The sequence below is a fragment of the Amblyomma americanum genome, chromosome 9, assembly GCF_052857255.1.
Source record: "Amblyomma americanum isolate KBUSLIRL-KWMA chromosome 9, ASM5285725v1, whole genome shotgun sequence".
Classification (NCBI taxonomy): Eukaryota; Metazoa; Arthropoda; class Arachnida; order Ixodida; family Ixodidae; genus Amblyomma; species Amblyomma americanum.
In genome coordinates, this window is record NC_135505.1 from 50766663 (window position 1) to 50910841 (window position 144179).

Consider the following 144179-nt stretch of genomic DNA (forward strand, 5'->3'; position numbering starts at 1 on the left):
CGCAGCAAACACGTGCCACTTGTTAAATAATAAACACCTTCCCGGAGAATCCTGAGCTCCCGACTGCGTTTCATGGCCCATGCGGTACGGAGGCTGACGTGACTGACGGTACTATGACGCGCGGCAATATTTCTTGATATACGTGGGACGACACCAGAATAGAATCGCTCACGGTGATGAACTTAAACGTTCCTTATTTCGAGCACAACCGCGGGCCACACGAGACTATAATAGCATTTTTTATGCCTTCTTAAATGTAATCAACGCATATTCACCACGTCCAGCTGATACCCTGAGTGTGCAATTAATTGAAAACATGCTGCAAGCGCTGCATGATCTATGTTATCCGAACCGTGGAAAATCTGATGCTCAAGGCACGCGCAAGCAGGTAAAGGTAAATTTTTAAAGCGGAGATGTCAGCTACTTGAAGATTCCGCCTGCACCGGAGCATATTACACGATAAGCAGAAGAGAGGTCCATCGCTAGCAATAGCCAAAACACACTTACCGAGGTGTGGTACTCGCCCTCCTTTTTTCGCGCCTCCCATACTGGATGGACCCAGAATCTTCTTTTTCTATTCCTCTTCTCTTCAAGTTCTCTCAACTTCATGAGGAGTAACTTCTTCTTCAGCAGAAGTAGGCGACGGAGTACCCCCATGGAGAGACGAGTCTAAAAGCGTAGCGAAAGGCTCAACCACAGCACAAACAAAAACGAAGTCGACGGGACGAAGGATGAGGCCAAAAAGTGCTGCTCGCATCTGTACCTTGTTTACATCGTCTGCACGCATTGTAGCCATCCAGCGTGCGCGCTCCGCTTAAACAAGCACAAAAATACCGAAACATTCTTAAAAGTTGCTAAAGTATATCGTAAACGAATGTTTAGAACGTTTCTTTTGTATTTAATTGCAGTAAGCAAAGAAGAATGGTTTCTAAAGCTTATTTGTATAATTTCTTTTGGCAAAAATATTTTCATCTCGTCCGGCCACACTGAGGCGGCGTCCGCTGGTTCTTCGCTCCTTGCATCCGTAACCAGCGAACCCTCCCCGTCGCGCAACCGCGGCGCTTTCTGCCGCGTGTTTTTCGCAAACAAAATCGTCGCATGTATCCCGCCCTTTACAGCCTACAGGGCATGGGAGATTTTTTAAATTTAGCGACAACGAAACGTGGCCTCCACATTTGAGAATCGTTGCCCCGTTTTCGGGCGCAACAGTTGGACGCGCTTACGACAGAACGAGCGCCTGTAGCCGATGTTCATTCATGTGCACATCGCCAAAGCATACTTATTCATCAGGCGATTAGAAGCCGCATTGAGGGGAGAGCAAAGTTCCTTAAGATGAACAGACGTGGGGAGCGATAAACGGCCGGAATTAGAACAGAAATGTATCTCTCATGTATAAAGGGGAGAAATGCCTTTAATCTAGAACGCTCCTTACCTCATACCATTTCCTATACTTACGTGAGTTACCCTTCTTCACAGAAGTTGTTCCAGACCCGAACGCCATCTCTTTGCCTCTGAAGTGTTATCGTTTTTTCTCACAATCAGGGAGGCGCCGCTCCCATTTCGAGACGGCGATGGAAGTGGAGAACGTCAGGCCTCCTATAGAACCCGGTGGGTCGGCGGCAGCCGCCCAGAGGAAGCGCTTCCACCAATCGAGCGAGGCAAGCAGCCACGCCACCATGCTGCACTCAGCCACAAGCGAGGACTCCTCGGCGGACGACGGGTTCGTACCAGTGATGAGCAAGAAAGCCAAGAAAAGACTGCGTAAGAGTGAGGACTCGTCCTCATCAAGTACATCTACCGTCATCACGACGCGTGGTTCATCGGCGCATACAGTCCTGTTTGCGTCTGAAACGCTCACCGACAACCTAAACCTGCTGAACAGACAAGCTACGCCGGTGTTCCTCGAGGCTCGCGTCCCGGGGGTGATCAAGGACGTCAGGATCAACAGCCGAAGAAACCTCCTTGCCGCGACGTAACGGAGCTGAGCGCCTTGGAAAGTCTAGCTACCATCAAGAAGATCGGAGACATCCCCGTCCGCTCTCTTGTTCTTGAAAACAGTGGCACAACCTCTGGCGTCATTTACGACATCGATGCGAATATCGCTGGCTCTGACCTGCCGATACTCATTAAAGCAGCGACGAACAGCATCGAAATAACCAAGGTTCAGCGCCTCGGCAAGTCAAGGTGCGTCACGCTCAATTTTACCGGTGATTGTATTCCATCCATCGCAGGTTGGCCACTTTCGACACGCAGTTCGCCCATTCGACCCGAAGCCGCTTCAGTATTGGAAGTGCATAAAAATTGGGCATGTAAGTGGTATTTGTAATTAACACCATAGCGTGTTTGCGCTGCTCTGATCCACATAGTGGTGACAGTTGCACGCTACTGTCTTGAAGTGCGAAAACTGTCGTGGCCCTCATGACGTTTCTTCGAAAGTCTGTCCCCGCCTGAAAAAAAGAACTGGCGGTGTTGAAGCAAATGGTGTGAGACCATTCAACGTACAGATATGCCGCGGCTACGGTGCGTCGGCGTCGTTCTCGTCGCCGACGATCTGCTAGACAAAAGGCCGACAGCGGCAGGGAAGCCCCCATCGCTCCTGCTACTTGTCCTTCCCCTCCACCGAGTAATGTAAGCCCCGTGACTGGTGAAGCCCGAACGAGTGCTTCAGAGGTGACAAGGCCGCCATTGCCGAAGCCACGCTCGACCTTGGCGTCTGAGCAGGCACCACGCACCTACTGTCCCACGCCTACAGCTGAGCGAGCCCAAGGCAGAGAGTAAAGCTTCAGTAAAGCTTTAGTCTCTGACATCCAGCCTTAGGTGAGCAAGTGCAAGCGTTCGCCATCTTGAGGTCCGTTATGAACGCCATGCGTGTGATGCTGTCTAGCTTTCACTCGTCAGCAGCACGGAATGCATTGCAGGTACTGACGCACTAAATCCAATCCTTTCAGCTTTCCAGTTGCAGAGACAATTGCTTTCCCAGCATTACCATTTGAAAGCCAAGTCAGAGAAGCATCCATTTTCCAGTGGAATGCCCGTGGACTCAATTCTAGCATTTATGAAATTCGCGAATACATTTACAAACACACATTTCGAAACCGTATGATTTGTGAGCCCAATTTACAAAATGCCATCTGAATTTCCGGCTACGAAACGTTTGCATCCTCCAAGCACAGGGGAAATTGCCAGGTCATCCTCTACATTCGAAGGGAACTTACTTATGTGCACCATACGGTTCTTCCTGACAACTATAACCAATACGTCTGTTTAACGGTGAAAAGGCGCACCCTCACGTTTACGCTTGTGGGAGCGTACTTATCTCCAACAACAAGGTTTGACGCTGACAGACTGTGGGACTTGTTGGCTGTAACACCTGGGCCTTGGATCGTCACTGCTGAATTTAATGCGCATCACGCTAATTGAGGAGGCATCCGTATGAATTCGAAGGGAAGAATTGTTGTCTGTTTGCCCTCTGATCACGACCTACAATGCCTTAACGACGTTCTCCAACGTACATTCGCGGGCTGTCTTACAGCAGTTGTTTGGACTTGACGTTTGTGTCCTGGTGGCTTGCGGGGCGCGTCCGGTGGTTTGCCGACATAGAAACGCATGGAAGTGAACACATCTTCACATATATTATTGTTCCTGGTCTCGGTGGACACAGATCTGCTAAACGTTTGCAATGAATTGACTGGTATATGTTAAAAATCTTTATGAAAGAAGCCTGTAGACAAGGCATTACAACATGCATTGAAGAGCATATCAAGGAGGCTATATAACACGCGAGATGCATCTTCACTCCAATGCCAAAGTTAACAGGCCTCGATGAAGAGATGCTGCGCCTCCGATCACTTCGACGAAGAGCAGAGAGAACAAAGGCGCACAAAGTCGCTGCACGATTTCAGGGATGCAAGGCTCACACGGAAGAGAATCCAGTGCAGAATGCAAATCTTGCAGGCTGACCGTTGGAAGGCATCCTGTGAATCACTGGATTCTCGAAAGCCTCTCACTTATCTAGAGTGTGGTGCGTGGTTTGCGAACATCTCCCAAGCAGCTCGAACCATTCAAATCTCTCGTACTTCAAGGACGTAGCGAAGCGGACAGTTCTGAAGATTTTTGCGCAAGAATAGCAGGTCCCAGGAACCAATCCACAACTCTGAATTGCTGCGAAGAGCCTAGAACAAGGGATTCGCGAACGGACCTTCTTTTCTCCATGGAAGAACTAGACGCCGCCATGGCTGGTTGCAGACGGTCTTCATCGCCGGGACCTGATGGAGTAAATACTCTGCACTTGCGAACACCTTGGTCAGGAGGCTCGACGTCTTCTTTTAGACCACTTCAACTTATCATGGTGTGCAGGTACAGTTCCGGACGAGTGGAAAACAAGTCGTCTGGTACCAGTCCTTAGACCTGAAAAATCGCGTTTAAGCTGGCATATTACCGTCCAATCGCATTGGCTAGTTGCGTGGGAAACTCATTGAAAGGATGGTACTTAAACAACTTGAGTGGCATCTGGAGCGCTATCAAATATACCTAGACGTAATGTCCGGGTTTCGGCGAGGACGTTCTATTGATAGCGTGATTGACCTATTGTCATCAGTTCAATGTCAGAGGAATCTGAAGCGCTTGACCGCGGCATTTTTCCTGGATTTTAAAGGGGCGTATGATAACGCCATTCACAAGCTATTTTGGACTCTCTGGGAGCTGCAAAATATGGTGGTCGCACGTTCTGCTGGATACACAGTTATCTATCCAAGCGATCACAGTTTATGCAGAGAGAGGAGGGACCCACATCTTCACACTACACTTCCCGTAGGCTCCCACAGTGTGGAGTACTTAACCCAACGCTTTTCAGTCTTGCGCTTGTCGGCCTTGTCGATGTACTACCACAGCCGGCGAGAGTCTCAGTCTATGCAGACGATATTTGTATCTGGGAACCAGCAGTTCAGCGCCCACAAGTTCGAGTTATGCTTCAAAAGGCGGCAAGAATTCTTGCGGCCTACCTATCCCTGCAAGGCCTGGAGATTTCTACTGAAAAATGCCCCATTGTTGCCTTTGCACGCAAGAGCATGTCCCATTACCGCGTGTGCATAAATGGGTCAACAATGCCCTACGAAAAAAGCCATCGCTTCCTTGGAGTAATCATCGATCGTAATCTAACATGGAGCCCACATGTCTCGTACATGAAAATACAACTGACATCGATCGTTCACGTTCTCTCCTTTCCCGGAGGGAAGTCGTGGGGACAATTAGTGCAGTCGATGCCCTAGTTGTACACCGGATTATTCATGGGATCCCTTCGGTACAGTATACCTGCACTAGGAAACTTGAGGAAAACGAACATGCGGTGCAAGCAAAGCGTTCAGGCTCAAGCTCTGCGAACGTGCCTAGGACTGCCAAAATGGGCGTATACAACCGCAACAGTACTCATCCCTCAGGAGAATCCAGTGACTGCCTATGTAACAATCGAAACCTTGAGAGCGCATATTCGTCACCTCTCTCGGATTCCCGCACACTATCTTGAAAGTCTTCCTGCCAACCGGCCGAGTACATCGTTTGCGAAAATTATTGATGCCGATCGCGACTTCCTTCGAACGCAATTTACACCAGCCTCTAGACCGTCTTCTCCATTATGGAGCCTGCGCCAACCTCGTGTACGTGCTTCTTTCCATACCAGATATCAAAAATAATGCTGATTTATGAATTTTTTACGAAAACAGACCACTCTAGGATATTTTCATCAAAAACAGGGGCACCGACTGCACGTATACACTGATGGCTAAGTGACCCCTTCCAGTTCCTCGGTCTCTGTAGTCATCCCCGTAAGGTCCATAGTTAAGTGAAAACATCACACCGGACTTCATTGACTGGTGCAGAACTTACGGCTATTCGTGTCATCATTGCGCATATCAGCGAAGAAACACCCCAGAGATGGTCTGTTTTCACTGATTAAAATGCAGCCCACCAAGCGTTACAATCTGCTCTTCGTCATGGGTCCCATGAACAACTTTTCGCAGAAATCCGAGAACTCCACCTCAAAACCATTAACAAAGGCACGATATTGTTTACCAGTGGCCGCCACGACACAGCAGCATCACAGGCATCCACCGCACGGATGAGGCGGCGCGAACTGCTCACTATGAGGACGATTAAGTCTCAATCCACATCTCGAGAGCCGACGCAGCGGGTAGGCTTAGACCACTGTCGTGGGACATCACGCTTTCCGCGTGGAATTCCGGCCAATTCTCGCATGCTCGTTTGAAAGCCTTGGACCCAGATCTGAAGCTTCGCCTTTCATCCGGCCTACCACGACGTGAAGCAACTTTGTTGTGTCGCCTGTGGCTTGCTGTAGCTTTCACCACGCACAACTCCTTCTTAAGTATAGCTGACAGCCCTTCATGTGCCATCTGAGGGTGTGATGAGACTATAGCCCACATTCTTTGTGAATGCCCTGCCTACAGCGCCAGCAGACAGCCTCTCTGCCGTGCACTGGAGTAACTATACCGGCGCCCACTGAAAGAAACAAAGATTTTCGTCCACTAGCCGCGGCGGTCATCGGCGGTGAAGGCCTCCAAGGCAATCATCCTCTTTTTGGGGACTTCTAGCCTGCACGATAGGCTGTGACTTTACTGAACGCTGTGACTTTGCATAGTAACTTTAATTTCCTGCAACTGTCTTTTCTCCTTCATCTTCTTCCCCCTCACCCCTTTTCCCCGTGTAGGGTAGCAAACCGGCTATTCTTCTGGTTTACCTGCCTGCCTTTCCTCCTCCTACCCCTCCTCCTTCTTCATCCTTTCCAATATTGAGGAGCCCTACAGGGCCTGGGCGGATTCGGAGACTTCCGTTCACTGTCCCTTAAAGAAGCCATAAAGAAGAAAATCGGGCTAGCTGGCACGTTTCATTAGCTGCCTTCAACACGGTTACTAACGATAAAAAACACTAGGAACCGATGACATACGACAAAAAAACCAAGATACCGACGAGACACGCGCTTGACATCAACTGAAATGTCTCCGCCTACTGTCTCTCTAGCGTCTTTAGTGTTAGTATCTTTTCCATCTTCCTTTTTAGGCTAGTTACCGTTTTGTAGCCAGTTATAAAAAAACCATGGAAATGTAATAAAGCCGTCAGGCGAATTTGATGTCGAGGCTCTGCATAGATGACTAGCATATATAGATGGATTCGATAGCAGCGATGGCATGGAGACAAATATCCACCTGGCGTCCAAGACGACAGAAGTTACAATCCCACTGGGGCACAGTTCTGCACCAGATTAATAAAAAATTCGGCATAGACACTTAAGACGTCTTGAGCGTGAGGGGGCTTTAGCCATGCCGCCCACTTTGTGACCTCGGTCGTTGCGCACAGCGGCACAATGTGACCAAATGCAATGCAGCTCTAATTTCTACTTACCCATGTCTCTACACAGCTGCAGTAGCACCCCTTCAGATCTGCGCGTTAACTTCATAGAGGCATTCGCAGCCGTACCGCGGCCTGCGCTCCGCTTTAAGGGTATGACGCTATAGTTAATGCGCTAATCCCCATATGTGCAGAATTCCTCTTTCTCTACTTAACATTCGTATGTTACTGGCGGTCCGCATACTACTCCTGGTGCAGTGGTGCAGTGCTTAAACAATGTGCCAGTGCGCTGGCTTGAAAGGAGCTGCTACCGGTGGGACTTCTGCCATTCAGATTCTCTCTTCCCGACCAAAACTAATTCAGCCGCCACCTGCCATGTTGCATGACCGCGCCATATTTTATTGGTACAGTATAGTTACCACGCACACCCAAAGACGAGCTTTTTCCTCAATGCGGTAGCTGAGACTTACGCATAAAATCAAAACAATACTCCACAATTGAATCGAATTGCATTAGCAGAACTGTGGTTTGGCCTGATCTCGGTGACGACAACCGCCAACTCACTAACTCAGCAGAACAGGATTTGTCCACCCTGGTCTAGTGCTGCGCCTCAACCTCCTGTATGACTGCACGAATTAAACATCGGCCCTCATTTCGTAGCGGCCGATGTGCAACTCACCAAGGCCGCGGGCAGATCTGTGACGCAGCAGAGGGTGCCAATAACGTCTGACTGCGGACAGAACGTCATCGGCAACTGTACATGGCAACGTTTAATGCCAGAACCTTACCCAGTCAGGTTAGTGTAGCAGTGTTGTTTGAGGAACCAGTGATTACTAAAAGATATGTCAAAGGGCTTAATGAGGCAAGGGGAGGGCCCGTAGTATGCTATCAAGGATTTGCAGACAGACGAGAAATAGTTGTGGGATTGTTCATCAATCCGGATATAACTGGTAACGTGAAGCAATTCCACAGTATTAACAAGAGGCTGGCAGTTATAGTGATTAAGCTTATTAAAAGGTACCCTCTGAAGGTAGTACACCCTGACGCACCAATCTCCAGCCATTATGTCCAAATCGTCGAACACTTCTATGAAAACGTGGAGTCGGCAATGTGCAAATTAAAAACATAGTACACAATACTGTAACGTTCTTTAGGTGATAGCTCCATTTTTGTGCGAAACGTATTGTTGAATTCCTGTTCATCATGACGCATATAAAAAACGCCGATATCGCCGCCTATATAAGCACCACGGCAGAAAGCGGCGCCGCTCTTTTCTGCCCGGCTGCCGAGGTGGAATAAAGACATTCCTCACAGCCTTCAGTGTCGCCGCTTGCTCGTCGTTCGTCGAATCGACCAGGAACGTTACAGCTGGTGGCAGCGGGGCCGGCGACGCCGATGAGTGTCTGAAAGGTCTCGCTTGTTCACCAAGCAGCTTACAAGATGAAATTAGGCTGCCACTGACTAGAAGGGGAAGTGGCTTGAAATCAGCAAGATATTTTCTTAGTGGAAAAATTTCTGTCGTAGCAAGATGGACATCGGTGCGATGGTCAAGCCCGGATTTATGCTCATAGCTGAAGAGTTGGGCTTAAAAGCTGTCGAAAGCCATGAGAAAGCCCGAGATCATCTCGGCCATTGAAAAGTGTGGCACGTGCGCCGACGAAATTTTAGAATCTTCGACTGAGATCCAGACGAAACGGAAAAAGGAACTTGATCTATAAATGATTAAAGAAAAGGTTAAGAAGCAGGAGGAAGCCATGGCGGTCGTCATATCGACGAAATTAGACATGCGAAGCCTCTTGTAGCGCTTGTGCGTCGGGGGAGACATAGGTTTTTACTTATTAAATTTTGTGCGGGTATGCAGAAAGAAGGGCTTCGTGGAATAGAGCTGGCCACAAAGAATACAGAGTTTTCTGCCAGCGGAAGTGGCCGACGTTCTGGCAAGGATTCCAAAGAGGACGACTACTGGCCCGTAAAACTACCTACTGAAGAAGCTCAGGCTGTGCCCTGAAGTTTTTCTAATAAAGTTCTGTGAGGCAAGGAAAATGCATAAGAAAGCTATGCCGAGTTCTCTTACAAGTTAAAGGGCTTTCTAGAGAGTTGGCTTTGTAGTTTAGACGCTTATGAGGACCTCGAAAAGGTACTAGCGTAGATTGCGCTCGAGCAGTCTTTCTATTCTATTCATTCAATCTTGAAGGATTGGATTCAGGACAGGCCCGATATAAACACCGTACACGTGGTGGCTGAATACGAAGATCTATCTTGCTCCAGACATGAGGAAAAAAAATTCGAAAACGAAAAGACTAGCTTTATCTGACGCCACGAACGAGGACTGGTTCGCCTTTTATCTAAAAATGCAGATTGTTCGACGCATGTTCAGCCTTTAAAGGAAGTGTTGGATTTAAGCAAACAAAACGTAAAAACACTGTCGTTGAAGCAAGGAAGCCTATTCTTTGCTAGAGATGTCACCAACCGGGTCATGTGGCTTCAGGCAGTAGTGTGCCTATACTGTCCACGATTAACTTGTTCATGGATAAGGCAGAAGACCTACTTAGACCATAGGTGTACGAAATAGAAGTAAATGGTTAGTCTTTCAAGGCTCTCAGAGGCACCGGAGCCACGCACGACCTGGTTTATTTCTCGCTAGTGAAGGAAGACTATTACATTGGCGACAACATATGGGTTCGTCAGGCCCTACAAGATCGTATAATTAGCTAGCCAGTAGCCAGAGTAAAACTGGACAGACCTTGTGATGTAGTAAACACTCAGGCAGCAGTTTCTGACGGGGTATTGCCCAGCTGACTGTACGTTCTTTCAAACCGATAGGCAAGGCAGCTCGGTGTCTCGAGCGTCTCGCTTGACATGAATCCCGTTATGGTACTCACTCGCCCCATGACGACAGCGAACGGCTCCGAGCCGCAGACGCTCGCGACGAGGGCAGATGCTAAGTCAGATAACGAAACGGCAAAAGCGATTCCGGTTGATATGCTCGAATAAGCGGACGTAACCACGCTGGTTTCGCCGGAAAGCGCGAGCTTCCGTGATCTGGTAAAGGTTGATAAGTGCACGCTTGGCAGTGAACAGGCCATGGATTCAAAGCTAGGAAATGTTGAGATAGCCTGGAAAAAGAAACGTAACGTCGAATATCTCGTTTTCCCTGAAAGAACGAAATTATTTATCGCTACTTTAAGGAAAAAGGCGGGAATGAAGCAAACCAGCTGCTAGTTCCAAAGAAGTACAGGAGAGACCTCTTGGAACTTGCTCATAAAGAAGGATGGTCGGGGCTCTTAGGAATCACGAAAACGAAGTGCAAGCTAATGGCAGAGTATTTTGGTCTGGTTTCAAGAACGTTGAAGAGTTCGTTCGTGTGGCACGTGTCGAAGGACAGGACGACTGAACGAGCTACGAAAAGCGCCGGTTGTCCTGGTGCCAATAAATACGGAACCATTCAGGTGGCTTGTGATAGATGTCGTAGGTCTACTACCTACCACTAGGGCTAGTTATAGGTATCTTTACCCATAGCCTGCCCTGATAGCAAATTTCCTGATGCCGTGTCCATGACAGTCTGCTCAAAATTTTCCCTCAGATCGTGTTGCGAACTGCGATTAAATATGACTTTGGTAACGGTTTTAGCAGTGCTTTAAAAGCAAATTTTTTGAAAGGTGAGGCATCAAAATTTTCCGCACTTCGTTAAACCACCCACAAAGTAAGAGCGTGGAGAGACTGCATTCAGACATGAAACGTATCCTCAGGGCTTTATGCTACGGGCTGAAAAACATTCGGACTTGACTTTGCCGGCTATTCTTTTCGCTGTGCCAACCGTCGCTCAAGAGTCGACGGGTTTTACGGCCGCGAAATTGGTTTATGGCCAAAACCTTCGTTCGCCTTTGTGACTGCTGCGCGAGCGTTGTGAAGGAGAAGCCGAGAACCCCATGGTAACTGAACATGTACAGTCATTATTGAAGCGCCTCTGCAAACCTCTAGAGCTTTTAGAAGCAAATCTAGAGAAAGCTCGTAATCGGGAGAAGATTTACTACGAGAATAACAGTCGCCTTCGACTGTACAAGGAAGGAGACAAGGTGCTACTCTTACGATCTTCTAGGACTAATAAATTGCAAGTGCAGTGGGAGGGGCCAGAACGATCTAGCAAAAACTATCTGTGACAAGCTATGTCGTAAAACTTCCTGACCCTCGCAAAGAGTTTCGCATATATCACTGAAACATAATGAAGCCATACCTGGAAAGGGCACAAGTCGTCAGCATAGCACTAAATACACCAAAGGAAGTTCAGGCTCAAGTTCTGACTAGGGGAAAACTGTTGGAATGTTGACAGTCAGCGAAATCTTAGCTGTTACGACTGATGCGAAGCAGCTTAGACGGGATCAAATTGTATCTTACTGGCTTAATCGAAAAATACCAGAATCTGTTTTCCACAATTCCGAGAAAGACCAATCTAGACCACCGCGATATTGAAGTGGACAGTCAGTCGCTAATTCAGAGAAAGTCCTCTCGCTTTTCCCCTCGTAAATAAAAGCTTTCAAATGATCCTGTGGATCAAATTCTTCAACTGTAGTTAATTGAGAAGGGAAAAAGTGATTGTGCTTCCTATGATTTTCGTAGAGAGCCCAGGCAAAGATCCGCGTTCCTGTGTCGACTACCGCAAGCCAAATGCCTTCGCTGTAACCAAGCTGTACCTGATGACGAATATTGAAGCCTTTATCGAGAAAGTAAGCAGGGCAAAGACCATTTCAGTCATCGATATTGTACAGGGATACTGGCAGGTACCACTTACTGAACACGCGAGAAACCTGGCAGTGTTCATTGCTCCGTTCGGTGTCTTCAAGCCGCTGGTTATAAATTTTGGTTTAAAAAATGCTCCGTATGCATTTTCAAGGCTAATGAAGTAGGTTCTGGCCCGAAAAGAGGATTTTTCATTGCCCGACCTGGACGATATAGCAGTATTTTCAGGCACTTTGGCGGACCACATCTAACATTTTAAGCAGCTATTTTCCCGCTTGCTAGAAGCAGAATTAACAGTTAAGGCTGCGAAGTGTAAATTGGAGCGTAATGAATTCGAATATCTGGGTCATGTTGTCGGTCAGGGAGCAAGACGACCACAACAACTTAGTATTCAGGCAATCAAAGAGTTTCCTTTCCCGCAAACGAAGAAGGGTTTTATGTCTTTTATCGGACTGGTGAATTACTACCATCAGTGCCATCCCCGGTTCACGGAAAAAGCGACTCCACTAATGGATGCCCTCAAGAAAAAGGAGCCCAATAACATTGTGTGTGACAATCGTGAGTTTCAAGCATTTTCCCCTGAAGCTGGCATCAATATCTAAGCCTTTGCTGGCCACCTCAGACTGCGCAAGGCCTTTTCTGGTGCAATGTGACGATAGCGAAAGAGGAATGGGTGTGGCACAAAGCCAAGAAAACGACAAGAGGGAAGAACACATTTTTTTCCAGCAGGATGTTGGCTTGGAAAGAGCAAGCTTACAGCACTATTGAAAAAGAATGCGTTTGCCTCGTGTGGGCTGTCGAGAGGCTTCACTGTTACCTTTTTGGTTCTGAATTAATTCTAATTACTGATCATCGACTGTTGACATGGATCCAGCAACTGTCTCAAAGGAGCGGCAGATTGCTCCGGTGGAGTGTTACTCTCCAGGAATATGCTTTTCTGGTAACGCCAAGAAAGATAAACTTTTTGCGAACGCAGACTTCTTAAGTCGGGCAAACGAATAAGTACGCCATCTTGTGTTCTTGTTTCTTTTGGTTCATCTGTATACCACTTTAAATAGTGTTATGATGCAATCATTCATGCTTACTCCAATTTTCAACTTTTCGCTACTAATAATTTAGGGTAAATATCTTGTTGCCTTCAGGAATACATTTTGGGAAGTCTTATGAGGCAAACAAAGGCACTTTTGGTGAAATGAATTGATATCTTGTTCACTTCGATGGCTACTGTGGGGCTTGGTTGTTGCTTGATTCCGCGGCTGCCCAGCCATCAGCTCCTTTCAATAATTGGGCACCGGTGGCTTCCGCCGAAGGTTCCAAGGGACACCGTCGGGACAACCCTTGAATCCTGGACAGTCCAGTCGAAATCTTTTTAACTGCACGGAGGTCGTCACACTGATGTGTGGCTGCTTTCTTCCTCGTGCTACAACCCCCCTCCCCTTCCCGCCAGATCTCGAAACAGCGTACTGATGAGCTAGTGCCTTTGTCTGTGGACTTCACCGCATCGAATCTCGGAAGCAGGATTTCGTCTACGCCGAACTTATCTTCATGACGGCGTTATATGGAGCAGCGGTGTTGCACTCACGAGCTTTATCATAGTCGACTGACGACTGTAGAGGAGCCCTTCACAGCGGTTTGCACAACAACGGAAAACTTGTTCAATTTGCGCGATGCCACTCCTAAAAGGGGGAGGAGCTATGTTCTTGTGGTGATAACGCCCTCTGTCGCGCGGAATGTATTACTGATTTCTTGATCATAATGACGAGTATGAAAAACGCTGATCTCGCTGGATATATAAGAGCCACGGCAGAGCGCTGCGCCACTCTTTTCTGCCCTGGCTGCCGAGATAGAATAAAGGCATTCCTGACAATCTTCACTGTTGCCGCTTCCTCGTCGTTCGTCGAATCGCCCAGAAACATGAAGGCCGAACCGCATGGCGCGATTTCAGGCGCGATTGACGCGCGGATAGTGGGACGCGCGCGTCGTTTTGACACGTGCCCACCATGATCCGTCACGAAATCACGCACCGCGTGCTGCTGCTCGAAGTAGAAAAAAACGCCTCGCGCTGCGCGTCCGCCAATCAGAGTTCAGGTAAGTCACGTACCATTTGATCACGTGGCATTTCGGTTTTTTTTTTGGTTTTGCCACCAGATGGCCCTGCTCTCTGCGCATCTCGACGGAACCTCTTTGGCGCAATTCTTTTCCTCGGCAGAACTGGCGCGTACGTTGCACAGCTTCGCGCACAATCTTGCTGCTTGGAATCAAGCTTGATAAATACACTTAAAAAAAATGCCGCTGCCTAATTACGCTAAGGTTATTTTTATTGTAGCGTTCTGTAAGTTTAAGGGCATTTTATACATCTTGTAACAGAGACAATTCATGTCGTTGGGAGTTATGCTGTCCGGCAACCCGGAAAACGCGACGCGAAAGCGCCTATCCCTTTTTTCGTGCGGGTGCTCGCGCGTCGGCGGCAGCGCGAGCGTTCGCCGCTCGTCACGTTTTTCGCTCGCGGAAAACGTATCATGCGGCTCCTGCTTAACAGTGCTCATAAGCGACTTCAATGTGAAGCTGCGACAGAAGCAGGACGGAGATTGTGGAAGAAAGGGGATTGTGGAAGAAAGACTAGCCACCGCGTACACACAGTGCCTTACGACTTTGAGTGTACCAGAAGGTTTGAAGAGTGCAAACAACTTAATATATAAGAAAGGATACATCAATGATATGAAAAATAAAAGACCAAACAGATTGGTGTGCGTGGCGTATACGGTATGTACTAAGATAAGCGCTAATACAGTCAGCGCATCCTCAGACTTCAAACTAATGATCACGCAGGTTTTCGTAAAAGATAATCGACAATAGGCTATATTCACACTGTAGCGAACCATGACGGCCACGCCTGATGCTGCATAAGCAGATCATTGACCAAGCGCCGATGAAAACGAAGCGTCGGTGAAAGACGAAGTTTCGCCGCGCTGCACGAGATCGATTGGTTTTTATGGATTGGCTGTCGGCGCTGCTCGCTGTCCTGCTCGTCGTTTTGTGTCGCCCGCCGTGAACTCTTCCCCTGACTTATTTGTGTACAAACCCCCTTTAAACACTGTCAATAAATGACAGGCAAATATGCAGAATTTAACCAACTCCTGTACATAGTCTTCAACGATTACAAAAAGAATTTCACTGCAGACATAAGAGAATCAGTCCCTTTAAGTAACAATCCTCAGTTTTATGTGTTACGTCTACACAGCTCTCATATTTTTTCATAATGTAAGCAATAAATTTTCAATAAAGATGGTTTTCAGACAGAAAGACAAAGTCTCGCCAATGCTGTTTACAGGATGTATGAATAGGCTTAGATTTGGAATGGTTGGGGGTAAGAGTTAATAGAGAATATCATAGTAATCTGCAATTCGCTGATGCCATTGTCTCACTAAGTTACGAAGGAGATGAGCTTCAAAGCGAAAGAAATATTCGACACTCTCAGAAAGGAACAGCGGTTTACAAAGAACAATAAGGTGCTGGAAGTGCAAAGGCAATACTTCTATTTAGGCCACGTAGTGACCTCAGATTCGGATCACGCGAGCAGAATAACCAGAAGAATAAGAATGGTGTGGAGCACACTTAGCAGGTTCTCTCAGATAATGAAAAGAAGTTTACCAGAATCCCTGAAAACAAAAATATATAATAGCTCTTACTTATTGGAATCACCTACGGGGAAAAAACCTGGAGGCTTATGAATAATGTTCAACTGAAGGACAACGCAGCGAGCTATGAAAAAAAAAAATTCTAAAATTTATTACATAGTGAGAAGGCACAGTGGGACAAAATGAACTCGGAATAATGGCACCCTAGTCGAAATCAAAACGAAGAAATGGGCTTGGGCAGGGCATGTAATACGAAGGGAAGACAAGCGATAGCCCTTAATAGGAATGGACTGGATTCCAAGAGAAGGGAAATGCTTCAGGGGGTGTCAGAAAAGAATGTGGACGGTTGAGATTATCACATTTGCGGGAACAGGGTGGCCGCAGTTGGCACTCGACAGAGTTATTTGGTGAGGTATCAGAAAGGCCTTTACTCTGCAGTGTGCGTAGTCAAGGTGAATATAATGATACAGGGACAAGAAACTACACTAAGTCTATTACATTCTAAGGTGTGCACTGGTAAGAGACAGGTTATATACACTTTCCCCTTGAGGAATATTGATAAACTGCTTTTTATGATCTGAGAGAACCTGCCAAATTCCCTGCACCCCACTCTAATTCTTCTAGTTTTTCCTTTCCTCACCAGGAAGAGCAGTCATTACCTGTTTTTAGACATATCACCTTGGAAATTCGTTCATTGCCACGCTACCAATTATAAACTGCTGTTCCCTTCCATGACTTGTTAACAGTCCTTCGTTTTTCTTCATAGTAATTTTCCGACCGACCATTTAGCTACGTTTATTGTAGAGCAGCCGTAACAAAACGGAAGTTCATACACCTTAATTGAAAAGATGACAAAGAAGATGTGATTAAAGACTCAGCGCTTTAAGGAACGGCTGCGTGTTTGCGCCATTATCCAGTCGAGAACAACAACAATAACGGCTGCTTATTCCGACTGATCCGTCAAAAAGCTGCAGGCGACGAACGTCGGGCCTGACAGAGATTACCACTAACCGCTCCTCCTTCGGCTGCCTCATTCGCCGCCCGGAACCTCTACCTTGTCCGAGAGCAGCGTCAACACCTCCTCGGCTAATTTTGTGGAGGACCTCCTTCCCGCAGCCCTATCTACCATGCCACTTCATTTCCGGGAGCTGACCTCCTCTTTCACCACCATGATCGGGCGCAGATCGCTGTCGTCCGTCAGTCCCGTGCAGCTTCAAGAGTTTCATGGATTTTCGTATGACTCAGCGGGGTGGGTCCAAGCCGTCGAAGTTATTACCCGCCACTTCACCTGGTCTTCCGATCATACGCTCACCTACGCGGAAGTCCTTCATAGAGCCGCTCGCACCTGGCACCTGAATGAAGGCCGCCGCTACACCAGCTGGTCGGCCTGCACATCTACCCTTCTGGCCTGTTTTGCCCTGCTGCCGATTGCGCACGGCGCCAAATTCATGCCGATGTGGTCGCGGCGCCAAGATATGAATGACGACGTCGCAGTTCACGTGTATGAAAAGATAAGAATGCTAGAGGCCTGCAACATTGCGTGTGCCGTGCCGACCACCAAGCAGTAATTCGTTCACGGCCTGTGTGTTGACATCCATGCGCATATCCTGGCCACTTGGGACACCGACTCAGTCCACGCCTTCGTGCGCCTCTTCGTCGTATCGCAGGACACCTAGCATCGGCGCGAAATGCAGTTTTTCTCTATCACGTCTCAACACAGCATCAGAGGTGCACAGAGGTGCAGGATGTACCGCGCACCGCGGTTTCCCGGGTGCGTGTGCGAGCCACGGTGAAGTGGTTAAACTTTGAGGGTGGTTACTGCTTTCTCTATCACACTCACACTGTTGACATTTTCGCTCCTCTCACCGCGATGAAACAATGGAGGCCTAGGAAGCTTCATTGCAGCCGGGAAGGAGAAGTGGTTGGTATGAAGCACCGCGATGAAACACTGGAGGCCTATGAAGGTTCATTGTATCCGGGAAGGAGAGGTGGTTGGTATGAAGCCGTTGGTGGGGCGAATGCTCGCAAAGTGGCAACGTCATTATACCCGACGCAAAACGCGCGCAAGGTAGTTGCAACGTGTCGGGAAGCAACACGGCGGCAACTACAGGTTCGCACTGAGCAGTTATGAAAGGCAGGGTTTGTCGGAGGAAAAGGTATCAAGCAGTGCAAAACCGCTTATTCCATGGCCGCTTTTGTGCATCGGGAGAAGGATTGTTCTACACCAGGCAGAACATTAGATACCGCGCAAGGGGAGAAAGCCACCAGCAGGTTACCTGCAGTCGCTGTCCTTTCATGAACACAACATTCAACAAGTCGTCGGCACGCTCCGGCGGCAGATTTGTATACAACGAAAGCAGAAACGAGACGTTGTTGACACCATTATCAAACAAGAATAGGCTCCGGGTCTACAACTCGACGCTGCTGAAGGTTTTTAATATGGGCAGCGAACAGGACGCACGTGGTGCAACTATAGACGGCAACAGGCACGTACCGCCAGCGCCTCAAGAGTCCCAAACAGCTAAGCGCTGGTGGCCAAGGCACCCAGATTTAATGTAACAGGAGATGCGGTCACCAAAATAATTGCGACTCAGCGATATAGCAACCAAAAAAAATCGGAACTGGACAACGACAGCTGCGCCAAGCATAAAAAAAGGAAACTTAGAACTCTCTGAAGACATCTGCAGGCAGTGGGGAAAAATGGCCGTGGGTTAATTTGGCTAAGCTTAGAATTCAGCGAAGAGCAAGGACGCTTGCTAATCATCTGAGGCTCGTCCATGGCAGCTTCGCTACTCTTCTTCTCTTCTTCTTCTGTGGTTGAAGGAAGGATGAAAAGTGGGAAGAACGGGCTTGTCTACTGGAAGGCTAACCTCCACGCCCACTGCCTGCGTGTCGTACAAGGAGGAGGAGGAGCGGAAAAAAGATTGAAATGAGAGAGTAGGAGCGCCGCCGCAATGATCACGTTAGGTGGCATGTGCTGCCCCCTCAGCCTTAGAGGCGGCCAGATAGGCTGGTGGCCTTCAGGAAGGAGAGGAGGTGCCGGAAGGCCTTGGCAGGATTGTGACCGCCGGGTAAGAGAAGGTGGTCCACTGAGCAGAAGGGGAGGCCCAAGGAGCGGTAGCCCGTCTCCATGATTCTCCTTGCGGGCACAAAGGCAGGGAACTCACACAGGAGATGCTGGGCTGTCTCCGCTGGGTCATTGCAGAGGGTGCACCCAGGGAAGGCGGAGAGGCAAAGGCAGAAGAGGCGGGAGTCGGTGTTGGCGCAGCCTACCCTGAGTCTCAGGAGGAGGCTGTGCTCGTTGCAGTCCAGGCCAACAGATGGGAGAGAGTGTGGAGGATGGCCAATAGCCACCTTGGGATCTGGGTGGTCGAGGAGGAGGTGGCGATCCAGTATGCTCCTTGCCAGGTCGAAGGGGCAGGAGTTCTGGGAGAGAGGAGTTACAGGGGAGTGTGCCGCTTTGGCCAGGGAGTCGGCATCCTCGTTGCCCTGGACTCCGATATTGTTTGGGACCCAGGTCAGACGGATGCGGATGTCACATGGAGTTACAACCCCAATCGAATGTCATCACGTGACTTCACATCACCCATTCAAATGTTCTTAAGGTCAAATACCAACCCAAAGGTCACTGAATGTCAAAGGTCAACTAAAGGTCATAAGCCAAGGTCCGGGGTTGATGAATGTAAGGTGGGGTTTATTCAGAGAAGCTTCTTAACGGGAGCAGTGCCAAGAGCAGTCCGAGTTCAACTAGTCCACCCAGGAGCGTGCACCAGGCGATGACCATGCGTCTCACGCATATGATCGTCGTCTTCCTTACAATGGACGCCGAACAATGAGGAGCCATCCTGGCGACTTAAGGCGCGGACAAGACAGTGAGTCGTAGTATGTCTTGAGGTGCTGGATATGAACAGCCTCACGGCCGCGGTGTCTGAGATTGGGTGACGGCGTGAGAGGATAAACAATATAGTTGACAGGAGATGTTGTTCCAAGATGCGATAGGGCCCTTGATATTCAGCCAGCCGTTTCCGGGAGAGGCCCGGAGTACTGGGAGGTATCCACAGCCAGACAAGAGAGCCGGGTGAGTAATGCTGGGGACGTTGATCTTCATCGTGGCGCATTTTTGAAGGAACTGGGTAGCTGTCCTGAGCGACCAGGCGATCTGACGGCAGTCTTCGGCATGCCTGGCAGCTTCGGAAACGGTGGTCACTCAGATGCGTCAGGTTGGTAGGGGAGGACAGTATCAATGGGAACGGAGGGATGGCGGCCATAAAGGACGAACAAAGGAGAAAATCTTGTCGTAGACTGCGTAGCAGTATTGTACGCGAACGTAATATACGGAAAAATAAGGTCCCAGGTCGTGTGGTTTGAACCGATGTACATAGCCAGCATGTCCCCCAGAGTGCGGTTAAAGCGTTCAGTGAGCCCGTTGGTCTGAGGATGGTAAGCGGTGGAAGTCCGATGGATGATGTTGCACTCACGGAGCAGAGCTTTGATGACATCTGGTAAGAAGACACGGCCTCTGTCGCTGAGGAGTTCTCGAGGGGCACCATGTCGAAGGAAAAACAGACGCAGAAGAAAGGATGTCACATCCTGTGCATTGGCAGCAGAGAGCACGGCGGTTTCAGCATACCGCGTGATGTGGACGACGGCAACAATGATCCATCATATGCCAGCAGTAGTGTACGGGAGGGCCCATATAAATCAATGCCAACGCGGTCGAAAGGGCGATGCGGACAAGAAATCGGCTGCAACTCGCCAGCAGTACGAGTAGTGGGTGTCTTGTGATGTTGGCAGTCGAGGCACGAGCGAATGTATTTCAAAACGGAATTGTACATGCCACGCCAGTAGTAGCGGATGCGGAGGAGCGTGTATGTCCTGAAAAGGCCTGCGCGAATATATTGTAAGTCAGTGTGAAAACAAGAGCAGATATAGGACCGTAGGAGGTTAGGAATGACGAGAAGCCATTTTAGTTCACTAGTATGATAATTCCGGCGATAAAGCAGATTATCTCGGATCTCAAAATGCGAAGCTTGACGGTGCAGCGCCCGGGATGGTGTAACTGCCGATGGGTTGGAGAGAAATGCGGGAAGATTTCGAATCCAGGTATCCTTGCGCTGTTCAGAAGGCATGTCACTGAAGGTGGGAGGCGGCGTAGGGGCTCCGATTTCGCAGAGGCTGGCAAGTTCGGCGGGGAGCGGGGAGCGAGACAAGGCGTCGGCGTCCTGATATTTGCGGCCCAAACGGTAGACGACTCAGACGTTATATTCTTGAAGACGCAGAGCCCATCGCGCCAGGCGGGCGGAAGGATTTTTCAAAGAAGAAAGCCAACAAATAGCTTGATGTTCCGTAACGACGTCGAAAGGACGGCCGTAGACGTAAAGGCGAACCTTGCCTAAGGCCCACACAATGACGAGGCACTCTTTTTCAGTCACAAAGCAGTGAGACTCAGCCTTTGTAAGTGTGCGGCTGGCATAGGCAACGACATATTCGTCGTATCCATATTTCCGCTGAGCGAGCACTGCACCGATACCAATACCACTGGCATCCGTGTGAACTTCAGTAAGGTCCGCCGGGTCGAAACGACGCAAGATGGGTGGTGCCGTGATTACACGACGTAAGATGTTGTAGGCGTCGTCGCAGACGGGTGACCAAGCAGAAAAATTGACATTGGCGCCGAGCAGCTGAGTCAGAGTGGCAGCAATAGAGGCAAATCTGCGAATGAAACGCCTAAAATAAGAGCAGAGCCCAAGGAAGCTGCGAAGTTCCTTAGTGGTGGAAGGTTTGGGAAATTCAGTAATGGCACGGAGTTTCGCGTGGTCAGGGCGTACACCGTCTTTCGATACAACGTGACCTAAAATTGTCAGTTCACGGGCTGCAAAGGTGCATTTTTTAAAGTTTAGTTGAAGGCTTGCGTTTGTGAGGCATGGCAAGACGTCCCGCAGCCGAGATGCATGCGTTTGAAGGTCGGGTCAAAACATAACGATATCGTCCAGGTAGCACAGGCACTTCTTCCACTTGAGGCCATGCAAAACGGTATCCATCATTCGCTCGAAAGTAGCAGGAGCGTTACACAGGCCGAAATGCATGACGGTAAACTCGTAGAGGCCGTCAGGGGTCACGAACGCGGTTTTGGCACGATCTCCAGCTGCCATTGTGACCTGCCAATGACCAGAGAGCAAATGAAGGGAAGTAAAGAGCTCCGCGCCTTGTAGGCAGTCCACGGCGTCATCAATATGGGGCAGAAGGTAGACGTCTTTGCGTGTGATCTTATTAATGTGGCAGTAATCGACGAAAAACCGAACGGAGCCATCCTTCTTCCTGACGAGGACAAACCGGGGGCTCAGGGACTGGTAGAAGGCTGAATAATACCGCTCTGAAGCTAGGTGTCTGCCTGTTCTTCATTAACTCGTCGTCGTTCAGTGGCGGAAACACGATATGGGCGCAGTCGCAGAGGGGCATGGGCTCCGGTGTCAATGCGGTGCTCGACAGTCGAGGTGCACCCCAAAACGCGTTGGTGGCAGTCGAAGGAGGAGCGAAACTCCTCAAGAAGCGCAAGAAGCTGGGTTCGCTGTGTTGGAGGTAAAGTGGCGTCGATAGAGCGAAGGAATGGGTCGGTCAACAATAGGGCGGGCGCAGGAGTGTGTGAGCTGAGGGTGTCCATGGCGACCGGCGGTGACTCTGCGGCAGCGTCGGGATGGTTGAAAACAGAATCAAAGAGATGCACGGTGCCGACGCATTCTCCACGGCGCAAGTGAAGGGGCTTGAAAACAGGTTGAAGACCCACAGTGCGGTGAGTCCGGCGGAGAAAGTGAGCAGGGCATAGGCTGCGGAAGGCAATGCCGACGCAGAAAAGTAGGAGACGGCGTGAAGAGGACACTGGCATCGCGAACGCAACTACAGGAGAGAGGCACAATCACGGAAGAGCACGCAGGAATATCGCTACTGTCGGCGCCAAAAGCTTTGGCACGAAGAGGGGCAGCGCAAATTTCAGTCTCTGGCACGGGATTCGGCAGTGTTGAGGGCACTACTTGAGCCCGAGCACAGTCGATGACCGCGTCATGAAGCGATAGGAAGCCCGAGCCCAAGATGATCGAATGCGAAGATGACGGTAGAACAATGAACGCAACCAAATATAGAATGGCTTCTATGACTACTCGAGCAGTACACGCTGCTAACGGCTGGATGAGGTGCGCTCTTGCAGGTCGTATCGACAGGTCAGAAAGGGTCTTCACTTTCCTCAGAGATAGGCAAAGCGCTGCATCCATGACAGAAACCGCAGCACAGGTGTCCACAAGCACCATCACAGATACGCCCTATACAAAAATTTCAATTAAAGTGGCGGGAGACAGACGAGGCCTTTCAAATTTCGACGACTGCGCAGTTCTAGACTCGGAACTGCTGCACCTAGTTTTCCTCTTGAGTGGTAGAAGGACGCCGTCGCATCGGAGAGATGGAGCGCCGACGTGGAGAATGCGAACGGCATCCAGAGAAGGAGGTGCGCTCAGGAGACAGACAGCGGCTTAGGGTTGGCTCAGCAGGAGGTGAGTACTGACTCTGGGACTAGTAACCGGAACTTCAGGAGGCGTTCGTGAGACTTTCATGCGTCGACGACAAAGCCGCGCCACATGACCTGGCAAGCCGCAGAATTAGCAGATTGGGCGGTTGTAAGACCTGCGCCAGGAGTTCCCCAGTTGAGCATGCGGTCGATTATTATCAGGCACGCCACAGGAGGTTCGCAGATGAGCACTCGGCGGAATAAAAGCAGGGGGCTCTCGAACGGGACCAGGAGGCGGAGCATAGCTAGGTGGACGAGGTCGCGCAACAACGTCCGCATATGTCAACGGAGCTGCAAGAGGTGTGGGCTGAGGGCCTTGCGGGAGAGCCTAAGCGACCTGTTCTTGAATGATGTGCCGCAAATTCGGAGTTATGTGTGGTGATGGCTCTTGATGGCTTGAAATAAGCAAGAGCTGGCGAGCAACGTCTTCAGGGATGAAGCTCTTGATGTGCGGTAGGAACGATGACTGGTCTCTTGCATCGTTCAGGCCAGCAAGCGAGTCGACGTTCGTTGTGTGTTCGCGTCTCAGAGCCCTTTGCTTGCGTAGTTTGTCGACGCTCTGGCACAGGGTGACGACTTCCGCGACGGTGAGCAGGTCTCGCGCCCACAACATCTGAAAGGCGTCGTCATCAATGCCCTTGAGAATATGCCTGATCTTGTCGGCTTCGGGCATTTGAGCGTTCACCTTTTTGCACAGATCGACGACATCCTCGATGTAACTCGTGAAGTTTTCTCCTACCTGCTGCGACCGCGCACGCAATCGCTGTTCGGCACGGAGTTTTCTGACTGCCGGGCGGCCGAATACTTCTGAGAAGTTAGATTTGAAAACAGACCGTGATGTGATGTCCGCCTCTTGGTTCCGATACCACAGATTCGCCACGTCCGTCAGATAGAAAATCACACTGTTCAGTTTGATTTCCGCGTCCCACTTGTATATACGCTCAACCGCTCATATGATGTAAGCCAATCCTGAATATCATGGTCGTCCGTGCCACTGAAGATAGCGGGGTCTCGCTGGCGGAGAGAACCAGCACAGACGTCGGCGGTCGGGCTGACTTGTATGGCTTGGTGGTTAGGCTTCACGGTAGGGGGCAGCGTTCGGTTGTGGAGTTCCAGGGCGAGATGACGTTACCCGGAACCTGCACCAAATGTAAGGCGGGGTTTATTCTGGGAAGCTTCTTAACGGGAGCAGGGCCTACAGCGTTCCGAGGTCAGCTAGTCCAGCAAGGAGCGTGCACCAGGCAATGACCATGCAGCTCGCGCGTATGCTCGTCGTCTTCCTTACGATAAGGTCAAATATCAACCCAAAAGTAACTGAATATAAAAGGTCAGCGAAAGGTCAAATGTCATCGTCAGGGGTTAATGTTTCGACACCATAACTGTACCACATATGGCCACACTCGACTAAACTGATTGGGCTCAAGGTCGATCATCGTCATCCGCCGTCCTACGTGACGACAGCTTCACCTAGCGTAGAGAAGCTTTTCGCTCCAAAAGGGTCGTCCGCCGGAAAGACTGACAATTCGATTGCTGATATCTGCACTTTCGAGGTCCTCAGACGTCGCCGAGTGTAGAGCAGCGGTAACGTAAAGAAAGTGCATGCACCATCAAAAAGATGATGTTGATTAAGGAGGGAGCGTTCTTCGGAACGGTTGCGTATTCCCTTTGACCCTCTACGCTTTCTAAGTCGTTGATCATGCTGTGCAATTCAACCTCTGTGTGATGTAGCAAGGCAATGTGATCAGCCAATCGCAGGTTACTAAGGCTTCTCCTTTACCTTTTTATGCCCAACGGTTCCTTGTACAGGCTTCTGAGTACCTTCTTTAAAAAGGGGGGATTAGCAATGCCACGAGTGTGTGTTCTTTAAGGTTACTTTAATTTATGGAGGATAGCGGAAGCTATGCAGCCGTTTATATCTGTTCCTGCAATTTTTCTAAAGGTTATCTTCACCCTGATCTCGTATTGCCTGCACGACTGCAGAAGTTTCAATTAGGTTCAATGTTTTGTTTTATTCTACGAAGGCTTATATAGGGGTTGTTTATATCGTGCGCAATTAACTGTCACCTTATTCTTAGTGTGCATATGGTCTGTTTTCGAGTTGCCTTTGCGAAAACCTGCCTGATAATTGTTTGAATCCTAGGGTTGCGCTGGTTTGTTACGCAATTACCTAAGAAAAGTTCTGGCATGCAATTGATCGTAAGATCGGTCTGCAAATTTCCACGTGCTTGACGTCTCCTTTCCCATGAATTACGAATGTGTTAGTGTTCTTCCGAATTTCCGGTCCACTCCAGGTCATAAGCCACTGCGTATGTAGTGTGGCTATTTTTTCTTGCGGAATCTCCCCACCGTCGTTCCACAGAAGTGCTATTACCTGATCCTCAAAAGCTGCTTTCTCCTTTTTCTTGGCCCCCAGGTGTGAGTACAGTCACCGGCTGTGGGACCTCTTTCTGAATATGTTTCCTACAATAGGCTTTCTTTTTGAATACAATAAACTTATTCTGATTCTGACTTACACCCTTGATGTGCGCTACTCTCTCTCTCTCTACCTTGCTCATTAGATTGACTACTGCAGATTTGTGTAGAACTCTTCTTCTAATTTAACCATCAAGGTTGTTAATGCCCTTCTCATCTATCTCTTTAGGCATGGATCTTCATAATGATGCCTGTAAGATTATCGTTCACTGCTTGCACGATGTTTGTCCTCATTTAAATTGGAATACCTGCTATGTAGCGAGAACCTTTGTTCTTCATTACTGCTACCTCGTTGGTGGGCTTCTTATTTCTAGCCGTTTGTCTCGTCTTTCTAAGTCTGCGCCAATTCGAGTCCTTACCTTCTTGTCCTTACAAGGTCTTTACCACGCACTTTTCTGAGGGCATCCACATCCGGCAAAGGTTGCAGTACAAGTATACAGTATTAGGTGCATTTCATTTTTATTTCCTCCATTGGGGCTCTTCCATGTCCATTTCTCGTTTTTCGTTTGCAGAAGAAGGTATTCAACATCATAAATTATTTCCTTCTGCTAACTCTAGTAATGCCTCTTCCCACCTACTGCTATTCTTAGAGCCTGTGGAGGTCGCCCAGGGAGGCGACTGCGGCCACATTTATTGGGGGCTGCCGAAGAGAAGACAGTAGCGGAGAGGCGGCGGCGGCAGCTTTCCGCCCTGGCGAAGGTCACGAGCGTTCTCTCAAGCGCGTGCTGGGAATACTTCGTCCTTCTCGGCATCGCGCGCAGTGACAGCCGCGCGGGTCGCTACAGGCCCCCCCCCGCCCTCTAGATGATCACTCGGTATGAGTCAAGAGTCGTGCAGGCCGGCCGGGATCCGAAGGCGAGGCTCAGGCGGGCAATTCTGGCTTTGACGTTGAGGCGGAGCTTCCGGAAGGCGTCGATGGATACGGAAGGGCAGGTGAAAAAGATGGGTCAGCCGGGTCAGCCTGCGCAGTGCACCCATTGCCGGTGGTTCAGTTGCAGCAGCCGATGGCCGTCGCCTGAGGGGTGGAGCAGCACAGGAAGCTAGGTGCGTTGCAGGTCGAGAGATTAGCGCAGCTGATGCCGGACCGAGCTGCCCGGTACCCAGAGGGGCGGCTACGGCAGGCGCATCGAGATTCCTGGCAGGGGAGTGGCTCTTCTGGTGTGCATGGGGATGCTGGGACATGCTCAGAGCCAGCCTTGGAGCATTGACTTGAACGTGACGGGCGTCCGCAGGAGTGGCGTCGTTTCCACTGGCGCCAAGCCGTGCACGTAGGAGGACGCCGGCGAGGTAGCGGCAATCGGAGGCGCCTCGAGTGGCGGAGCTGCTGGGAGGGCCACGGCCGCCAAGAGGGCCATGAGAACCGGGAGAGCCGAGGCCACCGGGAAGATGGAGACGGCCAGGATGACTGAGGCCACTGGGTGTGCCATGGCTGCCGGGAGGGCGAGGACTCTTGGAGGGCAGGAAACGTCGGCAGGCCTGTCGGCGCCGGGAGAGCCGAGGCCGCAGAGAGGGCGGAAGCCAGGGGCGTACGGAAAGCTGGGGGCGACAGGAAAGCCGGGGCCCACGGGATGCCAAGGGGCGGCGGGAGAATAGGGCACAGACACCGTGAAAACCGTGATTCACAGTGAAAACTGTGATTTCATTTTTTTAGGCGTCAGTTTTGTAGAGCATTTTTGCACGGCCACGGTTGAAATATATGCGCCAAATGCAAAAGCCTCCGCAGCATTATAAATGTGATCGCGTGTCGAAAGGACTATTTTCACAGTTTCTGCGTGAACAAAATGTTGCCTTTAGAGGCAAGTGAAAAGTTGTAGCTCTTATAGTTATAACCATCTAAATCTTCAATCAGCCTCAAGCCCAAATTTCAGAAGACGAAATTTATAATGAGAGTACAGGATTTGCATTGGCACAAGTTTTGATCTCAATTGAAAAAACCAGAGAAGTATGTTTTTTTTTCCTGTGATCCCATAGCTTAGGACAAGGATTTTATTGTTCAAAGCAGGACGGACAGTGCTTCGGAACCGTACAAATTCTGCTTGCGCAGCATCTGTCCTCATCCACACACCGGTGGGTTCCTGGTTGCCTCCATTTACCGTCGGGCATGCACAGACTTCACTCCCATTACTGCATGGCCTCTTCCTCTGTATATCCCGGCAAATATTTTCCGGGTAGAGTCCCTCGGCGCACGGCTTTTGGACCTCGTCCGACTCACATTTGGAGGCCTGGAAATTATAAAACAATTTCGGTTGAATTTTAAAGCATCATATTTATGGCACATATTTGTAAGCTGCATAAAATAAGAACCCAAAATATGTTTTTCAACATAGGTGCAGGCATCAACGTTTAAGTTAAGGTGCGACTCACCAGTAGATAATTATGCCTATTTAAAATTTCATTTCACACCACTAGATATTAGTTAAACATTGTGCACAACATTATTAGTAGCAAAATTTTGAATGCGAGTGCACCTATAGTGTCAGACGTCACGTTTGGCTCACGGTCTATGCCTTTTGATGGGTGGTTGCCAGCTCGTGAACCCGTCATCTCAATTGCGCTAGTTGCGCCTTTTCGCTATTACGAAAACATTTTACGACAGGGGACGCGAATGCGAGAGGAAGGAAAAACTGCGTGAATTTACGGTGTTGTGCGTCCGTAAAGTGTTACAAGATTGTCAAAAGCGAAGGGACACATACGTGCAGTTCGCATTGCCGACACAACATTGACTACATCAGAGATTGCACGCCAACGAAATTCAAATCACAACGCGAATGATGTTTAAAAGCCACAATGCGGCCACTCGGCGTCAAGCATCGTTTAAACAACATTCCCTTTAGCTTTTTGATTTTGATCAGTGAGAAACAATGTAAGATGCTGGAATATGAGTGGTATCAGCATATTTGTTTCATATCATTTATTTGCCTTCAAAGCCGCTTTTGGGGTATTAGATAGGAAGTTAGCGCATCAGCATCATCAGCCTGACTAGACTTCCTGTAGGGCAAAGGCCTCTCCCATGTGTCTCAAATTAAACCTCACGCTATGCGCGCAAACTACTTAATCTCATGCGCCAACATAACATTATTGCTCCCACTGCTACGCTTAATTTTTCTTGGGATCCACTCTCTTACCATTAAGTACCAGCGGTAATATTGCCTTTGATTTACGTCCCCTGCCCACGCCCATTCCTTGCCATTGATTTCGACCTGGATGTAAATAACACGCGTTTCTTCCCTCACCCACTCTACCCGCTTCCGGTATCTTAACGAAACAACTATCATCGTTCTTTACATAGCTCGCTGCGTTCTCCTTATGCTGAAACCTTTTCGTTTGCCTTCATAAGGTTCAAGTTTGGGCTTTTTGGTGCATAACTTTTGAAAATGCATAGCGCATGAAGACAGGAGAGTATAGAGACAACACGGGACGAGCGCTCGTCCGGTGTTGTCTCTGCAATGTCCTGTCTTCATGCGCTATATCTTTTTCAAAGGTTAGCCTTCATGCTTCTGCACCGTAGCTGGATACTCGTAAGATGCAGCTGTTGTACACTTTTCTCTTGAGGGATAATGGTAAACTGCCATTCATGATCTGAGAGAATCTGGCACAAGGGCTCCACATCATTCTTATTTTTTTTAGGTATTTCTCTCTCAGAATCCGCATCAGTGGCGCTACCTGCCCTTAGGAGACGTATTCCCTTACCACTTCTAGCACCTCGCTACCAATTTTGACCTGCTCGTTCTTCCCGAAAGTGTTTAACGTTACTTTTGTTTTCTCCATGTTAATTTTATTATCTACCGTTCTGCTTTGCCCAGCTCATTTATTATGCTTAGCAGCTCATTTTCTGAGTGACATAACAAGAAATTGTGATCAGTGAATCGCAAAAAGATAAGTTATTTTTCATTAGCTCTTATTCGGACCTCTTCCCAATCCAGGCCGCGGAACACCTCCTATAAATAGCTGGCGAATAGCATTTTCCAGCTCGTGTTGTTCTGCCTGAAACCCTTCCTTATTGAAAGTTTATTGCTGAATTTACAAAGGACTGTGGTAGCTCTGCAGTCATTGCAGATGTCTTCCGGTATTTTTATATAAAACTTTTCTACACCCTGATTTCTGAATGACTGCTGAGGTTTCCACTGAGTCAAATTCTTCCTTGTAATCAATTAATGCACTTATAGGGGTTTGGTTATATTGAGAGCATTTGTCTCACCTGATTTATAGTGTGAATAAGGTCTATCTTTGAGTCTTCTTTACGAAAGCCTGCCTGATCATTAGGTTGGTTTAAGTTTAAGGTTGTCCTGGTTTTATTTGCGATTACCTTCGTAAATACCCTGGAGGCAACATAGACTAAGCTGATCCGTCTGCAATTTTTCATGTCCTTGATATCTCCGTTCTTAACAATTAAAACAGTGTTGGTGTTTTTCCAGGCTTCTGGTAGGCTAGAAGTCATAAGGAATTGCGTATACAGAGCAGCTAGTTTGTATGGTAAAATCTCCCCTTCGTCCTCCAAAAGATCTCCTGTTACCCGATGCTCACCAGCTGCATTTCTATGGTCGAGAAAATCTAGAGGCACCTGGGCTATGCGATATAAATGCACGTTAAAGAACCCCAGGTGGTCGAAATTTACCGGAGCCCTCCACTACGGCGTTCCTCACACAGTGAGACACTTTTGGACGTCAAACAGAAAAGCGATTTAGTGCATTTTTCAGGACGTCATCAGATTATCATGGCCCGTGACAGCATTATAATTAAGAAAGAATATCCGCAATAAAAATGTTTATTATACTTCAGCGCCTCTCAACCTATTTGCTTGTCAGTTTCATTGTTTTATTTTGCTCGTTACCACTCATACTCGACATTACCAGAATTTAGGTGTAGTGTCTTGGTTCATTTAATTGTTTGTCTCTCGGTCTGTTGGTCTGTCTGCTTTTTTGTTTTCAGGAGCCTGCTTTCCAGGCTGCTCGCTTTCCCATCGGGTTACGGACATCCTGCCCAGCCGTGTACATATAATACACGCACGCACGAGCACACGCTTTGCAACATGCCCATCATATTCCGAGCACACTACCCACTGTGCCAGGTGGCAGTTCAATTAATCGAGAAAGGATGCTCTGGAAGAAGAACCTGAGTCTCGGAAGTCTCACCTATAGAACCATCTACCATAAGAGGGCAGTGGAGGATCTCTTGACCGCTGCGCCACCGCACCAGAAGTGGCATAGGGAATTCAAGGGATCTATAATTATTAAATAGAGAATTATCAATTCCGCATTAAAGGCATTAACTGATCATCCATAACCAAACAGCTTTCATCCGTAAATATTATATATATTCACCGGAACTGCAGTGCGCACCGAAGTACTCTCTCGCATAATTCACATTTATGCTTAAGTACGCAAATCGACCATCATTTTTTGTGTCAGCTATTGATCTAAAAATAATATTTGTCGTGATCATTTCGATATTCGAAAGGTGTTTATCAGGCAAAATACGAACATGCCGACAAGGTCAAAGCGTTTCCCCACAGTGGAGACTCCGGACAAAGAAACGACCGACCCTAGTAACCTTCCCTCCTCAGGCGACCTTCTGCCTGCTGCTAACTCGCGCACACTGGACGTTGAAGCAATTAAGCTCATCCTTCGACCGTCCTGGAGCGAGACCCCAGAGGTGTGGTTCGCCCTGGTGGAAGCCATCTTCCTTCTCCACCGCGTCACCTCGGAGACTTCTCGGCCTCGCGAGCTCTTTCCAGCCTGTGTCCTGATATGGCTAAGATATCACGGACACCATCAGCCTTGAAAGATGCCCCATACCAACGCTACAAACAGAGTACCCTGGATCGCACCTCATTGCCCGAGAGCGCGCGACTTGAGCCACTGCTCACCATTTAGGAGCTTGGAGATCGCCGCCCCTCCCAGCTGCTCACTAGTACGGGGCAGCTCGTGGGAGGAAGCCACTTCAACTCAAGCAAGAACAGCTGTGCGCTGTTGAGGGAGATTTTCCTGCAGCGCTTCCCGCAGTCTACCGGTCTCTTCTTGGCAGCTGCAGGCGCCATGACCCTCGAACGCCTGTCCCAGTTAGCTGATCCAGTCCACGACGTGCATTTTCCTTCCTTGGCCGCCCTCACTTTCAATATAGAGTTCTCTGAAATTTCCCGTTCAGAGGCCCGGCTCGAACAGCTCGCCGCTTCCCTCAACGCTCTCCGGACGTCCTTACATGGCCATCGCGGTTGCAACCCACATTTTAGCAGCCGTTCTCCTTCACAACACAGCGCATGCTCGCACTCGCTTCCCACCTCAGCAGTGTGCTGGTATTATTGCATTTTTAAGTCCCGTGCCCGCCGGTGCCCTTCCCCATGCAACTGGTGCTGTCAGCTCTTCCTCCATTGCCAAGTATGGCCTGGGCCCCTCACTGTCGACTTCAGCCAATCCTCGGTTTCATTTTTCTCAACAATTTCCACCTGGATGTCAGCATGCACCACCATCGCCTCGTCGACACCAAGAGGCGCCTTTCAGTCCTGGTTTTATGTCGGCTGCTCGCTGCCACTGGTATCCACATGCTGATTCCTCTATGGCCCTATAATATAATCCTGGATCACTTTCCTGAGATCATGAGGCCCTGCAATGTAAACCAACCACCCAGGCACAGCGCAGCCCACCACATTGTTACGCGTGGTCCACTCATCGCAGCTAGACCCCGCCTTCTTTTCGTTGAGAGTCTGACCATTGCTAAATTAAAATTCGAGCACATGCTCCAGCTAGGTATAATACGACCTTCCTCTAGCACTTCGGCGTTACCCCTGCATCTGGTGCCTAAGAAAGAACCAGGAGACTGGCAGCCGTGCAACACAACCGGGCGTTGAACACTCACGCCGTCCACGATAGCTACCTCTTTCCACACATCAAGGATTTCACCATCTTGGAAGGCTGCAAGATCTTTAGCAAAGTGGAGATATTTAAGGCTTATCACGAAATCCCTGTCAAGCCTGTCGCTATGCCTAAGGCCATCACTACACCATTCGGCCTGTTTGAGTGCCTGCGCATGCCTTAGGGCTCCGCAAAGCAGCTCAGATTTTTCAACGATTTGTTGCCGATGTGACAGCGAACTCCTGGCTATATTCGCCTATATTGAAGATATCTTCGTCTAGAGTCGCACATCGCAAGACCATGAGCGTCGCCTCCACGAACTCTTTGGTCTCATTCAGCAATTCGAACTCGTATACGACGCACAGAAGTGTGGCTTCGGGTCTCCCGACCTGCAGTTTCTGGGCCAACACATCTCGGCGTGGGGAATTTGTCGATTGCCTTCCCATATAAAGGCTGTGAAAGACGTCCCCGTACAAACCGCTCTGCGCTAACAACGAGAGTTTCTAGGCCTCGCGAATTTTTCAACGCACTTTTTATGATAGTGCGCCGAGCTTCTGCACCCCCTGAGTTAGCTTCATCGCATGAGGTCGAGCACCTCGTCCGCGCTTTCACGGCTGCTAAGGAAGCAGTTGCTGAGTCTGTCCTTATCATTCACCCGATTATTGACACAACCACTCGCATCATGATGGATGCCTCCACCGTGGCCAGCAGCGCTGTTCTCGAGCAGCAAACCGTGTCTTGTTGGTACCCAGTGACCTTCTCTCGGAAGATCCCATTCTGAGACCCGCTACAGGTTTTTCGGCCGAGCTGCTGAATTTCGCCATCCAGCACTACGGACATTCCGTGAAAGGTCAGGAATTTTACGTTTTGACGGTTGGTAATCCACTGGCATATGTATTCCGTACGAATTCTTCATGCGCGTCGCCCGAGAAGTCCGTCACCTGGCCTACCGATCAGTTACAACGGATGTCCGCATGATCAAAGGCATCGACAACGAGGCAGCGGACGCTCTTTCATGCCTCACCTCCGCTGTCACTTTCCCAACTGCTATGAACTGGCAGTGACAGGCCCATGCGCATATCGAGGACGGTGAGCTAAAAAGCCCTGCGTGACCTCGCCTCTTCTCTCCGGCTGCAGCGGGCGCTTCATCCGTTTGTGCACGGTTCAATTAGGTACGACATTTTCCGTGACGTACCTCATGCTTTCATTCCGGCTGCCTTTCGTCGAGTGGTTTTTCACACGCTTTATGACATCTGCCATACCAGAATCTCAGCCACGCAGCTTCTCGTTACGCAGCAGTACGTGGGTATGGCCTGGTATCAACACTAATGTTCGCTACTGCGCCTTCTTGTGCCTTGCTTGCCAGGCCGGCAAAATAACCTGCCACACGAAGACTTCCATCCAGTCTTTCCTGCCACCTGGGCGTCGCGTTTACCACGTCCATATTAACTTGAGTGGGCCGGTTTCTCCCTCTCGCGAGTTCCGGTACATTCTGAAAACGATTGACTGCTTCATCCCTTGGCCCGAAGCTGTGCCAAATACGGGGATCACTGCAGAAATTGTAGCCAGAGCCTTTATTTTAACGCGGGCTAGCCTGGCATTGTAACAACGGAGTGCGGCCGGAAGTTCCATTGTACCCTCTTTATCTCTCTCAATCATGTGCTTGGCACTAAGCAGTGTCATACCACAGCATGCCACAGCATACTCCAGTGGCAACGGCATGGTGGAGTGGATCCATCGCCAGCTCAAGGCTCCCCTCAGAGCGTGCCTCGGCCGAGAGCACAGGGTAAACCACCCGTCAATGGTTATTCTTGGTCTATGTGCCGTCCTTCATCGTGACCTCGGCTGTTCAGTGACCGAACTAGTCTTCGCTGCAACCTGCGGCGTCCCTGAGACTTGTTCGTTCCCTCAGCTCCCTCGCCACCGCCTCTGCAGTACAGTGGTGAGCAGCCAGGTCTAGAGCGCGCAGGCGGTGCCCTACGGAGTTAGTCAGCGCCATCCAACATTAGGCTCCGGGTTTAAGTTATGCGCCCCGCGAGCATGCGTGGATAAAACAGAGGGTTGCCTGCTCATCGCTTCCTTGTTCAGCAACTGCCTTTCGAGTGCCTTTTGTGCCACCAGGGCCTCTCGGCCTGCATTTATGACGGCTGCCAGGGTGTCGCCATGCCCTCGTGTTTCATAAGTGTAACGTGACGGCCAGGAAAGAAAGCGCGAGTGATAGGGGATGACCGCGTCTTTCTGCATCCAAGTTCATAGATCTGCACGGATGCCGAGTGCGGTGTTCTTTGTACTGCTAACACAGCGCAAAGACACGACATGAAACAATACGCTAACGCATGGTGCGTGGTGAAAACGCGCTAAAATTATTGAGAATGGGGAGCGCTACAATAAAGACAAGGGGACAACACATAAGAACACCATAAGACAGGAGCGCAAACTTTCAACTGTGTTTATTTTCGACATGGCGCATATTTATACGCATCTAATTATGGGACACACGAACATACAAGCGGTAGAGTCAGCCAAGATATCAAAGCAATCACCTACACTAGGCGAGATATCGACTATCCTCGCATGTCATAAATTTCACGCATGACCGGCTAAAAACACTTTTATTTTTTTGTTAGAACCACAAACGGGCCGCTAACGAACCCAGCACCTTCCTTTTCTGAAGCCATGCAAAATGCTTTCTACAATTTCCTTGTGGTCTTGTACTTTTATTAAAGAACAGATTTAGGAATATCCGTATAAATATGCGCCATGTCGAAAATAAACTCAGTTGAATATTTGCGCTCCTGTCTCGTGGTGTTCTTAAGTGGCGTTGTCCTTTTGTCTTGATTGTAGCGCTCCCCAGTCTATGTGTGTACAACCAACTATCCCCCTACAAAGCTTTGTTAACATTATACACACGAGACTAAAACAGACACCGAGCAACCAGCATATTCAAGTCTCTCGCACTCTTAGACGTGTTTGAAACGCGCGATCACCCGTATCACTTGCACTAGCTTGCCTAGCCGCTTCGTGATACGCGCGAACCGCGTCAGTTTTCCGTCTGCTGTTACAGAGCATTCAGCGCGGGTATGGTAGCGTGAAGCGCAAGCACTGAGCGTGAATGAGGCTGAGAACTCACTTGCAGGCACCGCTTTATTTTAGCCGCGCATGCGCACGAGACGCAAACCTCAAACCCAGAGCGTAAGGTTAGATGGGCCTGGCTTGCTCCGCAAAGCACAGTCGGCGCGCTCTAGACAGGGCTGTTCACCACTGTACCGTCATAGCATACAGGACGGCATTAAAGATTTGCGCCTGCCCCACCTTGATTTTCCGAACATTACGTCTTCGTGCACCCCGACCATTAGTGTTCGATACACGTCTTTACGCGGTGAGACGCTTTAAAGGCGCCTTGTACACAGGCAGTTCGGCCCTTGAAGCCTGCAATGTGCACCTCTAGTTTTGGCTCTCTGCTTCAAAGCTGCGATTTCCCGACATATTTAGCCCTGGAGGCCCCTTCACAAGCCACTGTTGACATGAAGAAAAGAGCGCAGAGGGACATTCCCCCCTCCACTTTCATGAGAGAAGAGTTGGAAGAGAAGGAGGGAGAAAGAATACGATAAGAGGGTGGGAAACGAGGGGTGGTAAAGTGGAGAGAAGAAAAACTCAAACTCCCTTTTTAGTGGAACGAATAAAGCGGAAAGCTGTGGAGGGAAGAGGAAGGGATGGCGAGGCGATAGAGGGTCGTGCGTCAAATGAAATGTCTGTCTGTCTTCCTCGACTAAGAACACACTTGAACGCGTCTCACCGTGAAAATCACGAACCTGTCTATGCCCAAAGCAGAGCAAAGGCCTTTGCTCTTCTTTTTCTAAAATATGGTGAACAAGAACTTAGGCATAGCTAAAAACCAGATGCATGCATTTAGAGACGAGGAGGGTAACGTCATTAGATATATGGATAAGGTATTTATATAGCCGTAGTGTTCTGCACAAATATATGCAGTAGCCAACGTAATCAGAACGTTGATGTGAGAGAGATAGTAACGCAAAGCAATGTGTCATCCTGTCAGTAACAGAAGAGTATGTAAATAAAGCCTTAAGAGCAATTCAAAGCTAAAACCCACTGGGTGACGATCAGGTAAAAGCAGATCTCCTGAAGGATGGAGGCGCGATTTTACTAGAAAAACTAGGCACCCTGTATACGCAATGCCTTATGACCTAGACTGCACCGGAAGCTTGGAAGGATAATAATATTATCGTAATTCATTAAAAAGAAGACGCCAAGGACTCGAGAAATTACAGACCGCTCAGCGTACTGTGCGTTGCTTACAAGGTATTTAGCAAGGCAATCGCTAATAGAGTCAAGGCAAGCTTACACTTCATTCAACCAAATGATCAGGCAGGCTTTCGTAAAGGATATTCGACAATAAAGCACATTCACACTATCAATCAGGAGATATAGAAATGCGTAAAATATGACCTACCCCTATACATAGCCTTCATTGATTGCGAGAAAACATTTCACTCAGTGGAATCCTCAGCAGTCATGCAGACATTGGGAATCAGTGTGTAGAAGAGCATTGTGTGAAAATACTAAATGATATTTACAGCAATTGCACAGCTACCATGGTCGTGCATAAATTTAGCAATAAAAATCCAAAATTGAAGGCCGTTAAGATACCGCCATTGCGGCTCACCGCAAGTGTAATGGAGGTATTCCAAGGCCGGCATGGGCAACAGGTAGGGATAACAGTTAATAGACAATACCTAAATAATCTGCGATTCGATGATGACATTGCCTTATTGATTAACTCTGGAGATGAACTGCAAATCATGATCAATGAGTTGGAAAGTAGAGCAGTATAGTGTGCTTTAAAATTAACACGCAGAAACCAAAATGCAATAGTTTAACCAGGGAACTGCAGTTCACATTTGGTAGCGAGGTGCCGAAAGTGGTAAACGAAAATGTCTACTTAGGGCAGGTAGTGACAACTGACCCGGATGTAGAAACATGATTAACTAGAAGGATAAGAATGGGGTGGAGCGCATATGCCAGGTTCTCTCAGATCATGAATAACATTTTACCAACATCCCTCAAGAGAAAACTATACAACTCTATCATACCGGTACTCAGCTACGGGAAAAACATGCAGGGTAACGAAAAGCATTCACTTTAAGTTAAGGACATTGCAGCGAGTCATGTAATTGAAGAAATTGCAGGTGTAACATTAAGACACCCGAAGCAGGCAGAGTGGGTGAGGGAACAAACGCGGGTTAATGACATCCTAGTCGAAATCAAGAGGAAGAAATGCGTTTAGGCAGGGCATGTAATGTGAGGGCAGGACAACCGCTGGCACTTAAAGAGGCTGCGATGCTTTGCTTGATCGGACGCCGGCTATACTTCAGAGGGATTCCTTATGTAGCACCCATTCTGACTCAAAAAGAATTACAAGAATTGATGCTTAGGGACGGAAGTTTTTCAATGAAGAAGTGTCAGAATACAGGATAACAAAATGTTGCCCTCAATTCGATATTTTTGCGGCTTCGCATTCCGGTTCCACTCTCCAATTACGACACTGGGCAGGACAAATCAAGGCAACCTATCTCACCACGTTGCAGAAGTTTATTCACCATGGGTGCCTAATCGCTGTAACATGTTCTTGCTGAGGCTGGTAGCGGCGTTTTCATGGTTATAACAACCACGTGAACGCCCAGCTGATCCAGTGATGCTTCATCGTCACGTCCATGGCGCAGAAGGGAACACTTATCAGTGATGTTCCCTCATTTATGGATCTCAACTCGAGCACGAGATACTGCGACAGAGTGATGGCGTGCTGAAGATGCTAGATACTTATAGCAAAGAGCGTTCCACTACTGCGTACCGCATACCATTGCCCGCCGCTAAGAACGCGCTTTTGGTCACGGCGAGAAAGGCGTGCTGTTGACGTGGAGAACGTGGGACCACCTGGAGCCACCGCCCGATGAACCTCCACGAGCTGACGATGTGCAATGCTAAACGTTAAACGAATGGAATTTTTCGTTGCATCCTTCCTTCGTACCGAAACGAACGCATGCAGAGTGTAATGGCTCGATCGGATCGATTCCGCAAAGCCGTTCTCAGATACATACAGAGCAGCCGTAAAGACTGTGTGGTAGGGCGTAGGATTGTGTGCAGAGAGGTGCAAAGTCCTTCAATGCAAAACCTCAGGTTGTGCATTTGTATTTTACTTGGTTTACAGCGCTTTTAACGAAGACAAACAAGTTGATATTGTTGATTAGTTATTGAGCGCAAAACGTGACGAAACCCATCTGTATTTAATAATAAAATTTGCATTGTATATACTGTTTGTCCAAAGATCAATCTCCCGTCCATTGATCTCACATCCACTGCTAAAAATCGCCACTCTATGGCGCCACTGTCCAAGCGAAGAACTTGCTTTTGCGAGCTAATTAAAATTATCAAAACCAGACTGTACGCGGTACGACCGGTACTAACAGCATCACTATAACACATTTATTGCAACGAACAGGCATAACAACGCACTTATTATGCGTTTCAGGGCCCCTTTAGGGTAGCGGAGTGCATTTCAAAAGAAGGCTTGTGTATGGCCGGGGCCTTAGAACTCCGCTGCGCATGCTGCGAGAGGCTTGGGAAAGTAGTGATGACCCAAATTTTGTGTCCTACATCCTCGGCTTCTTCCAGATACTCGGGAAAACAAAAAAATTTATAGAGAACCACATGAAGGAGGCGCAAATCATGTCAAAGGAATCCTACAAGTCAGCAAAAAAAAAAAAGAAACGCACCTTTGATGTAGGTAGCCAAGTGATGTTGCTGCGACCATCAAAGAAAAACAAGCTATAGGTTCACTGGGAGGGGCCCGCGAGGGTTATATCGAAGCTCTCCGATGCCAACTAGGAAGTTAAATTAGGCATACGGCTTAAAAAGATTTAAAACACCAATTTGATTAAACTATACTTTCAGCATCACGCGATAGTAAGCATGACGATAAGTGCTCCCGATGATGAAGGGGCAGAAATTCTGACGACGGCTGACATGAAAGAATGTTGCTTAGAGATAATGTTGGATTACCTGACGGTAGACGCGCCTCTAAGCGCCGACAAAAGGGAGGATTTAAACAGAATAGCTTCAGAGTTTAAGGAGGCTTTCTCGAACCGTCCCGGAAAAACACATTGTCTTAGAGCACGACATCAAGTTAACATCTGAGCAACCGATCCGCAGTAAACCATCTCGTTTCTCACCCGTGCAGTAAAAAAACATGGTTGAGGAGATTCAGCACATGCCTCACTTGAGAGTTATAGTACCAAGTATGAGCGACCACACATCGCTCTGATACTAGTGCATGTTCCGCTAAACGATCCGAGGCCATGCGCCGATTATCGGCGTCTGAACACGATAACCCAAGATCAGACATATACGATACCGAAGCTGGAAGAAAGGGTAGGGACCGTGTCGAAGTCAAATTATATAGCTACGCTAGACGTCGTGCTAGGATATTAGCAAGTACCCTTTACGGAACGGACTAGCCGCTGCACCGCGTTCTTTTCTCCGTTCGGAACTTTCCGCCCACGCATGTTCAGCATGGGACTTAAAAACGCGCCCCATTGTTTCTCTAGCCTGATGGACTGAGTTCTTTATGGTTTTGGCGAATCCGCAATGCCGTACCTGCACGATGTTGCCATCTTTTCGGACACTTTGGAAGAACATATGGAGCCCTTGCAAGTCGTATTGAGCAGGTTGAAAGAGGCCGGCATTACTGTTAAGCCAGCTAAATATCACATAGGTTGCGGTGAAGAGACTTATTTGAAGTGACTTATTATTGAAGTGACTTATTAAAGACCTTCCGACATCAAAGTAGCCGTTATTGTGGACTATCTCCAGCCCAGCACTATGACCGATATAAGGGTCTTTTTAAGTTCACCTGGTTATTGCCAACACCATATGAGAGGGTACTCTGACCTGGCCAGCCCGCTACAGACGGGCTTTGACAATCAGAGCCAGTTAAGGTGGCATGGAACTCGATGAAAGAGAATGCGTTCCAAATGCTGAAACAAGCCTTGAGCTATAAGTCGATTCTAACGGCACCGGACTTTTCGAAAGGTTCCATCATTCAATGTGACGCGAGTGAGCGCTGCATGGGAGCGGTGCTGTGCCAAGAAGTGCTGGTGGTCACAAAGGATCAATTTTATACTTGAGCCGCAATCTCAGCTCTAGAGAAGAGGCGTACAGTACGTATGAAAAAGAGTGCGCCTGCCTTGTGTGGGCAGTTCAGAACCTGGCCTGTTATGTTATGTCTCCGGTTTTTAATTTGTTGTGGAAACGGATTATTGCCCTGTAACTTGATTTAGTAACATGCCGTCTGAAAGCGGCCGTTCGCTAAGGTGGAGCATGACCCTTCAGCAGCACAATCTCGTTGTCCGTTATAAGGAGGGAAGGTTGAACGCGAACGCAGATGCTCTAAGTCGTGCATTCTAGGCCTCGCCTCTTTCAGTGAAATCCTCTTTGCTTACCTTCACTCGCTTCGCGAAAAACTGCTCTTGCGAATAGGAAGTAGCTTGGGGAAAAATTAATCACCTCATTTGCTTCCTCAGTAGTGTGGTCGGTGCAAATGATTTCAAGGGGACCATTCTGTTTTGCATTATTTGTGCTGATTATTAGTTGTTCCTCCTATTTTGGTGTTTCGATAATTTGTAAAACTGTTGTTCCAACCCTGTGTATTAGTTCGTACAGCTGCCTCTTGTTGCAGCGGGAGAAAAGCGGGAAGAGAAATTTAGATTAGGTGATTTGCGTTACGGCTTTGTCTGGTGTTTGACGGGAGACAGAGGGCACTTGCTCGTGTTCGGTGTTGCCTTTTCCCGCTCGGCTTCGGAAGCTGCAGAATGACCAACCATGGCCAGTGGCGAGACGCAAGGGCATCGGAACGACCCGAGCGAAGCTGGTCGAGGTCACTTGGGGACAACGCTGTGAGCAGAGATCCTGGCTCAGCGAGTGGGAAATGGGCCCGTAAGTTGCCTTGCATCCAGACACTGGACGTGGACTCGGAAGACCCTGTCGAACAGTGCGCTCCAGGCATCCGAGCCACGTGGAAGAAGCTTGTCTTTCCGGCGGCTTATCTTATGGCGGGAATGCTGTTATACCCGGGATACCCGCCCGGACTCCAGTTCTGCAGGATGCAAATTTCTCCTGCGAACGCCCCTTTGTAAGCCCCTGTGCTGCGCCGCAAGGCAATGGCGCTCTAACGCTCCCTTGACAAGCTATGGTGCTGCGCCGCGGGACAGAATCGCCCTATGGAGAAGTATCGGCGAGTGACATGCCCAAACCTGCCACAAGCTGCGAGACAGTGAGGCGCAGGTTTCCCTTCCCCCCTGGATATCGCCGCACGCGGAAAATTTGAAGCTGGTGGCCAGTGCGGTCGCTGGCTGAACCTCTTGTACTGCTGTCATATGCTGCCTTTGTATTGGACACTTTGAGGGACAACCATTTCTGGGGCTCTTTTAGCCCCAACGCCGCCGATTGGAGGGAGAGACCGACCCTCCGTGAGTCGTGTAGTGCTCAGCAGTGGACTCGGATGGTGTGACGCGTTGGAGTCTCCCCGGACGTCGCTGGGCAAGAGCAGTCGCGTTCGCTGTTAGCTCTGGGTCCTCTTGCTGATGTTTTTTCTGTACTAATGCCCTGTATAAAGTGCATAACGCGCCTTTTGTTATTCTCACCAACGCCTGACCCGCAGCCTTCCCTACTGCCAAGAGACCTGGCAGCGCTCAGTCACGAAACGGGGGGCGAGCGCTACGGGACCACCTCTATGGCACAACACCCTTGAAGAATATCTTTTCGCGCAGCCTCGGGATCGATTCCCAATAAAAACTATTGGTTGAATTTCTTTTTCTCTTTTTCATCGTTTTACCTCTAACTAGGCTGAAGGTGAAAACTAGGCACCCAGCCATCGAAGCCCGTGGTTCCGATGTGAAGCTTTCGCTTCAAAACTTTACAGCCCAGAAGAGTTTGCTCGTGCGTTACGACGTGTGACCCGTTATGCAAACCCAACCACGCCGATTTCATTATTTTGGAATAAGGTCTCGCCGTCCTCTATCCGTGGTGAGGACTTCGACAGACGCTAAAGGGAGGCGTCTATATGGCTTCAGAGCAATACGCACCGCGCTTTCAATTTTGAAAAAGACGATCAGTAGTTACAAATAAAAGGAAAAAATTGTTTTGAACACGTTTTCTAAAGTTTAACCAGAGTAGTGACTAGGTATAACTTAGTGAAGAAACGTAAGCACATGCGCAAAAGATCCTACCTCAGTTGAAGCGATTAAGCTTCCTGTGATGACCCCCATAATGCGCAGGTCCACACGGGACGGAGAGGCAAAGAGACACCGTATGGCTCAGTTTAAACAAACAGGTATATTCAATAATTACACATGATTAAGATTATACATCAGAGGCTGGGGCGTCCGAGCTTACGTGCCGACGACTTCATGGGGGCGATGGAGTGGCTCCGGAGTTGGGCTCGAGCGGTTGCTGGCAGAAGCTGCACGCCGTCGGGCTTCGGCGCTGAAGGCCCTCTTCGCGAACGATGTCGTCCTGAGCGTGTATGCAGTAGAATTTCAATAGTCGTCCGTTTCTTCGAGGATGGTTCACAAACCCTTCCTCTAGTGTCGTTCGGCTTGGAAGATGAACAGGAGGCGAGCTTGTAGATGATGACAGCAGAGCATAATTTTACAACATACATATACAGAGAGTTAAACTGGAAAAAGCAGAACTGAATTTACAAAAGAACAAACTTTGCACTTCTTTACTCATCGACCGGGCAGGTTAGTGCCTAAGTAGCATCACATTACATGCTAAGCATGGAGCCCCAGCTCAGACTGCCCTCCTGCATCCGTTTACATGCGCTTTTAAGCACTTGGTTAACAAAGGACTAAGGGCGGTCATTTTCAGTGGCCCGCCCAAAGCATCAATTCTCCAATGAAAAATAACATGCGAGATGGGGACAACCCCTTGGGTTGGGCTTAGCCTCGAACCCAGATTCTTGTTAACAATACAAACTAAATAAACAACAAAAACGTCACCACTCTCTCTCAAGTGAGAGTATCCACAGGCTCTCCCTTCGGAGCTAATCCTTGCCTCAGGCATGCATACCGCCACCCACCATCGGTCCGCGTCGTTCGTCAGCAACAGAGGAGGGGGCGAAAGCGCCCTCGATGCTGCCGCGCTACCGACGGCGGGACACAGCTAATAATCATGAAGGGGTTCGTCTGTCGCTCCGGGAAACCAGATTAAGGGTCGCCCCCGTTTTCCCACATTCTTGGCGAGTCTTGCCTGTCCGCCAGGTGTCCGTCACGGCCCTTCTGGGAATGCGCTTTTGTTCACGAGGCACCGCGGGAAGCTGTGGGTGCCTTCCCGGCGATAGCCCACGTCGTAAAGGGGGGGGGGGTCCGTGCGTCAAGCGACAATTTTCGTTCCCGGTATGTACTCGGGGCTCTCGGTTTCCGTGTGTGCCGGCGTCCTGCTTTCTGCGAAGGTATGCAGCTGGAAAAGAGGGGCGGCCTTAAGCCCCAACTCGATGCACACACAAGGAATGTACCTCGTAGCACACAAGGAATGTCACACTCGCTCACCCTCCAGAAGAATGTTCTCCGAACATTTGAGTCCCTGCAGCTCCCCTTGTCTTTCTGAATCGCCTCGCACAGTGCGTCCGACAAAACACTTTTCGCTGCACTCAACACCACTGCACAACACCATATGCCTCCGCTGTCATAACTGGCGTCTCCAGGGGCAGCACTGATCTTCTTTTACAGATAAACATGAAACTCAGCACCCAAGCCCCTCCTTTCTAGTCCAAACTGGACGAAATAAATTTACCACAGTTACAAAGGAGCTCCCACTTCTAGCACGATCCCGGCACAGACAAAAATATAGATAACGAAAGGAAGTAGGGCAGGTTCTGCATGCGCTCCGCATGCTCTCCTGTGAAGGTGTTACTTAATGACAGAAAGGTTTAACTACTAACTCCGATAACTTAACACATACGCATATAGCAATGTTATGAGCTGCGGCATTACACAATTCTGACCAGTTCACAACTCCGCTCTGTTTACACCATTAGTCCGACTTAGCTTTCCGATTTCGCAGCGGATATCGGCCTTCATGAGTCATACTAAGTAAGTCTGTGACCCTTTGTCTGCTTTGGGACTCGCGAGGGCTCGTGGCAGGAGCCTCTCCTGGCGTTATCTGCGCGGCAACCTCGCGCGCTTCTTCTTCTAGCAATGCATGAAGTAAATCCGGTGGCATTCCGGCCGTCACCTCTGGCGCCTGCCGAACAAATGCAGGAGAGGGCGTTTCTTGCGAACTATCTGCGCGCTCCGCTTCACTTCTGTCCCCATCAAAATCCGCGCTTTCCCTTTCCTCATTTCGTGAATACTGAACCGGTGCCGACTTGAGGCGATTTGCGTGTATCCTTATCAAGCGCCGGTTCACGTCTCGGACTCTGAAGTTTACCGGAGAAAGCTTCTCGACAACCTCGCACGGTCCTCTCCACTTCGTCTGGAACTTACGAGCTAGCCCAATCTGCCTTTGGCAGTTTTCAATGTACACGCTGTCCCCCACATTAAACGGCGCGTCTCTAGCACTGCGATCGTGCACCTCCTTCCTGCGCTTCGCCGCTTTCTTTAAGGCCTCCTTTGCGATGTCCCTCGCCACTTGCAAGCGCGATTCTAGCTCCACCTTATAGTCGTCCAGTGAAGCGTATGGGACACGACGGGGGCCCTCTGGCACTTCACTAGGCTGGTCCGGGTCTCGGCCGTAGAGAAGAAAGAATGGCGATTCGCGCGTGCTCTCGTGTGCTGCGGAATTGTAGGCAAACATTGCATACGGGAGCCACAAGTCCCAGTCCCGCTGGTCGCGCGAAACAAAATGCGACAGGAACCCGGCCACGGTTTGGTTCAGTCGCTCCACCGCGCCGTTGCAAGCCGGATGGTACGGTGTTGTCTGCTTCTTAGCGATCTTAAGCAGCTCGCAAACTCTCCTCATTAGCTGCGACACGAAGTTCGTTCCCCGATCTGTCAAGAGTTGCCTCGGGGGTCCATGTCGGAGCACGATCTGTTCGACAAATGCTCTTGCAACCGTGTCTGCCTTCTGATCTGGGAGTGCTACCGCTTCCGCGTATTTTGAAAGGTGATCGACAAATACTAAAATGTACTTGTTTCCGGAAGTGGTCGTGGGCAATGGGCCCATTATGTCCATACCTGTCCGCTCGAAGGGAGCCGAAACCTCAGGGAACGGCTGAATTGGAGCTGGTCTTCGTCCCTTGGGTGTTTTTCTTTCGAGACAGGAATGACACTTCGCACAGTAGTCTCTAACATCCTGTCGCATGCCACTCCAAAAGTACAAACGCTCCACACGCCTGCGTGTCTTCGCTACGCCAAAATGACCGGCGCATGGCACATCGTGAAACGCGCGAAGAACCCTTTCTGTCCACGACCGAGGTATGACGACTCTCTCCCAAGCGGTTTTCTCTGGTCTCCCTTTCCTGGTTGGCCTCGTGCGCCGACACAGGGTGCCGTCTTTGCCAATGAAATAACCTAGCTGTTCGGGGTGAGACGGTGCGCCCTCTAAGCTTTCGATTATTCGCTTCAGGTCAGGATCTCTGCACTGCTCTGTGCGTAATTCGGCGGGGTCGACTACGGGGACAAACTCATCTATAGCTGCCACGGCAGCTGTGCGGCTAAGTGCATCAGCATTCAGATGTGTCTTTCCTGACTTGTGCTCAACTTCAAAGCAGTATTCCTGCAGGTGTAGATTCCATCTAGCGAGTCGCGAGCTAGGGTCCCTGACACTCATCACCCATTTCAGAGGATGGCAGTCTGTGACTAGCTTGAATTTGCGGCCGTAAAGGTAGCATCTGAAGTGCTTTACTGCCCAGACAACGGCGAGGCACTCCCTTTCCGTAGCTCCGTACGTTTGCTCTGTGGGGCTCAGCTGTCGGCTAGCAAAAGCAACGGGATGTTCTTTGCCCTCGATAACCTGAGATAGCACGGCACCAACTGCGAACTTTGACGCATCTGTGGCCATAACGAAGGGCAAACTAAAATCCGGGTGGCGTAACAGCGGTGCGCTCATTAGCTTCCTTTTCAGGGCCCCAAAAGCATTCTCCGCGTTTTCGTCCCAACGAAAGGCGACATTTTTGGCTGTTAAGGCGGTGAGCGGCATAGCGAGCTTGGCGAACTCCTCTATGTGCCTTCGGTAGTAACCGATCAGGCCGAGAAACTGCCGGACCTGGCGGACGCTAGTCGGGGATGGAAAATCCGAGACACACCTTAGTTTCTCAGGGTCCGGTCGCACGCCGTCAGCTGAAACAACGTGCCCGAGGTATTTCACCTCGTTTTTGAGGAATTGGCACTTAGAGGGCTTCAGCTTGAGACCCGCTGCTCTTAGTCGCACCAAAACCTGCTCAATATCGCGCAAATGGTTATCAAAACTGTCACTGGATATGATAATGTCATCCATATACACGAAGCACAGCCTCCCCAGAAGACCTGCCAGGATAACATCAGCGGTTCTCTGCCAGACAGCAGGGCTGTTGGCCAGACCCATCGGCATTCTTTTCCATTCATAGTGCCCTGAGGGTGTGTTGAATGCCGTTTTCTCGGCATCTGCCGGATCCATTGCTATCTGCCAGAATCCCGCCGCCATGTCCACTACCGTGAAGTACCTGGCAGAGCCCAGCTGAGAAAGCGTCTCCTGTATATTGGGGATGGGGTATGGATCGATGCGATTTACGGCATTTAGTTTGCGGTAGTCCACTACCAATCGATACGAGCCATCTGGCTTTTCCACCAATAGTGCTGGTGCTCCCCAGGGTGACTTTGAGTGTTCGACAATGCCGCGATCAATCAGGTCCTGCACCTGCCGCTCCATCTCCTCACGTTGGGAGTAAGGAATCCTGTACGCACGCTGGTAAACGGGCGATGAAATGCCGGTTTCTATACTGTGCTTTATAACGCCACAGCAGCCCAAATCCAGGTTGGACGCGGCGAATACCTCCGAGTAGTCGTTCAGCAAACCAGCCAGAGCCTCCCTCTCCCTGGATTTTACGTGAGAAAGATCGAACGACACCTTTGGAGCAGCCGAAGGACTAGCATGCTCTACAGTTGCGAGTACCGTATCGGTGGGCTCACGTTGCTCTATCGCAGAGGTGAAGAAAGCCGATGTTTTGTTCTTGGGAAGGCTCAGTGGCTGCTGGCTACAGTTAACCACCCGTAGGGGCACTCTGTGGGCGTCATTTACTGTCACGAGGCACGCGGCTGCCTTCAGGCCATTGCTTAGAGAGTCGACCGGCTCAAGCACTCCCACGGCGCCGCTCTCTACATCTGAAGGCACAAACGCGTACAAAATGTGCTCCGACCAAGGAAGGACGACCGCCTCCTCGACCAGCCGGACGGCAACCCGCGAATATACCTTCTCCAATGATCCCACTGTTTGACGGGTGTCAATATCGGTAATGCGAATCTCAGCCCCTCTCCTGTTCAAAAACGGAACTTTTGAGCCGCCCGCATTAACCTCTTCCTCAGAGAATGAGACTACTACCTTCCCTTTTCTAAAAAAATCCTGCCCTAATATACCTGACACTCCGTTTGGCAGAGACACCGTGTCCGGGCATACGTAGCAGGGGTGCTCCAATGCAATTCCGCCGAGAGAGAAGTGTAACCGGTAGAGTCCACTTATGCCAAGAGGATCCCCCGTTATGCCTACAAATTTGGTTGCCATACCACCAGACGCTTCCAACACCTCGCGGTCCCCCTTCCTTCGAAGCGTGTTAAAACTGCTCTCCTTAAGCAATGTCACCTTTGACCCCGTATCTATCAACAATTCCATACAACAACCATTTAACTTGCAACGCACAACAGGGCATGCCTCGTCGGCCACACAAACTACCACCACCTCATCATCTACTGCTCCCTCCCCACGCTCCTCAGGCTGGGGAGGACTAACTAGTTTTTTGACTCGGTATCTGGAGCCCCGCTGTAGGCTTGCTTAGGGCGTGTCTCGCCTGCTTCTCTTTGTGGCTCCCCACGGCGCACGTTTTGGCAGAACCTGGCGATGTGTCCGCGACCCTGGCAAGCGAAGCATACAATTTCTTCAAAATCTCGCATACCGCGCCTGTAGCTTTGTGGCGGTCTCCGGTTTCCAGCGAATGGGCGCTGTTGAGCGCGCGCTTCAACCTGGCATTCTACCTGCTGAGATAGCAGCTGTTCTAAGCGATCTAACCGCTCTGTCAAGAGAGCAACCTCAGGGTTGAGCACCGCTCTCTCTATGACGCGTACTCTCGCTGCGGCTGTCGTTAACGCCTCATTTTGTTCCTCATCCAATGCGGCCTCCACGGCTTAGTCGAAATTGCTCGGCTTGCGCGAGAGCACGAACCGGCGCACGGGGTCTTGCAGACCAGCCACGAACAAAGCGCTCATTTCCTCTTTAAGTATATCCTCCGCGTATTTCTTCTTAAGCTGGTCTCCTTCCTCCTCCCTGCTTAACGTATCGCGCGCTAAGCGCTGAAGCCGCGACGCAAACGTTCGCACGTCCTCCCCTACCATCTGTCCGGCGTCACGGAACCTCTGTACTCGCACGTGACGTGGTTCAGTGTCAAAATGCTCAAACGCGAGCTTCTTAAATTCCGCAAATGATTTTGTGGATTTTACTTTTTCGTCTCGCCATGCAAAATCATGAGCAGCTCCTGCCATCTTACACCTCGCCATTCCCAGCATTTGAGCATCGGACCATCCCCCCATTTTCCCAATCTCTTCTAGCATGGAAAAGAAATCGCAGATTGGAACACCTGTCTAATCTCCCGTAAACGTCGGAATGACGCTTCCTAATGCCAGCATGCTTGCTCCGAGCGACGGCTGTGGAGTGGGAGCTCCCTCAGATACAGTCATTTTTTTTTTCAAGCCCTCCAGTGCCTCAAGCCTCTCAAATGGGGGTAAAAGTCCCACAATCAGTCCCGTGATTCCCTTTTGATTACAATTTTGAAGTCATGAATGTCACAGCATTCAGAGGACATTTGCTTTTGAGACCCCACTTCTGACACCAGTGTGATGACCCCCATAATGCGCAGGTCCACACGGGACGGAGAGGCAAAGAGACACCGTATGGCTCAGTTTAAACAAACAGGTATATTCAATAATTACACATGATTAAGATTATACATCAGAGGCTGGGGCGTCCGAGCTTACGTGCCGACGACTTCATGGGGGCGATGGAGTGGCTCCGGAGTTGGGCTCGAGCGGTTGCTGGCAGAAGCTGCACGCCGTCGGGCTTCGGCGCTGAAGGCCCTCTTCGCGAACGATGTCGTCCTGAGCGTGTATGCAGTAGAATTTCAATAGTCGTCCGTTTCTTCGAGGATGGTTCACAAACCCTTCTTCTAGTGTCGTTCGGCTTGGAAGATGAACAGGAGGCGAGCTTGTAGATGATGACAGCAGAGCATAATTTTACAACATACATATACGGAGAGTTAAACTGGAAAAAGCAGAACTGAATTTACAAAAGAACAAACTTTGCACTTCTTTACTCATCGACCGGGCAGGTTAGTGCCTAAGTAGCATCACATTACATGCTAAGCATGGAGCCCCAGCTCAGACTGCCCTCCTGCATCCGTTTACATGCGCTTTTAAGCACTTGGTTAACAAAGGACTAAGGGCGGTCATTTTCAGTGGCCCGCCCAAAGCATCAATTCTCCAATGAAAAATAACATGCGAGATGGGGACAACCCCTTGGGTTGGGCTTAGCCTCGAACCCAGATTCTTGTTAACAATACAAACTAAATAAACAACAAAAACGTCACCACTCTCTCTCAAGTGAGAGTATCCACAGGCTCTCCCTTCGGAGCTAATCCTTGCCTCAGGCATGCATACCGCCACCCACCATCGGTCCGCGTCGTTCGTCAGCAACAGAGGAGGGGGCGAAAGCGCCCTCGATGCTGCCGCGCTACCGACGGCGGGACACAGCTAATAATCATGAAGGGGTTCGTCTGTCGCTCCGGGAAACCAGATTAAGGGTCGCCCCTGTTTTCCCACATTCTCGGCGAGTCTTGCCTGTCCGCCAGGTGTCCGTCACGGCCCTTCTGGGAATGCGCTTTTGTTCACGAGGCAGCGCGGGAAGCTGTGGGTGCCTTCCCGGCGATAGACCACGTCGTAAAGGGGGGGGGGGGGGTCCGTGCGTCAAGCGACAATTTTCGTTCCCGGTATGTACTCGGGGCTCTCGGTTTCCGCGTGTGCCGGCGTCCTGCTTTCTGCGAAGGTATGCAGCTGGAAAAGAGGGGCGGCCTTAAGCCCCAACTCGATGCACACACAAGGAATGTACCTCTTAGCACACAAGGAATGTCACATTCCTATTATAACGAAAGCCAACAGAATTCGTAGCAGCTCGGCCATCTTCATTGAGCACCCTGGAAGGAACAATCCCTGAATTAGGCGGTTAGAAAAATGTCACAATAATTTTGTTATTATATGAATTGAAGACGAATAGTTCAAGGTGTAGACGCTTAGGGCAGATGATGAAAGTATGAGACCGTAATAAATGCAATCACTGACAAGAAAACTATGCTGTTACCTGTCGCACAGTCATGGCTAATATACGGCGATGTACTACCCTTTAATGGTATCTAGTATACCTCCGAAAAGGCGCTTTTGTTCCCGCGAGCGGCGAGCAAAGAAATGCTGAAACGTGATTAACCTTTCGCGATTACTTCACACACTTCGGAAGAAAGCGAAATGGTTTCAGCCAGTACTGAATAATGGCAGATGTTAAAAAAAGCTTTAAAACTAAGTATATCAGACACATCTCAGTGAACACAAGAAAAAGATTACCTTTTGGCTTCACCAATGGTGGACGAGAACGATCAAATCGAATAAACCAAATACCTAAATAAACACGGGACCCTTAGGGACACATAAGCTCTGCCATAAGGGTAGGACCCGAGAGCGTAATGGGTGAATTCATTATATGCAGAATGTGCCATTCTCTACATTCATAGATCCCTAGGAGTCTTCATACTGCTCCTGGAGCAGTGTGCATTCATTAAGTGATGCGCAACTGCCCTGCAACGACAGGTGCTGCCACCGGTGGCTCTTGTGTAACCCAAGTGCTCTTCCCGAGCGACCAATCTTTACCTGCCATCTGCCACTGTGAGCAGTTTCCTCACAATCCAGTGGGCGGTTCGTGATGACGCGCAAGGTCACGTGCCCTAGGTGGCCGGCCTGCGTCCTAGGTTGCTTGCCTGGAGGTTTTGGTCGATTTTTCACTCCAGGCCAACGACGCCGATGACGCCAACGGCGACGCTGGATTTTCTGCTACACGAGCTCCTTAACTCCATCGCTTTAAAACAATTGTGGCAAAGACCCCAACTGGTGGCAGCATGCAGAATTTAAGACCAAATTACCGTGTTGTAAACAGATCATAAAAGTAGATACCGATTTGCGAAAAGTGCATATTTATGGGCCGGAACGATGATATGGGGACACAGCAGTCTGGTTGTATTGGACAACTATGGAAGGCCGCTTATTTTAGGTAAATATGCAGGCGGAATCATCGATGATTTTAGGAATGTGATCACTTTGTACTTGGTGTTCACTCTACATTTTAACGCTTCGGGCAATGAGAATTGTCTCTAATGAATTGGTTTTGTTTGGGTTATGGGGTATAATGTTCCATAGTGACTCGGGCTATGAGGGACGCCTTATTGAAGGGCTCCAGAAATTTCGACCGGTCCTTTAACGTGTGCTGACATCGCGCAGTACACGGGCATCTAGAATTTTGCCTGCATCAAAATCCGACCGCTGCGGCCGGGATCGATGCCGCGTCTTTTGGGTCAGCAGCCGAGTGCCATATGCACTAAGCCAACGCGGCAGCTGTCATGAATTACACTTGCTCGAACAGGTAGGTGAAAGAGACGTGTTATAAAGTGGGAGTGTTTTAGTTTCAGCTATGTACTGTCAATCACACTACAATATTTGCACCGAACATGCAAATGATTATGTGCGCCGGGCTCTGGTAATAGAGTAATGCATCCGGTAAAAAATCCTACTGCACTGTACTTTAGGTGCAGTCATTTCTCGATTCAAATCACATATTGGTCTGCAAAGAGTTTGTCGCTAGATCATAGAATGGATGCAAATGCATATATGTAAATGTATATAAAGACGTCCAAGCGTAAACTGATGTAGAATGTCAAAATGAAAGTTACTGAGCGGCCGGTGATGAATTTATGCTTAAAAAAATTCTAGGACCCATTGCGACAAAAACGTTCTAGCGATACTTTGATTTAAATTTTGAAGTATTATTTTTTAACTAAATTTTTGAACTTAACGAAACATTAATGGTGCCAGCCTCTAGTTTTATATATATATATATATATATATATATATATATATATATATATATATATATATATATATATATATATATATATATATATAAGACGGCACGATTTTAGAAAAGTTTATTCCTGAAGAAAACCGGTTTCGAAAAATCAGGCCCTGTTTCTGCCGAGGATGAAAGATATTCGAAAAAAGTTTTGCCTGTATGAATGCAGCATGTTCTTGTAAGGTACTGAAATTATTAGAAAACGAAAAGTAGTGACCATGTCTTGGTTCATGAACGCTCATTTCCTGCTATGTTTAATGTTATTACACCACTAGTCTAGCAGTCCGTCTACAGTAGAATGATCAACCGGTTTCCGAGGAATCTTGGTGACCACGAGAGAAGCACACATGACGAGTGGATGTATTCTGCAGCCTTACCTGCGAAACGCATCAAACTGCAAGGTATTGCCGTGCTTAGCAAACCCAATAAGTAATGAAAAACTCGCTTTCCAACGTATTTATACTGTGAGAAAATGGTAACACGAGCATAGATGGAATTAAACATTGTTTCTACGAACGCCCATTGAAGGAGTGGCCTCAAAATAAGCGATGTTATGGCATGGCTATGTTTGACTGATCACGCCTAATTTCATTTCATTTTATTTCCTTCTTGCCTTTTCGTGGGATCAATTGTCAAATGATTATGACAAATGGTTTGTTTTCTTGTGAAGCGCTGTTACGGGCGGGAGCGCCAGCTTTGGGATTTCTGGCTTTGCACTGGCTGCAATTTAAGCGTTCTCTTTTGAGTAGCTGATTGCACCTGTGGACTTTGAAGTTTACTACATCCGTTCAAGTCTTGAAGTACAGGACCGAGCGAAAAGAAATTGGCTAATTGGTTTTAAGAATTTCGCCGCTTATTAAATCGCAATAATTTTAAGCAATCAGGCCAATAAGTTTAGCAAAGACTATTTCGCAAAGTCACCATTTCAAAGTAAGTTCGTTTGCGAATAGTCGCAACTCCTTATTATAAGTCTTTCTTTATCTTATAATTATAATTGACACCAATGATGCAAAAATTGAGCAAATGGAATGATTTATGTTGGCCATTTTTACAGTGGCTAATGGTTCCGGCGCTACATGTGTTTTAGCCAGGGTTTTACGCAACGTGTTAGAAGTAAATGATTTCTTGTATTTTACCTCTAAATATTATTCCGTACTTTAGAAATTAATTGTTTATCAAATGGAAATATTCCTGGCAATTCCGTCACTTTTGACATCTTTCGATGACAATAAATTGGTTGCTTTTTTCCAAAGACGAGAAACAGGCGGTACACATTCGAGAACCTCAACTTGAAGGCAAACTGCTGTGCTGTGCGCGGCAACTGCCTGCCTTACATGCCCAACTCAGCGGCTTCCATGTTATTTAAGCGCTGTCAACAAAAGTGTGTTAGAGTGTTTTGTGTTATCAGAAAGAAAAATAAGTAGACGTTGGCGTCTAGCATAGAAATTTAAGAGCGCAGCAAAAACAAGGATGAAAAAACGGAAGACAGAGTATGGCGCGAGCACCAGTCTTTACTCTGTTGCCTTTCTTGCTCATTTACTTTTTCAATTTGCAACTGCTTACATTAAAGCTCGGCACAGGGTGAATATAATTTTCTTTTGCTCATGCGTATTACCAATGCAACGGTGTCATCAGCAGGAGAGAAAAAGCCGTCCGCTAGACAAACATTTGTTAACCGACAGAGCGAGCTTTCTCTTTAAGTGCGAGATAAAGTTGCAAGGAACAAAAAATTTAAGCTGCTTCCGCGCTGCATCTATTTTCTTGTCAGTACCCACAGGTATGTGGAACGAACGTCGGTGGTTGTAAATTCGGAAGTAACTTTCAAACTTATTTACGCACGGCGCATTCACAATCATGCCTCCGTTCTATGGAGACAGGTAATATTATTGGATTTTGACACTGAGTGTGGGCAGTGCTTATATCCTTTTCAGAGGCATTTTACCCCAAAAGTGCCGAGAGTCTGGACTGGGAAAACCTTTCAATTAGGAGAAAGCCAGTGTGTAGCCTGCGGCACTGGCGTTCGAATCTAGCACTTCTTGAATGCAAGGCGGTTTCTCTGACCACTAGGCCATCGCTTCAACACTCTAGTGGCCCAGGTATCCACGGGTTCTTCAAAAGAGTGCAAGCCATGGCCTGGCCTTGTGGTCTGCTTCTGGTGTGCATGGCTTGTGAACGCAGCCTATGGTTTCAAATCCCGCCACTGTGAGTGAGCCTCTTGCCGTTTCTGTTATTTTCTCGCACTATATTTCTCAACATATCGTCTTAGGCCGCAGAGCGGGCAGGACAGAGCAAGAAAACATGTAAAAAATAGTTCAGATTACTCTGCGGGCGCTTGTACAGCAGAACCCGGCAGCAAAAAACTATTCTTTCCAACGCAATATTTTGAGAATGTTGCGAGATCCTTCACAAGTTAGGAGCACGTTGGTCGCAGCCCACAGCTTTAAAACGCGTGAAGCACGTACCCGAAGCATAACACAGCCAACCAACCCCAAGTACACACCGCTTCAAAGGTAGGTTAACCGAGAGCATCATGACTGTGTGGGCGTACCCTGCAGAGTCAGCGAGGGCAGTAGCGGTGGCTAATTAAAATTCATTGTAATTTAAGGGTGCCAAAAACTGTCTCTCGCGTGTGTGTGTGTGTGTGTGTGCGGGGGGGGGTGCATTGCTCACTGTAATTCAAAAGCACCAAAAACCACACACGCACACACGAGAGAAGAGAACCGGACAGAGTGCCACTCATAATTGCTTTACAAAAAATTCTTGTTTGCCTAGTTGCTAACTGCTCATTGTGATTGCTCTGTCTCGTTCTCTTGTCTCCTGTCTGTGCGTAGTTTTTGGCACCTTTAATTTACAATGAGCACTTACCAAGTAGCCAAACGAGAAGTTCCTTTACTGTAATTAAAGGAAGCAAAAATTAACATTAGCCGGCACATTAGCGCATAATGCAGACAAGTTTCGCAGCATGAATAAAACTCACAAAAAAGACAAGGCCAATCAGGGCGTTGATTTAATGAAAGCGCGCTAGAACACTTCAATCTAGTAAAGGGTGGCATCAGCGGCCATCTTGCCGGACACTGCCGGTCTTGCAAATGCTAACCTAAGTTTAAGAAGGTGCAGTTTCTGGGTCACGCCAAGGATAAGCTTCAGCGTGAAATTATCCAAGCCTTTTATATTAGGAAAGCTGGTGAGACTTGCGTCAGCATGCCTTCACTGTCATTGTTGGAGATGAATTGGCTTTTTGGGGTGATTGTGATTATAGGTTTCACCTCATGATAACTGAATGTATTTAAACGTCGAGCTTTTTCAAATAAAATCAGATAGAAGTGCAGCACAGTCCTGTCTTGTTTGCTCCTTGTCTTCTGAGTGCGTTTATTCATGCTGCGAAACTTGTCTGCATTATGAATAGCAACCAACTAGCCCAAACCACCGTGTTACACTACCACAGTTCCTCGTGAGCAGGCCGCCCTCTATTGTGGGGCTACCGGGCACGCAAGCATCAGCGGCCGGCACGTCTGCGCCACAACGAGCAAGGTGCTCATAAGCTATAATACCACCCTGTCCTCGAGCGCATACATTGAGCGAGTGTTCAGTGTAACTGTTGATCTCTCCACAAGGCAACATAGAAAAATTAGCGACGACGATGATGAAGAACACCTCTAAAATAATGTTTTTATTTGTTTTATGTGATTTATTTCTCAGATTCACTCAAGCTGTGAGGAACCCCATAGTGGAGGGGTGCGGATAATTTCTACCATGTGGGTTTCTTTAACGCGCACTGACACCGGTTAGTACACGGGCCTCTCGCATTTCGCCTCATCGAAATGCGACCGCCGAGGCCTGGGTGGAACGTGCGTCTTTTGGGCCAGAAGCTGAGCACCATAACCACTCAGCAGCCGCAGCAGCTATTATTAATTAACAAGGTGTAACAAAGTATCTACCAAGCCTTTGTAGTTCATTACTAGAGGAATAAGTTTGTGTTATATGGCCAAAATCGTTGGAAGCAAAAAAACGCAAACTTAATCAATTTCATTTTCTAGTTTTTTCGCTAATTTTGTGAGGTTGCAATTCATCCCTATAATCAATTGCATTTCAAATGAACTAAATGAAATAATAATCGGCCACTTTTTTTCTTTAATGTGCACAAAACACATTCTTGCTTATATTGATGCCTAACACGTTAATAAGTCATAGGAGGTGGATGTCTGCAACTTACTTTTCGCTCACACGCTGAGCTTCATCTCGGTATTAAAAGAGTTCCCAAGTCTTCAGCAATGAGTGAGGCTAGCGCTGTTGTACACTCTTGAATTTAGGTTACGCGCCACTTAAATACGCTTAAAAAGGAAAATGTTGGAAAGCTTCCGCTTTAGCAACATTTTACATCACCATGGATATCATGCCGACGTTGCGTGCTCAGATTCCAACCGTGACATCTTGATTTTATTGATTCAACATTCTAATCAAATTGATGTAAGGTACGAATTGAATACAATAACAATTTTTCAAGAATCAGCACTACAAACTAGAAAAAAGCTTCCCCTATTCTCTTCTGGGTTTTACTCAATGTTGGCTTTGTTCACACGTATGTCAAACGCTACTCTAAATTCTCTTCTCTTTTAAGCTGAATACCTTAACGAGGGCATCAGTCTTGGCAGTCTTGATTCTACAGATAGCATTGCAGAGATGCTGCCCTCCATGTTCTGCCCTTGCATTTGGCACTTCCAGTATTACTGGAAGTTAGAGGACTGTGTTATAGTCTGGCGTAGCGATTGTGAACGGTCTCAAGTTATGGTTATATGCAACGTAAATGCACTGGGAACCTGAACATTCGATGCCCTCCCCTCTTCACGACATGCGGCGGTCGTGGCTTTCGAAGTTGCAGCGGCGGATTGTGATCGCCTTTTGTCTATTTTTGAGTCAATTATTTCTCAGGTAAATAATAATCAGATTACTTGCTACTCACTGATCAACACCACAGGTAAGAAAAGCTCCCCTACCGTTTTTCTCTTCCCAGTCACTCTTGCTTTCCTTCGTATTGCCGGTAAGAAGCTTTGCTACGACTATTTGTTCGCGCTAACAGTCGCCGGCAGGCGGCCTTATCGCTCTCTTTGTAAGGCGAGATGTGACTAGCCTTATCGCTCTCTTTGTAAGGCGAGATGTGACTAGCCTTATCGCTCTCTTTGTAAGGCGAGACGTGTCTAGCCTTATCGCTCTCTTTGTAGGGCGAGATGTGACTAGCCTTATCGCTCTCTTTGTGAGGCGAGATGTGACTAGCCTTATCGCTCTCTTTGTAAGGCGAGATGTGACTAGCCTTATCGCTCTCTTTGTAAGGCGAGATGTGACTAGCCTTATCGCTCTCTTTGTAAGGCGACATGTGACAAGCTTTAGCTCGAAAGATCACAACCTGGAGCAACTGCTCTACACTATTCGAGAGTGCTTTAGTTGGTTTCGGCACCACGTGTCAAAGGGTCTTTTCTAGCTTTAAAGTGGGTAACACGGTAGTTGGGGCTAGTTGGTTGCTATTCATAATGGAGACAAGTTTTTCAACATGAATAAAACGCACACAGAAGACAAGGAACAAACAAGACAGGACTGTGCTGCACTTCCAACTGATTTTATTTTGAAAAAAGCTCGACGTTTTAATATATTCAGTTATTATGAGGTGAAACCTATTCACAATCATCAAAAAAGCCATTTCATTCTCCAGCAATTACAGCGAAGGTGTGCTGACGCAATTCTCACCGGCTTTCGTAATAAAAAAGGCTTCGATAATGTCACGCTGAAGCTTGTCCTTGGCGTGACCCACAAAAGTGAGCACGCCAAAAAGCAGTGTTGGTTCAGTTGTGCGACGACCAGCGAGCACGTCTGTTGCTGACGCCGCCGCCGAGTTATTAATGCGAAAACTTTACTAGGCCATGCCGACAACGTCCTGTCCGCAAAACGTGTCAGCAAAACGTGTGCGCAAAACGTGTCCGCAACAGTTGTGAGGATTTCAGAGAAGGTAGCGCCAAACCAATCGTTGTAATCGAATGTCGAAAAAATAATTACGCCGAGAAGTTATTAGTTGATTAATTAGAGCCAAAATGTCCAAAAAGTTAGCGGAGCCAGTGCAACATGTGGCGCCAAATTTGGAAAACCGGAAGTGTGGGCGGAGCCAACGCGTGAGCCAAATTTACAAACGATGCGTGGTGCCAAGTTTGAAAACGCATAATGAGCAGCTCATCGAACTTGATTAAGTAAGACAATTAATATAATAATTGGGATATTGGATGATTTTACATCGCTGCTTCATCGATTAAATGTGAGAAGGGACAAGTGAAGCAAAGAGAGGCAAAGAAAGGAGAATAGGGGCAAAGATAAACGAGAAGGTGTCAATGCTTTCGGATTCCTCCTTTGCGGGTTACCGCAGTGACCTCAAACGTTTTTAATTTCATTGTGAGCGAAAATCAACCCAATAAAGTTTCTTTTAGAAGTCTTTCCGGTTCCTTACTGGCTGCTGGCCTTCCGTAACCGCCACTTAACATCTAGTGGAGTTCTGCCGTCCATGTTGCGGACACACGTGAAGCCGTCGCAACAACGCTCTTCATGTCTCTCAACAAGGAGGACCAGTCACCAGTCCACCGATCGAGCCGTCCGCTTCCAGCTATGCTAATGGAGCGGGGATAACTCTCGGATCACACTCGGCCACAGAAAAAAGCTTCAACTTCCACATCTTGAATGACTACGACCCCAACCTCCGTAATGTTTCACACGTTCCGTCAACCCTAAACCGTCAATTGCCTTCCTGGCGATGTTCCTGAAGAATGATACACCAGTTTCATGGTGTGGCCGCTTTCGACAGGTGGGATGGTCTGGAAAAGTTTTTTTTTTGCATATTACAAAGATCTGCCACGACCTCGTGCGAAAGCAATTAGATTTTTTGCCGGCATGAGACGAATTTGAAACTGGGCTTTCGAAAAAATTGTGAGTGTATTAATTTAGTTAACCTCGTAATTAGCAAAAATCAAGGACGTTTGCTAAGCGTCTGCATGAGACTCGTACATGGCAGCTGCGCTGCACGCTCGCGACTGCCGTTCTATATATACTCACACGGCCACGTGGCTACGACGTAGTAGCACATGGTCTTACGCCACCCACTTCGGATATCATCACGTGGCTTCACATCATCCCATGGGATGTTCTTAAGGTCAAAGGTCAGAGGTGAAACGTGAACTGAAAGTCAGGAGTCAAGGGTTCGACACCATTACTGTGCCACATTTTGTCATACACGGCTAACGAAGTTGGGCTGAAGGTCTTTCAATGTAATTCTCCGGCCTACGCGACAACTGCTTTACTTAGAACATTAAGGCTATTCGCTTTAAAAGAAGGTAAGCATTTTTTGAGAGGCCTAATATAACAGCTTTTCTACGGTCTCATACGAAATTCAGCCAAGACCTTATCTGAATTTACTACTAAACCGTGTACAATTTGAAAATACCCAACAATTCTTAGTTGTCCTGTACTACCAGCCGCTGCAGGTATTTTCTGCAAGCAACTTTGACAACTTTCCAGCCAGGAGTAGCAGTCTGCGGACGGTCATTCGCGAGATCTTTCTAGAGAACGCCGTCGGCTTCTGCTTGCTTCAGAACAACCGCAAAAAGTAGATACTTCTATGCGGCAAGGAGTGCTGCAGGCATTGGGTGTTCATGGGAGGACTGTTGCCCAGGAACCAAAAGCGATTACGTAGGCCGATGCAGTGCGCAGACCTATAGCCCTAAGGGATGATCCAATACCCGTTCACAGTGAATCAGCTGCGTTAGAACGTCGACCCCTAGGCCCCGTGCGCAGAGCCGCGCTCTAACTCCACGAAAATTGACGGCTGCAGAGCGTCGCACAACCGTCCGCAGAACTTCCTTAGCCATGAGGCAAGGCGCATTCTATGTCATTGCGCGTACAATCTCCGTGGCTTTCCCATCGACGCAGCATGGCCCCGCTCTTGCCAGCGCACAAAGGAGATCGACGACTACCCGCCAAGAGGACAATATGCTACATATGGCGTCCAGCCCCATGTCGCGCTCCCTATCGCTGTACACAGCACAGTTTGCGTAGCCGAGCCGCAGCAAGCAGCGCCTATGCAATAATGGTCGTTAACCACATGCAGGGAATGCTGAAAGCGGCAACCTTTGGAAGTGAGGTTCTTTTACGCGAAACGACATTCTCCCATCGACGACGACCATTGTGGATCCACTGCAATTATGTCAACAGTGACGCGAAGTAACTTCTTGAACATTACGCCTGCTAGGTAAATGTCATCGACGAGCTCCAGTTTCCTTCACAGTGTTGGAAGAAACCGTGACCCGATTCGAGGACCAAACTGCAACTAGAACACGCAAACCACAAAACGAAATGACTGTCGACGGCCGCAAGCCTACTGCTTTTGTGAACACATCCGTAGAAAACTGTCATTAGTGGACAGTTCGCTGGACAGCTTAACAAAGCCTCGTACATCAGGGACGGCTCGTAAATAACTCGCACCGTGAGACGTCAGCTTATTACTTTATCGCGGTGGTACGCCGCACGAGTAAAGGCTAACGGACCTACCGCAACCGCTCAGCGGGTATTTTCTCATATATCCCTCAAACAGGTTAGGTTAAATGCCCATTGAGTCAATTGGCATCAAACTCACAGGAGATCGGCCAGTCCCACAAGGCGGTTTTCAAGGACCATTCAACTCTGTATACACCGACTAAATGGAGACTCGCGAATGGCCCCTGTAATCTCAAGGGCCACTAAAAACAACATCGCAGGCATCATACGTTGAAAAAATAGCACATAAAATTAGAACTGTAAAAAAGAAAATTCTTATTTAATAGTAAAATTGTGGATTGCATTCCAAGTTTGTAAGCAAGTTTTTATTCGTTGGTAAAAATGACAGGTCCACAAAAGGCGCGGCGCTCAGATGTAAACAAAATGACGCAAGTACAACTCATGTAGGGCTAGTTCGTTGATGCTTGAAGATATAATAAAAACGGTGCAAAGAAAGCGGACAAAAGTGGACCACACAGCACGACTAGCGCCACTCAGACTTCAGTATCTTGCATATGCGCCTGACCTGTCCTGAAGGTGTCTCCAAAACGCTGTAAATGGTCAATACTTCCAATGGCACCAGTTTTCTTCTCAAGCAATACGGCACCACTCGAGACTGGCAGGCTGAGACGGCGATTAGGCTAAGACACAGAACGGCGGCATCGGTGAGGAAACTTCAATGAATGAAAGAGACTAATGCTGTAGAATTGTGCTCAAGCAAAGCTTTGGCTAGTTGGTTCATGGTTGAAGATGTAATGAAAAACCCCGTGAGTATGCAGAATACTCAAGTCCGAGTGGAGCTGTTCCTCTCCTGTGTTTTCTGCTTTTTTCCTTGTTCTTCGCGCCGTTTTGGAGTGCATATTCATACTGACACAGTTATTGCTGTGCGGCGTAGCGGCGTACCTCTTCGTTTCTCTCTGTATCGCCTTCTGGCACACTTTGCGATAGTCCAGACAAAAAAAGTATCTCACAAATGCGGCAACGATAGCGTGTACGAGCACGGCACGGACGGTAATTGATCTGAGTATCAGTTTCGCGGGCGAAAAGGGAATTCTAACGCCAAGTTCGCATCGCTGCTCATCAGCGTCCCGCCATCGCAAACTCTGTATTGTGCCTAACAGTCAAGGATTTGCATAGCTTTTTACGAAAAATGTTTCACTTAAAGTAGCACACACTTCTAATTCGGCATGTTTTCACCAGCTTCACTTTGCTATCCCTATCGCCATCGGTCGACTATCATGCTCGCTACTCACACAACGATCATGAAAATTCGCCGTGGGCAGCGATGCATCTGAATGGCCTTCGAAACTTTAAGTGACCATCGACTATATTGGCATTCGAATTCCCCGTACAACAGGAGCATTGGTTTTAGCACGGTAATTATGACCGCCCTTAGCCTTCAGATCTGTGTGAGCTAAGGAGAACTGGTGTCCTCACACTTCGACCATTTTGTCCGTACATGCGTCGTACAGTAAGACCAAGGAGAAAACCCCGCTGGTCAGTTACTTTGGGGAAAGGGGTTACTTATGCTACCGTCGCCTTTATCAAGCAGTGTTCCAGCGATGTCCTCTTGGGTACGGACTTCTTGGATGAGCACTGAGCGGTCTCTAACCTACACTATAAGCTAATTAGGCTTTGAGTGGATGACGCCACACCTTCGAACACAACCTTGGATCATCACGTAGCTATGAGCATCCCCGACGAAGTAAGCCTCCCGCTCTAGTAAAGCGTCGTCTGCCTCCGTGCATACCAAGATCTTTGAAAACATCGAAAGCATAACCGACGGCAACACGCTATTCCTTTTAAACTCAGGACTGCGCCGCAAAAGCCATTGCCCATTGAAGGAATGGAAAAGCCGAGCTCACAGTGACAAAATTCAGCGAGGAATACCGACACCTGAAGAGAGGCACGGTACATACATTCTTAGAGGAACTATCTCACAAACGAGACACCTCCGCCTTCTACGGCTAATCTGGAGAATATTTGCCTAATGAATAGATCACGACTATATTTGACGTCAACCTAGCCCTGCCTAGGAACAAAGAAGACAAAATCTGCAGTTTTCGCTATGCTACAACGAGCGTTTTTCGCCCTGATCAAATGTCCAACAAACCCCAATGGCAAAGTATCGCATTGCAACCACAGAACAAGCCTTACATTTCAAACAAATCTTCTGGCGTGTGTCGCCATGAGGGAGCCAAGCGAAAATCTACCAAGTGGAAGAACTGTTGAACCACGATGCTATTCAAACATCAAACAGCACATGGGCATCTCTCGTTGTTATGGTTAAGTTGAAAAATTCCACGGTTCGGTTCTGCGTGAATTACCCAGGCAAGAGCGGGATAACGAAGAACGGGACAAGTGCGTTGAAGGACACGGTAGGGTTCGTGGTTCTTCGGAAGCAACTGGTAGAGGAACTGGGTGAGGAACAAGGCCCACGGAGCCAAACAAGAGGCTGGGGAAGAAAACATTTGGTGACATGCGAGTGGTCGAAGCGGTATTTCTAGCGCCCATGGTCGTCGGACGTGAGTGACGGGGCGAGCTGCCGCCCCTCTTAAGCGTATTTGGAGGCTTCAGACACGGCAGTGGACTCCGACGAATCAGAGTGGCAAGGAAGAATGGTGTCAAGTGGGGAGGATGGTGCGCGGGCCTACAGAAGGAAAAGTGGCGAGAAACCAGTAGTGCACTGTGTAGTGGTGTTGGTGCATAACGTCCTAGTTGGAATGATCCGCAGCCAGGTACACTGGCAGCATGTCACCTAATGGCCGATTGAAACGTTCAGTCGGGCTGTTCGTCTGCGGCCGCAGTGGTGCGGTGATTAAAGATGCACGGTGGCGAAACGACATCAGAAACACTCGCCTACGGTCGCTCATCGGTTCACGCGGGGTGCCGTGGCGAAGTAGAGCAGGAGGCACGTTGCACCATTCTGTGCCATAGTAGCAGGTAGGGCGGCAGTTTTGGCGTACCTGATCAAGTGGTCTACAGCGACGATTACCGAGCGGTTTCCGGCAGCAGTGAATAGAAGGGTTCGTAGATGTCACTGCAAATCTCGGTGGAAAGAGCTGGATGTCAAGGAAAAGACTGCATGGGGCCGCCCGAGCCCTAGTGGCCGGACTTGCGGCATTGACAATCGTGGCAGGAGTGGATAAACGTAGGTGTACAAACCCCGCCAGTACCAAAAGAGGCGAAGCAGGGAGCAGATCTTGAACTCTGCGGTGTAACAAGCTTGAGGGTCACTGTCAAATGCAGTACATGTTTCGGAGCGTAAATGTACGGGGATCACAGGGAGCGAGTTGCGGTCATCAGAGAGGTCATTTCGGCGGTACAAGAGTCCCTCAAGGATTGCAAAGTGGGAAGCCTGACGGCGGACTGCCTGCGCGACCAAAACGACGGAAGAGTTCGAAAAACAGCTGACAAGAGAAATGATCCACAGACCCTTGGACTGCTGGTGCCCATATCGCGCAACAACAAGGCGGCGCAGTCGAGGGCAGAAGTGGAATCACTTTCAGTTGCCAGACGTGAGCGACACAATGCGTCGGCATCGTGATGTTTCGTGCCAAGACAATAGAAAACACGAATAAAGTAGTCTTGAATGCGTAAGGCTCAGCGGGCGAGGCGGCTATTTGGGTCATTGAGGAAGGACAACCAACAGAGGGAATGGTGGTCCGTAATGACCATGGATGGTCGGCCGTAGACTTAAGGTTGAAATTTACCGAACTCCAATTGACAGCCAAGTTCTTTTTTTTTAATTAACTGCGTAGTTCAACTCAGGTTTCATCAGGGTGCGGCTCGCGTTGGCAACAACATTGAGGACGAGACTGGGTTTGAGTTGCGCAAGTACTGAACCGATGCCAGCGCCACTGGCACCTGTGTAGATTGCAACTGGAGCATCAGAGTCAAAGTGGCATAATAAGGCGGCGAGGTGAGCAGACGGCGCAACGTGCTGAACGCATAGTCAAAGGCAGGACTGCGGCTTAAAAAGTCGCTGCTCCCGCGAGGAAGAGTAGTCAGAGGTGTTGTGGTAGAAGCGAAATTAAAGATAAGGCGACCGAAGTAGGAGCAGAGGCCCATGGAGCTGCGAATTTCATTCATCTTGGAGGGTTTCGGGAACTCAGCGACTGCGGGAAGCTTTGCGGGGTCCGAATGCACACCGTATAGATACGACGTGGCCAAAAATCGCCAACTGGCGGGCGGCAGAGCGATATTTATTCAAATTGAGTTCGAGCCCAGCTGCGGTGGGACAGCTCAAAATATTGGCCAAGCGAGCATAGTGCGTCTCAAAATTTGAAAAGTGAACACCAGTGTGTTTTCCATTTGTTGTCGCACAATATGGCGTCCATCATGCGATCAAAAGTGGCAAGGGAGTTACAGAGTCCGAATGGAATGACTTTGGGTTCGTACAGCCCATCAGGTGTCACCAAAGCTGTGTTGGCGCGGTCAGTGTCGGCCATCAAGACTTGCCAATACCCAGAGCCTTGGTCTAATGATGAGAAGAACTCATCTCCGTGCAAACAGTCAAGGGCGGAGTCAATGGGAAGGAGGGTACAGTCGTCTTTGCGGGTAGTTTTCTTTAGGCGCCGGTAGTAAACACAAATCTGTACACTGCCCTCTGTGCGACTGTGCAACTCGAAGTACTTCTAGTCAGCCCATGTAACTAACGAGCGGATGCTTCCATGTTCAGATCAACGAAAGTGGTCGAGAGAAGATCGCATTTACCACGCCAGACAGGTTATTTTGGTTCATGGTAATGCCATTTAGACTTGACTCAGCACCTTATCTCTATGGTTGGTGATTAAATCGGTTTTAGCAGGTCAACGAAACACTTAGACGACACTAGTGGTCGCGACAAGCTTAGAGGTATACCTACAGATTCCAAACGAAGTGCTGAGAGCAATCCAATATTCGGGACTTACGCAAAAGTCATAAAAAACTGGAAGATATACCTAAGTTCATTTTAAGGGTATGACGGCATAGGAATAATGGGTTCATTCAGTGTCCACGGTCATTTTTGTTCGTCACTTCGAAGGCACAGTTACAAATGAATCTTAACCTCTTTCCTTGTCGCGTAAGTTCTGCTTGCTTGCTTGCTTACTTGCTATTATGGACAGGAAGAATGAAAAGGAAATCGCGCGGGCCTACCCACTAGCTCAAGTTGAGCCACAATCGCAGCCACGTGCTGAAGGTACGAGAGTTGAAAGATAGGAGAGCAAAAATTGTAAGACGCGAAATTGGAAATTATCTACCTTATATTCACAGATCGCTGTGAGTGCTCTCAATTCTCCTGGCCCAGTGATGCAGCGGTTAAGAGATGCGCCACTTCCTTGGCAGGTGGTTATTCCAAATTTCCCCACCGGCAGGGCTTGTGGGACCCAGGTTGCTTTTCGTGGCCCACATTTCGCGACCAATCATTCATTTAACTCTGAGCTGCTACATTTGTCAGCTTCCTAAAAACATGACTAGTCAGCGCTTCATTTGTGTCTTCTCTCTCGGCACCACCCTGCACTGTCCTGTTCTCACTTTGTCGATAGGCACGATCCGGCCAAAATATCAACTTTTTCGAAGTTTACCAGTTTCACGGCTGTTGAAAACGCACCTAAGGCCAATTTACTCCCAAGAATGAATTATTTTAGTTTCTGAAGAGATATCACGACCGAAAGAAAAATTTTGAGGCACATGTGATCAAACAAAAAGGCGAACAATGCTTAAGCTCCGCACATTTCATACTGTATCCAAGAGAGCTGGCGTATCTTGCATTTGAATGAATGCTGTATCACTATATTAAGTTTATTTGCGGTTTTAATTACAGCGACAGCTGTTAAGCGCCCGTTCCTGGGTTGCATGTCGTAGTACTACGTCTTAGTCTGTCGCAGTCTGTCGGAGTCGTCGCCGAAAACAGCGGGTGTGTTGCCATGGGAACCACCCGGAGGGTGGTTACCATGCAAAGATAAAAGTATCACGTCAGCAGAGAAGTGCGAAACCAGTATGTGGTTACCACAAAACTCATAAGGAGCGTGGTTACCGTGCAAGGAGGAGGGTATCGGGAAAGCGCAGGAATCCCAAACCGCAGGTCGGTTACCATGGAAAGAGGAGAATATGGACGTGAAGTACGGTTTCATGCGGACTACATGCACCGCCCTTGAGCTGGATGTGAGACGCTGAGGCTGCACGGTCCCGCCTTGAACAAATAACTTCGTAGGTCACTTCTGTGAGACGGCGCAAAACTCTAGATCTAAAGTCCAAAGCAACGGCACATCAGTTTTTGAGACAAGCCCCGTCACCATACCATAGTCCACACCCAAACTCGGTCACCGGGGTGGTATGTGACCTGCCAATGACGTAAGTTGCAGCGGCGCACATCTGTGCCCTGCTGCCGCTGAATGTGAATACGGGCCAGTTGGCGTGCTTCCTCGGCGCGCTGAGGCGTGCTTCCTTGGCATGCTTCCTCGGCGCTTTGCGTCTGGCGTGAGCGGTGGTGATCAGTGCAGCATGGAATCTCCAACATCCAACATCAACTGAACGACACGACCGTGGACCAGAAGAAATGGTGTAAAGCGGGTCGTCTCTTGGGTGGCCGTTTTTTAGGCGTATGTGACATAATGAAAAATCTCGTCCCAGATTTGTGCTACGAGTCTATGTACACTGCGAATATGTCGGCGATTGGTCTTTTGAGTCGCTCTGTAGGCCACTTCGTCTGTGGGTGATAGGCAGTGGTTTTGCGATGGCTCGTGTGACTGAGTTCAAACACGTCGCGCATGAACTGTTCCGTAAACGCTGTGCCTCGTTCATTGATTACGTGGAACGGTGCACCATGACGTAACACGATTTGCTGCATAAAATTTTGGGCGATCTCAGATGACGTGCCACGCTGCGATGCTTTAGTTTCCGCATACCTTGTTAGATAGTCCGTCACGCCTATAATTCATTGGTGACCGGCCGATGACACAATAAATGGGCGCAGAAAATCGATGTTGACTTGGTCAAACTGCGTTCGAGGAGGTTCAATAGGTTAGAGCAAACCCGCGAGCTTGAGAGGTGGCGCCTTACGACGTTGGCACTCGCGGCTGCCTGTGACGTAACGTTGGAAAGCGTAAGTAAGTTTGGGCAATAATACGCCTGGCGCCTGACTAAAGTGAGTGCAAAGCCCATGTGGTCGGAGTTGGGTTCATCGTAGCAAGCGAAAAGGATATCGGCGCGGAGGTCTGGCGACACCACGTGGAGGTGCGCTCGGTAATCAGTGCTGGAGTTTTCCTTAGATAAAATGCCGTTCGAAGGCAGACAGGCTGCAGGTTCGCAGAAAATTGTCGAGGTACGTCTGAAACTCGGCCCTCCAAATAATCAATCACATGCCGCAGGTCTAAGTCAGCTTACTGTCGGGCCATGAATTCTAAGTCGCAGGCTACTATTAGAAAAGCACTCTCGTCCTACATGCTCTCATCAGCTAGCCCGACGGGTGCACGCGAGAGTGCGTCAGCGTCTTCGTGCGTCTGGCCAGATTTATGCACAATCGTGTAGTCAAATTCTTGGAGGCAGAGGTTCTATCGGTCTATGCGCCCCGATGGGTCGCGAATATTCGCCAGCCAGCACTAAGAATAGTGGGCGGTAACCACTTTGAACGGGCGGCCGTAGAGGTAAGGAGAAAATTTCATGTTGGCCACACAACCGTGAGGCATTCTTTTTCCGTAGTCGAACAGTTTGTTTCAGCGCGAGAGAGTGAACGGCTTGCGTACACGATGACACTTTCCGCGCCACTTTGGTGTTGGGCGATTATGGCGCCGAGGCCGACGTTGCTGTCGTCGATGTGGACTTCGGTGTCAGCCAGCCTATTCATCAAAGTGCGCAAGAACAGGATTTGCCTGCAGTCGCCTGTGCTGCTCGGCAAAAGCCTCTTGTCCCTCGGCGGCCCACAAGAAGGGTGTATAATTGTGCGTGAGGCGGTTCAACAGGTGCGGCAAACTTTGAAAAGTTAGCGTTGAAGGGGCGGTAGTATGCGAACAGACTCAGAAAGCGTTGGACAGGTTTCTTGGTTGTAGGAACGAGAGAATCGGCGGCAGCAGCAGTTTTCTTGGGGTCGAACTTAACGCCATCGGCACTCACAAGATGACCGATGAACTTAAACGCTTTGTACCGAAAGTGGCCGACTTAACGATTCAGCGTTAAGTCGGCCGACCGGAGGGCATCTAATACAGTCCTCAGGTGTGCTGGGTGTTCGGCAAAAGTTTCGAAAAACACGACGACGTCCCCGACATAAACAAAACAAGTTTGCCATTTGAGTCCAGCGAGAACTGTATCCATCATGCGCTGGAAAGTTGCCGGCGCTTAACATAGCCCAAAACCCAGAACTTTAAATTCATACACTCCGTCGGGGGTAACGAAAGCCGTTTTTCGCGATCCCGCTCGTGGACCTCTATCTGCCAGTACCCGCTTTTTAAGTCAATCGGGGAGGTTTACTGGGCGCGACGAAGTCTGTCGAGCGAGTCATCGATAAGAGGCAGCGGGTAGACGTCAATTTTAGTCATGTTGTTCAGCTTTCGGTAATGAACGCCGAAGCGGATTGTCCCATCATTTTTTTTTCAACAGCACGAGAGGTGACGACCAGGGCTGTTGGAAGGTTGAATGATCCATCTGAACGCATCTCCTTCACATCCGTTTGTATAGCCTCACGCTCCTTCGGTGAGTTACGGTACGGCTGCTGGCAGATAGGGCGGGCACCGTCGTGCGTAATTATGCGGTGCTTAATAAGAGCCGTTTGCCGTACTTTCCACGAAGACGCGAAACAGGTAGTGTATTCGAGTAGGAGATCACGGAGTTCTCGATATTGAGTCACTGAGAGGCCCTGACTGATGTCAGGACCGCCCAGGGACGGGCGAACAGGTCGAACAGCTTTTAACGCGAAAAAGTCAGAAATCACCGCAATTACGTCGGCGAATGCTATAGCAGTAGCACGAAAAAAATGCCGGGGCTCGTTAGAGGGTTAGTCACCAAGAACTCAGACCAGTGGTCGTGGAGATGGATTAGGCTTCGCGCTGAGCAGATGCCTTGGGAGAGCAAAAGGGATAGGTTGCCTTCTGCGACCGCTGTCCCTTCACCTAGTCCGTCACGGTGAACACTCACAAAACACCGGCTCGTGGTGGTATTTTTTATTTATTTCTTATTTACATAATACTGCAGACCTCATGTGGTCAAAGGTGGAAGGGCAGATAACATGGCATATTTACAAACGCCATAAAGTTATTACGTAGACAAAAGGTTTGACACATGGAACAAATGAGCGAAGCAAGTCAAAGGAAATACATTGCACATCAATCTGCACATCAAAATTCATTGCTAAGATTTCTTTCAAAACTGTCACTTGAGACAATCTGTTCAGGCAGTGCATTCCAATCGTTTATAGCTTGCGGAAGGTATGAGTATTTAAACAAGTTTTTTTTTCGGAAAATATGATGTTAGGGCACGGGTATGTTGGTGACGGGTTTTTCGTGTAGTTGAAGGTGTAAAATAAACTGAAGAAGAAATTCCAAACTTTCCCTGGATGAGTGAATGAAGAAACGTTAATCGAGGATTTTTACGTCTTATATAAACAGGTTTAATTTCCTTTGAGGCCATTGAAGCGGTATCTAAACACTCGATGGAAATTCCAAGGATGGCGCGTTGGCACTCCTCGGTATAAATATCAACTTTATCGGTCGAAAATGTGACAGTGCCATTTCGGAAGGTCGATAATAGCTCAATACACCAGAAAAAAATCAGCGGCAAGGAAACTGTCACTAAAGCAATTAGGTAGAACTAGGTAGCTGACAACAAACGTTGAGCAGTGAATTTGGACTGTTGCTGTGCACAGGCCAAGCGTAGTGACGACATTTCCGCCAGCCGTGAGAAACTGCGCGCCAGACTATGGCGTCATTGCTTGTTAAGAGGCGCCGCTAGCTTTCTGCTTAAAGTAACATCTATAGGGCGGTTTTGCAACCTTGTGGTCAGTGTTATTTCGGAAAATAAAGAGTACTGGGTCTGATGCTATTCGTGGTGTTCCGAGAGGCTCACTTCAGTGTGCAATACTGTATTATTAGTAGCCAAAAGGAAACCTTTCTGGTTAACTTCCTCGCCTTTCCCCCATCTCTTCATCTATATATCTCTCTGTGGTAATTATTCACGAGCCTCTATATATCTCTCTGTAGTAATTATTCACGAGCCTCCTCCCATGCGCAAACGTAGCGGTGCCAGCAGAACGTTAGCAGTGCTGATGAGAGGCCGGAGCGGCTGGGGCCGGAGCCGCCTGAGGAATATGTCCTCTCCCTGAAACCTGCTGCGACTGAAACCTGGGGTCCTGTGGACTGTATTATTAACCAGAGAGTCACTGGTTATTACTTATTGCTCACTAATATCAATCTCACTTTTGGCTGTGAAACATGTCTCGTTAGTGTTTTATTATCTTAACGTGGTGCTGGATTTTGAGTTTTGTATTTGAGAACGCAGCGAAACATAACCGGCCAAATACTTCATTGGTGGTGGATTGATGATGGACTGCCAAGAATTTTTGTGAACAGTGGACAGCTCATAGTATATTGTTACGTATGTAACTCTAATAACTCCACAAGTTTTAAGTAGCGCATAAATACCGGTCATAAAAATTATGATCTTTCGTCTAGCTCAAATTCAACATTTACAATCACGCAAACCAATAGAAAAAAAATGAACGCACGTCGCTATGCTTGGAGACGCCTTCTTAAGCCACGTAGCGTCTTTGTGTAAAGCAACTGTTAACTGGGTTTGCTCCTAAGCATTATGAAGCCATACCACGAGAGCGAAATAACGAGAAGAATAACAATTGGATAGAGCCCATTTGGCAGGTTCTTTGTGATCATCGGTGGTAGTTTACCAATGTCCCTCAAGAGAAAAAAGTTTAAGACCCGTATTTTACTGGTACTTACCTATGGGGAGAGAAAGTGGAGTCTAAAGAAAGGGGGTCGACTTAAATTATGGACAGCGCAGCGGGCTAGGAAAGACTAATGGTAGGTGTAACTTTATGATATAGAAAGGCAGAGTGGGTCAGGACCCAAACACGGGTTAATGACATCGTAGTCGAAATCAAGTGGAAGAAATAGGCTGGGCAGGGCATGTCAGGCGAATGCAAGGTAGCCGCTGTCCTTAAAGGTGCAATAAAGAGGATTTGGTTTGATTTGATTTTGAGGGGTTTAACGTCCCAAAGCGGCTCAGGCTATTAGGGACGCCGCAGTGAAGGGCTGCGGAAATTTCGACCACTTGGGGTTCTTTAACGTGCACTGACATCGCTCAGCACACGGGCCTCTAGAATTTCACCGCCATCGAAATTCATCCGCCACGGCCAGGATCGAACCCGCGTCTTTCGGGTCAGCAGCCAAGCGCTGTAATCGCTGAGCCACCGCGGCGGACTGCAATAAAGAGGAATAGGAACTCGATTTTTTACCGCAGGAACACTATCTACACGTTTTGGGCATTGTAAGAAACTTCAAATTATTTTCCTGTCTGGCCGAGTGCCCTAAGTAAATCACAATAAACGTCCCGGCTCCCGCTTTTCTTTCCTTTTTTTGAACTAGACGAGGTAGATAGAAGGATCCAACCAACGCGTCAGCCAGTCCCGTGGCGGCTTGCCGCACTGCCAGCGGCGGAGTGATACGTAAATCAAAGCGTCCCTGTGTATTTTTATGTCTGTGGGCTAATTTTCTTTTATATTGTCTATGAACGAAACTGTTCATTCACAGAAACCTAAAGAAAACAAAATAATAGTGAAAGCCAAGTCGTCACTGGAATGGCTGATAGGCACTACACGTGTTGGTTCACTGCGCCTACCTACCGCTTTGAGTTCAAAACAAGGCGGGAGCCGGGACATTTAATCCAATTTAATTAGGACAGTTGGCCAGACAGGAAAATATTTCGAAGCTTCTAAGAACGCCCGGAACGTTCAGATAGAGTTCCCGAGGTAAAAACACGAGTTAAGATTTCTCTTTAGTGCACCTTCAAAGGTAACAGATTGGATTACAAGGGAAGAAAAGTGTAGCAGTTGGCGGAATAAAGTTAGGTGGGTGGTTGAGATGAAGAAGTGGGCGTGATAGGCTGGCCGCAGCTGGCACAAAAATGGTTTAATTGGAGAGATATGGGAGAGCCGTTTGCCCTGCAGTGGGCGCAGTCGGGCTGCTGCGGATGATGATAATGATGCATATGGGCACATTTACAGCCGCTCTCAAGACCAAACGGTGTTGAAATGTTAGGGAGAATGGTTCCTCACAGATTTAAAGAATAAACGGTTCTATAATGGTCTACTACACGGCTATGTATCAAGCTCGTTTGCCAGGCTACTTTTTTTTTTTGGGGGGGGGGGGGGGGGTTGAGGGGAGGGGAATACAGTATTTCAGTAGTGCGATTCAGACACTGAAAAAAGAACAAATTAACACAATAAACAAGAGAAAAGCATTGGCATATGCCACTGTTTCCTACTTCATACTTAATCTCTTTTTTCCCATACAACTACATGCATTTTATATGTGTAATAGTTCCAGTACGGCTGTGAAATGTGAATTACTACTCTTGTGGCCACCACATACAACACTTTTATTCTCGAATTGTTCCGCACCTGCACCTTATTTTGTGCATCCGGTCACAGTCTGTCAGATAAAACAACCTCTTTGGCCCGTGGACTTTTTCAAGTATTAGTGTGCACTTCGAGCATCCGTTAATGCATTGTTCCCGTTGCGATTACTCAGCGAGAGCAGCAGGGTATACTCTTGTACAGTCGAGAACGGCTCGAAGATTAATGCCCCTTCACGATATAAGGCACTATGAACATGATTCCTTTAGTTAACAAAATTTTTTCGAAGTGACTGGACTGGTTAATGAATCGAAGGCTCTCTAAATATTAATACTTCTCGTAATTTTAATATTTATTAAAAATTTATAATACAATCTTGAAAAGAATATGGCAACTTTTCGGCATAAGCATTGACGGAGTCGGCGTCATATTGTGTCACACAAGCACTGTTTTTATCATCACGCCAAAGCAGTTACTCAGGGGCACTTGGAAGCCATAGTGAGCGCCGTCGATCTCGTGCCAAACGTTCAAGAGCAACGGTTTTATACCGGGAAACTATATGCGTAATCTTATCTTCATCCCTTTTCGAGAAATTAAGTCGAAACGAAGCCTACTCATTAGGCTCCCGTGCTTTCTGTTCATATTTCATTTGTGATCAATTTGCAGGCACCCTCATGACCACATCGTAAGCGTATTTTTCCGCACGGCTGGAAGTAAGCAACACATGCCTTTTCAGCCATCCCTTGATAGCTAATTATCCTAGAAAGGAGAATGATAATTGTTCCCAACTTTCCCAATTGCCGTGCGCTTGATGCACTCAACTGTGCACTTTAGTATTCAAATGACCAGAATTATGCATTTAGAATTATCTAAGCGCAATAGGTGCTCTGCGGTCAAATTTTCTGCCATAACATCATCAGTCTTTCAGGCAACGTCGCCAATTATTATTTGCTTTGGAAACTGCACAGGCGAGAACTTTTGACAAGCATGATTTATAATATGCTGACATTTCAGCATGTGCTCGCGCTTAATTACGCATCTGAAGGTGTTCATGCCTTTACCTAATTACACAATATATCATACTGCTGCAACCGTGAAATGATTGGCTACTCCTAAGGAGCAAATCTTACAGATTCCGGAGAAATGTTGTTTCCGAAAAATATCTGCTATACCCTCACTTTAAACAATGGCACCTAGAGAAGACTCTTCTTCCAAACTTAAAATTTCATTTCATTGTTATATACAGATGTCTTGCGCAGAAGCGACAATAGTCTCGATGGCTTTATGGGCTAATAGGGACGAAAAATTTACCTGTTATCAATCTGATCATTACTTGTTTTCGCAACTTGAGCCTTCAAAATAAAAAAAACAAGTCCTTTAAATGAGTGCAATAATTATAGTTGCAAAATTTCTTTACTTTTGGGGCTTAAACAAGCCATTAGGCAGTCGATAATTACTTTTACACTGCAGTACCTGCAATATTTGCATAATGTCGAGCTTCAAGCAACTATAGAAAGGGCTCCTGAGAAGCAAGTAATGCCTCAGTAGCGTACCACCACCATTATCATAAACCAGGGAAATCATTGTTGGCTGTTCGCCTGAAGGAAAAGCAGTCGTGGTGGAGGAAATAAGCAGGAGCGAATCGGGCTGTAAATTTTTCGAATAGTAGAGGTGGCATTGGCGTATTCTATACCGCCTGAGGAAAGTACACGCTGCTGGCGCCACGCATTTTTAGTTGGAACTTGTCTAGTACGGCATTGGCGATTTTAGCGAGCTCTAAGGTGATCATCTGATTGTCAACTGATACTACCATCAAGCTAGTATTAGCGCTTTGAGCTAGGTGGCGGTAGTGACCGAGAGATGTGCGTTTCATGCGTGGCGCTCAACGTCGTGAGAGAAGCGAGGTCTGGGAGCATAGGCCGCCGGCGTGCACTGCGTAAATTGTTGTTGACGATGAAAAAGTTTATAATGCGCACAACGGGCTCCCTGAATCAGTGGAGACTTCAATCGCGCTTTCAGGTAGGCGGAGGCGGTGTCGGCCAGCGAAAGACTGCTTTCGCACAATACTTCGTACATGACAGGACAGAAAGGCAACTTTTAACTTTTTTATCAGACAAATGAAGCAAGGTGCGCTTCGTTTGCTGCCAATATCGATTTAGGCGCACATTTATAAAAGATAATGTTATAAAAGACTCCACTATAAGGAACATTATATCCGCAGATACCTCCGCGGGGCGCTATAGCTTTCTGCTAATGGTTGATAGAACCTGAGCCCATTGGCTTTCTACGGCAATGTAACTTCTCGGGGTGAGCCCAGAACAGCCTATGAAAGCAAGATTTTTTGAAGCATTTGAAGATTATACCATTCTCATCAATATTTTAAATAACGGTAGGTAGAAGTTGCCTCACAAGTAATAAGACGTTTAAGGAAGATAGACTTGAGAAAAAATTTTAACACGAATGCATTCCTGCACTGAGGTTATCTCGGTGTAGCTTGAATTGCACCGTTTAATCCTTATTGTTCGATAAATGCCGTGTGTATAGTATTCTTGGCTGCTTTCGGCGCTTGAGGTACCCCCGTCGTGCGCCTCTTCTCTTTTCACAGATAATCGCAATCAGTATCCATCGGGGATATAGTAGTTAACGGGTTGCCCTTTTCAGGCGCTTCTCTCCAACTTAACATCGCGTTGAGGGGCTATGGATGCTTAACGCGCTATTAGTAATCTTCGGTTTTAGGGATGCGCTTGGCCGCCTTGTGTCTAGCGTACGGATAGATGCATCCCTAAAATGTACATTCTGAAACAGTGCTGAGCAGTGGTCGCCATGAAAATATTTTCACAGCTCTTTCATTTTGCGCAACATTCATCAGAACACATGTTTTTGGTGTCAGCACTGCTTCTCGTTTACAGAAATAGGGAAGCAAAGTTGCTTTCTCCCTCTTTGGTAGACACACTGAATACGCCTTGAGGGAATGAAGGATGAAATAAAGAAAAGAAAAATATAGTATGCCCGGTACTCGTGTCGTTGAGATTAATTTTCACCACCTTACGCTTTTCAACGCGCTATGGCTGTATCAAGCGCATGAGAGATTTTTGTTTTAACTTAGCAACAACGAAACATGGCATCCACATTAGAGATTCGTTTTCCAGATTTCGGGCGAAACTGTTGGACACGCTTACGACAGAACGACTGTAGCAGGTGTTAATTTATGTGCACATCTCCCAAGCATGCTTATTCAGCAGGCGATTAGAGGCCGCATGGAGGGGAGAGCAAAGTTGCTTAAGATGAGCAGACGTGCGGAGCGAAAAACGGCCGGAATTAAGACGGCAAAGTAATTGTGATGTATAAAGGGGATTCATGCCTTAAATCTAGAACGCTCCTTACATTATATCATTTCCTATACTTACGTGAGTTACCTTTCTTCAACCTTCTCAATGTGCAGGAGCCCTACAGGGCCTCAGCAGATTCAGAGGCTTCCGTTCACCGTCTCTTAAAGAAGGTATAAAGAAGAAAGTCGGGCTAGTTAGCACTTCTCATTAGCGGCCTTCAACAGGGTAACTAACGCTAAAAAACACCAGGGACCAAAGAGGTACGGACAAAATATCAAGATACCTACGAGACACGCGCTAGACATCAACTAGAATGTCTCTACTGTCTTTTTAGCGTCTGTAGCGTTAGTATCTTTTCTACTACGCTTTTTGAACGCTAGTTGCCATTTTATAACCAATCAAAAAAGGAGAACCACGGAAATGTGATAAAGCCGCCAGGCGAATTTGATGTCGAGGCTCTGCATAGATGGCTAGCATATATAGATGTATTCGTCAGAACCGATGGCATAGAGTCAAAACATCCACCTGACGTAAAAGACGACAGAAGTTAGAATCCCACTCAGGCACTGTTCTGCCCCAGATAAACCATAAAGTTGGCACATACACTTAAGACGCCTCACGCGTGAGACGGCGTAAGCCCGGCCGCTCACTTTGTGACCTCGGTTGTTGCGCGCTGCGGCACACTGTGACCCAATGCCACCGAGCTAGAAATTCTACCTCTCCATGTCTCTACAGAGCCGTCACCGCACCCCTTCTGATCCGCGCGTTAACTTCATGAAGGCATTCACATCCGTACCGCGGCCTGCGCTGCGATTTAAGGGTATGACGCTAATGTTAATGAGTTAATCCCTTGATATGCAGAATTCATCCTTCTCTACTTAACATTCGTATGTTTTGTTTAATTAAAGACCCTAAAGGCCCTTTTCAGGCATTACATAGGGGGCGTACACTTAAATATAAACAATACTCCACACATAGTGCTACAAGTAACACAAATCCAAAACAACAGGCAAAATCGAAAAACAATACAGAAAATTCGAAGTTGAGCGTATGCAGGAATCGAGCCTTCCTGATCAGAATTTATTTGTAAAAGACACTCTAGTTTTTCCAGAAGGGCGTCATGATTTAGGGCGGAGACAATATAACCCGGTAACTTGTTCTAATGGTGAACGGCAAGAAACAATGGTGAATGACTAAAGAGGTTGGTACGTGCAAACATAGGTTCGATTTTGAGAGCACGATCTGAGCGCGGAAAGATACAGTGGGCAGGTTTAATATAGTATGAAGCGAATGAAGAGTGAGTGTGATACAATCTGTGAAAGTGTGACAATAGTGCTAGCATTGTTCACTTTTCGAGTGATTTTAGCTTTAGCGACGATTTGTTTGCCATTATGCTGGAATGACGTGAATAGTTCTTAGTTACAAATCTCGCTGCTTTATTTTGTATTGACTCCATTTTGTGAATTAAGTACAGTTGATGCGGGTTCCAAATTAAGGATGCGTATTCTATTTTTGAGCGGACGAGGGTAGTGTAAGCTAAATGTTTGGTGCAAGGATCAGCTTGGTACAAGTGACGTCTGATGAAACCAAGTGCTTTAGATGATATACTTACAGTGGCTGCGATATGGTTATTCAATGTTAGATCAGGCGAAAAATGAACACCTAGGTATTTGACTGTGGAGACATTCTCAATGGAAATACTATTCATGGAATAACAGTGATTTTGAAGCTGGTAATGGTGGTGAATGTTATAGTCTTTGTTTTCGAGACGTTAATTTGCATTTGCCACTGTTCATAGCAAGTGGTGATTCGGTCCAGGTCTGTCTGCAAAGAGTTGATGTCGTCCGGGTTGGTTGTCTGTCTATATTTAATATAGTCATCCGCAAATAATCTAGTAGTAGAGGTAATCAATTTACTTATATCATTATTGTAGATCAGGAATAAAATTGGTCCAAACAGCGAGCCTTGTGGCACGCCGGATTTTACCACGGTTGGGGAAGAACAACACCATTTACACAGACATATTGGTAACGATTAGTAAGAAAGTTAGTAATCCAAGTAATAATAAGCCTGTTAATGTTGAGAGAACTTAGCTTCAGTAATAAACGTTAATGGGGTACCTTATCGAACGCTTTCGCAAAATCAATAAATATAGCGTCATTCCTTAATTTAGCGTGCACGGCATGATAAAGGTCGGTTATTAATTCAAACAACTGCGTCTCACACGTACGACCATGCAGGAAACCATGCTGATTAGGGAAAAAGAAATTGTGCTCGGTTAAGTATTTCATTATGGCAGATGACAAGATATGCTCCAAGTTTCCAGTGTATACTCGTTAACGAGATAGGTCTGTAATTTGTTAGCATGGATTGGTCACCTGATTTAAATATGTGAGATGCAATTGGTTTTGCTAATTTTAGCACTTTAGGGCAAATACTATCTGGACCAGGCGACAAGTTAATTTGTATACTGTCAATAGCTTTCACTATACCTTTATGAGTGATGATAAGATTATTCATGGTGGCGCTAATAGAAGTGAAGTTAATATCAGGGGGAATTGGCATTTCTTCAGTGAATACGGAACTAAAAAATAAATTGAATTCTGTTGCTGCTTGTGATAATGAAAGGTGTTCGTCATCCTTTATAATTGTTAAATTTCTAGCTGGAGACTTGGGATTTATTACTTTCCGAATTTTTTTGGTATTATTTTTAAGTGAACCCGGCATATCATGAATAAAAAAATTATCCTTAGCTGCTTCAATCTTTTTCTAACATGCTGCTGCAAGGTTCCTGTAACGCTCCCAATCACCATTCGAGGCATTCCGTTTTGCTCTAGAGTATAAACGCTTCTTTTCATTAATGCATCTCTTTACTTGTGAAGTCAACGACGTATTGTGCGTTGATGGGGGAATGGTAATTTTTGTAATATATTTATCTTTCAGTTCAATTAGCTTGTCCTGGACTGCTCCTCAATTTTCTGCGCTTTTACGACAAAGAAATGTGTTTAAGAATTCTTCGGAAAATGACGAAAGCTCCCTCAAGATTTGGTCGACATTTGCTGGCGTATAATCGTATATGACCTTATTTTGCATTTCAGTATTTTTAATTGGTAGGGCTTACTCGTAGTGTAAGACATTATGGTCACTAATGCACTCTAATATGCTTATATGCATATTTTCTGGCTCAGTTGTCCGCACCAGGTGTAAAACGGCGGTTCCACGCGTTGGACAAGATACGGTTTGGGTCAGAATAAACAAAGAAAGTAAATCAAAGAATTCTATACATACGCGTTGCGTTGTACCAATAGTGTGTGCGCACGCCCATCAGTCTATTCCAGGTTAGTTTAAATCACCAGCCAGGATTATTTCTGCGGTTCGGTACTTGTTTGCTAGAGAACTGAGTGATTCGCTGAGGTCAAATAATGATTCATTGCATCTGGCGGACGATAACATATACCTATGGCACAAGTAAAAAAGTTTCTAAACAACGTGAAACAGCTTGATAATGAAAGTTCGTTGTTCGTAACATCAGACGAAAACCAAGTTTCAATGCCAAGGATAATATCGGCTGCACAACATTCAGTGAGAGCGCACAGCCTGCCTTGTTTGTTTAACAGGCTTCGGCAGTTGGACACGATGATGGACAGTGCCCCTTCAACTTTATCGTTTCTATTCATTCGGTGTTGGCCGTTTCACGCTCCTCAAGTAAAACTTTGCGATCTTGCGAGCTATCATATACATACAGCTTTTTCTAAAAAGAACCTTGTCAAAAAGAAGCTTATATTTTTCAGTATCAGATTCTCGTTGCGCGCGCACAAAATCCCGGAGCTTTCTTCGTATGAATTGAATTCTTGGTGAAAAATCTTCTTCAATCCAGACACAGAACGTCTATATGTCTGAATTTGTGAGCGTTCTTCAAGATGTTACACTTGTCTTTGAAGTTCAAGAACTTTACAGCTATAGGGCGGACGGGACCTTGCTTATACTGTCCTACTATGTGGGCTCATTCAATTTCTCCTCCCTGGATATCAAGATTTGCCGATATAAACTCAGTGATTAACCTTTTCTGTGTCTTTCCAATCTTCTAGTGAGTTTGCAGCAATGGCCTTTAAAAACTAGGTTGTTCCAGGCAGTCAGCATACTACTCCTGGTGTAGTGGTGCAGTGCTTACACTGTGCGCCAGTGCGCTGGGATGACAGGAGCTGCTACCGGTGGGACTTGTGCCATTCAGGTTCGCTCTTCCCGAGCAACTGCCCTCGCGCGACCAAAAAGTTTAATTCAGCCACCACCTGCCACGTTGCGTGGCCCCGCCATATTTTATTGGTACAATAGAGTTAACACGCACACTGATAGAGGAGCTTTTTGCTCAATGGGGTAGCTGAGGCCTACGCCTCAAATGAAAACAAAACTCCACGAGTGAATCGAATTGCATTAGCAGAACTGGGATTTCGCCTGATCTAGGTGACGACAACCGACAACTCTCTAACTCTGCAGAACAGGATTTCTCCACCCTGGCGTAGTATGTCAACTGAGCCTCCTGCCTGACTACACGAATTAACCCTCGGCCCTCATTTCATAGCGGCTGAGGTGCAACTCACCAAGGCCGCGGGCAGATCTGTGACGCAGCAGAGGGGGATAAGAACGTCTGACTGCGTTCAGGACGTCATGCGAAACTAACATGGCGACGTTTAATGCCAAAACCTTATTCAGTCAGGCTAGTGTAGCAATGGTATTTCAGGAACCAGTGAGTACTGAAACGTATATCAAAGGGCTTAGTGAGGCAAGGGGAGGGCACGTAGTATGCTATCAATGATTAGCGGAGAGGCGAGAAATAGTTGTGGGATTGTTCATCAATCCGGACATAACTGGTAACATGAAGTAATTCTACAGTATTAACAAGGGGGTGGCAGTTATAGAAATTAAGGTTAATAAGAGGTATAATCTAAACGTGGTAAAGCTTGACGCGCCCACCTCCAGCCATAATGTCCAAATCGTCGAACGCTCTATGAAAACGTAGACTGGGGAATGTGCAAATTAAAAACGTAGTACACAGTACTGTTCTTTTGGCGATAACATCATCTGTCACGCGGAATGTATTGCTGTTTTCTTTTTCATCTTGAAGCGAATGAAAAACGCTGATATCTCGGGCTATATAAGCGCCACGGCAGAGAGCTGCGCCACTCTGTTCTGCCCGACTGCCGCGATGAAATAAAAGCATTCCTGACAACCTTCGCTATCGCCGCTTTCTCGTCTTTCGTTGAATTGCCCTGAAACGTAACAGTACTCATAAGCGACTTCAATGGGAAGCTACAAAAGAAGCTTGACGTAGGCCAGGCAGTAGGAAACTACGAAATGCGCTCAAGGATCTGGAGGGAACAGGGCTTAGTACAGTTGAAAAAGTTAATTGATTGACATATCAGGGCAAACTCCCAGCGAACGAGAGAACCAGAATCGGAGGAGCAACAGTCGCAACGATGAGACAAAGACGTACGTAGACTTCATACTCATCACTTGCCCTGGTATCGTACGGGATGTTAACATTCTTCGAAAAAATGCGGTGTAGCAACCACAGCTGTTTAATGAATCAAATTAGCATAGACTTTCATAAGAAACGAAGAAAACTAATGAAGCTGAAGGCAATTTCAGAGGTTGTGGTAGGAAGAAAAGTACAGTAAATAAAGATGTAACTTCAGAGCAGATATTCACAGAGGAACGACGATTTTAATGTTCGAACTGTGAAATATAACCTCACAGCTCTAATTACGGAGTGCACTGCAGAGGCAGGTCGTTGGATGGTTAACAGGATATGGGCGGATATGGGCGAGCTCTCTCAGGACACAAAAGACAGATTAAGAAATGCCAAAGAATCAAATCATAAACACGACAGACACACTGGAACACGAAGAGCTGTCAAAATTAACCAAACGAACTTACATAGAACAATAAATACAGATAGAATCGAGCGTATTCTAAACAACGAAAGTAACCTAAAAGCGGTGAAGAGGAAAATAGACACGGGCAAAATTAACATGTGTACGTTAAAAAACAAGAGCACTATCAATAGCAACATGCATGAGATTGTCAACGTAGCCGAAGAGTTCAACAGAAATCTGCACAAGAGCAGATTTAATCAAGACGCGAAGCAGATAGAAAGTATCGCAAAGCAGTGGGACCTCCCGCCAGTAAAGAAGAAGGAAGGAAATAAAACGTCAGGAACAATACAATGATTAAAATAACTGGTGAGGATCATGTAACAACCAATCGGCTGAAACGCAGAATGGATATTTTGGAAGAAAAACTAGCCATCGCGTTCGCACAGTGCCTCACAAATTCGAGTGTACCATAAGTTAGGAAGAACGCGAACATATTGATCTATAAGAAAGGATACATCAACGATACGAAAAAATAACGACCAAACAGGTTGGTGTATGTGGCGTAAAAGGTATGTACTAAAGTAATAACTAATGCAGTCAGCGCAGCCTCAGACTTCAAACTAATGATCACGCAGGTTTTCGTAATAGATACTCGACAATAGGGAATTAACACACTATCAATAAATGAGAGAAAATTATGCAGAATTTACCCAACTCCTGTACACAGTCTTCATTTATTAAAAAAAGAATCTGACCTAGTCCAAACCTCCCCAACCACTCAGACATAAGGGAAACAGTGTGTTTAAGTAAAAATACTGTGCTATACATATTGCGTCTTCACAGCTCTCATAGTCCACCATAATGTCAGCAACAAAATTTCAATGGCGATGGTTGTCATGCAAGGAGACAAGGTGTCGCCAATGCTGTTTGCAGGATGTACGCACAGGCTTCCATTTGAATTGGTTGGGGATAAAATTTAATAGAGAATATCATAGTAATCTCTGATTCGCTGATGACATTGCCTCACTAAGTTACGCAGGAGATGAACTTCAAAGCGAAAGTAATTTTCGACAGTCTCGGAAAGGAACCGCGGTTTACAAAGGATAGTAAGGTGCTGGAAGTGCAAAGGTAATACATCTATTTAGGCCACCTAGTGACCTCACAGTCGAATCACGAGAGCAGAATATCGACAAGAATAAGAATGGCGTGGAGCACACTTCGCAGGTTCTCTATGATAATGAATAGGAGTTTGCCAGTACCACCGAAAACAAAAATTATTAACAGCTCTATCGAACTGGACTCACCTACGGGGCAAAAATCTGGAGGCTAATGAAAAATGTTCAGCTGAAGGACAACACAGCAAACTATGGAAAAAAAATGATTGCTCAAAATATAATACACAGTGAAAAGGCACAGTGGGACAGCAAACGAACGCGGAATAATGGCATCCTAGTCGAAATCAAAACGACGAAATGGGCTTGGGCAGGGCATGTAATGCGAAGGGAAGGGAAGCGATAGCCCTTAATGTGAATGGACTGAATTCCAAAAGAAGGGAAATGTAGCAGGGGCCGGCAGGATGTTATGCGGTCGGTTGAGATTAGCAAATTTGCGGGGATAGGGTGGCCGCGGTTGGTACGGGAGAGGGTTATTTGGAGAGGTATCAGAGAGGCCTTTTCCCTGCAGTGTGCGTAGTCAAGGTGAATATAATGATACAGGGAGTAGAAATTACACTCAATCTATCCGCATCTAAGTTGTGCACTTGTAAGATACAGCTGCTATACACCTTCCTCAACCGAAATATTGATAAACTGCCATTTATGTCCTGAGAGAACCTGCCAAATGTCCTGCACCCCACTCTGATTCTTGTAGTTCTTTTCCTTTCCTGATCCGGAAGAGCAGTCACTACCTGCCTTTGGACACATCACCTTAGAACTTCGTTCACCGCCTCGCTACCAACTGTATACTCTATTCCTTTCCATGATTGTTAATATTACTTTTTTTTCTTATTAATTTTCCGACCGACCATTCAGCTCTGTCTGTTTTAGTGCAGCAGTAACAAAACCGAAGTTCATGCACCTTAGAAGAAAAGATGACAAAGGTGTTGTGATTAAAGACTGAGCGTTCTAAGGAACGGCTGCGTGTATGAACCGCTGCGTGCATGCGCCGTTATCCTGTTGAGAGCAACAACAACGGCCACGAATTGTTTTTGATCCATACAAAAAGCTGCAGGCGACGAACGTCGGCTCTGACAGAGATCACCACTAACCACTCCTCTTTCGCAGTGGCCGGGACTTCCTTTGGCTGCATCATTTGCCGCAACCTCCACCTCGTCCGAAAGCAGTGTCAACACCTCCTCGACCAATTTTGTGGAGGACCTCCTTCCCGCAGCCCTATGTACCCTGTCACTTCATCTCCGGGAGCTGACCTCCTCTTTCACGACCATGATCGGAAGCAGTTCGCTGTCGTCCGTCACTCCCGTGCAGCTTCAGGAGATTCATGGCTTTTCTCATGATTCAGCGGGATGGGTCCGAGTCGACGAAGTTGCTGCCTGCCACTTCACCTGGTATTCCGATGCAACGCTCACCTTCGCGGAGGACCTTCGCGGAAGACCTTCGCGGAGCCGCTCGCACCTGGCACCTGTATGAAGGCCGCCGCTACAGCACCTGGTCGGCCTGTAGATCTGCCCTCCTGGCCTCTTTTGCTCTGCTGCCGATTGCGCACGATGACAAATTCGTGCCGATGCAATCGCGGCGCAAAGATATGGATGATGATGACGAAGTTTACGAGTATGAAAAGATAACACTGCTAGAGGCCTGCATCATCGCGTGGGCCGCGCCTGCCTCCAAGCAGTAAGTCGGTCACGGCCTGTGTGATGACATCCATGCGCCTATCCTGGGCACTCGGGACACGGACTGAGTCCACGCCTTCGTGCGCCTGTTCGTCGTACTGCAGGACACAGCATCGTCGCGAAATGCAGTTTTTCGCCATCACGTCTGCCGATCGTGCAAGAATACGGAATCAACACAGAGAGGTACAGGGCCAACCGTGCACCCCGGTTTCCCGGCTGCGTGTGCGAGCCACGGTGAAGTGGTTCAACTTAGCGGGTGGCTACTGCTTTCTCTATAACACCCACATCATTCAGGACATTATCGCTCACCGCACCGTGATGGAACATAGGAAGCCAAGGAAGCTTTATTGCATCCTGGAAGGACTGGTGGTTGGGTATGAAGCCGTATGGGAGGCGAAAGGTGGCGAAGCGGCCAACGTCATTATACTCGACGCAAAACGCGCACAAGATAGTTGCAACGTGTCGAGAAGCAAAACGCCCGCACCTAACGGTTCTCACAAAGAAGTAAGGAAAGGTAGGATGCTGTCGGAGGAAAAGGCGTCAAGCAATGCAATGACGCTTATTCCATGGGAGCTATGGTACATCGGGAGGATTGCTCCACACGAGGCAGATTACTAGATACCGCGCAAGGAGACAAAGCCACTGGCAGGTCACCTGCAGTTGCTACTCTTTCATGAGCACAACATTCAACAAGTCGTCGGGATGCTCCGGCGGCAGTTTTGTGTGGAACAAAAGGAGAAACGAGACGTTGATGACACTACTACCAAACAAGAATAGGCCCCGGGTCTACAAGTGGACGCTGCTGCAAGTTTTTACTATGGGCGGCGAACAGGACACACGTGGTGCAACTAGAGACGGCAACAGGCACGTACCGCCAGCGCCTGAAGAGTTCCTGGCATACAGCAAATGCCGCTCGCCCAGGTACCCAGATTTAATGTAAACAGAAGATCCAGCCACCAAAATAATTGCGACTAAACGAAATAACAATCCACAAAAATTCTGAACTTTTCAACGACTGTTGCGCCAAGCAGAAAAGAAGGAATCTTAGAACTCTCCGAAGACATCTGCAGGCAGTGGGGACAAAAAATTGGTTTTAGGTTAATTTGGCTAACCCTGGAATTCAGCAAACAGCAAGGACGCTTGTTAAGCGTCTGATGCTCGCCCAGGGTACCTTCGCTGCACTCTCGCGACAGCCGTTCTATATACATCCACATGACAACGTGGCTATGGCATGGTGTCACATGGTGTTACGACCCGCATCGGATGCCATCAGGTATCTTCACATCACCCCATCGAATGTTCTTAAGGTCAAAAATCAACCCAAAGGTCACTGAATGTCAAAGGTCAACTAAAGGTCATGGGTCATGGTCAGGGGTCAATGCTTCGGCACCATAACTGTACCACATATGGCCATACACAACTAGAGTGGTTGTGCTCAAGGTCGATCAAGGTCATCCTCCGTCCTACGTGACGACTGCTTCACCTAGCGTAGTGAAGCTTTTCGCTTCAAAATGGTCGTCCGCAGGAAATGCTGACAATGTGATTGCTGATACTTCTTTCTAGGTCCTCATTCGTCGTCGTATGTAGAGCAGCAGTAACGAAAAGAAAGTGCATGCACCATCAAGAAGAAAGAAGGAGCGTTCTTTGGAACGGCTGTATATCCCCTTTGACCCTCTACGCTCATGCTCATGGATCATGCTGTGCAAGTTAACCTCTGAGTGACTTAGCAAGGCAATGTCATCAGCCAATCGCAGGTTACTAATGCATCCTTTAACTTTTTATGCCCAACGGTTCTCTGTACAGGATTCTGAGTACCTTCTCTAAAAAAGGCGGGGATTAACAATGCCGCGAGTGTGTCTTCTTTATGGTAGCTGCACTTTATGGAGGACCGCGGACGCTATGCAGCCTTTTAAATCTGTTCCTGCAATTTTACGCAAGGGTTATCTCCACCCTGATCTCGTATTGCCTGCACGGCTGCAGAAGTTTCAGTTGGGTTCAATGCTCTGTGTTATTCTACGAAGGCTTATATAGGGGTTGTTTATATCGTGCGCATTTCTCTCACATGATTGTTAGTGTGGGTAAGACCTGTGTTCGAGTTTGCTTTGCTCGAATTTCCGCAAGCTTGCTCCAGTTTGCACAATTAGCATAGAAAATTTCTGGCATGCAATGGATAGTAAGCTGATCGGTCTGCCAATTTTCAAGGGCTTCACGTCTCCTTTCTTATAAATTACGAGTATGTTAATGTTCTTTCGAATTTTCGGTCCACTCCAGGTCATAAATAAGGCACTGCATATGTAGTGTGGCTAGTTTCTCTTGCGGAATCTCCCCACGGTCGTTACACAGAAGTGCGATTACCTGATCCCAAACAGCTGCTTTTTCTCTTTTCTTGGCCGCCAGGTCCGAGTATAGTCACTTACTGTGGGAGCTCCTTCTGTATAATTTACCCACATTAGGCTTTACGTTTCATTACAATGAGCTTATTCTGATTCTGACCTACGCCCTTGATGTCCGCTACTGCCTCTCTCTTAATCTTGCTCATTAAATTGGCTACTGCAGATTTGTGTAGAACTCTTCTTCTAATTTAACCATCCAGGTTGTTAATGACATTCCCATCTACTTTCTCTTTAGGCATGGATCTGCATAATGATAGCTGTAAGAATATCGTTCACTCCTTGAATAATAACAATTGGTTTTTGGGAAAGGAAATGGCGCGATATCTGTCTCATATATCGGCGGACACCTGAACCGCGCCGTAAGAGAAGGAATAAAGGAGGGAGTGAAAAAGAAAGGAAGAGAGAGGTGTCGTAGTGGAGGGCTCCGGAATAATTTCGACCACCTGGCTATCTTTAACGTGCACTGACATCGCACAGCACACGGTTGCCTTAGCGTTTTCTCTCCATAAAAACGCAGTCGCCGCGGTCGGGTTCGAACCCGGGAACTCCGGATCAGTAGCCGGAGTTCCCGGGTTCGAACCCCGGGTTCACTGCTTACACGGTAAGATTGTTGTCCTCATTTATATTGGAATACCTGCTCTGTAGCGAGATCCTTAATGTTCTCTCTTACCGCTACATCGATGGTGGGATTTCTCCTTTCTAGCCATTTGTCTCGTCTTTGTAAGTCTGCACCAATTCGAGTCCTTACCTTCCTGTCCTTACATTGTCCTTACAACGCACCTTTCTGGGGACATCCACAGCAGGCAAGGTGTCAGTATAAGAGCACAGTAATAGGTGTATTTCATTTTTATTTGCTCCTTGGGGCTCTTCCATGTTCATTTCCCGTTTTTCGTTTCCAGAAGAAGGTATTCACGATCATAAATTATTTCCTGCTGCTATCTCTAGAATACCCTTTCCCCCACCCCTGCTATTCTTAGGGCCTGTGGAGGTCGCCCAGGGAGGCGACGGCGGCCACATTTACTGACGGCTGCCGAAGAGGAGACAGCAGCGGAGCGGCAGCGGCAGCGTCCAGCCCTGGCAATTGTCACAAGCGTTCTCTCTAGCGCGTGCTGGAACACTTCGTCCTTTTCGGCATCGCGCGCACTGCCAGCAGCGCGGGTCACTACAAGCGTATGCACTATTCGCCCCCAACTGTGCCTCAGCCTGTTTCATACTCAACTTCGCACTGAGTTCGCCCATCACTATATAGTACTCTGTTTTTACTTTTCTCATTGCCGATTTTACGTCTCCATAGTTGCTTCTGATGATCTGCTGATTGTGGCTGCATGTTCACACTTAGGCATGTTGGGCCTTTAGTGTCTACCAGTTATTAATATCATTTTACAATAAATCCGCATCTTAGTAATAATAAAGATTCCTCTATGTTGCAAGCTATATCTTGATTGATATTAAATCTCACACTTAGTTCTTGTATCTCCACTCATCTCAGTATTATAGCACGTGGTCAACCTTAAATACTCTGTATGCCTCACCTGCCCTCCGAAATTCATTAAGCCCTACGACAGTCGCGAGTTCCTCGAACAGCACTGCTAGACATACCTGACTGCACAAGGTTCTAGCGTTGAAGGTTACCAGGTGCACTTTTATGTGGCTAAATGTACGAAGCCAGAAATTCATAGCGTCCTCCGGTGCGTCTTAGGTCAGACCACCGCCTAAACCAGTTGCTCCACAGTCGGTGGTGTCTGAGGGCCGATTTTTTAACAGGTGCTTGCGGTCACGTACTCCAAAGACTTTCGTAATCCTGGTCTCGTGAGAGAATTTGTGGAAAGCGATTGCTCAAAGCGTTTGGGTGTCCTTGCTGCCTCCACACAGTATGCATATAAAGTATACTTAAATCATGGATTAAATCTCAAGCATGTATTGAGCTGGCAGTGAAAACTCTGATTTCACTTTTTTTAGGCGTCAGTTTTGTAGAGCATTTTTAAACGGCCACCGTAGGAATCTATGCGCCCAATGCAAAAGCCTCCGCAGCTTTAGAGTTGCCATCGCTAATCGAAAGGACTATTTTCGCAGTTTCTGCGCGAACAAAATGTTGCTTCGGAGGTAAGTGAAAAGCTGAAGCTCTTATTGTTATAACCATCTAATTCATCAATGAGCCTCAATCCCGAATTTTAAAAAGATGAAATTTATTAGAGTACAGGATTGAAGAAAACCATTGGCACAAGTTTTGATCTCGATTGAGAAAAAATACCCAGAGAAATATGCTTTTTTTCCTGTGGTCCCATAGCTTAGGACAAGAATTTTATTATTCAAAGCAGGACGGACAGTGCCTTCGAACCGTACAAAGTCTGCTTGCACAGCAGCTGCTCTCATGCACACACCTGTGTGTTCCTGGTTGCCTCCATTTACCTTCGGGGCACACACAGACTTCATCCCCATTATTGCATGGCCTCTTCCTCCGTATATCCCGGCAAATATTTTCCGGGTAGACTCCATTTATACACGGCTTTTTGACCTCGTCCGACTGGCACTGGGAGGCCTGCAGATTAGAATGCAATTTCGGTTGCAATTTCCAAGAATTACATTTATTGCACATATCTGTAAGCTGCATAAAATAAGAACCCGTAACATGTTTTCCGAAACAGGTGTAGGCATGAACGTTAAGTTAAGGTGCGACTCACTAGTAAATAAGTATTCCTCTTTAAAATTTCATTTCACAGCACTAGATGTTTGTTAAACGTTCTGTACACCATCATTAGTAGAATGAATTTGAATGCGAGTACCCCTATGGTGTCAAATGTGACGTTTGGCTCATGGTCTATGCTTTTTAACGGGTGGTGGCCAGCTCGTGATCCTTTCATCGCTGAATTCGTCTAGTTGGGCCTTCTCATTATTACGCAAACATTTTAGTGACCGGGGATGCGCATGCGAGGGGAAGAGAAAACTGCTTGAAGATACGGTGTTCTGCGTCCGTAAAGTCTTACAAAAGAGTCAACAGCGAAGTGACACATACGTGCGATAGCGATGCCGACAGAACATTGACATCAGAGATTGCACGCCCTCGAAATTCAGATCACCACGCGAATGATGTTTCCAAACCACAATGCGGCCACATGGGCGTCAAGCATCATTTAAACGACATCCCATTCAGCTTTGCGATATCGATGAATGAGAAACATTGTAAGATGAAGAAATATGAGCGGTATCAGCATATTTATTCAATTTCATTTATTTGCCTTCAAAGCCGCTTTTGGGGTATTAGATACAACGTTACCTCATCAGCATCATCAGCCTGACTGGGCCTCCTGCAGGGTAAAAGCCTCTCCCATGTGTCTCCAATTAACCCTGTGCTTTGCTAGCGGCGCCCACGCTATGCGCGCAAACTACTTAATCTCATGCGCCAACACAACTTTCTTGCTCCCGCTGCTACGCTTACTTCCTCTTGGGATCAAATCTATTACCTTTAGGGATCAGCGGTTATCTTGCCTTCAAATTGCATACCCTGACCAAGCCCATTCCCTGCCCTTGATTTCGACCCGGATGTAATTAACACGCGTTTCTTCCCTCAACCACTCTATCCGCTTCCGGTGTCTTAACGTCACACCTATCATAGTTCTTTACATAGCTCGCTGCGTTCTCCTTATGCAGAAACCTTTTCGTTTGTCTTCATGTTTCTGCAGCGTAGCTGGATACTAGTAAGATGTGGGTGTTCTATTCTTGTCTCTTGAGGGATAATGGTAAACTGCCATTCATGAACTGAGAGAATCTTGCACATGGGCTCCACATCATTCGAATGTTTAGGTTTTTCTCTCTCATGATCCGCATCAGCGGTGCTACCTGCCCTAAGGATACGTATTCCCTCACCACTTCTAGCACCTCGCTACCAATTTTACCTGCTGGTTCCTTCAAAGAGTGTTCAACATTACCTTCGTTTCCTGCATGTTAATTTTAATATCTACCGTTATGCATGGCTTAACTCATCTATCATGTTTAGCAGCTATTTTCGTGAGTGACATAGCAAGGAAATCTCATCAGCGAATCAGAATAACCTAGTTATTTTTCATTACCGCTTATCCAGAACTCTTCCCAATCCAGGCCTCGGGACATCTCCTGTAAACAGGAGGTGAATAGCATTTCCCAGGTCGTGTTGCCCTGCCTGAAACCCTTCCTTGTTGAAAGTTTATTGCTGAATTTACGAAAGACTGTGGTTGCTCTGCAGTCATTACAAGTATATTCCAGTACTTTTAAATCAAACTTCTGCACCCTTATTTCTCAATGTCTACATGACTGCTGAGGTTTCCACCGAGTCAAATTCTTTCTCGTAATCAATGAATGCTGTTATAGTTGTTTTGGTTATATTCTGAGCATTTGTGTAACCTCATTTATAGTGTGAATATGGTCTATTGTTAAGTGTGTTTTACGAAAGCCTGCTTGATTATTTGGTCGATTAACGTTAAAGGTAGTCCTGGTTTTATTCGTGATTACCTTAGTAAATACCCTGTAGGCAACGTAAACTAAGCTGATCCGTCTGTAAGTTTTCATGTCCTGGATATCTCTTTTCCTATTAATTAAGACAGTGTTAGCGTTTTGAAAGGCTTCTGGTATTCTCAAGGTCATAAGAAATTGCATATACAGAGCAGCTAGTTTTTGTGGCACAATCTTCCCTCCGTCCTTCAAAAGATCTGCTGTTATCCGATCCTCACCAGCAGCATTTCTATGGAGGAGAAAAGCTAGAGGCACCTGTGCTATGCGATATCAATGCACGTTAAAGAACCACAAGTGGTCGAAATTTTCCGGAGCCCTCCACTACGGCGTTCCTCACACAGTGAGATACTTTTGGATGTCAAACACAAAAACGATTTAATGCATTTTTGATGATGTAATCAGAACATGGCCCGTGACAGCATTATAATTTAGAAAGAATATCCGCAATCAAAATATTAATGATACTTCATCGCCTCTCAATCTCCTTGCTTGTAAGTTTCATTGCTTTATTTTGCTCGTTGCTACTCATAGTCGACACTACCGGCAGTTAGCTGTAGTGTCTTGGTTTTTTTCCTTGTTTATCTCTCGGTCTGTCGGTCTGTCTGCTTTTTTGTTTTGAAGAGCCTGCTTTTCAGGCTGCTCGCTTTCCCATCGTGTTATGGGCAACCTGCCTCGCAGTGTACATATACTATACTCACGCACCCACACACCCACGCCTTGCAACATCCCATCATATTCCGAGCACACTACCCACTGTGCCGGGTGGCAGTTCAATTAATCGAGAGAGGTTCCTCTGGAAGAACAGCCTGAGTCTCGCAAGTCCCACCCATGGCACAATCAACCATAACAGGGCAGTGGCGCATCCCTTGACCGCATCGCCACTGCACCAGAAGTGGCATAAGGACTCCTAGGGATCTATAATTATTAAGTAGACAATTATCTATTCCGCATTAAAGGCATTAACTGATTATTCCTAACCAAACAGCTTCCATCCGTAAACATTGGATATCTACAACAGAACTGCAGTGCGCACCGAAGTGCTCGCGCACATAATTCACATTTATGCTTAAATACGCAAATCGACGATAATTTTTATGTCAGCTATCTCCATTTAATAATGATACTTGTCGTGATCCTTTCGATATTCGCAAGGTGTTTATCATGCAAAATACGAACATGCCAACAAAGTCAAAGCCTTTCTTAACAGTGGTGACTCCGGACAAAGAAACGACCGACCCTAGTAACCTTCCCTCCTCAGGCGACCTTCGGCCTGCCGCTAACTCGAGCATACTGGACGTTGCAGCAATTCAGCTCACCCTTCGACCGTTCTGAAGCGAGACCCCGCTGGTGTGGTTAACCCCGGTGGAAGCCATCTTCCATCTCCACCGCGTCACATCGGAGACTTCTCGGCTTCACGGCCTGCTTTTCAGCCTGTATCCTCGCATGGCTAAGATACCAGGGACATCATCTCTGGACCCTTGAACGCTGTCCCATACCAACGCCTCAAGCAGAGCACCCTGGAACGCACCTCATTGCCCGAGAGCGCGCGACTTGAGCCACTGCTCACCATTTAGGAGCTTGGAGATCGCCGCCCCTCCCAGCTGCTCACTAGTACGGGGCAGCTCCTGGGAAGAACTAACTTCAACTCAAGCAAGTGTTGTCGCTGTTGAGGGAGCTTTTCCTGCAGCGCTTGCCGCAGTCTACCGGCCTCTTCTTGGCAGCTGCAGGCGCCATGACCCTCGGTCGCCTGGCCCAGTTAGCTGATCCAGTCCACGACGTGCATTTTCCTTCCTTGGCCGCCCTCACTTTCATTATAGAGTTCTATGAAATTTCCCGTTCAGAGGCCCGGCTCGAACAGCTCGCTGCTTCCTTCAACGCTCTCCGGACGTCCTTACATGGCCATCGCGGTTGCTACCCACATTTTATCAGCCGTTCTCCTTCCCCAAGCAACACATGCTTGTGCCGTTTCCGCACCTCAGCAGTGTGATGGTATTATTGCATTTTTAAGCCCCGTGCCCGCCGGTGCCCTTCCCCATGCAGCTGGTGCGGTGAGCTCGTCCTCTATCGCCAAGTATGGCCAGCGGTCCCTCGCTGTCGACTTCAACCGATCCTAGGCTCCGACTTTCTCAACCATTTCGACCTGTATGTCAGCAGGCACCACCATCGCCTCGTCAACACCAAGACGCGCCTTTCAATCCTGGTTTTATGTCGACTGCTCGCTGCCACTGGCATCCACATGCTGATTCCTCTATGGCCGTATGATATAATCCTGGATCACTTTCCTGAGACCATGAAGCCCTGCAATGTAAACCAACCGCCAAGGCACAGCGCAGCCCACCACATTGTTCCGCGTGGTCACTCATCGCAGCTAGACCCCGCCTTCTTTTCGTTGAGCGTCTGACCATTGCTAAATTAAAATTCGAGCACATGCTGCAGCTAAGTATAATACGACTTTCGTCTCACACTTCGGCTTTACCCCTCCATCTGATGCCCAAGAAAGAACCAGGAGCCTGGCGGCCGGGCAACACAACCGGGCGTTGAACACTCACGCCGTCCACGCTAGCTACCTCTTTCCACACATCAAGGATTTCACAATCTTGGAAGGCTGCAAGATCTTTAGCAAAGTGGAGGTATTAAAGGCTTATCACGAAATCCCTGTAAAGCCTGTCGCTATGCCTAAGGCCGTCACTACACCATTCGGCCTGTTTGAGTGCCTGCGCATGCCTTAGGGCTCCGCAAAGCAGCTCAGATTTTTGGACGATTTGTTGCCGAAGTGACAGCGAACTCCTGGCTATATTCGCCTATATTGACAATATCTTCGTCTAGAGTCGCGCATCGCAAGACCATGAGCGTCGCCTCCACTAACTCTTTGCTCTCATTCAGCAATTTGAACTCGTATACGACGCACAGAAGTGTGGCTTCGGGTCTCCCGACCTGCAGTTTCTGAGCCAACACATCTCGGCGTGGAAAATTTGTTGATTGCCTTCCCATATAAAGGCTGTGAAAGACGTCCCCGTACCAACCGCTCTGCGCTAACAACCAGAGTTTCTAGGCCTCGCGAATTTTTCAACGCACTTTTTACGATAGTGCGCCGAGCTTCTGCACCCCCTGAGTGAGCTTCATCGCACGAGATCGAGAACCTCGTCCGCGCTTTCACAGCTGCTAAGGAAGCAGTTGCTGATTCGGTCCTTATCATTCACCCCATTATTGGCACAACCACTCGCATCATGATGGATGCCTCCACCGTGGCCACCAGCGCTGTTCTCGAGCAGCAAACCGTGTATGATTGGCACCCACTGACGTTCGCTCGGAATATCCGAATCTGGGACCCACTACAGCGTTTTTGGCCGTGAGCTGCTGAACTGCACTATCAAGCACTACCAACAGTTCTTGAAAGGTCAGCAATTTTATGTTTTGACGGTTGGTAATCCACTGGCATATGTATTCTGTACGAATTCCTCAAAGCGCGTCGCCCGAAAAGTACGTCACCTGACCTACCGATTAGTTAAAACGAATATCCGCATGATCAAAGGCACCGACAACAAGGCAGCGGAAGCTCTTTCATGCATCACCTCCGTTGTCGCTTCTCCAACTGCTATGGATTGGGAGTGGCAGGCCCATGCGCATATCGAGGACGGTGAGCTGCAAGCCCTGCGTGACCTCGCCTCTTCTCTCGGGCTGCAGCGCGTGATTCATCCGTTTGTGCAGGGTTCGATCTGGTGCGACACGTTCATAGCCGTACCTCACCCTTTCATTCCGGCTGCCTTTCGTCGAGCGGTTCTTCACACGCTTCATGACATCTGCTATACAATAATCTGAGCCATGCAGCGCCTCGTTACGCAGCAGGACCTGGGTATGGCCTGCTATTAACACTAATGTTCGCCACTGCGCCCGCTCGTGGCTTGCTTGCCAGACCGCCAAAATGACCGGCCGCACGAAGACTTCCATCCAGTCTTTCCTGCCATCTGGGGATAGCGTTTCCCACGTCCATCTAAACTTGTTTGGACCACTTTCTCTTGCGAGTGCCGGTACATTCTGACAATGATTGACCGCTTCATCCCTTGGCCCGAAGCCGTGGCAATTCCGGGCATCACTGCAGAAATGGTAGCCAAAGCCTTTATTTCAACGCGGGTTTTCCGCTTAGGCTGGCCTGGCATTGTTACAACGAAGTGCGGCCGGCAGTTTCATTGTAAGCTCTTTACCTCTCCACCATGGGCTTGACACTAAGCAGTGTCATACCACAGCATACCACAGCATACCCCTATGCCAATGACATTGTCGAGTAGATCCAAGGCTCCCCTCGGTGCCTTCCTCGGCCGAGAGCACTGGGTAAACCACCTGTCAATTGTGATTCTTGGTCTACGTGCACTTCTTCATCGTGACCTCGGCTGTTCAAAGACCGAACTAGACTTCGCTGGAGGCCTGCGGCGTCCCTGAGATTTGTTCATTCCTTCAGCTCCCTCGCCACTGCCTCTGCAGTACACCGGTGAGCATCCAAGTCTAGAGCGCGCCGGCGGTGCCCTGCGGAGTAAGTCAGCGCCATCTAACATTAGGCTCCAAGTTTAAGTTATGCGTCCCGTGCACATGCGTGGCAGAAACAGACGGATGCCTGCTCATTGCTCCCTTGTCCAGTCTCCGCATGGCTAGTTCCCTTTGTGCCGCCAGTGCCTCTCTGCCTGCATTAGTGACTGTGGTAAGGGTGTCGCCATGCCGCCGTGTTTCACGAGCGTAACGAGACGCCCAGACAAGCAAGCGCGAGTCATAGCGGATGATCGCGTGTTTCTGCATCCAAATTCATAGATCTGTATGGGTGCCAAATGCGGTGTTCTTTGTACTGCTAACACAACGCAAAGATACGACATGAAACAGAACGCCAGAAACGTATGGTACGTGGTGGCAACGCGCTAACTTTATACACACAAGACTAAAACAGACACCGAGCAACCAACATAGGCCAGATTCTCGCACACTTAGCCGTGTTTGAAACGTGCGATCACCCGTATCACTGGCACATACTGCTGTTACATATCTTTCAGCGCGGCCCTGGTAGTGGGAAGCGCAAGCACTGAATTGAAATAGGCCGAGGACTCACATGCAGGCATCGCTTTATTTTGGCCGCGCATACGCAAGAGACGCAAAACCTCAAACCCAGAGCCTAACTTTGGATGACGCTGTCAAGCTCCGCAGAGCACTGTCGGTGCGCTCTAGACAGGGCTGCTCACCACTCTACCTTCCAAGCTTACAGGACTTCATTACACATTTGCGCCTGGCCCCGCCTCAATCTTCCGAACATTACATATTCGTGCACCCAGACGTTGCGTGTTCGACACAAGTTTTTACGCTTCGAGACGCTTTAAAGGCGCCTTCTACACGGGCAGTTCGGCCCTTGAAGCCTGCAACCTTGCACCTCTAGTTTTGGCTCTCTGCTTCAAAGCTGCGATTTCTCGACATATCTTAGCATTAGAGGCCCCTTCACATGCCCGTGTTGACATGAGGCAAAGAGCACAGAGGGACATTCCCCTCTCCACTTTCATGGGAGAAGAGTTGGAAGGGAAGGAGGGAGAATTAATACGATAAGAGGGTGGGAGGTGAGGGGTGGTAAAGCAGAGAGAAGAAAAACTCAAACTCCTTTTTTAGTGGAAAGAACAAAGCGGAAAGCGGAGGAGGGAAGAGGAAGGGATGGCGAGGCGTTGAGGGTCGTGCGTCAAATGAAATGTCTGTGTCTGTGTTCCTCAGCTAAGAGCACACTTGAACGCATCTCACCGTGGTAATCAAGAACCTCTCTATGCCCAATGCAGGCAAAGGCCTCTGCTCTTCTTTTTCTTAAAAGCGGTGAAACCTTAGGCAGAGCTAAAAACCAGATGCATGCAATAAGAGATAGATAGGGCAATGCCATTAGCTATATGGATAAGAGAGTTACTCAGCCGTAGCGTTCTACACAAATATATGCTGTAGCCGACGTAATCAGAACGTTAATGAGAGAGAGAGAGTAACGCACAGCAATGCGTCATCCTGTCTGTAACGAAAGAGAAAGTGAAGAAAGACTTAGGAGCAATACAAAGAAAGAAACCACTTGGTGAGGATCAGGAAAAAGCAGATCTCCTGAGGGATGGAGCGCGATTTTACTAGAAAAACTAGCCACCCTGTACACGCAATGCGTTATGACCTAGGCTGCACCAGAAGCTTGGAAGAATAATATTATCGTAATTTAATAAAAAGAAGAAGCCATGGACTTGAGAAATTACAGACCGCTCAGGGTACTGTGCGTTGCTTACAAATTATTTACCAAGGTAATCGCTAATAGAGTCAAGGCAGACTTACACTTCATTCAAGCAAATGATCAGGCAGGCTTTCGTAAAGGATATACGACAATAAAGCACATTCACACTATCAATCAAGATATATAGAAATGCGCAAAATATAGCCACCCCCTAAACATAGCCTTCATTGATCACGAGAAAACATTGCACTCATTGGATCCTCAGCAGTCATGCAGACATTAGGAATCAGTGTGTAGATGAGCAGTATGCGAAAATACTAGATGATATCTACAGCAACTGCACAGCCACCATAGTCGTAAACAAATTGGGCAATAAAAATCCAAAATTGAAGGCCTTTTAGCAGAGAGGCATCATATCGCCAATGCGGCTCAACGCAAGTTTAAAGGAGGTATTCCGAGGCCGGCATGGGGAAAAGGTAGGGATAAGAGTTAATAGAGAATACCTGAATAATCTGAGATTCGATGATGACATTGTCTTAACGATTCACTCAGGAGATGAACTGTAAATTATGATCACTGAGTTGGAAAGCAGAGCAGAATGGTGGATTTTAAAATTAACACGCAGAAAACCAAAGTACAAAAGTTTAGCCAGAGAACTGCAGTTCACAGTTGGTAGCGAGGTGCCGAAAGTGGTAACGGGAAGTGTCTACTTAGGGCAGGTAGTGCCAACTGACTCTGATCTAGAAACATAATTAACTAGACGGATAAGAATGGGGTGGAGCGCATATGGCAGGTTCTCTCAGATCATGAGTAACACTTTACCAATATCCCTAAATTGAAAACTATACAACAGCTGTATCTTACCAGTACTCACCTACGGGTAGAAACGTGAAAGGTAATCAAAAGCATTCAGTTTAAGTTAGGGACAACGCAGCGAGTCATGGAATGAAAAAAAAATGGCAGTTGTAACATAAAGACACCCGAAGAAGGCAGAGTGGGTGAGGGAACAAACACGGGTTAATGACATTTAAGTGGAAATCGAGAGGATGAAATGCGCATGGGCAGGATAACCGCTGGCACTTAATGAGGCTGCGATGCTTTGCTTGATCTGACCCCAGCTATACTTCAGATGGATTCTTTATGTCGCACCCATGCTGCCTCAAAAAGAATTACAGTAACGGGAGTTTTTCAATGAAGAAATGTCTAAATACAGGATCACAAAATGCTACCGTCCGCTCGATATTTTTGCGGCTTCCCATTCCGATTTCACCCTCCCAATTATGACACTGGGCGGGACCAATCAAAGCAACCTATCTGACCCCGTCGCATATGTTTGTTCACCATGGGTGCCTAATCGCTGTAACTCGTTCTTTAAGAGGCTGGTAGCGTCGTTTTCATGGTTATAACTTACAACAACCCCGTGAACGCCCAGCTGACCCATCGATGCTTCATCGTCGCGTCGATGGTGCAGAAGGGAACATTTATCAGCGACGTTTCCTTACTTACGGATTCCAACTCGAGCACGGGATACTGCGACGGAATGACAGCGTGCTCAAGATACTATATACTTTCAGCAAAGAGCGTTTCCCTACTGCTTACCGCATACCATGGGCCGCCGCTGAGAACGCGCATTTTTGGTCACGGCGATCAAGGCGCGATGTTGACGTGGGGAATGTGAGGCTGCCTGCAACCACCGCCCAGTGAACCTCCACAAGCTGACGATGTACAATGCTATACATGAAAAGAATGGCTTTTTTCTTTGCATCCGTCCTTCGTACCGAAACGAACGCTTGCAAAGTGAAATGGCTCGGTCAGATCGATTCCGCAAAGCCGTTCACAGATACACAAAGAGTAGCCATAAGTGCTGTGTGCTAGGGCGTAGGATTGTGTGCAGAGAGGCGCAAAGTCATTCGACGCAAAAAAATTATCACAGCCTCTTGTTGAGAATTTTTATTTCACTTGGTCTACAGTGCTTTTAACTAACACAAACAAGTTGGTCTTGTTGATGTAATAGACAGGGCAAAACTTGAAAACACGCATCTGTATTTATTAATAAAATTTGCAGTATATTTACTGTTTGTCCAAAAATCAATCTTCCGCCCAATTATCTCACTACCACTGCTAAAAATCGCCACTCTATGGCGACCCTGTCAGCCCGAAGAGTTTGCTTTTGCGAGATAATTAAAATAATAAAAACTGGACTATACGCGGTACGACCAATGCTAACAGCATCACTACAATACATTTAATGCAACGAACAGGAAAAACAACGCACTGATTATGTTTTTTCGGGCCCTTTAAGGCCACGGAGTGCATTTCAACAGAAGGCTTGTGTATGGCCGATGCCTTAGAACTCCGCTGCGAATGCTGCGAGAGTCTTGGGAAGGCAGTGATTAGCAAAATGTTGTCCCCTATGTCCTCGGCTTCCTTCAGAGGCTCGGGAAAACAAAAGATCTTGTAGAGAACCACATGAAGGCGCCGCAAGCCATGTCTAAAGAAAACTATGACAAGTCAGCAAAAAAAACGCACCTTCGAAGTAGGTAGCCAAGTGATGTTGCTGCGACCACTGAAGACAAACAAGCTAGAGGTTCACTGCGAGTTGCACGCGAAGGTTGTATCGAAGCTTTCCGATACCAACAGAGAAGTTAAATTAGGTAGACGGCCCAAGATTTATCACAGCAACTTGATCAAACCATACATTCAGCGTCATGCGATAGTAAGCATGACGATAAATGCTGCCGATGAGGAAGGGGCGGAAATCCTTACGACGTCTGACACGAAAGAATGTTGTTTAGATCTAATGTTAGAATATCAGGCATTGGACGCGCCTCTAGTCGCCACCCAAAAGAGGGATCAAAAGATTTAAAGGGACAGTTTATGAGTTTACGGAGGTTTTTTTCGAACCATCCTAGAAAGACCACGCGCTTAGAGTACTACATCAAGCTAACATCTCAGCGAGCCATCCGCAGTAAACCGCATCGTTGCTCAGCAGTGCAGAAAAATACATGGCTGAGGAGTTCAGCGCATGCTTGACTTGGGAGTTTAGTGCCATGTGAGAGTGACTACACATCGCCCCTGATAATAGTGCAGGTTCCGGGAAAAGATGCGAGGCCGTACGTCGATTATCGACGTGTGAACGCGATAACCCGAGATCAGTCATATCCGATACCCAACCTGGGCGAAAGGGTAGAGAAGGTGTCGAAGTTAAATTATATATCTACGATGGACCTCGTGCGAGACTATTTACAAGTGCCCTTTACGGAACGGGCTAGCCGCTGCACCGCGTTTGCTTCCCCGTTCAGAATATACCGTCTACTGATGTTGAGCTTCGGACATATAAAAACGCGCTGTTTTGTTTCTCTGGCCTGATGAACAGAGCGCTTCATGGTTTGGGCGAGTTTGCATTGCCGTACTTGGATGATGTTGCCATCTTTTCGGTCACTTCGGACGAATATATGGAGCACTTGCAAGCAGTATTGAGCAGGTTGAATGAGGCAGGCCGTGCTGTGAAGCCACCTAAATGTTGCCTGGGTTGTGGTGAAGTGACTTATTTGGGCTATGTGGTGGGGCGCGGCCTCCGCAAGCTTCAGACATCAAAATAGCCGCTGTTGTGGACACTCCCCGGCTGACCACTAAGAGGGATATAGCTGTCTTTTTATTTTCAGGTGGTTATTACGAACAATGTAGTAGAGGGTACTCTGACCTTTCCAGCCCGCTACAGACGGGCTCTGACATTCGGAGCCTGTTAAGGTGTCGTGGGACTCGAAGAACGAGAGTGCGTTCCAAATGCTGAAACAAGCCTGGAGCCACAAGCCGGTCTAACAGCACCAGACTTTTCGAAACGTTTCATCATTCAATGTGACTCCAGTGGTCGCGGCACGGGAGCCGGTGCTGTGCCAAGAAGTTGCTGGTTGTCATGAACGACCAATTTTGTACTTGAACCGCAAACTCAGTTGTAGAGAAGAGGCATACAGTATCTCTGAAAAAGTGTGCGCCTGCCTTATGTGGGCAGTTAAGAACCTGACCTGTTTTGTCTTCGTTTCTAAATTTGTTGTGGAGACGGACCTTTGCCAGGTAACTTGATTTAGTAACATGCCGTCTAAAAGCGGCCGTTTGCTAAGGTGGAGCATGACCCTTCAGCAGCACAATCTCGTTGTCTGTTATAAGGAGGGAAGGTTGAACGCGAACGTTAATGCTCTAAGTCGTGCATTCTAGGCCTCGCTCCTTTCAGTGACATCCTCTTTGCTTACTTTCTCTCGCTTCGCGACAACTGTGCTCATTGCGAACAGGAAGTAACTTGGGGAAAAATTGAATGACATCATCTGCTTTCTCAGCAGTGTTTTCGGTCCAAATGATTTCAAAGGGACCATTCTATTTTTCATTATTATTGCTGAGTGTTAATTGTTCCTACTATTTTGGTTTGTCGATCATTTGGAAAATTGTTGTTTTGAACCTAGTTTACCAGATGGTGCACTAGCCTCCTTATGCAGCGGGAGAAAATGGAGGACAGCAATTTAGTTTAGTTGAATTGGATTATTGCTTTGTCTGGTGTTTGACGGGAGGCAGAGGGCACTTCCTAGTGTTGGGTGTTGCCTTTTCCCGGTCGGTTTCGGAAGCTGCAGGATGACCAACCATGACCAGGGGCGAAACGCAAGGGCATCGGAATGACCCGAGCGAATCTGAACGAGGCGACTTGGCGACAACGCTATGAGTAGAGATCTTGGCTCAGCGAGTGGGACCTGGACACGTGATGTTGCTTGCGCATCCGGACACTGGACGTGAACTTGGAAGACCATGTCGAACAGTGCGCTCCCGGCACCCTAGCCACGTGGAAGAAGCTCGTCTTACCGTCGGCTTATCTGGTGGCGGGAATGCTGTTAGGCCCGGGGAACCCGCCCAGATTCCAGTTCGGCAGGATGCAAATTTCTCCTGCGAACGCCCCTTTGACAAGCACCGGTGCTGCGCCGCAAGGATATGGCGCCCTAACACTCCCTTGACAAGCTTTGCTGCTGCACTGCAGGACAGCAGCGCCCTATGAAGGAGTATCGTCGAGTGACATGCCCAAACGTGCAACAAGCTGCGAGACAGTGAGGCGCAGGTTTCCCTTGTCCCCTGGAAGTCACCGCACGCGGCAAATTTGAAGCTGGTGGCCAGTGTGGTCGCTGGTTGGACATCTTGTACTGCTGTCATGTGCTGCCTTTGTATTGCACAGTTTGAGGGACAACTGTTTCTGGGGCTTTATTAGCCCCAACGCTGCCGGTTGGAGGGAGAGACCGACCCACCGTGAGTCGTGTAGTGCTCACGTGTGGAGTCGGATGGTGTGACACGTTGGAGTCTCCGCGGTCGTCGCTGGGCCAGAACAGTCACGTTCGGTGTTAGCTCTGGGTCCTCTTGCTGATCTTGTTCTGTACAAATGCTCTGTGTAAAGGGTCTAACGCGCCTTTTGTTATTCTCACCGACACCTATCCTGCAGCCTTCGCTACCGACAAGAGAGCTGGCAGCGCTCAGTCTCGAAACGGGTGGCGAGCGCATCGGGGCCACCTCTATGGCACAAAAACCTTAAAGGAGATCTTTTCGCGCAGCCTCGGGATCGATTCCTAATAAAAGATATTGATGGAATTTTTTTTTCTCTTTTTCATCGTTTGACCTCTAACTCAGCTGAAGGTGAAAACTAGGCACCCGGCCATCGAAGCACGTGGTTCCAAAGTGAAGCTTTCGCTTCAAAACTTTACAGCCCCGAAGAGTTTGCTCGTGCGCTGCGACGTGTGGCCCGCTATGCAAATCCAGCCACGCAGATTTCATTATTTTGGAATAAACTCTCGCCGTCCTCCATCCGGAAGCGAGGACATCGACAGACGCTCGAGGGGGTCAAGTATATGGCTTCAGAGCAAAACGCACCGGGCTTTCAATTTTAACAAAGACGATCAATAGTTACAAATAAAAGGAAGAAACAACATTTCGAACAAGCCTTCTAAAGTTCAGCCACAGTAGTGACTAAGTATATTTGAATGAATAAACGTGAGTACATGCGCAAAAGGTCCCACCTCAGTTGAAGCGATTAAGCTTGCTAATATAACGGAAGCGAAGAACATTCGTAGCAGCTCGGCCATCTTCATTGAACACCCTGGAAGAAACAATCTCTGAATTAGTGCGGATAGAAAAATGTAACAATTTTTCTATTAAATATATTGAAGATGTATAGTTCAAGGCGTAGAAGCTTAGGGCAGATGATGAATGTATGAGACGGTAACAAATGCAATCACTGACGAGAAAATTTTGCTGTTACCTCTTGCACAGTCATGTCTATTATACTGTCACGTACAACCCTTTAATGGTATCTATTATGCCTCCTAAAAGGAGCTTTCGTTTCCGCTATCGGCGAGCAAAGAAATGCTGAAACGTAATCAACCTTTCGCGATAGTTACTATTACTTCACACACTTCGGAAGAAAGCAAAAAGGTTTCATGCAGTACTGAATAATGGCAGATGTTAAGAAAAGCCCTAAAAACAAGGTATTTCAGACACATCTCAATGAACAGAAGAAAAAGATCAGCTTTTGGCTTCACCAATGGTGCACGACTGTTATTAAATAGAATAAATCGAATACCTAAATAAACACTGGAAGGGACACATAAGCTCCGCCATAAGGGTACGACGCGATAGCCTTATAGATTAATTCATTACATGTAGAATGTGCCGTCCTCTACATTCATATATCCTTGGGGGGCCTTAAGTTATGCGCAACAGTCGTTAAGTGATGCTCAACTGCCCTGCGACGACAGGTGCTGCTACGGGTGGCTCTTGAGTAACGCAAGTTGCTCTTCCGAAGCGACCAATCTTTATCTGCCATCTGCCACTGTGTGCAGTTTCCTCACAATCCAGTGGGCGGTTCATGACGACGCCTTAAGGTCTCGTGACCTAGGAGGCCAGCCTGCCTCCTAGTTTGCTTCCCTGGAGGTTTTTCGTCCATTTTTCTCTCCTGGTCATTGACGCCAACGACGCCAAGGGCGACGCGGTATTTTCTGCGATACGAGCTCCTTAACGCCATCGCATAAAAATAATACTTGCAAAGATCCTAACTGGTGGCAGCATGCGGGATTTAAGACCAAATTACCGCTTTGTCCACAGATCATCAAAGCACATACCGATTTGCGAATACTGCATAAATTATAGACCAGAATGAAGATATGGGGACACAAAAGTTTGGTGGTAATAAACAAGTTTGGAAGGCAGCCTATTTTATGGAAGTATGCAGGCGGAATCAACGGTGATTTTGGGAAGATGATCACTTTGTACTTGGCGTTCACTTTGCATTTTAACGCTTCGGGCATTGAGAAGTTCCTCTCTTGAATTGGTTTGGTTTGAGTTTTGGGCTTTAATGTTTCAACGCTACTCAAGCTATGAGAGACGCCGTAATGGAGAGCTCTCCAGAAATCCGCCCAATTGGGGTACTTTTGCAGTGCGGTGACGTCGCACGCTACACGGACCTCCAGAATTTCGCCGGGATGGAACCCGCGTCTTTCCGGGAGGCAGTCGAGTGCCATATACGCTGAGCCACCGCTGCAGCTCTCATGAATTACACGAGCTCGAACAGGTAGGTTAAGAACACTTGTTATAAACTTGGAGATTTTTTGTTTAAGCTGTCTTTTGTCAACCGCACAATATTTTCACCAAAAGTGCAAATGATTATGTGCGCCTTGCAACGGTAGCAGAGTAATGCATTCAGTAAAAATTGCTACTGTACTGTACTTTAGGTGCAGTCATTTCTCGATTCAAATCAAATCTAGGTCTGCAAAGAGTTTGTCGCTAGATCACAGAATGGATGCAAGTGCATTGATGTAAATGTCTATAATGTTGTCCAACAGTAAACTGATGTAGAATGTCAAAATGAAAGTTATGAGCGGCAGAGGATGAATTTACGCTTAGAAAAATTCTAGGACCCATTGCGACAAAAACGTTCTAGCGATATTGTCATATAAGTTCTAAAATATTAGTTTTCAAAATACATTCTAAAACTTAACAAAACCTAAAATGCCGCCAGCCTGTAGGTCTCTATATATTAGACGCCACGCTTTTAGATAACTTTATTCCTGAAGGAAACGTTTTTCGAAAAATGAGGCCCTGTTTGGGCCGAGGATGAAATGTAATCGGAACAAGTTTTGCCAGTTTGCTTGCAATGTAATGTACTGAAAATATTAGAAAGCGGAAAGTGGTGACTATGTCTTGGTTCAAGGAGGCTCATTTCCTGCATTGTTTAATGTTAATACACCACTAGTTTACCAACTCTTCAACAGTAGAATGATCCACCGGTTTCCGAGGAATCTTGGTGACTACGCGAGAAGTGCACTTGAAAAATGAAGGTATTGTGCAGCCTTACCTGCGGTGAGCATAAAATTGCAAGGTTTCGCTACGCCGATAAGTCGTAAAGAACTGTCGCTTTTGAACGTATTTATATTGTGAGAAAATGGTAACATGAGGCTAGATGGAATTAAGCATTGTTTACACGAACGTCAATTTAATTAGTGGCCTCAAATTAAGCATTGTTATGGCATGCTCATGTTTGATTGATGACGTGTCACTTAAGCGTTGAAATTTGTGGGATCAATTGTCAAGTGTTTATGACATATCACTTCTTTTCTGGCGAAGCGCTGTTACGGGCGCGAGCGCCCGCTTCGGCTTTGTTGGCTTTGCACTGGCTGCAATTTAGGCGCTCTATTTTGATTAGCCGATTACACCTGTGGGCTTTGTGGTTTACTACATGTGTTTAAGTCTCCAAGTGCACGTACGAGCGAAAATAAATTTGCTTATTAGTTTTAAAATGTTCGTTGCTAATTAAATCGCAATAATATTAAACACTTTGGCTAATAAGTTTCCCAAACATGTACCATTTCAAGAAAGTCAACATTCCAAAGTTTTGCGTTAGCGAATAGTCGTAATTCATTGATTTTAAGACTTTCGTTATCCTATAATTATACTTGACACGATAATAATAAAATTGAACTAATGTGATGAATTATGTTGGCCATATTTTTCTGGTGGCTAATGGTTCCTGCGCTACTTATATGCTTTAGCCAGAGTTTTACTTAACTTGTTACAAGTAAATGATTACTTGTAAATTTACCATTAAAATATTACTGCAATTTTGACATTAATCCTTTAACGTTCTCAAATGGTAATATTCCCGGCAATACCGTTCCTTTTTTCTTCTTTCGATGACATGTAAACAGTTAATTTTTTTTCCAAAGACGAGCAATCAGTCGTGCACCTTCGAGAACCTCCGTGGCCTAGTGGTCTGGGCGTCGGCTGCGGGAGGTGGTTGGTTCAAAACCCACCGCCGGACACCCACCGGCAAAAATGGGTACAAACCACCCCCGGCACGGCGCCCGGCTTCTTCAGGAGTGTGGGCTTGGAGGAGACTCCGCCAACCCCGCTTCGACCCTTCGAGGGCAAACCCAGTTTCGAACAACTCAGCTTGCAAAGGTGGTAAGTAGCGCTGACATCTGCGTTCAAAGCGTAACCAGCGCTGGCATCGGCGTTCAAACACTAATGTCCTTCGTCAGAAGCGATTCAGAGTATCACTGCTTTCTGGCTGTCCGATCTTCTGAGAAAAAAGTTTTGTACCGAAGCGTGGCCTTGTGGCAGAGCATCCGCCTCGCATTCGGCACGTGCTGGGTTCGATCCCCAGTGCCGCCTTGTACCCACCGGTTTTTAATGGTTACAAGATTGCCCCCGGTCTCTAGACTCTTTTGGGTGAGATGAATGGGAAAAGGTTCTTTACCACAGTTGCTCTAACGGATCAGCGTTAAGTTCCGCCGTCAGCAACGTTAAATCCGCCTTGTGCGGTAGAAGCCCATTTGTGCCCTTTTTTTTCTTCATGGCGCAGCATGCTGAACATCTTCGAGCACATTCTCATCTGCTGAACTCCCGTAGAGTGAGGTCATTTCAAATTCATCGAACACAAAGATCAACTGAATGTTTTATCTGAATCATGAACCACCTTTGCAGGCTGAGTGTTGGAAACTGGTTTCGCCCCCCGTGGGGTGCTGCGGGGTTTGCGGAGCCTCTTCCAAACACAATAAGGTGGCGGTTTGGGCTTGTTGGTAGTGCATGACGTATAAAATAGCGGAGCATCAGACAAGGACATGAAAGAACACACGCGAGCGCTAACTTGCAGCAGTTTATTGCGGAAGAGAGCCTGTAGACATATATGACATTGCGATATATTGCGCAAGCGCGGCAGACAGTCAATTGTTTAGTGGCTTCTGAGGCAATCTAATTCCTTACGCGCTTGCGCAATATACCGCCGCGCTTGCGCAATGCCGTGCCTGCCGCGCTTGCGCAATGTATCGCTGTGTCATATATATCTACAGGTTCTCTTCCGCAATAAACTGTTGCAAGTTAGCGCTCGTGTGTGTTCTTTCATGTCCTTGTCTGATGCTGCGCTATTTTATACGTCTTCCAAGCACACAACCCCGACGAAACCGGGCGCCGACCCGGAGACGCTTGTGCCCATTTTTACCGGTAGGTGTCCGGCGGTGGGTTTCGAACCAACCACCTCCCGCAGCTGATGCGAAAGCGCAGACCACTCAGACTCAGAAAAGAAACGAAAAACTACTAAAATCGATTAGATTTGCGTTTTTATGCTTCCAACATTTTTGGGCATAACACAAAGTTATTCCTCTGATAATGATCTACAAATTCTTGGTAGATATTCTGTTACCCGTTAATAATTTTGAAGAGCTGCCGCGGCTGCAGAGGGGTTATGGTGCTTAGCTGCTGATCAAAGAGACGTGTTCGACCCAGGCCTCGGCGGTCACATTCGGATGAGGCGACATGCGAGAGGCCCATGTACTGTCCGATGTCAGTTCGCGTTAAAGAACCTTATATAGTACAAATTATCCAGACCCCTCCACTACGGGGTTCCGCTCAGCCTGAGTTGATCTGAGAATTAAATTACAAAAACAAACAAGAAAGCATAAATTTTTAGTGGTGTTTTTCATCATCGTCGTCGCTAATTTTTCCAAGTTTCTTCGTGGATAGACAAACAGTTACACTGAACATTCCCTAAATGTATGCGGTCGAAGACAGCGTGGTATTATAGCTTGTGAGCACCTTGCACACTAGCTCGCTGTGGCGCAGACGTGCCGGCCGCTGATGCTTGCTTGCCCGATAGCCCCACAATAGAGGGCGGCCTAGTCACAAGGAGCTGCGCTAATGTGCAGGCTTTATTTATTTTTGCATTTTTTTTATTACAGTAAGAGAACTTCTTGTTTGGCTAGTTGTTAACTGCTTATTGTAACATAAAGGTGCCAAAACCGACACACAGACACCAGAAAAGAGAACGGGACTGAGCAATTGCAATGAGCGATTACCAACTAGGCCAACAAAATTTCGTTGCACTCTGTCCAGTTCTCTTCTCTCGTGTGGTGTTTGTGGATTTTGGCGCCTTTGAATTATATTGAGCAATGCATCCCCCCCCCCGCACACACACACATACACGCGAGAGACAGTTTATGGCACCCTTAAATTAAAATGAATTTTAAATTGCCACTGCTACTGCCCTCCCTGACTTTGCAGGGCACGCCCACGCAGTCATGATGCTCTCGGTTAACCTACCTTTGAAGCGGTGTGTACTTTGGGTTGGTTTTTTGTGGTGTACTTCGGGCTCATGCTTCACGCGTCTTAAAGCTTTCGGCGGCGGCCAACGTGCGCCTGACATGTGAAGGATGTCGCTGCATTCTCAAAATACTGCCTTCAAAAGAAGAGTTTTTGCTGCCGAGTTCTGGTGTACAAGCGCCCGAAGAGTGATCTGACCTATATTTTTTAACATGTTTCCTTGCCCGGTTTTGCAAAGTCGGCGGCTTAAGACGATGTTTTGAAAAATAGAATGTGAGACAATAACAGAAACGGTAAGAGGTGTCGGGATTTGAAACCATAGGCTCCTTCCACAAGCCATGCACTCTAGAAGCAAACCACCAGGCCAGGCCATGGCTCGCACTTTTTTGAAAAACTCATGAATACCTGGGCCACTGGAGTGTTGAAGCGATGGCCTAGTGGTCAGAGCAACCGCTTTTTGTTCAAGAAGTGCTGGATTCGAGCGCCAGTGCCGCAGGCTACCCACTGGCATTCTCGTATTTAAAAGGTGTTCCCAGGCGTGGTTCTCGGCTCTTTTGGGGTAAAATTCTTCGAAGAAGAATTAAAAGCCCGCCCACCCTCAGTGGCAAAATCCAACAATATTACCTCTCTTCATGGAACGGACGAATGACCGTGAGTGCGCCGTGCCTAAATAAATTTAATGTTACTTTCGAATTTACTACCACTGACGTTCGTCCCGCATCTATGGGTACAAACAACAAGAAAAGTAGATGCAGCGCAGAAGCAGCTTAAAGTTTTTGTTCTTTGGAACTTTATCTCGCCCGTAAACGCAAAGCTCGCTGTGTTGGTAAACAAATGTTTGTCTAGCGGACGGCTTTTTCTTTCCTGCTGGTGTCTTTGTTGCATTGATACCGCTCATGAGCAATAGAAGCCTAAATTCACCCTCACGAACTTCAATCTAGATAGTTGCACATTGAAAACAAAGTAAATGTGCAAGAAAGGCAAGAGAGTAAAGACAGGTACTCGCGCCACCTCTGTGTATTCTGTCTTTTCATCCTTGTTTTTGCTGTGCTCTTATATTTCTATGCTAGAAGCCAACGTCGTACACGTACTTTTCTTTCTGATAATAAAAACAACTCTAACACTACAGTGCTGGTTTCCGGGTTTTTTGTGGAAGCCGCTGAGTTGGGCATGTCAGGAAAGCCGTTGCAGCGCCATGTGACAGTCCGCGGTGATCGTACAACGAGCCAACTGATATTTCTCGGCAAAAAAGCGGCCACACGCCGGTGACTCACTTGTGATCCGGACATGACCACGCGATGCTGCTCCACAGCAAGTCCATTGTCGATTTCTCAAGAAGGAATCCTTCCCTCTAGCACAGCTGTTAGCCTTCAAGTTGAGGTTCCCGAAGGCCACGATGCCGGGTACCCACCGGTTTTTAATGGGTAAAGGATTTCCGCCGGCCTGGTGCTCTGCTCTTCTGGGTGAGATGCTTGGGAAAAGCGTCTTGACCTCAGTTGCTCTGACGGAACAGCGATAAGTTCCGCCGTCAAAAACCTTAAATCCGCCTCGTGGGGTGAAAGCCCACTTGTGGCTTTTTTTTTTCTCGCAAGGTCGGGCAGCCAGAGACCAGTGATACTCTGAATCGCTTCTGACGAAGGACCTTAGTGTTTGAAGGCGGATATCAGCGCTGGTTACGCTTTGAACGCTGATGTCAGAGCTGGTTACGCCCTTTTCAGGCTGAGTTGTTCGAAACTGGGTTTGCCCCCGAAGGCGCGCAGCGGGGTTTACGGAGTCTCCTCCAAGCCCACACCCCTGAAGAAGCCGGGCGCCAGCCCGGGGGTGGCTTGTAGCATTTATTACCGGTGGGTTTCGATCCAACCACCTCTCGTAACCGAAGCCACTAGGCCACGCTTTTTTTCTGAGGTTGTAATTCATCACTATAATCAAATGCATTTCAAATGGACTGAATGAAATCATAATCGGTTCCTTTTTTCTGTAATGTGTGCTTATAAAATAATGCCTAACACGCTAAGAAGAAATCGGAGATGTATGTCGGCAAGTTAATTTACGCACACAAGCTCACCTCAATTTCGGTATTAAAAGAGGACCCATGTCCTCAGCATAAACGACGCTAGCGCGGTTGAACACTGTTAAATTAAGGTTACCCGCCACTTAAATACGTTCGAAAATAAAAGGCTGGAAAGCTTGCGAGTAGCAGCATTTTATAGCACCGTGGATTTCATGCCGGCGTTGTGTGTTCGGATTCCAACCGTGACATTTGGTTTTCATTGATTCAACTTTCTAATCAAATTGATGCCAGGTAAGAATGGAATACAATAAAAAAAAAATTATGAATCAACCCTTGAAACTATAAATCAGGTTTCCCCTATTCTCTTCCTGGTTTTACTCACTGTGGGCTTTGTTCACACGTATGTCAAACGAGACGCTAATTTCCTTTCTCTTGTCTACTGAATAGCTTAACGAGGGCCTCAGTCTTCCACTCTTGATTCCAGAGATAGCATAACTCGGATGTTGCACAGATGCCACCCTCAATGTTCTCACGTTGCATGTGGCGTTTCCGGTATTATTGGAAGTTAGAGGTGTGTGTTTTAATCTGGCGTAGCGATGGTGAACAATCTCAAGTTATGCTTACATGGAACATAAATCCACTGGAAACCTCAAATTTCGGCGCCCGCCCCTCTAGCTCAATTGTACACGACTGTTCATGACATGCAGCGGTCGTGGCTTTCGAAATGCAGCAGCGGCTTGAGACCGCATTTTGTCTATTTTTCAGTCAAATATTTCTCAGGTAAATATTAATGACATTACTAGCTACTAATTGAATAACACCACTGATAACAAACACTCCCCTATCGTTCTTTTCTTTCCAGTGACTTCTGCCTTTCTCTGTATTGCTGGTATGAAGCCTTGTTATGAATATTTGTTGGCGCTAAAAGTCGCCGGCAGGCGGCTTTATTGCTTTCTTTGTAAAGCGAGATGCGACTAGGTTTATCTCGAAAGATCAAAGTCAGGCGCAACTGCCTCTACACTATTAGAGATTGTTGTAGTTGGTTTTGGCGCCACATGTCAAAGGTTCCTTTGTAGCTTTAAAGTGAAACGAAAACGTTTCACTTAAAATAGCACACAATTCTAATTCGGCGTGTTTCCATCAGCTTCACTTTGCCATCTCTAGCGCCATCTGTCAGATCTCATGCTCTCTACTCACACAACGATCACGAAACCTCGCCGTGGGCAGCGGTGCATCTGAATGGCCTTTGAAACAATAAGTGACCATTGCTCGTATAACAGGAGTATTGGTTTTAGCAGGGAACTTATGACCGCCCTTAACCTTCAGATCTGTGTGAGCTAAGAAGAACTGATATCCCCACACTTCGCGACCTTTATATTCGTACAAGAGTCGTGCAGTACTGCAGAGTAGAAAATCCCGCTGGGCAGTTACTTTGTGCAAAGGTGGTACTTATGCTACCATCGCCTTTATCAAGCGGTTTTCCAGCGATGTCCCTTTGGGTATGGAATTCTTGACTGAGCACTGAGCGGTCCATGACCTACACTCTAATCTAATCAGGCTTTCAGTGGATGACGCCACACCCTCGAACACAACCCTGGAACATCACGCTGCTCTGCGCATCCTCGATGAAGTAAGTCTGCCGCTCTATCCAAGCGTCGTCTGCCACCGTGTATGCCAAGATCTTTGAAAACATCCAAAGCATAATCGACGGCAACATGCTATTCCTCTTAGACTCAGGACTGCGCCGCAAAAGCCATTGCCCATTGAAGGAATAGAAAAGCCGAGCTCACAGTGACAAAATTCAGCGAGGAATACCGACTCCTGAAGAGAGGCACGGTACTTACATTCTTAGAGGAGCTATCTCAAAAACGAGACACCTCCGCCTACTACGCCTGATCCGGAGAATATTTGCCTAATGAATAGATCACGACTATATTTGACGTCAACCTAGCCCTGCCTAGGAACAATGAAGACCAAATCTGCAGTTTTTTGTATGCTACAAAGAGCGTTTTTCGCACTGATCAAATGTCCAACAAACCCCAATGGCAAAATATCGCATTGCAACCACAGAACAAGCCTTACATTTCAATCAAATCTTCTGGCGTGTGTCGCCATGAGGAAGCCAAGCGAAAATCTACCAAGTGGACGAAATCTTGAACGACGATGCTATTCAAACATCAAACAGCACATGGGCATCTCTCGTTGTTATGGTTAAGATGAAAAATTCCCCGGTTAGGTTCTGCGTGAATTACCCAGGCAAGAGCGGGATAACGAAGAACGGGACAAGTGCGTTGAAGGACACGGTAGGGTTCGTGGTACTTCGGAAGCAACTGATAGAGGAACTGGGTGAGGCACAAGGCCCATGGAGCCAAACAAGAGACTGGGGAAGAAAACATTTGGTGACATGCGAGTGGTCGAAGCGGTATTTCTGGCGCCCATAATCGTCGGACGTGAGTGACGGGGCGAGCTGCCGCCCCTCTTAAGCGTGTTTGGAGGCTTCAGACACGGCAGTGGACTCCGACGAATCAGGGTGGCAAGGAAGAATGGTGTCAAGTGGGGAGGATGGTTCGCGAGCCTACAGAAGGAAAAGTGGCGAGAAACCAGTAGTGCACTGTGTAGTGGTGTTGGTGCATAACGTCCTCGTTGGAATGATCCGCAGCCAGGTACACTGGAAGCATGTCACCTAATGGCCGATTGAAACGTTCAGTCGGGCCATTCGTCTGCGGGTGAAAGGCCGCAGTGGTGCGGTGATTAAAGATTCACGGTGACGAAACGACATCAGATAGAAACACTCGCCCACGGTTGCTCATCAATTCACGCGGGGTGCCGTGGCGAAGTGGAGCAGGAGGCACGTTGCACCATTCTGTGCCATAGTAGCAGGGAGGGCGGCAGTCTTGGCGTACCGGATCAAGTGGCCTACAGCGACGATTTCCGAGCGGTTTCCGGCAGCTATGCAGGGAAGCGCTCCGTAGAGGCCAATGCAAATCTAGGTGGAAAGGCCTGGATGCAAGGCAAATGCTCCACGGGGCCGGCCGAACCGTAGTAGCCGGGCATGCGGCCTTGACACTCGGTGCAGGAGCGGATAAACGTAGGTGTACATACCACGCCAGTAACAAAGAGCCGGGAGCAGGTCTTGGACTCCGGCGTGAGCAGCTTCGGGGTAGCTGTCAAATGCAGTACATATTTCCGAGCGTAAATGTACGGGGATCACAGGGAGCGAGTTGCGGTCATCAGAGAGGTCATTTCGGCGGTACAAGAGTCCCTGAAGGATTGCAAAGTGACGGCGGACTGCCCGTGCGACCAAAACGAGGGAATAGTTCGAAAAACAGCTGACAAGAGAAATGATCCACGGACCCTTGGACTGCTGGTGCCCATATCGTGCATCAACAAGGCGGCGCAGTCAAGGGCAGAAGTGGAATAACTTTCAGTTGCCAGACGTGAGCGACACAATGCGTCGGCGTCGTGATGTTTCGTGCCAAGGCGATAGACAACACGAATATAGTAGTCTTGAATGCGTAAGGCTCAGCGGGCGAGGCGGCTATTTGGGTCATTGAGGAAGGACAACCAACAGAGGGAATGGTGGTCCGTAATTATCGTGGAAGGTCGGCCGTAGACTTAAGGCTGAAATGTACCGAACGGCCAGTTAACAGCCAAGTTCTCATTTTTTTAAATTAACTGCGTAGTTCAACTCAGGTTTCATCAGGGTGCGGCTCGCGTAGGCAACAACATTGAGGACGAGACCGGGTTTGCGTTTCGCAAGTACTGCACCGATGCCAGCGCCACTGGCACCTGTGTAGATTGCAACTGGAGCATCACAGTCAAAGTGGCATAATAAGGCGGCGAGGTGAGCAGACGGCGCAACGTGCTGAACGCATAGTCAAGGGCAGGACTGCGGCTTAAAAAGTCGCTGCTCCCGCAAGGAGGAGTAGTCAGAGGTGTTGTGGTAGAAGCGAAATTAAAGATAAGGCGACCGAAGTAGGAGCAGAGGACCATGGAGCTGCGAATTTCGTTCATCGTCGAAGGTTTCGGGAACTCAGCGACTGCGGGAAGCTTTGCGGGGTCCGAATGCACACCGTATAGATACGACGTGGCCAAAAAATCGTCAACTGGCGGGCGGCAGAGCGATATTTATTCAAATTGAGTTCGAGCCGAGCTGCGGTGAGACAGCTCAAAATATTTCCCAAGCGAGCATAGTGCGTTTCAAAATCTGAAAAGTGAACACCAGTATGTTTTCAATTTGTTGTCGCACAATATGGCGTCCATTATTCGATCAAAAGTGGCAAAGGAGTTCCAGAGTCCGAATTGAATGACTTTGGGATCGTACAGCCCATCAGGTGTCACCAAAGCTGTGTTGGCGCGGTCAGTGTCGGCCATCGAGACTTGCCAATACCCAGAGCCTTCTTGGTCTAATGATGAGAACTCAGCTCCCTTCAAACAGTCATGAGCGGAGTAAATGCGGGGCAGGGTATAGACGTCTTTGCGGGTGATTTTCTTCAGGCGCCGGTAGTAAACGCAAATCTGTACACTGCCTTCGGTGCGACTGTGCAATTCAAAGTACTGAGCCCATGTATCTAATGAGCGGATGCTTCCATGCTCAGATCAACGAAAGTTATCGAGAGAAGATCGCATTTACCACGCCAGACAGGTTATTTTGGTTCATGGTAATGCCGTTTAGACTTGGCTCCGCGCCTTCACTTTATGGCTGATCATTGAGTAGGTGTTAGAAGGTCAAAGAAGCACTTAGACGACACTAGTCGCGACGAGCTTAGAGGAATACCTACAGATTCCATTGGAAGTGCTGGGAACAACTCAGTATTCGGGACTTACGCTAAGTCAAAAAAATCTGTAAGGGATACCTATGGTCCTTTAAAGGGTATGAGGGGTAAGCAGTAAAGAGTCCATTCAGTGGAAAGGCTCATTTTTGTGCAACACTTCAATGGCACAGGTACAAAAGAATCTTAACCTCTTTCAGTGTCGCGTAGGTTCTGCTTGCTTCTTGCTTGCTTGCTTACATGCTGTTTTTGACAGGAAGAAAGAAAAGGAAAGGGCACGGGCCTGCCCACTTCTCAAGCTGAGCCACAACCGCTGCCACGTGTTGAAGGAAGGAGAGTTGAGAGATAGCAGAGCAAAGATTGAAATACGCGAAATTGGAAATTATCTACTTAATATTCTTAGATCGCAGTGAGTACTCATAATTTTCCTGGCCCGGTGGTGCAGCGATTAAGTGATGCGCCAATGCCTTGGTAGGTGGCTATTACAAATTTCGTCACCCTCATGGCTTGTCGGGCTGAGGTTGCTCTTCGTGGCCCACCTTTCGCGACCAATCATTCATTTAACTGCTAGCTGCTACATTTGTCAGCTTCTTGAGAACCTTGCTTCGCAGCGCTTCATTTGTGTCTTGTCTCCAGGCGCCGCCCTGCGCTGTTTTATTATGACTTTGTCCATAGGCACGATCCGGCCAAAATATCAACTTTGCTCAAGTTTAACCCTTTCGCGACTGTGAAAAACGCACCAAGTGCAACTCTACTTACTATAAGGAATTATTTCATTTCCTGAAGAGATATCACGACCGAAAGGTAATTTTCGAGGCATATGTGATCAAACAAAAAGTTGAACAATGCATACACTCTCCACCTTTCACACTGAAGCGAAGAGAGCTGGCTTATCTTGCATTTGAGTGAAAGCTGTATCGCTATCTTAAGTACATTTGCGGTTTGTTTCACAGCGACATCTGCTAAGCGCCTGTTCCTGGGTTCCCCTTACGGGTAGTACGTCAGAATCTGTTGTAGTTTGTTGTATTCGCCGGTATAAATAGTGGGTGCGTTGAAATAGGAACCACTCGGCGGGTGGTTAACCTGCAAAGACAAAGGTATCACGTGAGCGGATAAGTGCGCAACCAGTGGGTGGTTACCACACAAAGCATAAGTAGCGTGGTTGCCGTGCAAGGAGGAAGGTATCGGGAAAGGGCAGGAATCGCGAATCGCAGGACGCCTACTATGGAAAGAGGAGCATATGGCCGTGAAGTACTACGGTTTCATGCGGACTGCGTGCACCGCCCTCGAGCGGGGTGTGCGACGCTCAAGCTGCACAGTCCCGCCTTGAAGAAAGAACTTCGAAGGTCACTTCTGTGAGACGGCGCAAAACTCTGTAAGGTCCAAAGTAACGGCACATCAGATTTTGCGACAAGCCCCGTCTGCGTACCATAGTCTGCACCCAAACTCGGTCACCGGGATGGTATGTGACCTGCCAATGACGTAAGTTGCAGCGGCGCACATCTGTGCCCTGCTGCCGCTGAATGTGAATACGGGCCAGTTGCCGTGCTTCCTTGGCGCGCTGTTTGAACTGCACGGCATCTGGCGTGAGCGGGTGGTCATCAGTGCAGCATGGAAGTTTCAACATCCACATCAACTGAACGTCACGTCCGTGGACCAGAAGAAATGGTGTAAAGCGGGTCGTCTCTTGGGTGGCCGTGTTTTAGGCGTATGTGACATACTGGAAAATCACGTCCCAAATTTGTGCTACGAGTATATGTACACTGCGAATATGTCGGAGATTGGTCTTTTGAGTCTATCTGTAGGCCACTTCGTCTGTCGGTGATAGGCAGTGGTTTTGCGATGGCTCGTGTGACTGAGTTTAAACACGTCGCGCATGAACTGTGCCGTAAACGCCGTGCCTCGTTCATTGATTACTTTAGACGGTGCACCATGACGTAACCCGATTTGCTGCATAAAATTTTGGGCGATCATGAATGACGTGCCACGCTGCGCTGCTTTAGTTTCCGCATACCTTGTTAAATAGTCCGTCACGACTATAATTCATTGGTGACCGGCTGATGACACAAGAAATGGGCGCTGAAAATCGTTGCTGACTTGGTCAAACTGCGTTCGAGGAAGTTCAATAGTTTAGAGAAAACCCGCGAGCTCGAGAGGGGCGCCTTTCGACGTTGGCGCTCGCAGCTGCCTCTGACGTAACATTGGAAAGCGTCAGTAAGTTTGGGCAATAATACGCCTGGCGCCTGACTAGTGTGAGTGCAAAGCCCATGTGGTCGGAGTTGGGTTCATCGTAGCAAGCGAAAAGGATATCGGCGCGGAGGTCTGCCGACACCACGTTGAGATGCGCTCGGTAAACAGTGCTGGAGTTTTTCTTAAATAAAATGCCGTTCGAAGCCAGAAAGGCGGCAGGTTGGCAGAAAGTTGTCGAGGTACGTCTGAAACTCGACCCTCCAGATAATCAATCACATGCCGCAGGTCTAGGTCATCTTATTGTCGGGTCATTAATTCTAAGTCGCAGACAACTATAAGAAAACCACTCCCGTCTTACATGCTCTCATCAGCTAGCCCGACGTGTGCACGCGAAAGTGCGTTAGCGTCTTCGTGCGTCTGGCCAGATTTATGCACAAAAGTGTGGCAAATTCTGGGAGGCGGAGACTCTATCGGGCTAGGCACCCTCATGGGTCGCGAAGATTCGCCAGCCAGCCCTAAGAATAGTGGGCGGTATCCACTTTGAACGGGCGGCCGTAGAGGTAAGGAGGAAATTTCATGTTGCCCACACAACCATAAGGCATTCTTTTTCCGTAGTCGAACAGTTTGTTTCAGTGCGAGAGAGTGAACGGCTTGCGTACGCGTAGACACTTTCCGCGCCACTTTGGTGTTGGACGATTATGGCACCGAGGCAACGTTGCCGCCGTCGGTGTGGACTTCGTTGTGAGCCAGCCTCTTCATCAAAAAGCGCAAGAACAGGGGTTGTCTAAAATCTTAAAATCAGTTTCTGGGCGAGTTGGTACTTCATGCTAACATTCACAGCGCAAGACGAACACGGACACAAGGGGAGACACCACAAAGCGCCGACATCAACAAAAGTTTATTGCTGTCGCTCGCACAGCAATAAACTTTTGTTGAAGTCGGCGCTTTGTGGTGTATCCCCTCGTGTCCGTGTTCGTCTTGCGCTGTGAATGTTAGCAGGGGTTGTCTGCAGTCGACTGTGAAGCCCGGCAAAAGCCTCCCATTGCTCGGCGGCCCACACGAACGGTGTATAAATGCGCGTGAGGTGGTACAGGGCCGCGGCAATCTTTGGAACGTTGGCGATGAAGCGGCGGTAGTATGCGACCAGACCGAGAAAGCGTTGCAGACGTTTCTTGGTTGTAGGAACGCGAGAATCGGCGGCCGCAGCAGTTCACTTGGGGTCGAACTTAACGCCATCGGCATTCACAAGATGACCGATGAACTTACTTAAACGCTTTGTGCCGAAAGTGGTACTTCTCGAGCTTGGGCGTTAAGTAGGCCGACCTGAGGGCATCTAATACAGTCCTCAGGCGTTCTGGGCGTTCGGCAGCGGTTTAGGAAAACATGACGCGTCCCCGAGATAAACAAAACAAGTTTGCCATTTGAGTCCAGCGAGAACTGTATCCATCATGCGCTGGAAAGTTGTCGGCGCTTAACCTACCCGAAAAGGCAGCACTTTAAATTCATACAGTCCGTCGGGGGTAAGGAAAGATGTTTTTCGCGATCCCGCTCCTGGACCTCTATCTGCCAGTACCCGCTTTTTAAGTCAATCGGAGAGGAGTACTGGGCGCGACGAAGTCTGTCGAGCGAGTCATCGATAAGAGGCAGCGGGTAGACGTCTCTTTTAATCATGTTGTTCAGCTTTCGATAATTAACGCGGAAGCGGATTGTCCTGTCATTTTTCTTCACCAGCACGAAAGGTGACGACCAGGGCTCTTGGAAGGTTGAATGATTCCACCTGAAAGCATCTCCTTCAACCTGCGTTTGGACCGCCTCATGCTCCTTCGGTGAGTTACGGTGCGGCTGCTGGCAGATAGGGCGGGCATCGTCGGGCGTAACGATGCGTTGCTTTAGAGGAGCCGTTTGCCGTACTTTCGACGAGAACGCGAAACAGGTAGTGTATTTGAGTAGGAGGGTACGGAGTTCTCGATACTGTATCACCGAGAGGCCCTGACTGATGTCAGGACCGCCAAAGGACAGGCGCAAGGGTATAACAGCTTCGAAGCGAAAAACATCTCGGCTAAAATATCAGCGAATGCGATGACAGTAGCACGGAGACGATGCCGGGGCTCGTTAGTAGGTTAGTCACCAGGAACACTGACCAGTCGTCGTGGAGATGGATTAAGCTTCGCGCTGAGCAGATGCCATGGGTGAGCAAAATGGACAGGTTGGCTTCTGCGACCGCTGTCCCTTCACATAGTCCATCACTGTGAACACTCACAAAAACACTGGTTCGTGGCGGTATCCGAACGCTCTCAACAGAAATTCCAAGGATGGCGTTACGTTGACAGTCCTCGCTGGAAACATCAACTTTCTCGGTCGAAATTGTGGCAGTGCGATTTCGGAGGTCGATAATAGCTCCATACTCCCGATAAAAAAAACAACGGCAAAGAAACAGTCACTAAAGCAGTTAGGTAGAACTGGGCAGCTGGCAACAAATGTTGAGCTGTGAATTTGGACTCTTGCCGTGCATAGGCCAAGCGCAGATATGACATATCCGCCAGCCGTGCGACACTGCGCGCCAGACTATGGCGTCATTGCTTTTTAATAAGCGGAGCTAGCTTCCTGCTGAAAATAACATATAGAGGGCAGTTTTGCAACATTTTGATTAGTGTTATTTACGAAAATAAAGCATAATGACATCTGATGTATTAGTGTGGTTCCAAAAGGCTTACTTCAGTGTGCAATACTGTATTGAAAGTAACCAACCGGAAACCTTCCTGGTTAACATCCTCGCCTTTCCTCGATCTCTTCATCTATATATCTATCTTTAGTAATTACTCCCTGGCCTCCTCCCATGCGCAAACGTAGCGGTGCCAGCCGAGCGTTTGCAGTGCTGATGAAAATAAGATGTTTACGTGAATAAGAGGCCGGAGCGGCCTGAGGACAGAGTTGGAGATGTATGAAGAGTCCATTTGTCGTACAGTAGGCGTAATCAGGATGATAATGTTGGAGCGCAGCAGATCGGTGACAAGAAAACAGTAAATTATCCCACAAAAACTTTGTAGTCGACGAAAAATTCGCCAGTGCCCGAGATTCGAATCCGGCATCACCGCCCTGCCGCGGTAGTCGCTTTTCAAACTCGACAAACTGGGCGGCTAGCTTAGGGTAGGGCGAGAGCGAATTGATCAAAAACTCGAAACACGAACGGTGTTGGTACATTGATTAGCTGCATGCTTCAAGGAGGACAAGGTGTGTAATAAGGCAGTGATTAGTCATTAGTATCCACCAAAGCGCAGCTATACACCTCGAAGCTATGCAGCTTCTAAAGAAAGTTTATAGTTGAAGAAAACTTAGTCCTGTTCCGGGGTGTCAACACGGCACCCCCACCTCACTGCGGTAGTCACTCTGCCAACTGTATCAAGCAGCGCGGCTAGCGTATGGTAGACCGAAAACAAATTGATGCCATATTTTGCACGCTATGTTTTGCTATGAATTCATTTAGGCTTCGTATTTTATTTCTTCTTTGAGAATCTAATTTTGTTGTGGGTATCTTTGTTTGATTAGAAAGAGCGTTCACTTCTGCACACCATTTTTTTTTCTCTTTTCAATGCGTATGTTCTGAAGCGGGCTGTCGATGTCCTTGCTATCATATTTATCTTTGCCTTAGCGCCGTTTTTCAGCTTTTTTTCCTTTTACTCTGTGTGCTGAATCCTGCCTTGGGTCTTCGGCGGAGGCTGACATTATTTCGAAAATAAATAAATAACAAGGTAACCCTGAAATAAAACCTTCCTAAAGAAACATTCTATTGCGGAGGTACCACCAAAGACGCCGATGCAGTCACCTGGAAAACGCTTAAGCACTTCGCTCCTTGCAGAAGCATCCTGATATCATCTAATTGTTCAAATAATTGAGAACTGCGCTCAGCGATGGTGTGAAATGTTATGTAACGACGCGAGAAAAGACTTCCGCCACAACCATGTTCTAGAATTTCTTCTCAGCATTGGGGAGCAGCTCTTCTGCCTTGATACGAATCAACTAGCCGAAAAAACAATTTGCTTCCTTTTTTATTACTTCTCAGCCTTATCTACTTTGTTTTTCAGCAGCGCAAGGGACAAAGGACGAGACAAGTGCACAGACACTTGTATCTGTTGAAGGTCAGCTTTGCTTTTAAAGCCTGAAATAAACTTATAGCGAGCATAAAGCAAATAAATAATTTACACCTTAAGTATAATCCAGCGTGTTTTTTTTGTAATGGGAGTGAACATTATTTAGTGAAAGAAAAAAATAGTAGCCATTGGACCCCACGATGCTCAAAGGTGTCCAGGAGACCTGTCGCGTCCGCTTTGTTCATAACACGAGTGGAGAGCTTTTGCTGGTGCATCGGGTGGGCGTCAAGCAGAGCAGCAAACAGGCGCTCAATTAAATGGCCGTCCTCTCTCTGAAACCAGCTGCGACTTATAAGTAAATGCTGGGGTCCTGGGGATTGTATTAATAACCAGAGAGTCACTGGTTGTTACTTTATTGCTCACTAATATAAATCTCCCTTAAAGGAGAGAAACTTGTCTCGACATTTTCACGTTGTTGTGGATTATGAGTATTGTATTTGGGAACGCAGCGAAGCGTAACCGGCCAAATACTTCACTGGTGGTCGATGAATGATGGACTGCCAACAATGTTTATGAAGAGTGGCCAGCTCCTAGTATATTATTACGTATGCAACTCTAATACCTCCACAAGTTTTCAGTACAGCAGAAATACCGGTCATAAAAATTATGATCCTTTCCATTCGCTCAAATTAAACATTTAAAATCACGCAAAACAACATAAAAAAAATTGCGAAGACGTCGCTATGCTTGAAGACGCCTTGATAAGCCAAGTAGCGTCTTTGCGAAAAGCAACTGTCAACTGGGTTTGCTTCCAAGCATTATGCCGCATTATCACGAGAGCAAAAGAACGAGAAGGATAACAATATAATAGAGCCCAATTGGCAGTTTCGTTGTAATCATCAGTGGTAGTTTACCAATGTCCCTCAAGAGAAAAGAGTTTAAGACCCGTATTTCACCGGTACCCACCTATGGGGCATGAACATGGAGTCTAACGAAAAGGGTTCAGCTTAAATTAAGGACAACGCGGCGAGCTATGGAAAGAATAATGATAGGTGTAGCTTTAAGAGACAGAAAGAGTTGGTCAGGAACCAAACACGGGTTAATGGTATACTATTCGAAATCAAGAGGAATAGATAGGCTGGGCGAGGTTGCCGCTGGTCCTTAAAGGTGCAATAAAGAGGAATCTGAACCCGTATTTTTACGTCGGGAACTCTATGTACACGTTCTGGGCATTCTTAGAAACCTCAAATTATTGTCCTGTGTGGCCAATTGCCCTAATTACATTAGAATGAACCTACCGGCTCCCGCCTTTTTTTTTTAATTTAGACGGGCTAGGTAGGAGGAGTCAACCAACGCGTCAGCGAGTCCCGTGGCGGCTTGCCGCTCTGTTAGCGAAGGAGTGATAGGTAAATGAAAGAGTCCCAGTGTATTTCTATTTCCGCAGGATTAATCTGCGGCTCTATTCTCTGTGAATGAAACTCTTTATTCAAATAATCATAAAAAAAAAACAAAATGAAAGGGAAAGCGAAGCCGTCACTGGAATAGCTGAAAGGCACTCTACGCGTTGGTTGACTGCGTCTACCTACCGCGTTGAGTTTAAAAAAGGCGGGTGCCAGGATGTTTAATGCGATTTAATCAGAGCAGTCGGCCACACAGGACAACAATTCGAAGCTTCTAAGAACGCCCAGAACGTTTAGATAGAGTTCCCACCGTAACAAACGAGTTCAGATCCTTCTTTTGTGCACCTGTGAAGGTAACAGACTTGATTCCGAAGGGAACAGAAGCGTAGCAGGTGGCGGAATGAAGTTATGTGGGCGGATGAGACTCAGAAGTGTGCGTGATAGGCTGGCCGCAGCTGGCACAGAACTGGTTTAATTGGAGAGGTATGGGAGAGCCGTTTGCACTGCTGTGGGCGTAGTGAGAGTGCTGCTGCTGATGATGATAATGATGTTATAGGGCCACATTTACAGCATCTCTCAAGAAAAAAACGGTGTTGAAAAGTTAGAGAGAATGGTTCCTAACAGATTTAAAGAATAAAGGATTCGTTAATGGTCTACTACACGGCTATGTAGCAAGCTCTGTTGTCAGCCTATTTTTTTTCTTGGGTGGAGGAAGGACGGTACTTTAATATTGCGAATCAGACTCAGAAAAAATAACAAATAACACAATAAACAACAGAAAAGCATTGACATATGCCGCTGTTTGCTACTTCATACTTTATCTATTTTTCCCATACAACTACATGCATTTTGTATGTGTAATAGCTTCAGTGCGGCTGTGAAATGTGAATTACTTCTCTAGTGGCCATCACATAAAGCACATTTATTTTTTATTTGTTCTGCCCCTTATTTTCTGCATGCCGTTTAAGTCTGTCACATAAAACATCCTTTTTGGCCCGTGGACTTCTAGTTTTAGTGTGCACTTCGAGCATCCTTTAATGCATTGTTCCCTGTGCGATTACTCAGCGACAGCAGCGGAGTATAGTCTTGTACAGTCAAGTACGGCTAGAAGAGTAATGCCACTGCATGTTATAAGGCTAAATAGACATAATTCTTTTAGTTAACAATTTTTTTTAAAGTAGCTGGACTGACGAATTAATCAAAGTCGCTGGAAAGGCTAATACGTCTCAAAGTTCTAATATTTATTGCAAATTATGATACAAGTTTCAAAGAATATGGCACCTTTTCGGCGTAAGCAATGGCGGAGCCGGCGTCATATCATGTTGCACAAGCACTGCTTTCATCATCACGTGAAAGCAGCAATTCAGGGGCACCTGGAAGCCATAGTGACCGCCTTCGAGCTCGGGCCAAACGTTCAGGAGATACGGTTTTAGGTCGGGAAACTCCGTACGCAATCTTATCTTCATTCCTCTACGGGCAATTTAGTTGAAAATAAGCCTACTCTGTAGGCTCTTGTATTTTCTGTTTATATTTTATTTGCGATCACTTTGCAGGCACTCGCATGACCGCGGCGTGCGTGATTTTTCCCTACTGCTGGAAGTAAACAGCACATGCCTTTGCAGCGCTGTCATGACAGCTAATTATCAAAGAAAAGCGAAAGATAACTTTTCCCAACGTTCATAATTGCCGCGCTCTTGATAGACTCATATGTGCACTTTAATATTCAAATCATCATAATGATGCAATTATAATTATCTAAGCGCAATAGGCACTCTACGCTCAAGTTTTCTGTCATAACATCATCAGTCTTTCAGGCAACGTCGCCAATTATTCCTTGTTTTGGAAACTTCACAGGCGAGAAATTGACGAAAAGCATGATTTAAAATATGTTGACATCTCTGTATGTGATTACGATTAATTACGCACCTGAAGGTGTTCATGCTTCAACTAATTACGTAATATATCATACTTCTGCCACCGTGAAATGAGAACTTACCTGACAGAAAGCTTCAGTTTTGCTAATGATTTCAAGCCTTACATTTGCTGCCTTTGCACTCATTTTTACTTTAGCTGGCTTTATGGCACACGGATGATAATTTATGCTTTGACTTTTTTTTACATCACACATATTTTGGCTTCTCTCAGGAGCCACGTCCATCAGCTGACGCTTGCTCGCTTCTGCCATTGCTTGTTCCCTGGGCGCACTCGCAGAGGGCTTGGCGGCGTCACTGCGACCTCCTCTCTGCCTCCACGTATGCCTTTTTTCCCTCTCGTCTGGGGCCGTTGTCACGCTCGGTTCGCTGCAGGCACATGAGGCTTCTCAGGGCGACCACGCAGCGCCACATGCCGGCATTTTCTCCTTATCGCTTCACATACTGCTTAGGCTGTTACCAAACCTTGAGCGCATCGTGCAACTGAGCAACACCACGCGTAGTGTTCGCCATGCGTTAGAATATATGCACACTTATAGGTCTAAAAAACAACAAGTTTCCACGGAAAATTTTCAGAAGTGCTTCCTATAGGATGCCTGTTTCATGTAGCATGCCTGTTTCATGTTCCTTATCTGCAGCTCTCGAGTATTATGAAACAACAAAGCGGTAAAGGAACTGCACAGAAGATAACAGACACACACGAGCCCTTATAAGCAACTGAATCTACTTATTGCGCAAAACGTAAATACGTGTGAAAAAGGCTTGCGTATAAGCAGAAAAAGTTATCACCAAAACAAAGGCACTGAGGCTCGATATTCCGGAAACAAGATACGCCAACTTGCGACAGGACAGAGACACTTAACATTTACTGACACACGATGCCTCCATGAGCGGAATAGCAGAGGCTTCAAAAATTTCCCTTGCCCGTGAATCGGAGTAATCTCGGAGGATTACGCACCGATCAAATAGTTGCAATGCAAAGAGCATCGCCGCAGAGAGCTCTCTGAGGCGATGATTTTTGTAACGCCTCGTTTTCCACCGCGTCGTCACCTTGGAGGGGGAGGATCTTTCCCGGGGCACCTTCATATACCCACGGACTAGACCTACGTAGCCCACTGCTACGAACGCGGCTCAGCCGCTTTATCATTTTCGAAACGCACTCCCTAGCCACCGCTGACGGCGTCGCCTTCCGCGTCCCAACCGCCACCTCCCTCCTTGTCAAGTAGGCTGCCTCGCCGCGCTCCGTTACTGCCAAGCCTCCCTCTGGAAGACATTAAAGTCATCATTCGCCCTCGCGGGGGCCTCAACCTGCGTGCCTGGGGCGAGAACGCTCTTCGCAGAGCAACCACCTAAAGCCTTGATTTGACCTACTCCGACACCGCAGAGGACCGCCTTCGGCTGAATTTTGTTCACAACAACCTCACCTTTACCACCCCGAACATGAACGACGCCATCACTTATACGAAGCTCAAGGCAAACATCCTGGGTCCGACAAGCTACCCAGTTGCCACCTATTTGGCCACACCAGGCGCATACGTCCGAGGTATCATATCAGATTCCCCTCCGCAAAGTTTGCAGCTCTCGAATCCAGACAAGTGGGAGGCCGCATTGCTCCGTTCTGACTCGGACACACAGATCCGAGTAGTGACAGGAGCCCTTGAAGTCGCCGAATACCACGGGCTCATGACCACTTGATGGGCTATAACTCCACACCAACTGCTACCTTGGTCAACTAAAATAAAGTTTATCCTCCTCCTCTAACCTATGAGGCATCGCACGAATACTGCACTTCATAATACCTTATTGCAACACTAGAAACTTACCGCTATCTGAAGCTATGATATCAAGGATCACCACTTCAATTAACGTTTCTACGAGTGGATACAGGCCATGGTGCAAACATTGGACTTGTACACCTTTTATTTCAATGGCATGGTAACGCACCTGGCAGAGGGTCCTGAATGGTTATATTTGTCACTAAACATGTTTGAAGCTAGCACCAATACTAGCGGCGGAATATTTCACTATCAGTGCTGAAACACTACGGCCAGAAAGTTTAAACGCGTCGAAACCATATTTGAATCACGAAGATCAGTGGGCAGCCGAAGGCCCTAGAAAGTCACGAAAGCGCCTAGTAACACAACATTTCGTTTTCTCAATACTGATGGCTGAACTGATTCGTACTCAGCAAATGCACAAGCTTGTTCATTGGTATCGCAATACTAGTTGTACTAGTGTCTGTATTGGTTATTCATTTTACTGATACAATACTGCTGGCCTTGTAGTAAGCCGTAAGCAGGACTGGCACATTCACAATGTTATTATGCGATACTGCGCGAACAGAGACAAGGACGAAGAAAGACAAGACACCACAGACACCACTTTCTTCGTCCTTGTTCCTGTTCCTGTTCGCTGGTCGCTGTTCTGTTGACGTGGCTCAGCTACCCAGGCTGCGGGGCAGTGGCTAAGTACCTGACGGTGTTGCGCTAGCTTACTAAATTTCTCCTTCTTTTTGTCTGTGCCTGTTTGCTCCTGTTCTGGGGTGATTGGGTGCGGGACGAGAGCTTAATGTCTACTTCTTCTCCTGGTCAAGGTTTTCCCCTTGGTCGGCATCTCTTCCTAAAGACCAGCTCCCAAATGATCTCTTTTTCCGCAGGGGTGTTTCAAGCATTCCAGTCGCATTAGTGCCTTCCGATGGAGGCGCTATCCGACTGAACAACCCGGAGGCAGTGCAGGTGGCCCTTCAGTCCACATCGAAGCACTTTATGCACATTACCGATGTCCGGCAGTTCGGCAGGGGTGGTATTTTGTGCCGGTCGCCGGATAAAGACTGTATTGAAGATCTTCTGAAGTGTACAACCTTCGCAAGCCACCCGGTGAGCGCATTCATTCCGCCTCATCTAGCATGTTCCAAGGGCTTGGTCCGAGGGGTCGACTCTCGATTGAGCCCTGCGGAAACGCTTGAGAACCTCTCGCCTGCGGGAGTGATTGCTGTCCATCGATGCAGCAGGATGGTTGACGGAGTAAAACTTCCTACGGTGTCCGTCATTGCCACATTTGCAGGAATATTCTGCCCGTCAGAGATTAAGTTGTGGCCATTGGTTTTTCGAGTAGATGCCTTTAACTCTCGGCCCCTTCAGTGTCAAAACTGCTGGTGATTTGGCCACAGCGGCAAAGCCTGCAAATCGGCCTTACGCTGCTGTGCCTGTGGGGAACGTCATTGCAGAGAGGAATGTCCTGAACAGCAAGAGAAGTGTTTGTGTAGCGGTGCTCACCCTGCTGATTCGCCTGACTGTCCTGCACGAGCACGAGACGTTCAGGTGCTCGAGCTTATAGACAAGCACAGATGCACGCGGAGAGAGGCTTTTGCCGCAGTCAAGGAGAGAGCCTCAGCCTACTCTAGTGTGGCCGCCAAATGCCCACCCATAATGAATTCTAGTTGGTCCCAGGCTATTACAGCGGCAGTTCAGAAAGCTGTGGCAAATGTAATGGATCGCATTATAGAAACCGTGTCCACGTGCATTTCGTAGGTCATAGCTGCTCAGATGACCAATCTTCTGCAGGCATCCACCGCTCCGCTCTTGTCTTCTTTGGCTTCGGAAGCTACCCCTCCTTCTGTAGTAATCGATTCCGCTCCACAGGGCCAAAAACAATGTGAGCAACAAAAGACTTCTCAGGCCTCTACTTCGAATAGCGTTATGGACGTATCCTCTACGGATTGTATGGATATGGAGTATGATCTCCGCGCCCAGAAACGAAGTGGGTCTCCTCTGAATATTGCAGGTCCATCTTGCCCCCAGTCAAAGACAAAGAAAAGTAACGCAAGTCAAAACGCCAAGACCAGGATTCTAGAAAAGGCAGTCGCGGCTGCGGCTCTTCCGCCAAGATAGGGTTCTTAAGTGTACTCCAGTGGAATTGTCGATCTATATTCTCAGCTTCAATAGATTTGAATTGCCTATGCAATCAGCTTCTACCAGATTTAGTTGCTTTACAGGAAACATAGCTAACTTCAAATTTCAATTATCATCTCAAGGATTACCATCCATTACGGCTTGACCGGTCATCACGAGGGGGAGGGTTGTTAGTGCTCATATCTACAAAGTTTTGCCACAGGGCATGCATTTCTTTTCAATATGCGGACAATGAATGTGAAATCCTTGCGGTTGACCTCAGTGTCCCAGGTCAACAGCCCTTTACGGTAGCTAATGCATATTTCCCGTCTGGTGTGCGTGGCGCTCGGCCCCTTGACTCACTCATGTCTAGTAGCCGATCTCAGGTTCTATTATTTGGCGACTTCAATTCGCACCATGTGACTTGGGGGTTTAAAACAGACAGCTTTGGTTCTAGACTATTTGTTTGGGCTCCTGGCAACAACTTGATCTGCAACAATTCTGGATTGCCTACGTTTGTTCGCAGTCAATGCCGCTCTGCCTTGGATTTAACTTTTTCCTCCCCAGGAGTCTCTGTTATGTCTTGGGCGCCTGTTGACTGTGCAACAAACAGTGATCATCTACCGATTAGTTTCAAGTTTGCGTGTAAATTAACTCTTCCTGAGCGACATCAGCGCACGTTAATAAATTACAATTGCTTTAAAGAGACGCTAAAATCAGCCCTCCAAATCACTTCAGACACTCGCGCTCAGAGAAGTGCCGAAAGCAAGGCTGCACATCTATGTTCAGTACTGGACCATGCAAAGCAAAGTTCTGATTTTTTGGTTAAGAAAACAAAGGGTGCAATCGCGAACAATTGGTGGAATGCTGAGTGCACGCGTGCATATAGACGACGGAAAGGAGATTGGAAGAAACTTCTCATTAATCAATGCCCAAAAAGTTGGCTGGATTATAAGTATGTTGCAGCAACATTTAAGCGCACTGTCGCCCGTGCAAAGGAGGAGTATAATACAAATTATTAAGATTTCCTTTCCCAATCAGGAAGTAAACGAGCTTTGTTTAATTTCATGAGGCGCAACAAGGTGACTCCTCCGGCTGCCTACATTGAATACCTCGTTCACTCCCCTGCTGACATCGCAAAGGCCTTAGAGGATATTACGTGTGGCTTAGAGCTTCGCTTTACATCTGCCTTACTTTCTCCTACTATATTCACATGCACCTCAAGTGATTTCACTGAGGTCTCTATGCCTGAGCTGTCGCAAATTGTTCTGCGCTTATCCCCAGCGGCTCCTGTCCCCGATAAGGTCACTTCATCTATGATCAAAATTTTGTTCAATGAATCTCCTGCAGACCTGTTGGCTCAAATTAACCATTCTATTAAAGGTCCTTGTATACCGCATGAGTGGCGTCTTGCTGAAATAGTTCCATTGCTTAAAAAGCAAGGGAAGGGCTTAACTTTAGACAATTTACGCCCTATTTCGTTAACATCTAACCTAGTGAAATTGGTGGAAAGGGTCCTTCTCAGCCATGTCATGTCATTCACTTCAGAAAATACTGTATTGAATCCATGTCAAATTGGTTTCAGGCCGGGTTGTTCAATTTGGTGTGCTCATACTGACCTTGAGAGTCGTATTAAATTAGCTCGCAATAGAAAAAAGTTTGCTGCGCTTGTCACCTTGGATGTCAGTAAAACATACGACAGCGTGGAGCACTCGACTCTATTACTAAGATTACAGGAACCAGTTCTTTTTTCTAAGCTCAATTCCATGCATTCAAAATGTGAAAACTTATGTGTACGCCGACGATATTGCATATTTTGCATCAGCAGGTGACATTCACACTCTTTATCGAACCCTGAAAAATTACCTCAATGTTCTTGGCAACTGGCTAGGAAGAATTCATCTGTCCCTTAATGTGAAGAAATGCGCATTGTTAGTATTTCCAGTTTCTGTTCCTGTAAATATCTGCCTGGTCTATAGAAATAACATAATACCTCAAGTTCAGACGGTGAAGTATCACGGTGTAATATACGACTCTACTCTCTCCTGGCGGCCACACATTGAGCAAGTTTCTGCAAAAGGAGTTCGGGCCATTGGCATCCTGCGCAGGCTTTGTAGTGCTAGGTCAGGCATGAGAAGGCATACGCTTCTGATGATTTATGAAATGTACGTCCGCCCAATTTTGGAGTTCGGGTGTGTTTTATTCTCAGGAGCTCCTGCCTATAAACTTCGCCCTCTTGTGCTTTTGGAGCGTGAGGCATTGCGCCTTTGTCTGAAGCTTCCAAAATATGTCGCCAATGCTGTTCTGCACCTTGAGGCGCGAATGCCTTCGTTATCAGCTAGGTTTCGCCTTTTAACAATTCAAACATTTTTAAAATTGTGCGACTCACCTCTTCACGCTTCCAGTATAATATTTCTCAGTCAACCTTCCGCCTTTTTTTAGTGCTGCCTGGTCTCGATTTCATACCCCGCAGATATGTTACGTGCAGTCCCTCCTTGATCGCATATATATTCATTTCACAGATGTCAAATATATAACAACTCCTTATCTGTCCAGATTGAATTTTTTTATTTTTTTTTATTTATTTATTTCCTCAAAGGTCTCGGTTGAGACATTACATGAGGGAGTGGACGGTATCTGGCAAACAATGGTAAAAAATGTTAAGATGAAAGGTTGGCGACGCTCCACTTGAATTCTAGTGGGTTGATCATAATGGCAACTTCGGTGGGCAGGTCATTCCAGTCTCGTGCAGTACGCTGAAAAAATGACTGCTGAAATGTCACAGTAAGGGCTTGTAGGGGATACACTGCGTTACTGTGGCTGAACCGGGCGATGCGGTGGGCTCTTTTTATGTAGGGGTTATCAAGAGGCAAAGAATGGAAAAATTTATGAAAAAGGTTAAGACGTGCTATCTTACGGCGCGAGGCTAGGGGGGGCAAGTTGATTCGAGCTTTTAGTGCTGAGATGCTTGAGTGGTAGGAATAATTTGATAGAATGAATCGTGTTGCGCGGTTCTGAACCAATTCGAGGGCGTTAGTAAGATTAACGTGGTACGGATCAAAAATAGCGTTAGCATACTCAAGCTTGGGACGCACAAAGGTTTGAAAAGCAAGCTGTTTAATAGGGGGAGGAGCGAGTGAAAGGTTACGGCGTAAATAACCTAGAGCACAATTAGCAGAATTTATTATGTGATTAATATGACAGGTCCAAGTTAGGTCACGCGAAATATGCACACCAAGATATTTGAATGATTCGGATGTTCCAATCTGCAGGTTATTAATATTATAATTTGGCGCTACGTAATTACGACGACGGTGAATGGACATTAACACGGTTTTAGAAATATTTAATGACATGAGCCATGTTTTACACCAGTCCTGTATGCGAATAAGGTCAGTTTGTAATGCGAGATGGGCGGTGGAGTTAGTAATGCTTCGGTAAACGACACAGTCATCGGCAAAGAGTCGGATATGAGAAGAAATGTTACACGGTAGGTCATTAATATATACCAAGAAAAGGAGGGGCCCGAGTACAGTTCCTTGAGGTACCCTTGAGAGCACAGGTGTTAAGGATGAAGAGTGTGAATTGGCATATACGAACTGCTGACTGTTAGATAAAAACCCTCGAACCCAGTTCAGAACATATGGATGAATATTAAGGCGCGATAACTTTAGTAAGAGACGACCATGGGGAACCTTATCGAGCGCTTTTTTAGAAGTCTAAAAACACTGCATCAGTCGGGATATTACGATCAAGGTTTAAATGTAAGTCGTGCAGGAAGAGTGCCAGTTGGGTGTCACAGGAATGATTCTTGCGAAAACCATGCTGGCTTGAGTGAAAAAAATGAACGGACGATAGGAAGGTAGCAATATGCGAGTATAAAACATGCTCCATTATTTTACAAGAAACGCTTGTTATGGAAATCGGGCGGTAGTTACTCGGCGATGATCGGCTTCCTTTCTTGAAGACTGGGATGACCTTGCCCACCTGCCAGTCACGTGGAATCGAACCGGTGTTCAGGGATTCCTGGAATATGAGCAATAAGAACAGGCTACACGTATGTTTAGTATTTTTTAGCACTTTGGCGTTGATACCGTCCACTCCAGTAGATGACGAGTTCTTCAGTGACTCAATTACCTTGACTATGCCGACGGGATGAAATGTGATATTTTGCATGAGCGGGTGCGTGAAATATGGTGGATCTGGAAGATTGTCAAGGGGTTCATTAGTAAAGACCGAACTGAATACTGTGTTAAGAACATCTGCAACCTCAGTGTCGGGAATAGGAGATCCAGAGCTACTGTTAAGTGAAATCTCATTACATTTATTTGGGCTAATGGTTTTCCAAAATCGTTTTGGGTTAGTCTGCAGCATAGATGGTAAAGTAGTAGAAAAAACTTCCGTTTAGTCTGAGCGGTTAACTTGTCGTATTCTTTTGCGACAGCATGATACTTCTGCCATGTGGAAGAAGAGTTAGACAGCTTGACCGACCGGAACAGGCGTTTTTCCTTATTATTGAGTCGTTTGAGTGATACATTAAACCATGGTGATGTTATTCTTTCTGATATAGTAATGGTTGGAATGTAAAGACTTATAAGCCGATGCATCTCTGTTTTGAAAAGTAACCAGTTTGACTCGAGAGAATGTAGTGGAAAGTTAGCAGCGAAGGTGTCGAAGTAATCTGATAATTCACGGTTCATGCTGGCATAGTCTCCTTTATCATAAAGCGTAAGTGTTTTTTTATTTTTTTTGTTTCTTTAGTACGTTGCAATAAAAAGAAGTATGTATCGTCAAATGATCGCTGAGACCGCGCAACAAGGTGATAGGAGTCAAAGTATTAGGATGCGTTGTTAATACGAGATCTAGAACGTTGGACGAGTGGTCAGTAACGCGTGTGGGATCAGTGACGAGTTGAGTTAAGCCAAAAGTCATACACGTGTTTAAGAAATCGCTAGCCGGGCTGCTCTTCGATAATGTAGCGGCGGGATTAGACCAATCTATTGTGGGAAAATTAAAATCACCGAAGAGAAGGATAGGGCTAAGTGGATATGTTTTAGTTAACACATTTACGGCATCATGAAATAAGGGGGTGAAAGAACAGTCAGCATTAGGAGGGCGGTAACAAATACCAATGAGGATGGGCGGATGTTTAGTAGTGCATCGAAGCCAAATCATTTCCAGTTGTGAAGGGAGGTTAACAAATGAACAATGCAGATCCCGTTTAGTGGCGAGCAATACACCCCCACCGCGCGAATTATCGGGTCTATCCTTCCGGAATATCTCAAAATCTGTGAGAAATGGAAGAATCTCAGAATCGTGAACTGATGCGTTAAGTCATGTTTCAGTTAGTAGTAAGATATCGCATGAAGATGAACCTATTAAACTGCACAATGAATCGCGCTTGGGAACAACACTTCGAATGTTAGCAAGCAGAAATGATAAAGGGTGACGATTCGGCGAACGGGGTTCACAATTTGGTTTTAATGGTGGCTACAAGCTGTCCTCAACGACATGGTTAGAACATGGTCGAAATGGTACGTTTTTTCACTTGTGACAAGCTTTTCATTTCGCAACTTGCATTTCAGTTTTCGAGCCTTTCCAAATCCGATGAGGTGTTTCTGGGCAAGGCGCGTGCTGGGAGAAAGATCTTGAGCAACCGCATATCCTGGGTCTTTGAATTTCCGAGCGGAAGATAGGACTTGCTCTTTGTCTTTAAAGTGAGCAAATCTCACAATTATAGGTCTGTACCTACCAGTTTGGAAAGTTCCAAGGCGATGTGCACGATCAATGTCGCGTGGCTCTAACTGGATGTCTAAATACTGATTAATGTGTGCAATGATGATATTTTCAGAATCTGACCATGTTTCTTTACCTTTATCTTCAAGGCTGTACAAAACAAGGTTGTTTCGTCTGGACCGATATTCTGCATCATTTACCCGGGCAGACAGAGCATTTATCTGCGCCGTGTTCTCAGTGCTGATTCCATGCAGTTCTTTTGAATTCAGTCTGCATGTCATCAATACCAACACATGCTGTCTCAATTTTATCTAGTCGCGCCTTAATCTCGCAAAACGTTTCATCATGATCAACTAGTTTCATTTCAATCGACTTTAGCTGCGCTAGCATTGCTGTCTGACCAGTTTGAATTTCCTTCAAAGCATCAAGAATCTCTTTGTTAGGGCAGGGGTTAGATTCTATATCACCAGCTACCATAAGAAGTTTTATTAACATATGCGCACAGTCATACATGATGGACTGGAAACGCCGTGGGCTCGGCAGCACCAAGAGTGCACGGTAGCTACTCGGCTTAGCGTAAAGGCAATAAGGTTTCATTACCTGCACCAAGAAGCGTAGAACGTTAGCACGGGCCATCGCTGGCGTGCTGCCGAGCCCACTGAAGGGCGCGCCGCTCTGAGCTGCCTTTTTAGCACAAGTCCACGCATGCGCAGGATGTACAGGGGCGGTTCCGGCGTTCAGGCGGCTAAGGGAAAGCCGTAATGCTTGAAGATATGGTCCGTGGCCGTGTAGAAATTGCGCGGACCGGGATGCGTTGTCGATGGGCTGGCCATTCGTAGCCGAGAAAGGCTCAACCGTGTGAAGTCCGGAAAGCAGGAGTGTTGCGTCTGGACAGGAGTTGACGACGGATGCTAGGTACGGGACCCGGGGGCTCGAACACTCCAGCAGCTGCGAGCTCGAGAGTCCGAGGAACTGCACCAAGAAGCGTAGAACGTTAGCACGGGCCATCGCTGGCGTGCTGCCGAGCCCACTGAAGGGCGCGCCGCTCCGAGCTGCCTTTTTAGCACAAGTCCACGCATGCGCAGGATGTACAGGGGCGGTTCTGGCGTTCAGGCGGCTCAGGGAAAGCCATGATGCTTGACGATATGGTCCGTGGCCGTGTAGAAATTGCGCGGACCGGGATGCGTTGTCGATGGGCTGGCCATTCGTAGCCGAGAAAGGCTCAACCGTGTGAAGTCCGGAAAGCAGGAGTGTTGCGTCTGGACTGGAGTTGACGACGGATGCTAGGTACGGGACCCGGGGGCTCGAACACTCCAGCAGCTGCGAGCTCGAGAGTCCGAGGAACTGCACCAAGAAGCGTAGAACGTTAGCACGGGCCATCGCTGGCGTGCTGCCGAGCCCACTGAAGGGCGCGCCGCTCCGAGCTGCCTTTTTAGCACAAGTCCACGCATGCGCAGTATGTATAGGGGCGGTTCCGGCGTTCAGGCGGCTCAGGGAAAGCCATGGTGCTTGAAGATATGGTCCGTGTCCGTGTAGAAATTGCGCGGACCGGGATGCGTTGTCGATGGGCTGGCCATTCGTAGCCGAGAAAGGCTCAACCGTGTGAAGTCCGGAAAGCAGGAGTGTTGCGTCTGGACTGGAGTTGACGACGGATGCTAGGTACGGGACCCGGGGGCTCGAACACTCCAGCAGCTGCGAGCTCGAGAGTCTGAGGAACTGCACCAAGAAGCGTAGAACGTTAGCATGGGCCATCGCTGGCGTGCTGCCGAGCCCACTGAAGGGCGCACCGCTCCGAGCTGCCTTTTTAGCACAAGTCCACGCATGCGCAAGATGTACAGGGGCGGTTTCGGCGTTCAGGCGGCTCAGGGAAAGCCATGGTGCTTGAAGATATGGTCCGGTCCGTGTAGAAATTGCGCGGACCGGGATGCGTTGTCGATGGGCTGGCCATTCGTAGCCGAGAAAGGCTCAACCGTGTGAAGTCCGGAAAGCAGGAGTGTTGCGTCTGGACTGGAGTTGACGACGGATGCTAGGTACGGGACCCGGGGGCTCGAACACTCCAGCAGCTGCGAGCTCGAGAGTCTGAGGAACTGCACCAAGAAGCGTAGAACGTTAGCACGGGCCATCGCTGGCGTGCTGCCGAGCCCACTGAAGGGCGCGCCGCTCCGAGCTGCCTTTTTAGCACAAGTCCACGCATGCGCAGTATGTATAGGGGCGGTTCCGGCGTTCAGGCGGCTCAGGGAAAGCCATGGTGCTTGAAGATATGGTCCGTGGCCGTGTAGAAATTGCGCGGACCGGGATGCGTTGTCGATGGGCTGGCCATTCGTAGCCGAGAAAGGCTCAACCGTGTGAAGTCCGGAAAGCAGGAGTGTTGCGTCTGGACTGGAGTTAACGACGGATGCTAGGTACGGGACCCGGGGGCTCGAACACTCCAGCAGCTGCGAGCTCGAGAGTCCGAGGAACTGCACCAAGAGGCGTAGAACGTTAGCACGGGCCATCGCTGGCGTGCTGCCGAGCCCACATTTTCCCATCGAATGCAAAGCTGCAGCACTTCCCGCTTCTTCAGGGTCTATTGCAGGACCAGCTAAGGTTCTTTCCCTCTCAGGTTCTTATTGCTACCGATGCCTCGCAGGATCGCGAAAAGGCGGGTGTGGGAATTTTTTCACCTTCACTGGATTGGTCTTTTTCTCTCAGTCTTCCTGACTTCATTCTAATTTTTCTGGCTGAATTATTAGCAGTAATCTTAGCCTTACGAAAATTAGAATCTACGTTTCCCAGGTCGTGGTTATGACAGACTCTTATGAGACTCTCTGTCCATTTGCTCTTCCTTATCCTCACCCAGTGACTCTTGGCCATTACGCCTCTTTAAGTTCCTGATTCCGCTCCATCTAAATTCGGTAAGGTTGCTTTGGGTACCAGGTCACATGGGCTTTCACTTAAATGAGGTTGCAGATTCCTTAGCAAGAGCCTCTCTCAGCGGCCCAATTGTTGCTGTCCTACCATCGTGTGTATATACAACTGCGGTGAGGTTTCGCACCAACACAATATTTCAGGAGTTTGCTACCTCGGCTCTTACATCATCTCCCGAATATCAGCATCTTCTGCATCCTTGGAGTAGCAAAGACTGGCGCTCACGCAGACTAGAGGTCTCTTTCAAGCGCTTGCGTTGCCGGGTTCCCCTTCTAAATTTCTACCTTCACAGATCTGGCCTGGCAGCTTCCCTAATGTGCCCTTTTTGTGCCTAACCTGAGACAATAGATCACTTCCTACTGTTCTGCCGCCGCTTTTCTAATTTGAGGAAGCGTCTTTTGCAAATTCCATTTCATCAACGGGGCTTGCCTGTGTCTTCCGCGGTTGTTCTTTCCATTGGCGCTTCTTTGCTTGGACGAAGCGACAGGAGTGTGCGCTCTGCTATGCAAAATTTTCTTCAAGAAACGCAGCGGCTCCCATTCTAATTTCTTTTTCCCGCTCTCAGTCAGCACGACATTGCAACATTACAGGCATTGTGTACTGTTATGCACATTAAGCAATTGTCCCGTCTTTGATCTCCAAGTTAACTGGACCCCTTTCCTTCCCTCTTCCAATCTATCAGACTACATACTATTGCCACTGCTTTTCCCGTCAAAACTTTCCTGTATCCAGTAATTAACCGCCTGTGTCTTGGCCACTCCCCCGTAGTGGGTATGTGTCAGCAACGTTTGAGGCCTTCCTTCCTTCCTTCCTTCCTTCCTTCCTTCCTTCCTTCCTTCCTTCCTTCCTTCCTTCCTTCCTTCCTTCCTTCCTTCCTTCCTTCCTTCCTTCCTTCCTTCCTTCCTTCCTTCCTTCCTTCCTTCCTTCCTTCCTTCCTTCCTTCCTTCCTTCCTTCCTTCGTCCTTGTCTCTGTTCGCGCTGTATCGCATAATGAATTACCAAATAGCCCGATCTGCCACTCTTGCAAGTTACATTCAAAATACTTACAAGATACACAGTTCTAAGTTCAAAAGTAATGCATCGAAAAAACACTGCTTCTTCTTCAGAAAGACGACTGAAAATCATTCCAAGAAGATGAAACGCGAATAATAAGAAAATAACGCCATTATTTAACACAATTTCCGCATTGCAAAAAAAAACGCGCAAACTTTAATAAAGAACTGCTTACAAACCGTCCATCATCTGTGAAAATAAAGCAATTTACACACTTTGGGTGCCGCGTATGAGAGATCCACCGGCATGAACTATGGTTACGACAGCCATTTCGTTACACTTTGATAACTGGGTTAGCTGATGAATCCCGTTCAAAGGAGACCCTCCATCCAATTGACGACGACAAGTTTTCATGAAGTCGCGATGTCAGGGCATAAAGGTCATGCAGAAAAGGGGACTCGACGGTCCTTTGTCATCATGCCATGGGGACGTGGTTGTTTGCTCGCCGGGCTGTGGGTGCCGAGATGTGAAGGCGGAGATTGTAGAGAGGATGCAGGGTCGATAATGCTTAGCAGCCCATTCTCCACGGCACGAGGGCAAAGGCCGTCTCCTCCGTTTTGCAGTCTAGCCTCTGCTGCAATGCCACAGAAAACTGTCGAAGAGTTCAGCGTCAAATCACAGGTGACTGGGAAGTTCCTTCGTGAAATGATACTAACAGCGATGTCAAGAGAATCTGTCGACGCCCTTCGGTGAAGGGCCTCCAATGAGTGGTATTTGCGCTTCACTCTTGAATACTGTTCTACTATGAGACCCACGGCCAGTGGGATACTGATCTTTTGAGGTATGATACAAAATAGGTATTTATATCATTGAACTAAGTGTTTTATATCTGTGAAATTTTGAATTTAGGCGAAAAGATTAAAATGTATATTTTGGTTAACTACTGTAGGTAGTAATACTGTATTCTAATTCATTCCTTCAGTGTTGCAATTTTGTGTGTATGCCTTCCCACAATCCGGGCCTTTTGCACTCACACCTCTTTTAACGCACTGGACACAGCACCAGATGAACTTTTTCTGGCTCTTTTATTTACGACACTTATGCACTAGGATAAAAGTAAGGTGTTCGCTTAAGAGACCGTGGATTTCCGCCTAACAGAATCGCTATTTGTTTTGTCTATTCGATACACTAATGCTTAGTGCGTGCGCCGCTATTCGAAACCTTCGTATGCGCGTTTTTAGTTCAAGAAGCGCAGTTTTTAACATTACTCCTTCATTAGGAAGCGTTTATCAATTTCTGTTAAAACTTTTCGGGGCCACGAAAAAACGTGATCATTTTTTTTATGAAGGACACAATTTTCCCCCTTGTGTATGTATACTCACGGTCTTTCAAGAGCTCTCATAACTGACCACAATTCCCTAGCGCTAGAACTCGAAAATACAGGTGAAAGAATTTACTCGTGCCTACATTAACAACACAAAACATTCCTTTCTCAAATGATACAATAAATCATATTTATTTATTATAGCAGACTTAATGAAACGCTGCTTGTGCTCCCAGGCTGCGGTTACAGTGTTGACATAAAATAAAAGAGAGCAAAACAGCCACTTGTACCATAAAATTGCCGAAAGGGCAGTGTCTACTAACATTAAAGCCACCCAAATGAATCAATTAATACCCACAATGAAAAGCAATACAACAAAAAAATCTGTTGTTCGACCAAAAGGAATGAAAAATACATGAGAACTCCCCTCTTACTGATTAGGTATGTGACTGACTGACTGATGTTGCTGAAAGGAAGTAGGAAAAGGAAAGAGCACGGGCCTGCCTACTGGCTGATGTCGAGCCACGCTCGCTGCCGCGTGCTGAAATGTGGAGACTTAAAGGATACGAGGGAAAGATAGACAGAAATGGCGCCGCGCGCTACAAGGCCCATAGGCCTGGCCGATCCCGGAGGCAGTGCAATACCGGGCCGACCCATGCCAGAGTGCGTCTAGCACTCCGCCATATTCCCAAAATAATTTTATATCTTGGGTACAAGGAACAGCTGCACATATTAAATCAAGTATCAAGTATCATGTGGTTAGCAGAAAACATGTAGTGGTCAAAAATATGGCTACACCAAACGCAAGTAATCCTCATCTGAAATGGGCGAAAGAACCACTTGGACAGCTGAACGGGCGAAAGAACAATATTTACTATAATTGTAACCACCCAATTAAATCAAATAATATACGCAAAGAAAAGCAATACAACCAAATATATAAATTATTCAACCAAATGGAATGAAATTTGTGATTATGGTTAGTAGAAAACGATGATGTGAAATGAACAGCGCGAGAGTGTGTTGCAATTTAACAGCAGGCCTCATATCAGAAGTATAGTTCGCAAAGGTGAGCGTGCTCTCGGTCGCCTGACATGAATCAGCAATAAGAAATTCGTATGCGCAGGGACACTCTCTTATTTCTCTATAAGGCCACGTAAGACCTATTTGGGATTTCGGTTGCGTTCTCTTCTCCGGTTGTCCCAGATACAAAATTCAACCTCTGGTTCTTTTGGAGAGGCGCGTTCTACGGCTTTGCCTGGGTTTACCAAAATCATTGGCGAATTGTGTCCTCTCTCTGGAAGCTCGCATACGGGACTTGAACTCTCGCTTCCAGCTTCTCACGGTGCGCACCTTCTTACGGGGACTTGAGCCAATGCTTGGAGTGGCTCCTCCAATTTTTTCGACTAACCCAGCTTTATTTCTAGAAAAACATTGGCCGCTTTACCAACTGCCTCAATTTGTGTTTACAGAGCACCCCTTGACTAGAACTGCAGTCTGGCTTACGTCCGTGCAATGCGTTAGTGCTGTGCTGGCTGCACCAGCTGTTTGCTTCGACCATACGCTGCCGCTATGTGCTAAGCACTTATCTGCCAATGTGCTAAACCGTCTCCAGTATTCGAGCCGTGCTGCAATTTACACAGATGCCTCTCAACAAGGCGAAAAGGCCGCAGTAGGTGTTCATTTCCACACTCTAGATTGGAGTTATTCTATCGGGGTCCCTGATCATACCCCAATTTTTTCTGCTGAATTTCTCTCTACTGATTCGGCCCGTCAAAACGTTCTCCGTAACATTTCTCAAATCATCATTCTCTCGGACTGTCCCTTTGTCTTGGCAGCACTTGAAAGTTCGGCAACTTGTCTCTTGTATCCATCCCTAATGTACTTTGTGCCACGGCATGCCCAGAAGGTGCGCATTAAGTGGATCCTAGGGCACTGTGGCATTACTTTAAATTCGATGGCCCATTTCTTAGCGAAATCAACCATCAATTGGCCTGTTGCTCATGTCATTCCGAACCTCACCCT

The 144179-nt window shown here is 47.5% G+C and overlaps 1 long non-coding RNA gene across 1 annotated transcript; it reads right to left on the bottom strand.

Moving 5' to 3' along the window:
* Nucleotides 1-27735: 27735 nt before the first annotated feature.
* On the bottom strand, nt 27736-105414 carry LOC144105422 (uncharacterized). Its single transcript, XR_013308788.1, has 3 exons — nt 105341-105414; nt 104600-104714; nt 27736-27980 (listed from the first exon to the last, which is right to left on the bottom strand). It is a non-coding gene; the product is annotated as an uncharacterized LOC144105422 (long non-coding RNA).
* Between the last annotated feature and the right edge of the window lie 38765 nt (nt 105415-144179).